The sequence below is a fragment of the Phyllobates terribilis genome, unplaced genomic scaffold (genome assembly GCF_046119375.1).
Source record: "Phyllobates terribilis strain yellow unplaced genomic scaffold, ASM4611937v1 Scaffold_2__4_contigs__length_985480577, whole genome shotgun sequence".
Lineage (NCBI taxonomy): Eukaryota > Metazoa > Chordata > Amphibia > Anura > Dendrobatidae > Phyllobates > Phyllobates terribilis.
The window spans coordinates 18,460,680-18,590,751 of NW_027362762.1; the positions used below are offsets into that span (position 1 = coordinate 18,460,680).

A 130,072-nucleotide genomic window follows, 5' to 3' on the forward strand; every position below is an offset into this window, starting at 1 on the left:
CAGAGCTCCTGTGTATAATGTCACTGGTGATCACTGTATTACCTGTACACTATACACTATATACAGAGCTCCTGTGTATAATGTCACTGGTAATCCCTGTATTACCTGTACACTGGCACTATATACAGAGCTCCTGTGTATAATGTCACTGGTGATCCCTGTATTACCTGTATACTGACACTATATACTGAGCGCTTGTGTATAATGTCACTGGTGATCACTGTATTACCTGTACACTGACACTATATACAGAGCTCCTGTGTATAATGTCACTGGTGATCACTGTATTACCTGTACACTATATACAGAGGTCCTGTGTATAATGTCACTGGTGATCCTTGTATTACCTGTACACTATACACTATATACAGAGCTCCTGTGTATAATGTCACTGGTGATCACTGTATTACCTGTACACTAAACACTATATACAGAGCTCCTGTGTATAATGTCAGTGGTGATCTCTGTATTACCTGTACACTATACAATATATACAGAGCTCCTGTGTATAAGGTCACTGGTGATCCCTGTATTACCTGTACACTATACATTATAGACAAAGCTCCTGTGTATAATGTCACTGGTGATCACTGTATTACCTGTACACTATACACTATATACAGAGCTCCTATGTATAATGTCACTGGTGATCTCTGTATTACCTATACACTATATACTGAGCTCCTGTGTATAATGTCACTGGTGATCACTTTATTACCTGTACACTATACACTATATACAGAGCTCCTGTGTATAATGTCCCTGTTGATCCCTGTATTACCTGTACACTGATTCTATATACAAAGCTCCTGTGTATAATGTCACTGTTGATCTCTGTATTACCTATACACTATACACTATATACAGAGCTCCTGTGTATAATGTCACTGGTGATCTCTGTATTACCTGTACACTATACACTATATACAGAGCTCCTGTGTATAATGTCACTGATGATCCCTGTATTACCTGTACACTATATACTGAGCTCCTGTGTATAATGTCACTGGAGATCTCTGTATTACCTATACACTAGACACTATATACAGAGCTCCTGTGTATAATGTCACTGGTGATCACTGTATTACCTGTACACTGACACTATATACAGAGCTCCTGTGTATAATGTCACTGGTGATCTCTGTATTACCTGTACACTGACACTATATACAGAGCTCCTGTGTATAATGTCACTGTTGATCCCTGTATTACCTGATCACTGACTCTATATAGAGAGTTCCTGTGTATAATGTCACTGGTGATCAGTGTATTACCTGTACACTATATACAGAGCTCCAGTGTATAATGTCACTGGTGATCACTGTATTACCTGTACACTGACACTATATACAGAGCTACTGTGTATAATGTCACTGGTGATCACTGTATTACCTGTACACTATACACTATATACAGAGCTCCTGTGTATAATGTCACTGGTGATCCCTGTATTACCTGTACACTGACACTATATACAGAGCTCCTGTGTATAATGTCACTGGTGATCACTGTATTACCTGTACACTGACACTATATACAGAGCTCCTGTGTATAATGTCACTGGTGATCACTGTATTACCTGTACACTATACACTATATACAGAGCTCCTGTGTATAATGTCACTGGTGATCACTGTATTACCTGTACACTAAACACTATATACAGAGCTCCTGTGTATAATGTCACTGGTGATCTCTGTATTACCTATACACTATACACTATATACAGAGCTCCTGTGTATAAGGTCACTGGTGATCCCTGTATTACTTGTACACTATACATTATAGACAAAGCTCCTGTGTATAATGTCACTGGTGATCACTGTATTACCTGTACACTATACACTATATACAGAGCTCCTATGTATAATGTCACTGGTGATCTTTGTATTACCTATACACTATATACTGAACTCCTGTGTATAATGTCACTGGTGATCACTTTATTACCTGTACACTATACACTATATACAGAGCTCCTGTGTATAATGTCCCTGTTGATCCCTGTATTACCTGTACACTGATTCTATATACAAAGCTCCTGTGTATAATGTCACTGTTGATCTCTGTATTACCTATACACTATACACTATATACAGAGCTCCTGTGTATAATGTCACTGGTGATCTCTGTATTACCTGTACACTATACACTATATACAGAGCTCCTGTGTATAATGTCACTGATGATCCCTGTATTACCTGTACACTATATACTGAGCTCCTGTGTATAATGTCACTGGAGATCTCTGTATTACCTATACACTAGACACTATATACAGAGCTCCTGTGTATAATGTCACTGGTGATCACTGTATTACCTGTACACTGACACTATATACAGAGCTCCTGTGTATAATGTCACTGGTGATCTCTGTATTACCTGTACACTGACACTATATACAGAGCTCCTGTGTATATTGTCACTGTTGATCCCTGTATTACCTGATCACTGACTCTATATAGAGAGTTCCTGTGTATAATGTCACTGGTGATCACTGGAATACCTGTACACTACATACAGAGCTCCAGTGTATAATGTCACTGGTGATCACTGTATTACCTGTACACTGACACTATATACAGAGCTACTGTGTATAATGTCACTGGTGATCACTGTATTACCTGTACACTATACACTATATACAGAGCTCCTGTGTATAATGTCACTGGTGATCCCTGTATTACCTGTACACTGACACTATATACAGAGCTCCTGTGTATAATGTCACTGGTGGTCACTGTATTACCTGTACACTGACACTATATACAGAGCTCCTGTGTATAATGTCACTGGTGATCACTGTATTACCTGTACACTATACACTATATACAGAGCTCCTGTGAATAATGTCACCGGTGATCACTGTATTACCTGTACACTATACACTATATACAGAGCTCCTGTGTATAATGTCACTGGTGATCACTGTATTACCTGTACACTATACACTATATACAGAGCTCCTGAGTAAAATGTCACTGGTGATCACTGTATTACCTGTACACTGACACTATATACAGAATTCCTGTGTATTATGTTACTGGTGATCTCTGTATTACCTGTACACTATACACTATATACAGTGCTCTTGTGTATAATGTCACTGGTGATCACTGTATTACCTGTACACTATATACAGAGCTCTTGTGTATAATGTCACTGGTGATCACTGTATTACCTGTACACTGACACTATATACAGAGCTCCTGTGTATAATGTCACTGGTGATCCCTGTATTACCTGTACGCTGGCACTATATACAGAGCTCCTGTGTATAATGTCACTGCTGATCCCTGTTTTACCTGTATACTGACACTATATACAGAGATCCTGTGTATAATGTCACTGGTGATCACTGTATTACCTGTACACTGTATAAAGTGCTCCTGTGTATAATGTCACTGGTGATCACTGTATTATCTGTACACTGACACTATATACAGAGCTCCTGTGTATAATGTCACTGGTGATCACTGTATTACCTGTACACTGTATACAGAGCTCCTGTGTATAATGTCAATGGTGATCTCTGTATTACCTGTACACTATACACTATATACAGAGCTCCTGTGTATATTGTCACCGGTGATCACTGTATTACCTGTACACTATACACTATATACAGAGCTCCTGTGTATAATGTCACTGGTGATCACTGTATTACCTGTACACTATACACTATATACAGAGCTCCTGTGTATAATGTCACTGGTGATCACTGTATTACCTGTACACTATACACTATATACAGAGCTCCTGTGTATAATGTCACTGGTGATCACTGTATTACCTGTACACTATACACTATATACAGAGCTCCTGTGTATAATGTCACCGGTGATCACTGTATTACTTGTACACTATACACTATATACAGAGCTCCTGTGTATAATGTCACTGTTGATCACTGTATTACCTGTACACTATACACTATATACAGAGCTCCTGTGTAAAATGTCACTGGTGATCACTGTATTACCTGTACACTGACACTATATACAGAATTCCTGTGTATAATGTCACTGGTGATCTCTGTATTACCTGTACACTATACACTATATACAGTGCTCCTGTGTATAATGTCACTGGTGATCACTGTATTACCTGTACACTATATACAGAGCTCTTGTGTATAATGTCCCTGGTGATCACTGTATTACCTGTACACTGACACTATATACAGAGCTCCTGTGTATAATGTCACTGGTGATCCCTGTATTACCTGTACGCTGGCACTATATACAGAGCTCCTGTGTATAATGTCACTGCTGATCCCTGTATTACCTGTATACTGACACTATATACAGAGATCCTGTGTATAATGTCACTGGTGATCACTGTATTACCTGTACACTGTATATAGAGCTCCTGTGTATAATGTCACTGGTGATCACTGTATTACCTGTACACTGACACTATATACAGAGCTCCTGTGTATAATGTCACTGGTGATCACTGTATTACCTGTACACTGTATACAGAGCTCCTGTGTATAATGTCACTGGTGATCTCTGTATTACCTGTACACTATACACTATATACAGAGCTCCTGTGTATATTGTCACCGGTGATCACTGTATTACATGTACACTATACACTATATACAGAGCTCCTGTGTATAATGTCACTGGTGATCACTGTATTACCTGTACACTATACACTATATACAGAGCTCCTGTGTATAATGTCACTGGTGATCACTGTATTACCTGTACACTGACACTATATACAGAGCTCCTGTGTATAATGTCACTGGTGATCTCTGTATTACCTATACACTATACACTATATACAGAGCTCCGGTGTATAATGTCACTGGTGATCACTGTATTACCTGTACACTATACACTATATACAGAGCTCCTGTGTATAATGTCACTGGTGATCCCTGTATTACCTGTACACTGATTCTATAAATGTGGCACCCCAGGGGTCTGGTTTCCACAGTAATGCAATGTTATGTCTGAGAGCAGGTGGGAGGTCTCTTGGTCAGGGTTCCTATGCATGCCACACCTCCTGCCCAGTCCTGGGAGGGGAAGGACTTCCCCTATATAAACCTGGGGCTGAGGCAGGGTTAGAGAGTTCCGAGGGAGAGTTGAGCCAGGAGGGCTGACAGGGAGCTGTGGCTCCGGCTGGGCCCAGCTCCTGGGCCATGCCAGGAGTAGAGAAGAAGTAGAGACAACGAAGCAGATATAGGAAAAGAACATCAGGAGCTCTGTGGGAGCAGTGCTACAAGGAGTCAGGGGCTGGCAGCTGCAGAGCTCGCCCTGACTGAGAAGTTATCACCGGACCCGGAGTCCGAGGCTGTGGGGACTAACTCCTATCCAGCAGCAGAAACCGACCGGCAGGGGATTGCAGGTCCTCTGGCCCAGAAACCCGAAGGCACGGTCACACGCGTGGGACCAGCACCGCCGTCGTGGAGCGGAAGCTACTAGAAGGCCCCGAGTCACCGGCCATACGGGTGAGCACCACACGGTACACTCAGGGACGTGGGCTACTTATACCCGCCTCTAGCAAGGTAGCCGGAAGAGTATCATTAGTTTGGGAGGCCTACAACTCCGCCTGGCCAGGGAGATCCCATCTGCTCAAGGACTGACCAGGCCCCAATCGCTAGCCAGTACTCCGGGAGGGTCTATCTTTGTCACCAGTAAAGACCCTGAACTACACCGTACCGTCTCGGAGTGGTTCCTGCTACCCCCATCATCCACGTCGGCTGCCCTGAGGCCATACCCCTCCCGTTGGGGGTTATACTATCACGCTGCACAATCCTACCACCGGCCTCAGCGGTCTGCCCTGCAGCAGCAGCTCCTTAGCTGTACTCAACGGGTGGCGTAGTCGTCCAACATCTACCGCTAATACAGCGCCACTTAGTCTGACTCCCTGGGCACGGACCGGATCACCGCCACGAGACTACAACCCTCAAGAGATCCGGCTCCGGGTAAGCTCCCGCGTGCGCAACGCAGCGCGACACAGGCCCAGGGGCGCGTCAACTTTTGGCGTAGTCGGCAGGATTTCGTGCCCACAACCACCGGGTACTGCGTGCCTGAAAAAGACTGTTCAAACTTACCTGTGGTGAAGATTCCCGCCATCCGGCGCCATCTTCCGCTTCCTTCCCGCCATCGGTGGAGTTTTCCCGCCATCCGGCGCCATCTTCGGCCTTCTTCCCGCCACACGTGGAGTTTTCCCGCCATTGGACGCCATCTTGAGGACGCCGCGCAGGAAGAAGAGGGGCGTGGACTCCGAAAGCGCGCGAGAACTGATGCCCCGCCTCACGTCCGGACGTTGCGTAAGGTCCTGGAAGGAGCCCAGCAGACGCCGACGTCACAGGAGCGCGACGGAAGGTCCTCAACCCTGACGATCCACTGCGGAGCCGCGGCCTACGGAAGAGGATCATCGCAAGGTAGGCCACGGTCCACTAGGGGGGAGAAGGATGTCGGATACGGAGGAGAGCTTCACCGCTTCAACCCCCGCCAGCGCCACCGCTGTTGCGGTCATGCCTTTCACCATGCCCTATATCCCGGGGGCAGCCTGGCTACCCCAGTACTCAGGGGAGTCACATACCCTGCATGACTTTAGAGAAAAGCTGGATAGCCTCTTCCAGGTGTACCCCCTCACAGAGGAGCAAAAAGTGAGCATCCTGGTGGCCCAATTAACCGGGGCAGCCCAAAGGGAGGTAAAGTCCTGGCCACCTGGGAGGAGAACTGTCGCAGAGATACTAACCCAGCTAACCGAGGAGGAGCTGCAGTACTACCAATACGAGGAAAGCCAAGAGGACCCGGACGGGTCTGAGGACTACCCTCAGGAGGGAGCACAAAGAGGACATAGCTACTGAAGGGAAGTAGCGTGAATAAAGAGCTGTAAATAGTTACCCGTTAGGGTACAAGGACTGCTGCTAATTAAAATATGGTCCCCGTTGGGATTAGTGAATTGTTCCCCGTGTGTCCCTATCCCTTACCAGGCTGAGGACTGTGAGCAGCCATCCCCTATCCCTTACCAGGCTGAGGACTGTGAGCAGCCAATCCTTATCCCCACAGGCCGAGGACTGAGAGCAGCCATATCCTGTAAATAATTATGTGTTTCTAGTAATTTATAGGAGTCCTTGGTGGATTTACCGGGAATCCTTTGTACAGTTAGTGGAGCGTAACCCAGGATGGACTAAAAGACTGTTAAGGACTCGGGGCAGGACAGACCCCTACCTGGTTACGTCTCCCTGTTTTGGTGAAATGGACACCTTTGTTTTCTTCAAAGACTGCACCCGGTTGCGGACATGCCGAAACCTTCTTTATGTGTTTTTCTTATTGTATTATTATTGTTTATACCTTGTTATGTTTTTCTAAAAATATGTTTAGTCCCGGAGTACTAAATTTCACTAGGGGGGAATGTGGCACCCCAGGGGTCTGGTTTCCACAGTAATGCAATGTTATGTCTGAGAGCAGGTGGGAGGTCTCTTGGTCAGGGTTCCTATGCATGCCACACCTCCTGCCCAGTCCTGGGAGGGGAAGGACTTCCCCTATATAAACCTGGGGCTGAGGCAGGGTTAGAGAGTTCCGAGGGAGAGTTGAGCCAGGAGGGCTGACAGGGAGCTGTGGCTCCGGCTGGGCCCAGCTCCTGGGCCATGCCAGGAGTAGAGAAGAAGTAGAGACAACGAAGCAGATATAGGAAAAGAACATCAGGAGCTCTGTGGGAGCAGTGCTACAAGGAGTCAGGGGCTGGCAGCTGCAGAGCTCGCCCTGACTGAGAAGTTATCACCGGACCCGGAGTCCGAGGCTGTGGGGACTAACTCCTATCCAGCAGCAGAAACCGACCGGCAGGGGATTGCAGGTCCTCTGGCCCAGAAACCCGAAGGCACGGTCACACGCGTGGGACCAGCACCGCCGTCGTGGAGCGGAAGCTACTAGAAGGCCCCGAGTCACCGGCCATACGGGTGAGCACCACACGGTACACTCAGGGACGTGGGCTACTTATACCCGCCTCTAGCAAGGTAGCCGGAAGAGTATCGTTAGTTTGGGAGGCCTACAACTCCGCCTGGCCAGGGGAGATCCCATCTGCTCAAGGACTGACCAGGCCCCAATCGCTAGCCAGTACTCCGGGAGGGTCTATCTTTGTCACCAGTAAAGACCCTGAACTACACCGTACCGTCTCCGAGTGGTTCCTGCTACCCCCATCATCCACGTCGGCTGCCCTGAGGCCATACCCCTCCCGTTGGGGGTTATACTATCACGCTGCACAATCCTACCACCGGCCTCAGCGGTCTGCCCTGCAGCAGCAGCTCCTTAGCTGTACTCAACGGGTGGCGTAGTCGTCCAACATCTACCGCTAATACAGCGCCACTTAGTCTGACTCCCTGGGCACGGACCGGATCACCGCCACGAGACTACAACCCTCAAGAGATCCGGCTCCGGGTAAGCTCCCGCGTGCGCAACGCAGCGCGACACAGGCCCAGGGGCGCGTCATATAGAAAGCTCCTGTGTATAATGTCACTGGTGATCCCTGTATTACCTGTACACTATATACTGAGCTCCTGTGTATAATGTCACTGGTGATCTCTGTATTACTTGTATACTATACACTATATACAGAGCTCCTGTGTATAACGTCATTGATAATCTCTACATTATCTGTACACTGACACTATATACAGAGGTCCTGTGAATAATGTCACTGGTGATCCCTATATTACCTGTACATTATACACTATATACAGAGCTCCTGTGTATAATGTCACTGGTGATCACTGTATTAGCTGTACGCTGACACTATATACAGAGTTCCTGTGTATAATGTCACTGTTGATCCCTGTATTACCAGTACACTGACACTATATACAGAGCTCCTGTGTATAATGTCACTGGTGATTACTGTATTACCTGTACACTGACACTATATATAGAGCTCCTGTGTATAATATCACTGGTGATCACTGTATTACCTGTACACTATATACAGAGCTCCAGTGTATAATGTCACTGGTGATCACTGTATTACCTGTACATTGACACTATATACAGAGCTCCTGTGTATAATGTCACTGGTGATCACTGTATTACCTGTACACTATACACTATATACAGAACTCCTGTGTATAATGTCACTGGTGATCACTGTACTACCTGTACACTATACACTATATACAGAGCTCCTGTGTATAATGTCACTGGTGACCAATGTATTACCTGTACATTGACACTATATACAGAGCTCCGGTGTATAATGTCACTGGTGATCACTGTATTACCTGTACACCGACACTATATACAGAGCTCCTGTGTATAATGTCACTGGTGATCCCTGTATAACCTGTACATTGACACTCTATACAGAGCTCCTGTGCATAATGTCACTGGTGATCCCAGTATTACCTGTATACTGACAATGTATACTGAGCGCCTGTGTATAATGTCACTGGTGATCACTGTATTACCTGTACACTGACACTATATTCAGAGCTCCTGTGTCTAATGTCACTGGTGATCCCTGTATTACCTGTACACTGACACTATATACAGAGCTCCTGTGTATAATGTCACTGGTGATCACTGTATTACCTGTACACTGACACTATATACAGAGCTCCTGTGTATAATGTCACTGGTGATCACTGTATTACCTGTACACTATATACAGAGCTCCTGTGTATAATGTCACTGGTGATCCTTGTATTACCTGTACACTGATACTATGTACAGAGCTCATGTGTATAATGTCACTGGTGATCACTGTATTACCTGTACACTATACACTATATACAGAGCTCCTGTGTATAATGTCACTGGTGATCTCTGTATTACCTATACACTATACACTATAAACCGAGCTCCGGTGTATAATGTCACTGGTGATCACTGTATTACCTGTACACTATATACAGAGCTCCTGTGTATAATGTCACTGGTGATCACTGTATTACCTGTACACTATACACTATATACAGAGCTCCTGTGTATAATGTCACTGGTAATCCCTGTATTACCTGTACACTGGCACTATATACAGAGCTCCTGTGTATAATGTCACTGGTGATCCCTGTATTACCTGTATACTGACACTATATACTGAGCGCTTGTGTATAATGTCACTGGTGATCACTGTATTACCTGTACACTGACACTATATACAGAGCTCCTGTGTATAATGTCACTGGTGATCACTGTATTACCTGTACACTATATACAGAGGTCCTGTGTATATTGTCACTGGTGATCCTTGTATTACCTGTACACTATACACTATATACAGAGCTCCTGTGTATAATGTCACTGGTGATCACTGTATTACCTGTACACTAAACACTATATACAGAGCTCCTGTGTATAATGTCAGTGGTGATCTCTGTATTACCTGTACACTATACACTATATACAGAGCTCCTGTGTATAAGGTCACTGGTGATCCCTGTATTACCTGTACACTATACATTATAGACAAAGCTCCTGTGTATAATGTCACTGGTGATCACTGTATTACCTGTACACTATACACTATATACAGAGCTCCTATGTATAATGTCACTGGTGATCTCTGTATTACCTATACACTATATACTGAGTTCCTGTGTATAATGTCACTGGTGATCACTTTATTACCTGTACACTATACACTATATACAGAGCTCCTGTGTATAATGTCCCTGTTGATCCCTGTATTACCTGTACACTGATTCTATATACAAAGCTCCTGTGTATAATGTCACTGTTGATCTCTGTATTACCTATACACTATACACTATATACAGAGCTCCTGTGTATAATGTCACTGGTGATCTCTGTATTACCTGTACACTATACACTATATACAGAGCTCCTGTGTATAATGTCACTGATGATCCCTGTATTACCTGTACACTATATACTGAGCTCCTGTGTATAATGTCACTGGAGATCTCTGTATTACCTATACACTAGACACTATATACAGAGCTCCTGTGTATAATGTCACTGGTGATCACTGTATTACCTGTACACTGACACTATATACAGAGCTCCTGTGTATAATGTCACTGGTGATCTCTGTATTACCTGTACACTGACACTATATACAGAGCTCCTGTGTATAATGTCACTGTTGATCCCTGTATTACCTGATCACTGACTCTATATAGAGAGTTCCTGTGTATAATGTCACTGGTGATCAGTGTATTACCTGTACACTATATACAGAGCTCCAGTGTATAATGTCACTGGTGATCACTGTATTACCTGTACACTGACACTATATACAGAGCTACTGTGTATAATGTCACTGGTGATCACTGTATTACCTGTACACTATACACTATATACAGAGCTCCTGTGTATAATGTCACTGGTGATCCCTGTATTACCTGTACACTGACACTATATACAGAGCTCCTGTGTATAATGTCACTGGTGATCACTGTATTACCTGTACACTGTATACAGAGCTCCTGTGTATAATGTCACTGGTGATCTCTGTATTACCTGTACACTATACACTATATACAGAGCTCCTGTGTATATTGCCACCGGTGATCACTGTATTACATGTACACTATACACTATATACAGAGCTCCTGTGTATAATGTCACTGGTGATCACTGTATTACCTGTACACTATACACTATATACAGAGCTCCTGTGTATAATGTCACTGGTGATCACTGTATTACCTGTACACTGACACTATATACAGAGCTCCTGTGTATAATGTCACTGGTGATCTCTGTATTACCTATACACTATACACTATATACAGAGCTCCGGTGTATAATGTCACTGGTGATCACTGTATTACCTGTACACTATACACTATATACAGAGCTCCTGTGTATAATGTCACTGGTGATCCCTGCATTACCTGTACACTGATTCTATATAGAAAGCTCCTGTGTATAATGTCACTGGTGATCCCTGTATTACCTGTACACTATATACTGAGCTCCTGTGTATAATGTCACTGGTGATCTCTGTATTACCTGTATACTATACACTATATACAGAGCTCCTGTGTATAACGTCATTGATAATCTCTACATTATCTGTACACTGACACTATATACAGAGGTCCTGTGAATTATGTCACTGGTGATCCCTATATTACCTGTACATTATACACTATATACAGAGCTCCTGTGTATAATGTCACTGGTGATCACTGTATTAGCTGTACGCTGACACTATATACAGAGTTCCTGTGTATAATGTCACTGTTGATCCCTGTATTACCAGTACACTGACACTATATACAGAGCTCCTGTGTATAATGTCACTGGTGATTACTGTATTACCTGTACACTGACACTATATATAGAGCTCCTGTGTATAATATCACTGGTGATCACTGTATTACCTGTACACTATATACAGAGCTCCAGTGTATAATGTCACTGGTGATCACTGTATTACCTGTACATTGACACTATATACAGAGCTCCTGTGTATAATGTCACTGGTGATCACTGTATTACCTGTACACTATACACTATATACAGAACTCCTGTGTATAATGTCACTGATGATCACTGTATTACCTGTACACTATACACTATATACAGAGCTCCTGTGTATAATGTCACTGATGACCAATGTATTACCTGTACATTGACACTATATACAGAGCTCCGGTGTATAATGTCACTGGTGATCACTGTATTACCTGTACACCGACACTATATACAGAGCTCCTGTGTATAATGTCACTGGTGATCCCTGTATAACCTGAACATTGACACTCTATACAGAGCTCCTGTGCATAATGTCACTGGTGATCCCAGTATTACCTGTATACTGACAATGTATACTGAGCGCCTGTGTATAATGTCACTGGTGATCACTGTATTACCTGTACACTGACACTATATTCAGAGCTCCTGTGTCTAATGTCACTGGTGATCCCTGTATTACCTGTACACTGACACTATATACAGAGCTCCTGTGTATAATGTCACTGGTGATCACTGTATTACCTGTACACTGACACTATATACAGAGCTCCTGTGTATAATGTCACTGGTGATCACTGTATTACCTGTACACTATATACAGAGCTCCTGTGTATAATGTCACTGGTGATCCTTGTATTACCTGTACACTGATACTATGTACAGAGCTCATGTGTATAATGTCACTGGTGATCACTGTATTACCTGTACACTATACACTATATACAGAGCTCCTGTGTATAATGTCACTGGTGATCTCTGTATTACCTATACACTATACACTATAAACCGAGCTCCGGTGTATAATGTCACTGGTGATCACTGTATTACCTGTACACTATATACAGAGCTCCTGTGTATAATGTCACTGGTGATCACTGTATTACCTGTACACTATACACTATATACAGAGCTCCTGTGTATAATGTCACTGGTAATCCCTGTATTACCTGTACACTGGCACTATATACAGAGCTCCTGTGTATAATGTCACTGGTGATCCCTGTATTACCTGTATACTGACACTATATACTGAGCGCTTGTGTATAATGTCACTGGTGATCACTGTATTACCTGTACACTGACACTATATACAGAGCTCCTGTGTATAATGTCACTGGTGATCACTGTATTACCTGTACACTATATACAGAGGTCCTGTGTATAATGTCACTGGTGATCCTTGTATTACCTGTACACTATACACTATATACAGAGCTCCTGTGTATAATGTCACTGGTGATCACTGTATTACCTGTACACTATACACTATATACAGAGCTCCTGTGTATAATGTCACTGGTGATCACTGTATTACCTGTACACTAAACACTATATACAGAGCTCCTGTGTATAATGTCACTGGTGATCTCTGTATTACCTGTACACTATACACTATATACAGAGCTCCTGTGTATAAGGTCACTGGTGATCCCTGTATTACCTGTACACTATACATTATAGACAAAGCTCCTGTGTATAATGTCACTGGTGATCACTGTATTACCTGTACACTATACACTATATACAGAGCTCCTATGTATAATGTCACTGGTGATCTCTGTATTACCTATACACTATATACTGAGCTCCTGTGTATAATGTCACTGGTGATCACTTTATTACCTGTACACTATACACTATATACAGAGCTCCTGTGTATAATGTCCCTGTTGATCCCTGTATTACCTGTACACTGATTCTATATACAAAGCTCCTGTGTATAATGTCACTGTTGATCTCTGTATTACCTATACACTATACACTATATACAGAGCTCCTGTGTATAATGTCACTGGTGATCTCTGTATTACCTGTACACTATACACTATATACAGAGCTCCTGTGTATAATGTCACTGATGATCCCTGTATTACCTGTACACTATATACTGAGCTCCTGTGTATAATGTCACTGGAGATCTCTGTATTACCTATACACTAGACACTATATACAGAGCGCCTGTGTATAATGTCACTGGTGATCACTGTATTACCTGTACACTGACACTATATACAGAGCTCCTGTGTATAATGTCACTGGTGATCTCTGTATTACCTGTACACTGACACTATATACAGAGCTCCTGTGTATAATGTCACTGTTGATCCCTGTATTACCTGATCACTGACTCTGTATAGAGAGTTCCTGTGTATAATGTCACTGGTGATCAGTGTATTACCTGTACACTATATACAGAGCTCCTGTGTATAATGTCACTGGTGATCACTGTATTACCTGTACACTGACACTATATACAGAGCTCCTGTGTATAATGTCACTGGTGATCTCTGTATTACCTGTACACTGACACTATATACAGAGCTCCTGTGTATAATGTCACTGTTGATCCCTGTATTACCTGATCACTGACTCTGTATAGAGAGTTCCTGTGTATAATGTCACTGGTGATCAGTGTATTACCTGTACACTATATACAGAGCTCCAGTGTATAATGTCACTGGTGATCACTGTATTACCTGTACACTGACACTATATACAGAGCTACTGTGTATAATGTCACTGGTGATCACTGTATTACCTGTACACTATACACTATATACAGAGCTCCTGTGTATAATGTCACTGGTGATCCCTGTATTACCTGTACACTGACACTATATACAGAGCTCCTGTGTATAATGTCACTGGTGGTCACTGTATTACCTGTACACTGACACTATATACAGAGCTCCTGTGTATAATGTCACTGGTGATCACTGTATTACCTGTACACTATACACTATATACAGAGCTCCTGTGTATAATGTCACCGGTGATCACTGTATTACCTGTACACTATACACTATATACAGAGCTCCTGTGTATAATGTCACTGGTGATCACTGTATTACCTGTACACTATACACTATATACAGAGCTCCTGTGTAAAATGTCACTGGTGATCACTGTATTACCTGTACACTGACACTATATACAGAATTCCTGTGTATAATGTCACTGGTGATCTCTGTATTACCTGTACACTATACACTATATACAGTGCTCCTGTGTATAATGTCACTGGTGATCACTGTATTACCTGTACACTATATACAGAGCTCTTGTGTAAAATGTCACTGGTGATCACTGTATTACCTGTACACTGACACTATATACAGAATTCCTGTGTATAATGTCACTGGTGATCTCTGTATTACCTGTACACTGACACTATATACAGAGCTCCTGTGTATAATGTCACTGGTGATCCCTGTATTACCTGTACGCTGGCACTATATACAGAGCTCCTGTGTATAATGTCACTGCTGATCCCTGTTTTACCTGTATACTGACACTATATACAGAGATCCTGTGTATAATGTCACTGGTGATCACTGTATTACCTGTACACTGTATAAAGAGCTCCTGTGTATAATGTCACTGGTGATCACTGTATTATCTGTACACTGACACTATATACAGAGCTCCTGTGTATAATGTCACTGGTGATCACTGTATTACCTGTACACTGTATACAGAGCTCCTGTGTATAATGTCACTGGTGATCTCTGTATTACCTGTACACTATACACTATATACAGAGCTCCTGTGTATATTGTCACCGGTGATCACTGTATTACCTGTACACTATACACTATATACAGAGCTCCTGTGTATAATGTCACTGGTGATCACTGTATTACCTGTACACTATACACTATATACAGAGCTCCTGTGTATAATGTCACTGGTGATCACTGTATTACCTGTACACTAGACACTATATACAGAGCTCCTGTGTATAATGTCACTGGTGATCACTGTATTACCTGTACACTATACACTATATACAGAGCTGCTGTGTATAATGTCACCGGTGATCACTGTATTACTTGTACACTATACACTATATACAGAGCTCCTGTGTATAATGTCACTGGTGATCACTGTATTACCTGTACACTATACACTATATACAGAGCTCCTGTGTAAAATGTCACTGGTGATCACTGTATTACCTGTACACTGACACTATATACAGAATTCCTGTGTATAATGTCACTGGTGATCTCTGTATTACCTGTACACTATACACTATATACAGTGCTCCTGTGTATAATGTCACTGGTGATCACTGTATTACCTGTACACTATATACAGAGCTCTTGTGTATAATGTCACTGGTGATCACTGTATTACCTGTACACTGACACTATATACAGAGCTCCTGTGTATAATGTCACTGGTGATCCCTGTATTACCTGTACGCTGGCACTATATACAGAGCTCCTGTGTATAATGTCACTGCTGATCCCTGTATTACCTGTACACTGACACTATATACAGAGCTCCTGTGTATAATGTCACTGGTGATCACTGTATTACCTGTACACTGACACTATATACAGAGCTCCTGTGTATAATGTCACTGGTGATCTCTGTATTACCTGTACACTATACACTATATACAGGGCTCCTGTGTATAATGTCACTGGTGATCACTGTATTACCTGTACACTATATACAGAGCTCCTGTGCATAATGTAACTGGTGATCACTGTATTACCTGTACACTGACACTATATACAGAGCTCCTGTGTATAATGTCACTGTTGATCACTGTATTACCTGTACACTGACAGGGATATTAAGAATGGGAACATTCTTTATTTGCAATGCATATTAAATACTTGGATGTTTAATCTCTCCCTGTGTTGTGACTACTACGCAGCAGCAGAGATACAAAAAATAAGCCGTCACACAGCCCCAGATCCAAAAAAATGAGAACACTACGGTGCGCAGAACATGGCGCGAAAAGTGTGATTTTTTTTTTTTTCAAACTTGTGAATTTGTTTTCACCACTTAGATACCAGTAAAGGTATACATGTTTGGTATCTACGAACTCGTACTGGCCCGAGGCATCACACTGTCACGTCGGTTTTACCATATATTGAACATGGTGACTAAAAAACCCAGTAAACAAATGTGTAATTGCACTTCTTTTGCAATTTTACTGCACTTGGAATTTTTGTTGCCATTTCCCTGTACACTATATGGTAAAATAAATGATTGCATCTGAAAGTACAACTCGTCCCGCAAAAAAACTGTCTTTCCTGCTGCTACAGACTTTTATATGACTACAATTTACATTCTGCTGCTTACACAAACATTTGTTGCAGTTTACAAGACCCTTCTTACACTTGCTTGCACCCAGGTTTCATGTGAAAGAGTGTTCTCAAAGCTGAAAATTGTAAAAAATCGTCTGAGGTCTTCGATTGGACAGGAGCTTTTAGAGTCACTCCTGTTGAACATTGAGTATGACATTTCAAGGAACTTAGACTATGATGACATTATTAATAAGTATGCAAGGTCATCTTCTGTTCTGAAAAAAAAAACTTTTGTAATTTTGCTGCTGAATGACTGTTAGTGTGTGTTCATTTGTTGTTTTGGGCCTTTCACTAACAATTGAATGGTACTGTATTATAGAGGAGAGGAAAACGTGCAATACATACTTCCAAAATGCTTACAGAATTCTTTAAGTTTTCCCAGTGGGTCAAGTTTGTTGCTGCTACAATGATGCCGGCTGCTGGGATGCCAGATAGATGCAGCTTCAATTTGTGGCACTTATGCTTTAAGAGAATGTACCTTGAAAGTATTTCTTGTTATTGTTCTGTTATGGCACTTTATCACACACTGGTATGAATAAGATAACAGTGTTCCTCTTTTGCCAGGAGTGTTTCTTTAGTTTGTTATTTATTCATTATATTGGTTATTTATTGGTTAATAAAGTTGATTCATTTTGAAAGAGTTTGTGGACTTATGTTATTCCTATATACGGTAACTGTATGGTTCTGGTGGGCCCCAAGATTGATTTTTTTCCTGGTGGGCCCCAGGTACTCCAGTCTGACGCTGAAAGAGACTGTTATGCTGTAGACAGTGAACAACCAAAAAACTTTCCATTGTAAATAGTTTGCACTTCTTAAAGTGCTTCTTGTTGGTTTTTATATAAAAAGACCACCGAACAAAAACCCATTTGGCGTGGCCGAAGATGTGGTCCAACAGCTGGATCACCTACAGTATGCCCTGCAGCCACGCCAAGGGCCTACGTTGAGGGTTTTCGGACGGGTCCCTCATGTTGCACCTTCATCAGTGAGATGAACACCCGGTTATGGATCTCACTGTAGCTTTAAGAAAAATGTTTTATATGACAAATGTTTTACATATGTGAAGAAAATTTTATTGAAAAAGGTTTTATAATGTTTTGGAAGCTGATAAGAAAAATGTAGCGTTTAAAAAAAGAGCCTCCCATAAAGGGAAGAAAAAGTTGTGTGTTATTCTTCTAAGTGATGCATCTAAAAATTTTGTATGTCTAAAATACCTTGTTTTTACTCTGTTCCTGCCCACGGACGTGCTGTGTTTAACGGGGGGGGGGGAGGGGAATGTGGCGCCCCTGCGGGTTCAGTCGCCACAGAAGTACTGCATCTCACCCAGAGGTGTGGTGCCCCACTCTCAGGTAAGGAGGGAGTGCTACACGGGACCCACCCACCTGGATCCAACACTACACCATTCCAGACCAGCAGGAGGTGCAAGATGCATTCATACAGTGCTGAGCCCTGTGCCTGGTTGGAAGGGGGGAACCAATAGAGGGGTAACCATATAGTGGGTGTGGGTGGAGGAAGTAGTTCAGGGGAGCACCGTCAGTAGGAGTATAAGAAGGGAACCATCTTGCAGGAGATCAGTCAGACAATCTGAGGAGAGAGTTCAGAGGAGAGAGAGTGGGGAGCAGGAGCTCTGGAGGAGCTCTGCTCAGGAGGAGAGGAGAAAGGAGCAGGACCCAGTCTGAGAGGCCAGGAAGGAAAGACTGAGAGAGGATGGGAGCAGAGGGAAGGCTCCAGAGACAGAGGGGATCCCAGGGGCACGGCGAGTGCGGATGCCACCTGTGCGCCCGAATCCACACGGACATGGAGGGATCAGGCCACAGAGGGAACCGGCCCCTAAACTAGTGGAAAAAAATCAGGCCCAGCTAGAAACCGGAGGCTACTGTACTTGCAAGGTGCAGCTGCCAACCACCACAATTACATTGCCGAAAAGGTGGCCGCATAGGGTCCAGGGGACTGCAGGTTGCCCGACAAGATCCAAGGCTACTGGCTTGGGACACTGTTTGTAAGGCGCAGGGCAGGAGGGTGAGAGCCAGCGCAGGAAGACGACCGAGGAAGGAACATAGAACCGGGTCCTGTTTAAGTACTCCTGAAATACTTGAGAGCTGCTGAGCCCCTTCCTTGGTGAACGCAGGTCGACGTGGGCGGTTATAAGCTGGCAGTTGTAACCTGGAGCAGCGTGATAACTGTGAGTAAAACCTGAAGACTGCACCCCACTGTGTCCTGGAATTATTGCTGCGCCATCACGAGCCCTGCACTACACTGCACAGCAACATCTACTCTATAACATCACTATCCTGCCCTGGAGCTTAGCTCTGCCTGTGGAGAGCTGAACCAACTCTGCTGCGTCACCATCAGCTCCAGAGGATCTGCACCGCAGCGGCGGCCCCATATAGCCGCATACCACAGGTGGCGTCACGAACATTATCTCTAGAAAAACTTTATTCCCCTTTTTACTTTTCCCCTTTTACTGACCGCCCTGGGTCACGGACCGGCTCACTGCCACCGTGACATCCCCCCAGCATCGACCGGCCCAGCTACCAAGTACCCCACGGCCCAGGGGGCACGTCACACATCCCTGTCCAATATCAGGATATTGCAATATTGACCCTATACCCTTTTTCCAGTTCGTGGATTTGCTACCACAGCCACGACCATTACAGTTGCCTCATCCTATGGACTCAGTCTCTATCCACATCCAAACCAGGTAAACACTATTCCTCTCTGTCCACGCGGTGAGTATGTCAGCTTACTAATTTCTCTCCCCCCCTTTACTTTAACCTAGGATACTGTAGCGTCGGCGTCTCTGCCCCCTGCCAGGCAGAGACGCCATCCCCTTTACCGCCGATGTCCTTCTCCGGGTTCTTCCGGCCCCCCTGCAGCTGCTGCTGGTGCGCGCAGCTTCCCTTTCTCTGTGCTTAGGGCGCGAGCGTGCTCCCTCCCTCTTAAAGGGGCTGCGCGCGCCATCCTAAAAAGTCCCCGGCCAATGGTCGGAGGACTTTGCCTATAAAAGGCACCTCCTCCAATATGGAGGTGCCCGTGCAAAGTTGTTGTTTTGTGTTACTTACTTTGCTTCAACCCTCAGGTCCTCTGCAAGTCAGTCCTGTCCGCTAGCCTGTTCTATAGCCCAGTCCGCCAGTCTGACTACTATCCAGCCCGACAGTCTGTTTACAGTCCAGTCCGCCAGTCTGTCTATGGGCTCTGCCCACCTGCTTACCTGGAAGCACCTGCCTGTTACCTGCCGTGCCCACCAGCCTGCTTACCTGGAAGCACCTGCCTGTTACCTGCCGTGCCCGCCTGCCAGCTTACCTGGAAGTGACGCACCCCTGGGCCTCCTTGGTGTAGCGTTGCGCACGCGGGGACTACCCGGAGCCGGGCCTGTTGGGGGTAGTAGTCTCGTGGCGGAGACCCGGTCCGTGCCCAGGGAGTCAGATTAAGTGGCGGTATATTAGCAGTAGATGTAGGACGACTACGCCACCCGTTGAATGCAGCTATGGAGCTGCCGCTGCAGGGCAGACCGCTGAGGCCGGTGGTAGGATGGTGCAGCGTGGATGGTATAACCCCCAACGGGAGGGGTATGGCCTCAGGGCAGCCGACGTGGATGATGGGGGTAGCAGGAACCACTCAGAGACGATGCGGTGTAGTTCAGGGTCTTTACTGGTGACAAAGATAGACCCTCCCGGAGTACTGGCTAGCGGTCGGGGCCTGGTCAGTCCTTGAGCAGATGGGATCCCCCTTGGCCAGGCGGAGTTGTAGGCCTCCCCAACTAATCGTACTCTTCTGGCTACCTTGCTAGAGGCGGGTAAAAGTAGCCCACGTCCCTGAGTGTACCGTGTGGTGCTCACCCGTATGGCCGGTGACTCGGGGCCTTCTAGTGGCTTCTGCTCCACGACGGCGGTGCTGGTCCCACGCGTGTGACCGTGCCTTCGGGTTTCTTGTCCAGAGGACCTGAAATACCCTGCCGGGCGGTTTCTGCTGCTGGGTCTGGGTTAATCCCCACAGCCTCGGACTCCGGGTCCGGTAGCAACTCTTCAATCAGGGCGAGCTCTACAGCTGCCAGCCCCTGATTCCTTTTAGCACTGCTCCCACAGAGCTCCTGATCTTTCTTTCCTATGCTGCTTCTCTTCTTCTCAACTCTTCTCTTCTCTTCTAACCCTGCCTCAGCCCCAGTTTTATATAGGGGAAGTTCTTCCCCTCCCAGGACTGGGCAGGAGGTGTGGCATGCATAGGATTCCTGACCAAGAGACCTCCCACCTGCTCTCAGACATAACATTGCTATTACTGTGGAGACCAGACCCCTGGGGTGCCACAGAAGCACCTGCCTGTTACCTGCCGTGCCCGCCTGCCTGCTTACCTGGAAGCACCTGCCTGTTACCTGCCGTGCCCGCCTGCCTGCTCACCTGGAAGCACCTGCCTGTTACCTGCCGTGCCCGCCTGCCTGCTCACCTGGAAGCACCTGTCTGTTACCTGCCGTGCCCGCCTGCCTGCTTACCTGGAAGCACCTGCCAGCTATCTGTTGTGTCTGCCTGCCTGCTTACTTGGAAGCACTTGCCAGTTACCTGTTGTGCCCGCCAGCCTGCTTACCTGGAAGCACCTGCCAGCTCTCTGTTGTGCCTGCCTGCCTGCTTACCTGGAAGCACCTGCCAGTTACCTGTTGTGCCCGCCAGCTTGCCTACCCGGAACACTCGCCTGACTATCCGCCTAATCAGCCTGCTTGGCAACCCGGACCAACCGTCAGCCTGCCTGCCGAAACTCATCCGCTGTACCGGTCAGTTCCTGCCCTCTGACCCGTGGGAGTCACCTGCTCTCATACAAGGTCGGTCCCAGAGTAGCACCTGGTCCCTCCGCTCGGTTCCTCCCTGGTTCACGGAGTCGACTGAGCCGCTGTGCGACCTTGGTCGGGCCGAGTAGATACTTAGTCACGCCACTCCTTGCACCGCAGCACAGAGGTTCCACCACCCGGATCTGTAACAGCTACCACCTGGATCTCCTCTACTATGTCCACCCTCATCCAACCTCTGAGATCCACGGGTCCACCGTAAAAAGAACCCCGCTTTTAGCTTCATTTTATTCCTCAGGAACTATATTTTATTGTTTTTTTATTGCCCCCCACTTTCCCCTTATCTGCTTCCCATCTGAATGTGATATTAACCCTAAATAAAAATTGTGTGAAACATACCCATGCTTCCAACGACTGTAACATATAACCGCTCCAGCTCTATATCAAGGCCTATCCTTACCAGCGCCAGACTCGTCATATATCAGTTGTAGCATTGGATTCATCCAGTTTTGACAACCTGTGGTTGATTGCCTGTCTCTGTAGCAGGTACAACCAGGCCTACCTACCAGCACCTACCTACCAGCGCCTACCTACCAGCGCCTACCTACCAGCGCCTACCTACCTGCACCTACCTACCAGCGCCTACCTACCAGCGCCTACCAGCACCTACCTACCAACATCTACCTACCAGCCAGCGCCTACCTACCAGCATCTATTTACCAGCATCTACCTACCAGCGCTTACCTACCAGCACCTACCTACCAGCGCTTACCTCCCAGCATCTACCTACCATCTCCTACCTACCAGCGCCTACCTACCAGCACCTACCTACCAGCATCTACCTACCAGCATCTACCTACCAGTATCTGCCTACCAGCACCTACCTACCAGCATCTACCTACCAGCATCTGCCTACCAGCACCTACCTAACAGCACCTACCTACCAGCATCTATCTACCAGCGCCAACCTACCAGCAACTGCCTACCAGCACCTACCTACCAGCATCTACCTACCAGCACCTATCTACCAGCATCTACCTACCAACGCCTACCTACCAGCATCTACCTACCAGCACCTACCTACCAGCATCTACCTACCAGCATCTATCTACCAGCATCTACCTACCAACGCCTACCTACCAGCATCTACCTACCAGCACCTACCTACCAACGCCTACCTACCAGTACCTACCTACCATTGCCTACCTACGAGCACCTACCTACCAGCATCTGCCTACCAGCATCTACCTACCAGCACCTACCTACCAGCATCTATCTACCAGCGCCAACCTACCAGCAACTGCCTACCAGCACCTACCTACCAGCATCTACCTACCAGCACCTACCTACCAGCATCTACCTACCAGCATCTACCTACCAACGCCTACCTACCAGCATCTACCTACCAGCACCTACCTACCAACGCCTACCTACCAGTACCTACCTACCAGCACCTACCTACCAGCACCTACCTACCAGCATCTGCCTACCAGCGCCTACCTACCATTGCCTACCTACGAGCATCTACCTACCAGCATCTACCTACCAGCGCCTACCTACCAGCATCTATCTACCAGCGCCTACCTACCAGCATCTACCTACAAGCGCCTATCTACCAGCGCCTACCTACCAGCATCTACCTACCAGCATCTATCTACAAGCGCCTATCTACAAGCGCCTACCTACCAGCACCTACCTACCAGCACCTACCTACCAGCACCTACCTACCAGCACATACCTACCAGCATCTACCTACCAGCATCTACCTACCAGCGCCTACCTACCAGCGCCTACCTACCAGCGCCTACCTATCAGCGCCTTCATATATTATTATGTATCAGGTTTTGCTGCGTTTTTGGTTTAGAAAACTCCTGAACAGCACTAAACTGTATCAGCATGCACAAGAGACAAATGTACCTGAAAAACGCAGCAAAACCTACTATTTGGCTATGTGCTCACGATGCAGAAATGCTCAGGATTTTTTCCTGAGCGTTTCTGCATCTCCCTGGCAGAAAAAACGCATGCGGATTGTACATGTGGATTGTACATGCGGATTGTACATGCGGATTGTGCATGTGGATTGTGCATGCGGATTGTACATGTGGATTGTACATGCGGATTGTACATGCGGATTGTGCATGTGGATTGTGCATGCGGATTGTACATGTGGATTGTACGTGCGGATTGTACGTGCGGATTGTACGTGCGGATTGTGCATGCGGATTGTACATGTGGATTGTACGTGCGGATTGTACGTGCGGATTGTACGTGCGGATTGTGCATGCGGATTGTGCATGCGGATTGTACATGCGAATTGTGCATGCGGATTGTACATGCGGATTGTACATGCGTTTTCCTGCCAGGGACATGCGGAAATGGAGCGTTATTCACTGACATTTCCGCATGCGAGTTGTGATTTTATCATCACTTGGAAAGTGCTTGTGACAACTCGGTCATACTATATAAATCCATGCAAGCGAGAGAGTGGTTAAAAATAAAAAAATAAATGTATACCTACCCTCCGATGGCCCCCGGTGTCCTTACACTCCGTTCTCCCTTGCCGACAGCAGTGGATTGAAAGACCTGCCGACGTCAGCGTCGCGTGACCCGTTACATGACTCTGACGTCAGCGCAGGTCCTTCAATCCACCAGGAAGCAAGCAGGAGCGCTGCGCGGGCCGCCGGAAGGTAAATGTACATTTATTTTTTATTTTATTCTTTTTTTACAGATTTTTTAATGGTACCTGGATCTGGAGGAGACTCTCCTCTCCTCCACACCCGGGTACCATCCGCACATTAGAACGCGCCAATTACGCAAGTACAGATGCAGTCTTGCGGAATTGGCGCGTTCTAATGCAAGTCAATGGCGGCAAAGATGCAGCACTTCCGCAAAATAATTGGTAGTGCTGCGTTTTTTTCCGCAATGATAATCCGCAGCTGAAATTTCCGCAGCATGTGCACAGCACACGCGGATTATCATTGGGGGACATGGCAGGCCTTCTACCAAGCATTTTTAATGCGTTTCCGCAGCTCCAAAAACGCTGCAGAAACGCATTAAAAACGCATCGTGGACACACAGCCTTGAGGCTGAGTTCACACGATGCGTATTTCATGCGTTTCCGCGGCATTTTTGCAGTTGCGTAAACGCCGCGGAAACGCATGAAAAACGCATGGTAGAAGGGAAGCAATGTTCCCCAATGGAAATCCGCATGTGCTGTGCCCATGATGCGGATTTTTCCGCAGCGTGAACGCTGCGGTCAAAAATCCGCAGCATGTCAATTAATTTTGCGGAAACGCTGCGATTTCGCCGCCATTGACTTGCATTAGAACGCGCCAATTCCGCAAGACTGCATCTGTACTTGCGTTATTGGCGCGTTCTAATGTGCGGATGGTACCCGGGTGTGGAGGAGAGGAGAGTCTCCTCCAGACCCAGGTACCATTAAAAAATCTGTAAAAAAAGAATAAAATAAAAAATAAATGTACATTTACCTTCCGGCGGCCCGCGCTCCGCTCCCGCTTGGTTCCCGGCACTTGCAGTGAGTTGTAGGACCTGCGCTGACGTCAGAGTCATGTGACGGGTCACGTGACGCTGACGTCGGCAGGTCTTTCAATTCAAAGTTGCCGGCAGCCGGGAACTTTGTAAAGCAGGACAGCGCGGGCCATCGGAGGTAAGTATATACACTCTCTCGGGTCACACTATATAAATCCATGCTGTTTGCTGTTTGCATGGATTTATATAGTGTGACCTAGTTGTCAAGCACTTTCCAGGTGATGCTAAAATCGCCTGGAAAGCGCTTGTCAATCTGCATGTGGATCCGCATGTATTCTGCAGGAAAAACGCATGCACAATCTGCATGCGTTTTTTCTGCCAGGGAGATGCAGAAATTATGCAGAAATTTTCTGCTTCATTTCTGCATCGTGTGCACATACCCTTAAGCAGCTTTTTTTCTGCCAAGAGAGCATGTTTTGCCTGCAGAAAAAACGCAGCGTGTGAACATAGCCTTAGAAGTGTTAATCAGGGTGCACATATTAATGCTCATGCTTTCTTGCCATACAAGGGCTCCAGAGGACACAAGTATTTCCTACCTGTAAAACAAACATTTGAGGTGATATCACCCAGGCAGCGGGCACCACCCTGTGTGATATGAACATAGTGCGAACCTCCAAAGATTGGAAGGAGATGAAGATAAACCAAGCCGCCCATGGAGCACTCCATGCTGAAAGTTTAGGGCACTCCCTTAACCACATACATAGCCACAAACACTTATATTTTCGTGTTAAAATGTTGAACTGTTGCGAAACCCATCAAGTGACTGCAATAATAGGAGGAGGTGAGCGAGGCAGTGAGGGAAATTCAGCAGATCGCCCAGGACTGCAGGGCGCACACCCACATTCGGGACTGACCCGCTGAATCTGGGACAGCTGAGACCCACATTCGGGACTGACCCGCTGAATCTGGGACAGCTGAGACCCACATTCGGGACTGACCCGCTGAATCTGGGACAGCTGAGACCCACATTCGGGACTGACCCGCTGAATCTGGGACAGCTGAGACCCTCATTCGGGACTGACCCGCTGAATCTGGGACAGCTGAGACCCACATTCGGGACTGACCCGCTGAATCTGGGACAGCTGAGACCCTCATTCGGGACTGACCCGCTGAATCTGGGACAGCTGAGACCCACATTCGGGACTGACCCGCTGAATCTGGGACAGCTGAGACCCACATTCGGGACTGACCCGCTGAATCTGGGACAGCTGAGACCCACATTCGGGACTGACCCGCTGAATCTGGGACAGCTGAGACTCATCAGTTTATTTTTTTGCTCATTCATTTGTATTTGTAGCAGCCAGAGCCTTCATTTTTTTCATGAGCTTCACGATACAAGGTCTTGCTTCTTTTCCAGAGGAGCTGAAGTTTTTTTTGTTTTTTTTTCAGAGGTGCAACTTGCCGAACAGGTCTGTCAGGCCATCAGGGAAAAGGTAATGTAAATGTAAGGAATAGTGACCATTGTTTGGACGGTTTATTGTTCACATTGAGTCTGAGGCTATGTGCCCACGTAGCAGATTTGATGCAGAGCGTTTTTGCCTCTCTCTGCAGATTTACATGCGTTTTTTCTGCCAGAGAGAAGCGTTTTTCAGCGTTTTTTCAGCGTTTTTTTCAGCGTTTTTTCAAGCAGTTTTCCAAGCGATTTTGAGCATCACTTGGAAAGTGCTTGACAAGTTGGTCACACAATATAAATCCATGCAACCGGCATCTGGCAACCGGCATGGATTTATAATGTGTGAACAACTGATGCTTTAAATGCAGCATCTATAGTAAAAAAAAAAAAAAGAGAATTAAAAAGTTAAAAAAGGGAAAAAAAAAAAAAACCTGTATACTCACCTCTCCGGTCTCCTCCCGGCGGCGTCCTCTCTCTTCGGCGTCCCACAGTGTACTGTCAGGACCTGTGGTGACGTCATTTAGTCAGCTGATGGTCACGCGACCATCACCTGACCGCCGACGTCAGCGGTCGAATGACCATCACGTGACTAAATGACGTCACCGCAGGTCCTGCCAGTACACCGCGGTACGCCGAGGAGAGAGGACGTGGCTGGGAGCAGACCGGGGGCCGCCGGAGAGGTGAATATACAGGTTTTGTTTATTTTTAACTTTTTTATTTCTTTTTTTCACCGCGTGGTAGCCGGGAGGAGAGGAGTTGTAGTCTCCTCTTCATCCCGGGTACCACACGCACCGCGATTACCCTGCAAATTCGCGGCCATTGACTTTAAATGAAACGCAGCAAATCCACATATACCTGCGGGTTTGCTGCGTTTCAATGTCCGCGAATTTGCAGCATAATCGCGGTAGAAATGGTCACGCTGCGTTTTGCAACGCAATGCAAATTCGGCGACCAAATCAGCGCATCATGTGCACAGCACGTCCGAATTCACATTGCTTTGCATGGCAGACTGTTTTACAAGCGTTTTCGCAGTCGCAAAAACGCTACTTGGGCACTTAGCCTGAGAATCGCATTTCTTTACAGTTACCCGTCAGGAACATAGAAGAACTCGAAAATGAAAAATGTACCAGGACTGAAATTGTAGAACTGATTGATTTGAAAATGTAAATGTATCAAGTACTAAATATTATATAAAAAAACATATAATAAAATCCCAAAGTTCAGACACAAGGACACATTGGTGGATGAGCCACTGTAGGAACCTCAATAGTAAAACAATCCCACTCATAAGACAACGTGTATATACATAATGAAGGGATAGACAATGTATATAGTTTATACCGGAGATTTAGCATGTGACCAGTGTCTATGACCATATAGTAATGGAGATTACAGAGCTTTGCCTGATATCACCTAAGAGGAAAGTCACAATTAGTAACAGAACAGAGTGTAGTTAATAGTAAACAGACTTGTTTTTTTTTTTGGTTTGGGGTTTTTCTAGGTCTTCTGTGACTTCCAGGACACTTTATCCTGACTTAGGTTTATATATCTTTGATATCCTTCAGGAACATAACATCCATGAGATTATCCCTCAAGGGATGGAGGATGAGCCACAAAGGGCCGGAAAAATATTTTGAGGTTAGAAGAACTTGAAGTCTTGTCCCAGATTCCACCTTCTCCAGCAGCTGCTTCCTATTAACTGGACGTGAGTGTTACATTCCCGGTTTATTTCCCTTTATTTTAGGAAACGTTTTTGCTACTTTTTGTTATTTGTCGCTTGCTGCCTTCCTTTTGTATCCATTAAGCATTGTGACTGTTTTCATCACATTAAGCTACATTTAATAAGTTCCTGTGTTCTTAAACTAATCCATTGTGCTAATGTGATGGATCCAGAAGCTGGGGAGTGGGTGAAGGCGTCCTGAAGAGTGCTAGCTCCTGAACCAAACCTTGATGGTGGCAGTTTTGAATGACTATACATGAGGGGGGGATGTAATAATTTTAGACAGACTAGTTGGGTTTGGGATCGCACCCACACGTCGCTCCAGTGGTTGTGACATAAGGCGTTACATTTTTGTTACATTATTTTATGCTTTTTGTAGAGGAAAAAAGTCACGTGATTTTTAGACCATTTACCAATCACCATAATTAATCTGTTCACTATACTGTGGGGATTACAGGAATGACAAATGTGTCCAGAGCAATTGCTGATATGTGACATTTATTTAAAAAGAAAAAGTGCATTTACAAATGTAATTATTATATTTGCTTATTTTTTTTTATATTTTCTTTATGCAAATCACCTCTGCAAAGAGACCAGAACTATAACTTTACTGGCTCCAATTAAATGTAGCAATCCGAAACGTCAATATTTACACTCTAACCTCTTGACCTGATTTACCAGAAGAAGCAAAAATAGACAACACCTGAATATCAGTGCTATCCCCTCAAAGCAGGAGAGGCGAGAAGAGGGAGTGTATCTCTAATCCTCCAGTCACCTCCAGAGCTGCACTCACTATTCTGCTGCTGCATCGTGTCTTATCCTCCAGTCACCTCCAGAGCTGCAGTCACTATTCTGCTGTTACATCGTGTCTTATCCTCCAGTCACCTCCAGAGCTGCAGTCACTATTCTGTTGTTACATTGTGTCTAATCCTCCAGTCACCTCCAGAGCTGCAGTCACTATTCTGCTGTTACATTGTGTCTTATCCTCCAGTCATCTCCAGAGCTGCAGTCACTATTCTGCTGTTACATCGTGTCTAATCCTCCAGTCACCTCCAGAGCTGCAGTCACTATTCTGCTGTTATAACGTGTCTTCTCCTCCAGTCACCTCCAGAGCTGCAGTCACTATTCTGCTGTTACATTGTGTCTTATCCTCCAGTCACCTCCAGAGCTGCAGTCACTATTCTGTTGTTACATTGTGTCTAATCCTCCAGTCACCTCCAGAGCTGCAGTCACTATTCTGCTGTTATAACGTGTCTTCTCCTCCAGTCACCTCCAGAGCTGCAGTCACTATTCTGTTGTTACATTGTGTCTAATCCTCCAGTCACCTCCAGAGCTGCAGTCACTATTCTGCTGTTATAACGTGTCTTCTCCTCCAGTCACCTCCAGAGCTGCAGTCACTATTCTGCTGTTACATTGTGTCTTATCCTCCAGTCATCTCCAGAGCTGCAGTCACTATTCTGCTGTTACATCGTGTCTCATCCTCCAGTCACCTCCAGAGCTGCACTCACTATTCTGCTGTTACATCATGTCTTATCCTCCGTTCACCTCCAGAGCTGCACTCACTATTCTGCTATTACATTGTGTCTTATCCTCCAGTTACCTCCAGAGCTGCAGTCACTATTCTGCTGTTATATCATGTCTCATCCTCCTGTCACCTCCAGAGCTGCACTCACTATTCTGCTGTTACATCATGTCTTATCCTCCAGTCACCTCCAGAGCTGCAGTCACTATTCTGCTGTTATAACGTGTCTTCTCCTCCAGTCACCTCCAGAGCTGCAGTCACTATTCTGCTGTTACATTGTGTCTTATCCTCCAGTCACCTCCAGAGCTGCAGTCACTATTCTGCTGTTATACCGTGTCTTATCCTCCAGTCACTATTCTGCTGTTACATTGTCTTATCCTCTAGTCACCTCCAGAGCTGCAGTCGCTATTCTGCTGTTGCATCGTGTCTTATCCTCCAGTCACCTCCAGAGCTGCAGTCACTATTCTGCTGTTACATTGTGTCTTATCCTCCAGTTACCTCCAGAGCTGCAGTCACTATTCTGCTGTTGCATCGTGTCTTATCCTCCAGTTACCCCCAGAGCTGCGGTCACTATTCTGCTGTTACATCGTGTCTTATCCTCCAGTCACCTCCAGAGCTGCAGTCACTATTCTGCTGTTACATTGTGTCTTATCCTCCGTTCACCTCCAGAGCTGCACTCACTATTCTGCTATTACATTGTGTCTTATCCTCCAGTTACCTCCAGAGCTGCAGTCACTATTCTGCTGTTATATCATGTCTCATCCTCCTGTCACCTCCAGAGCTGCACTCACTATTCTGCTGTTACATCGTGTCTTAGCCTCCAGTCACCTCCAGAGCTGCAGTCACTATTCTGCTGGTACATTGTGTCTTATCCTCCAGTCACCTCCAGAGCTGCAGTTACTATTCTGCTGGTACATTGTGTCTTATCCTCCAGTCACCTCCAGAGCTGCAGCCACTATTCTGCTGTTACATCGTGTCTTATCCTCCAGTCACCTCCAGAGCTGCAGCCACTATTCTGCTGGTACATTGTGTCTTATCCTCCAGTCACCTCCAGAGCTGCAGTCACTATTCTGCTGTTACATCGTGTCTTATCCTCCAGTCACCTCCAGAGCTGCAGCCACTATTCTGCTGGTACATTGTGTCTTATCCTCCAGTCACCTCCAGAGCTGCAGTTACTATTCTGCTGGTACATTGTGTCTTATCCTCCAGTCACCTCCAGAGCTGCAGTCACTATTCTGCTGTTATAACGTGTCTTCTCCTCCAGTCACCTCCAGAGCTGCAGTCACTATTCTGCTGTTACATTGTGTCTTATCCTCCGTTCACCTCCAGAGCTGCACTCACTATTCTGCTATTACATTGTGTCTTATCCTCCAGTTACCTCCAGAGCTGCAGTCACTATTCTGCTGTTATATCATGTCTCATCCTCCTGTCACCTCCAGAGCTGCACTCACTATTCTGCTGTTACATCATGTCTTATCCTCCAGTCACCTCCAGAGCTGCCGTCACTATTCTGCTGTTACATCGTGTCTTATCCTCCAGTTACCCCCAGAGCTGCGGTCACTATTCTGCTGTTACATCGTGTCTTATCCTCCAGTCACCTCCAGAGCTGCAGTCACTATTCTGCTGTTATACCGTGTCTTATCCTCCAGTCACTATTCTGCTGTTACATTGTCTTATCCTCTAGTCACCTCCAGAGCTGCAGTCGCTATTCTGCTGTTGCATCGTGTCTTATCCTCCAGTCACCTCCAGAGCTGCAGTCACTATTCTGCTGTTACATTGTGTCTTATCCTCCAGTTACCTCCAGAGCTGCAGTCACTATTCTGCTGTTATATCATGTCTCATCCTCCTGTCACCTCCAGAGCTGCAGTCACTATTCTGCTGTTGCATCGTGTCTTATCCTCCAGTCACCTCCAGAGCTGCAGTCACTATTCTGCTGTTGCATCGTGTCTTATCCTCCAGTTACCCCCAGAGCTGCGGTCACTATTCTGCTGTTACATCGTGTCTTATCCTCCAGTCACCTCCAGAGCTGCAGTCACTATTCTGCTGTTACATTGTGTCTTATCCTCCGTTCACCTCCAGAGCTGCACTCACTATTCTGCTATTACATTGTGTCTTATCCTCCAGTTACCTCCAGAGCTGCAGTCACTATTCTGCTGTTATATCATGTCTCATCCTCCTGTCACCTCCAGAGCTGCACTCGCTATTCTGCTGGTACATTGTGTCTTATCCTCCAGTCACCTCCAGAGCTGCAGTTACTATTCTGCTGGTACATTGTGTCTTATCCTCCAGTCACCTCCAGAGCTGCAGCCACTATTCTGCTGTTACATCGTGTCTTATCCTCCAGTCACCTCCAGAGCTGCAGCCACTATTCTGCTGGTACATCGTGTCTTATCCTCCAGTCACCTCCAGAGCTGCAGTCACTATTCTGCTGTTACATCATGTCTTATCCTCCAGTCACCTCCAGAGCTGCAGTCACTATTCTGCTGTTACATCGTGTCTTATCCTCCAGTCACCTCCAGAGCTGCAGTGAGGTTTTGGTTTGGCTCCAGCTCAGTAATGTTTCACTGTCCCTTTAACTTGATTGCGGTATTTTGTCGTGCTGCCAGGTGTCAGATGTTGTTGATTTTGAGCAGCCGCCCTGTCTCCACAGAGGAGATCTTACATGGACGCCATGCAGGAGAAGGTGGCTGTGATCCTCTCGGAGCGCGCCCTGGAGTGTAAGCTCTTGGTCACCGCCGGATGCTTCTTGGCTGCATCTATATTTGGCCTGAGATGGAGGAAGAGACAGAAAATCCACAGAAGAATGGAGGAAGAGAGGAAGAGGAGAGAGGACAGTGTGCGGCTGATGAGGACGGCGGTGGACGAGTATCACAGAAAGGTCGTTATGTCTTCTATGCGTTAAACATTCCAGAGCTGCGCTCCTCACGTGGCCGGGTAACATCACACCTGCCGGGAGCCCGTACACTCCAGCGCAGGGACCCAACACTTGTCTGACCGGTGAACTGGTCCTCAACGTGGAAAAGACGGCACCAAGAAGGGAAAGTGGTGGAGTTCTGGAAATCAGCGGGTGAAGACATCACCGACACTCAGACTCCGGACTGAAGAAATCCAGAGAAATCCAGAGAGATCCAGAGAAATCCAGAGAGATCCAGAGAAATCCAGAGAGATCCAGAAATCCAGAGAGATCCAGAAATCCAGAGGGTTTGATGAACTCTCTACTTGCAGATCAGTGATGTCTCCGTCCTGTGATCTCCATCATTCTCCACTTCTCCTTCTTGGTGCTGTATGGACGCTATACATACCGCACACATACTGTACATACTCAACATATACCGCACACACTGTACATACTCAACATATACCGCACACACTGTACATACCGCACACACTGTACATACTCAACATATACCGCACACATACTGTACATACCGCACACACTGTACATACTCAACATATACCGCACACATACTGTACATACTCAACATATACCGCACATACTGTACATACCGCACACACTGTACATACCGCACACACTGTACATACTCAACATATACCGCACATACTGTACATACCGCACACACTGTACATACCGCACACACTGTACATACTCAACATATACCGCACATACTGTACATACCGCACACATACTGTACATACTCAACATATACCGCACACACTGTACATACTCAACATATACCGCACATACTGTACATACCGCACACACTGTACATACCGCACACACTGTACATACTCAACATATACCGCACATACTGTACATACCGCACACATACTGTACATACTCAACATATACCGCACACACTGTACATACTCAACATATACCGCACATACTGTACATACCGCACACACTGTACATACTCAACATATACCGCACACATACTGTACATACCGCACACACTGTACATACTCAACATATACCGCACACATACTGTACATACCGCACACATACTGTACATACTCAACATATACCGCACACACTGTACATACTCAACATATACCGCACATACTGTACATACCGCACACACTGTACATACCGCACACACTGTACATACTCAACATATACCGCACATACTGTACATACCGCACACATACTGTACATACTCAACATATACCGCACACACTGTACATACTCAACATATACCGCACATACTGTACATACCGCACACACTGTACATACTCAACATATACCGCACACACTGTACATACTCAACATATACCGCACACACTGTACATACCGCACACACTGTACATACCGCACACATACTGTACATACTCAACATATACCGCACACATACTGTACATACCGCACACATACTGTACATACCGCACACACTGTACATACTCAACATATACCGCACACACTGTACATACCGCACACACACTGTATAGACACTATACATACCGTCCACACACTGTACATACCGCACACACACTGTATAGACACTATACATACCGTCCACATACTGTAAATACCGCCCACATACTGTATAGACACTATACATACCGTCCACACACTGTACATACCGCACACACACTGTATAGACACTATACATACCGTCCACACACTGTACATACCGCACACACACTGTATAGACACTATACATACCGTCCACACACTGTACATACCGCACACACACTGTATAGACACTATACATACCGTCCACACACTGTACATACCGCACACACACTGTATAGACACTATACATACCGTCCACATACTGTACATACCGCCCACATACTGTATAGACACTATACATACCGCACACATATACTGTACAGACACTATACATACTGCCCACATACTGTACATACCGCCCGCATACTGTACTGACACTATACATACATCATACATACACTGTACATACCGCACACATATTGTACATACTGCCCACATACTGTATAGACACTTGTGCCCAGTCCGGCTCCTACGTCTTTACGGTAATAGGATGGCGCTGTGCCGGTATGATGATCCATTATGAATGATTTCTTCAGAGTTTCGGATCTGCTCAGATGAGATGACTTCTCGGCTGGCAGTGAGGGGGCTGGAGCTGGGAGGCTGGAGCTGGGAGGCTGGAGCGGGGGGCTGGCTGGAGCGGGGGGCTGGAGCGGGGGGCTGGAGCGGGAGGCTGGAGCGGGGGGCTGGAGCGGGGGGCTGGCTGGAGCGGGAGGCTGGAGCGGGGGGCTGGAGCGGGGGGCTGGAGCGGGGGGCTGGCTGGAGCGGGAGGCTGGAGCGGGGGGCATGGTGCCTTCTCCTTCCTGTGGTTACTGGCCTTTGTTTCTTCTTCCAGAACCCCGGACTGGACAGCAGGACAATCCTGGACCTGACTCTGCTGGAGCTGACCGAGAATCTGCAGGACGGGTCCCTGAGCCCAGAGAGCGTCCTGTATTCCTACATTGAGAAGGTGAATGGTTTCATAGTTTTAGGGTTGAAGGTAAACATAAGCCCATCGAGTGCAGCCTATAGCCTAACATGTCGTCCAGAGGAAGGTTAAAATCCCATGGGGCCGACACTAATGAGTGAATCACTCATTACAACATCATGCGGCAGAGAGCTCCATAGTCTCACTGCTCTTACAGTAAAGAATCCGCGTCTGTGAATTCTTTGCTCTAGATGTAGAATATGCCCCTTGTCCCTGTCGCAGGCCTAAGTGTAAAAAGATCATTATCATTATACAGATCTCTGTACTGTCCCATTATGTATTTGTACATTGTAATAAGATCACCCCTAAACCTTCATTTTTCCACAATAAATAACCCCAAGTGTAATAACCTGTCTTGGTATTGCAGACCCCCCAGTCCTCTAATAACCTGTCTTGGTATTGCAGACCCCCCAGTCCTCTAATAACCTGTCTTGGTATTGCAGACCCCCCAGTCCTCTAATAACCTGTCTTGGTATTGCAGACCCCCCAGTCCTCTAATAACCTGTCTTGGTATTGCAGACCCCCCAGTCCTCTAATAACCTTGGTCGCTCTTCTCTGCACCCGCTCTAGTTCAGCTATGTCTTTCTTATACACCGGAGACCAGAACTGTACACAGTATTCTAAGTGTGGTCGCACTAGTGACTTGTATAGAGGTAAAATTATCTTCTCCTCATGAGCATCTATGCCTCTTTTAGTGCATCCCATTATTTTATTAGCCTTAACAGCCGCTGCCTGACACTGTTCTCCAAAGTGGAGTTTGCCGTCCACCCATACACCCAAGTCTTTTTCAGTGGCTGTTTTACCCAGAGGTTTACCATTTAGTACAGAATTAAATATTTCATTTCCTCGGCTCAAGTGCCTGACCTTACATTTATCTACATTACGCGACAATTGCCAACAGCCCAAGCCTCCAGCTTACATAAATCCTTCTGTCATATTAAATTATCCTCCTCTGTGTTGATTACCCTGCAGAGTTTAGTATCATCTGAAAATATTGTAATTCTACTCTGTGTACAAGGTCATTTAATAAATATGTAAAAAAAAAGAAGAAGAGGGCCCAATACTAACCACAGTGGTATCCAAATGTTAACTGTGACACCAATCCGAGTGTGCTTCAATAATGACCACCCTCTATTTCCTATCACTGGGCCAGTTGATAAACCAGTTGCACTTTTTTTTTTCCCTAGTCCCATTATTCTCATTTTATGTACCAACCTTTTATGTGTACCAAACTCATTTGAAAAGACCATATAGGCAACATCCCCTGTGTTTCCCTGGTCCAGTCTGGAACTTATCTCCTCGTAGAAGCTGATAGATGAGTCTGACAGAACCGATTGCTCATAAACCCATGTTATTATGCTGGGTCATGAGGTTATTCTTATTGAGCTACTCCAAGATGGTGTCTCTTAGGAAACCCTCAAGGATTTTACCCACAGTGGAGGTTAAACTTTACCGGCCTATAATTTCCAGACTCAGATTTTGATTCCTTTTTGAATATTGGCACCACGTTTGCTCTACACCAGTCATGTGGTGCAGACCCTGATATTATGGACTCTGTGAATATTAAAGATAATGGAATGTCTATCACGTTACTTAATTCCTCCAGTACTTGGAGGTGTCTGCTACCGGCCCTGGGATCTGTCCACTTTAGTGGATTTAATACAGTTGTTCCCTTTATTAATGTGTAGCCTGTATGTGGCACACGGGTTGGTGATTGGCTGTAGTTTTTCCTTTAAAAACAATAAAATAAATTCTGATCTGTCCATGAAGGTTGTTGCTTGTTAACTCGACGAGTGACCTCAAAAGCTGCACGAGTGACTCTTGATATGTCTCTTCCAGATATCTTGATCGACACGTTCCTCTTTGTTCTAGGCTCCAGGTATCATGTTCTATATGTTCCTCTCTATCTCAGGATTCAGATATTGGGTTCTGTATATTCTTCTCTCGGTTCCTGATATCAGGTCCTTTTTATCTTTCTGTTTCCCAATTGTATTTATTTATTTTTTTGTACCAGGGTTGGTCAAAAAAAAAAAAAAAGACCGCACTCTGGGCGCAGAATATATTTCGGTCAACTTTCAGAAAAGTCCAAATACATAATTTTTTCGACACAATCTCCCGGCTTTTCATTAAACATTGCCCATCTGTCAAGAGGATTTCGCGTTCGGTAATTGAATTTTTTAGGTTGAGTTTGTGAACCACGAATGCCCCCGCTGTCTTCACCTCTACATCTCCAACCTCGTAGAGCTTCCTTCATAAGAGCAAACATCGTCTATCCAACAGAATCGGTTCAAATGGACGCGGCTCAGTGTCAGAATCAGTGGTGGACTGGCACCCAGCTCCTTCTTCATGGCCAACTCTTGTGACCTTCCTTCTCTATCTATTTATAGGCACTTCTTTGTGATAAAAAACTTTCTGCATCCAGGTACAAAGTCTTCGATAAATATCGGCACCAGACTCACTTACACCACAAAAAGTGGGGCAGCCACAGCAGTAACCAGGAAGACGGCGTCCACGTACAGAACCCGCTGATAAGACTGTGCGCCCAACAGAAGATTTAATATAACTGTGGCACCCCAGGGGTCCGGGTTGCCACAGTGGCATTGCCTCACTCACAAGGGGTGATGCCATGCCTGGAAGCAAGGAGGGGTCCCCTAGTCAGGTATACCAGCATACAACACTTTCCTGGCTCCAGACCAGCAAGGGGAGTTCCTCCCCTTTACACTGGAATCTGGACGCGTGGTTAGTAAGAGTGGAGAGGAGTTAGAGACAGGAGAGCGACGAGGAAGGACCTGGGGAAGGGAGCTGTGTACAAGCCCGCCCCAGAGGAGAGAAGAGCAAAAGAACCGGACACCGGAGTCCGTGGTTGTGGGGCACTGAAGGCCCAGCAGCAGAATCCGGAGGGCAGGAGACTGCAGGTCTCCTGGCCCCATCAGACGCCCGGCGACATAGCAGCACCATAGGGCCCAGCACCGCCACGTGGGAGCGACACTCCAGGAAGGCCCGAGCTGCCTGACATATGGGTGAGGAACAGACGTTTTACTCAGGGACGAGGGCCGCAGTACAGCTATAAGCAGCAGGGCCAAAGAGATTAGCGCAAAGAGAAGGCCTCAAACTCCACCTGGCGAGGTGGAACCTCAACTTGCTTCCAGGCCGCCCGGACCTCTACTACAAACTAGCACCCGTGCCCCAGTCTGCTTAACAACCACAAGTAAAGATAAGAAGAAACCGCCATTAAGCTGTGGACTGGTCATTATCTGCCCCATCCTCTGCACTACACCACACAAACAACATCTACCTCATAGAATCAATATATCCTGCCCTGGAGCTAAGCTATGCCTGTGGAGAGCTGAACCAACTCTGCTGCGTCACCATTAGCTCCAGAGGATCTGCACCCCAGCGGCGCCCCCATATAGCCGCATACCACAGGTGGCGTCACAAACATTATCTCTATAAAAACTTTATTCCAATTTTACCTTTCCATTTAATTGACCGCCCTGGGTCACGGACCGGGTCACTGCCACCGTGACACCCCCAGCACCGACCCGCCCGGCTACCGAGTACCCCACGGCCCAGGGGGCGCGTCATAACCAGAGTGCGGGGAATTTTAGACTCACCCCATATATGTTCCTTTCTCTCTTAGGCCCTGGAAGTGAACAATGACGTCAATTGTGTGACTGTTTTCCTGTCCGACTTCGAGGAGCAGCTGAATAAACTACGAGAGAATAACGTGAGGGGTCCCCTATATGGCATCCCGGTCTCCATAAAGGAACATGTTGGTTATCAGGTAACAGTCCCCATTGGTCCACGTCAGGCAGAGACTCTTGTATAACGTAATTACCATCTATAGGGTAAGATTTTAAGCTCTCTGGGGAAGGACTTGGGTATGCAGCTCTAATAAGATAAGTCTGTGGTGGAGCATTTGTTCCTTACCAGGTCTCTGGGTGAATTTTTCAGGGTCACCCCTCCACCTGTGGCCTGGTTCAATATATTGATGTGCTGGAGAAGGAGGACAGCATCATTGTCAGGGTCTTGAAGAAGCAGGGAGCCATAGTGTTTGCCAAGACAAATGTTCCTCAGATCCTGCTATGGTGAGTTCACCTCTTCTTCTTAAAGTCACATTCATTACACAGGACTACGTCTTCTTTTCTTAGACCCCAGATTAACAGTTAGATAGGTAGATAGAGTCTAAGCTATTTACGGAAGATTTGCAGGTGGAGTGACTTTGGGTGCTGGACCTGATCAGGTGACCCACAGGAAGGCACTTCGCTCCAACCGCAGGCAAATCTGGCGCCAAGCAAGAGAGCAGAGCAGACGTTCTCCAGAGACGCCGCTGAGTCCAGTGTGAAAGGCCTCAGCAGGAAGTCTGCGCCACCCAGGTGCCGGTCACCGCCTGGCAAAATCCGGATCCCCCGCAGGAGAACTCCTAGTTCCATCTGTGTTGGTCAGGACCAGAATCCGCGCTCTGCGCTGATTAGGCCTCCGAGATCCGGCGCCGCCTGTCAAGTGCTGAGGCCTAGTCCTCTACACCCCAAGCCTGAGAGACAACTGCCAACAGTCAAGCCGAGAAGAGCCGTGAGAAGATTACGACAGGAGAGACACACCAGCTATTGCATTGGAACAGCGCAAGAGAACAGGGCCATCACTTCCAGCTTTCACCTATGGTACCAGGGTCGGCTGAGACTAGGATTTTAGGTTGGATGGGGGCCAGTTGGGGTGTGGGAGACTCAACGGGCTTTGATAGACTACATCAGAGAGAGACTTGCGGCCTTGCGGGAAAGCCCGGTGATCCCCGCTAGGACCAGATTAGGATAGAGAACTTACGTGGTGACTCCCACGACTGGGCGCACTACTTTTGTGAAAAGGATTTTCTTTGCTATTCCAAATTGTTATTAGTTTTACTGTTGATTTGCATTGTCACTAACACTAATTGTTTAAAGTCATTGCTGTATATAAATTGAGTTATATTAATCCCTGACTGTTTCTGCCTCATGGTCTCTGTGTGTTTCATCCCGACACTTGTATTACATTTGGCGTAGTCGGCAGGATGCAACATTCAGACACAGAGATGGCGGACCAGTCTGTGACCGAGCTCGGCAGGGGACATATACCCTAGGGGGCAATGCTCAGCAATCTTCCCAATTTCACAGGGAGCAGCTTGTCGCTCTGGGACTGGGTCGAGGAGCTGAGAAGCATACTGCGCATGTATCTCCAGCAGCCTTGCATCCCAGCCAAGCTAGCCCTCCAGACTCTTGACAGGGAGGCCCGGCAGACTGTTAGGTACCGCCGACCTAGGAACCGTGACACTGTGGCTAAGGTGATAAAAATCTTGGAGGACATGCATGGTGACACCACGGACCTAGGGCCCCTTCGTATGCTTTTGTTCCAGCGGGTCCAAGGGGAAAAGGAGACCATAGCTCAGTATGTTAATGCATTGCAGGAAGTGATGACCCATATTACCAAGAAGATCCAAGATGAGCACAGAGGATTAGGTCCATTGGACGAAGTGCTGCGTGACCAACTCGTTGCTGGGCTGAGGGAGCCCTCTCTGAGGTAGACCTTTAAAGGAGCACCTACACCTGAGTCCCGATCTGGGCTTCCTTGAGGTCGGGGTTGAAGCTAGAATCTTGAAGAGAGACCCCTGTTCTCACTGCCAGGTTCCGGAGTCATGAAGTGGTCACCCCTGAGTAAAGCCACACTGAGCCCGACTAGGTGCGGGAGATACCTCAAGAGATCCAAGACATTCGAGGTGCGCTGTGCAAATCAAGGAAACCCCTGCTGTCATCCCTCCAGCTGATCACACGGCCTTACATGAGAGGAGATCAGAGCGGGAAAGTCGCTCCTTCCGAACTCCATCACGCCACATATGTAGTCCATCAGTAGAAGGGGAGCCAGAGTGTTGGACCTGCAGTGGAAGGGTGCATATCTCAAGAGCCTGCCCGAGTCGTAAAAGGAGGAGACAGGCGCACCCGTTAAACTAATGTGCACCACGGTTGTGGAGCATACCGTGGAATTTCAAGCCTCAGAGGGTGAAAGAGAGAACTCTGAGAGTATGGTCTTCAAGAGACCCTTTACCTGGGCTGAATTCAATGGGCAATGCATCCGCTGCTTGATCGACATGCAGTCTCAGGCGACCACAATGCCTGAGGCGTATTTTCAGAGTCACTTTCTCGAAGTTGCTCGTTCCAGAAAAGAACACACTGTAACATCCCTGGTGGCATGCTTGCATGGTGCACCACCTCCCACCATGCAAGACCGCAATCTTACCTGTCAGTCCATGCTGCACTCTTTGTTTCAGTACCTGCTGTGTCCATGTCTCTTGTCTGATTGCTTATGGCGTCGGCGCGGCTTTCTGCTTGTTTCTTATAGCTACTGTGTGCACAGTCCTAATGCGTCCCCAGCCTATTACTGTGAGTCACTGGATGCTTAAACCCCCTCCACCCAGTAGGAGGTGCCTGAGCAACACTTTCCATCTGTTTGTTCCTTGCAACTTAGTTGCCAGGTCCTGTCCTGTATCTAGTCTGTTTCTGCCACCCTGGGGGCTGTATACCCAGGCATGTTACCTGTACCTGTGATGTTAGTCAGTTTCCGCCACCCTGGGGGCTGAGTTCCCAGGCTCGTTTCTGTATCTCGTTTCTGTTTCAGCTCCTGTCTGAACAGTGTCCTAGCCCGTTTCTTGTTTGTTTCTATGTTTGTATCTTCCCTTTTCCTGCAGTGTCTGAACCTGCACCTAGCTCTAATTCGTTGTCTCTGTACTTCTGTTTGTGAGTTTGGTGTCCACTCACTACTTTATTGTAAGTACCTTGTGTGTATCTGGTTCTGTTTCCCTGCCTCCGTGTTTACCTTCTGTGTTCTAGCTATCTTCCTATGTTTTCTAGTCTGTTCCATGTGAACAGAGCCCTGTCCTGTCTACCTGCGGTTCCGCTCTGCTCTGCTTGTTTACCGCACCTGCGGTTCCGCTCCGCTCTGCTTGTCCACCGCATCTGCGGTTTTGCTCCGCTTTACTTGTTCACCGCATCTGCAGGTTTTGCTCTGCTTTGCTTGTTTACTGCATCTGCAGGTTTTGCTCAGCTTTGCTTGTTTACTGCATCTGCGGGTTTTTCTCTGCTTTGCTTGTTTACCGCATCTGCAGGTTTTGCTCTGCTTTGCTTGTTTACCGCATCTGCAGGTTTTACTCTGCTTTGCTTGTTCACCGCACCTGCGGGTTTTGCTCTGCCTTGCTTGTTCACTGCATCTGCAGTTTTGCTTTGCTCCGCTTGTTCACCGCATCTGCCGGTTTTGCTCTGCTTTGCTTGTTCACCGCATCTGCCGGTTTTGCTCTGCTTTGCTTGTTCACCGCATCTGCGGTATTCCTCTGCTCCGCTTGTTCACCGCACCTGCGGTTTTGCTCCACTCCGCTTGTTCACCGCACCTGCGGTTTTGCTCCGCTCCGCTTGTTCACCGCACCTGCGGTTTTGCTCCGCTCTGCTTGTTCACCGCACCTGCGGTTCTGTTCTGCTAGTCCACCGCACCCGCGGCTCTGTTCCTGTATCCCAGTCTGAACTGGTCCCTATCCAGCCAGCGTTCATGCCTGCCAGTATCTGCCTGTCGGCATACCAGCCGTACCTGCCTGTCTGCATATTAGCCGTGCCTGCCAGTGTCCACCTGTCTGCATACCAGCCGTGCCTGCCAGTGTCTACCTGTCTGCATACCAGCCGTGCCTGCCAATATCTACCTGTCTGCATACCAGCCGTGCCTGCCTGTGCCCGCCTGTCTATATGCCAGTCTTACCTGCCTGTTCCTGCATTCCCTGGTGTGGGTCAACAGCTGTGACCGGGGTCTGACCTGGAGTAGCACCTGGTCCCTCTGCTCGGTTCCTCCTTGGTTCACGGAGTCGACTGAGCCGCCGTGCAACCTTGGTCGAGCCGGGTTCATACTTAGTTACGCCCCTCCAGGCACTCCTCGGTTCATGGTCCAGAGGGATCACTAATCACGCTCACGCCAGTCAGTCCGGGCGTCAGCGTAACACACACTATCTGACTGGAGCCAGCTAATCAACTGCCTATCTCAGTAGCAGGGGTAGTGTGGATGTTTGTCCAGGTGTGCGGAAAAGAAATGTGCTGACAAAGAGGAACAGTGCTGACAAAGGGGTCGGAAGAGGAGGACCCATTGTAACCCTGAATGTGCTAAAAGAATTTGTAAGGCCTAGTTTGAGTAAGTTAGAGTAGGGAGTACAATTGGGGGAGAAAGGTTAAACTTAATGGACCTAGGTCTTTATTATTCCACCTATGTTACTATGTAAGTGGGACTGTTCTTGGCTGAGGGTCCCGGTAAAAACAACTGTACCCATGCCACTCGTGGCCCAGTCAGTAAGAAGGTGTTTCAGCAACTCGTGTGAATTGGCCAAATTCTGAAGTTACCTGCTGCCTCCCAGTATCTCTGCAAAGTATTGATTCTGCCCAAAGCCACGGTGACACTAGCAGTGGGACAGACTGTACTCACTATGCCAGTACTGGCCATGTATCCTTAGAGGGTGTAGACGTCCAGATTGAGCTGATAGAGGGAGAAGAAACGATCTCCGAATTACTGGTTGCCTGCACCCTGGCCATCATGTGATGGCAAGTTTATACAGTACCTGTACACTGTATAAACTTAAGTGGAGCAAGTCTACAGTTGTTGCCCCAACAAGAGGTGGCTGAGTTTGCATAATGCCAGAAGATCTCACCAGAGCTGATGCTATAGGGCTGACACATGTGGGAGGAGATCCACGGACCTTAGCGGTGTCGCTTGACAGTCAGGAAAACAGAAGCGAACCACTGGCTAGAGGTCACCTCTTGGAACAAATGGAGGCCAACTTTACACAGTTTTCCTTGAGGCAAGTTGGACAGGTTGAACAATTGTTACAGCTATATTGAGGGGTGTTTGCACAACATGAACATGACTTTGGGTGCACCCAGGCTATTCAGCACAAGATCCCTACAGGAACCGCAGATCCCATTCGAGAAGAGAGGTATCAGCAGATCCCACCTCAGATGTACCAGGAGGTGAAAGAACTATTGGCCCACATGCGGCGCAATGGTGTGATCCGTGATAGCCAGCGTTCCTGGGTGGCCCCCATCATGTTAGTTAAGGAAAAGGATGATATGCTAAGGTTCTGTGTGGACTACTGGAGTCTGAATGTGTGTACTGTGCAGCACTCCTATCCCTTGCCCAGAATCGAGGAGTCCCTGTTTGCATTGGGAAAAGCCAAATATTTAGCCAGTGGCTACTGGCAAGTCCCAGTTGATGAGAGAGACAGCCTTTGTCCTCCCTCTGGGCCTGTTTGAGTTCAACCGGATGCCTTTTGGACTGACAAATGCACTAGGGACCTTTCAGCATTTGATGGAAAGATGCTTAGGGGATCTGAACTTCTAAGCCACTTTGATATATCTAGATTACATAAATCATTTATTCAACCACGTTTGAAAATCACCTTAGCCAACTGGAGCAAGTGCTGGAGGGGCTTCAAAGACACGGATTAAAAATTAAGCCTCAGAAGTGTCACGTATTCAAGCGGGAGATTGAATACCTTTGACACGCTGTGTCTAGTGCGGGAGTTCAACCCACTGCAGAGAAAGTGGCTGTGGTACAGAAGAGGCAAACACCTATCAACCTAAGAGAACTGAGAGCGATCCTAGGGCTAGCCGGATACTACTGCAGGTTCATTAAGGACTTCGCTAAGATTGCAGTACCACTCAATGAGTTGTTGCGGGGGACGGCTGTTGAGCCAAACGTCAACCCATTCAGTGGGGCCCACGGCAAGAGGAAGCATTTCAGGCATTGAAGATAGTACTGACGGATGCCCCAATCTTGGCCTACGCTGACTTATTGCAGCCCTTTGTGCTGTACACCGATGGAAGCCTGTACGGACTGGGGGCAGTAATGGCCCAGGTACAAAAAGGAAGAGAGTGAGTGCTCGCAAATGCCAGTAGGTCTCTGAAAGACACGGAGAAGAATCCAGACAACTACAGTTCTTTCAAACTGGAGTTGCTGGCTCTGGTATGGGCCATGATCGAGAAATTCGCAGAGTATTTGTCGGGGTCAGAAATACACGTGCGGATGGACCACAACCCCCTGGCCCACCTAGAGAATGCGAAGCTAGGTGCATTAGAACAGTGGTGGGTCGCGAGGATGTCTAAATACCAGTACAGGATCTCTTATTGATCGAAGTCCCAGAACACACATGTAGATACCCTGTCCCGAGTCACCCAAGCCAGACCGAAGAGAAACATAGATGAAGAGCTTGAAGGTTCCAAGATCCCAAATTTCGGGCAGTTCACCACGGCTGTAGTAACCGATTTAGGAGTATAGAGAAGAGTAAAGACCCACCCAGATTCTAGACTGCTCAAGAGACGAGTGGATACACCTGCAGCAGGCTCATCTGGAACTAGTGAGGCTGAGAAAATGGGTCGCTTTGAGGTAAACGCCTGACCAGGAGGCTAGGGCTGTTTCACCCTCAAGTACCCTGCATATCTTGGGCCAGTGGAAAAGGCTCTTCCTGAAAGATAGCCTGCTGTGCTGAAGTATTCAACTCCCTTGAGAGATCATTGTTACCTGGAAAGTAGTGGCTCCAGAAGCTCTGGTAGTGCAGCTGGCTAAAGAAGCTCATGAGGGGTGCCCACTTTGGTGTAGAGAAGACCTTTCAGTGGTTGCAAGGACTGGTATACCGGCCTCAACTGCGGCAAGAGGTTTCAGGAGTTTGCTGAAGATATCACCGTTGTGAGCTGAACAAACCCCCAGGACAGAGGGTTCCTATCTAGGTTATCCAAACCTCTGCCCCTTTCAAGGTCCTCATGATCGACTATCAGATGATTGAAACTTCGTACAACGGCTACAGGTATTGCTTGGTGATGACTAATCACTTCACCAAGTTTGCGGTGGTGACTCCCAGGATCAGACAGCCGAAGCTGCAGCCAGAGCCATCTGTCAGGACTTCATCCGCATATATGGGTGCCTGAATCAAATTCACTCTGACCAAGGGGCCTGCTTCCAGGGGCGAGTGATGGACAAGCTGTATAGTATCTATGGAATTGATAAATCCTGAACCACGCCATATTATCCACAAGGGAACGGGGCATGTGAGTGCTTCAACTGACCCCTTTTGCAAATGTTGTGGACCCTGGAAGAAGAAAAGAAGATGAAGTGGCCCAAATTCATGTCTGAGTTGGGGCGGGTTTATAACAATCAAGTCCATGTCACTACCGGTTACACTCCTTACATGCTGATGTTTGGGTGAACTGGAGCTAGATTCGGAGGACCCCTGTCCGGGGCAGTAGTCTAGGTGCCTGGCTCAGAGGACAGCGACTTCGGACAGTAAGGAAGTTGGTTGAGTAGAACTTTCGGTAAGTGGAGCATTCAGGTCGATCCCCGATGTCTGTTGGACAACTCCAGCCAGGGGACCATGTGGAAGGAATTCCTTGATATAAATGCCTTGCACTCCGAACCGCAGGTAAATTTGGCGCCAAGCAAGAAAGCGGAGCAGTCGTGCTCTAGAGACACCGCTAAGTCCAGCGTGACAGGTCTCAGTGGGAAGTCTGCACCACCCAGGCGGCAGTCACCCCCTGGCAAGGTCTCCACCCCCCCCCCCCCCCACAAGAGAATTCGTCTATGCTAGTCAGGACCAGGATCCACACCCTGCGCTGGTTAAGCCTCTGAGACCCGGCATCGCCATTCAAGAGCTAAGGCCTAATCCTCTCCGCCCCAAACCTAAGAGACTACTGCTGACAGTCAAGCTGAGAAGACTGTGACAGGAGAAGCATGCCTGCGATTGCGGAGGAACAGCGTGAGGGAACAGGGCTGTCACTTCCAGCTTTCACCTACGGTACTGGGTCGGCTAGGACTAGCCTTTCAGGTTGGTGTGTGGGAGGCTCAGCGGGCTTTGATAGACTACGTCAGAGAGAGAGACTTGGTGACTCCCACAACTTGGCGTACCACATTTTGTGAAAAGAACATTACCGTTAATTAGTGAGACTTTCTTTGCTATTCAAAGGTTCTTGTTATTAGTTCTATTGTTGATTTGCCTTGTTACTAACACTAATTGTTTAAAGTCATTGCTGTATATAAATTGGGTTAAATTAATCCCTGACTGTTTTCCATCTCGTGATCTGTGTGTTGCATCCTGCTGATACCTGTATTACACCACCACCATCATCCTCATTCCCGCCACCATCCTTGTCTCCATCATCGCATGTCACCACCCCCATGCCTGCTGTAACCCTCATCCCTACGCCACCCTTATCCCTGTCACCCGCCTCATCCTCCACGTCATCCCCACCTGTATCATCCCCATCATCACACTTACCGTCATCCTAACCCTCATCTTCACTCTCATTGTCACCCTGATCCCCACCTTTATCCTCGCCCTCACTCTTTTCACCCTCATCTCTACCGTCATCCCCACTGTCATCTCTATCATCATCCTCATCCCCACCATTATGTGTGTCCTCTGGTTCAGGTTCCTCCGGGAACCTTTTTGTCTTGTGTTCAGGTCACCAGTCATCTTTGAGTCGTCTTCACCATCCCTGAGATTGCTGAGTCCATCTTTCACTTGTCTTCTCCAGTTGGTTGGATCTCATTCCGGCCTCTGCTATATTGTCCCCATCTATTTCTCGACATAACTTTAGGGTGGGTCCATCTGTACTATGGGTGACACTTGGTGCCAGAGAAGGCAGACAATACTCCTCTTATAACTCTGTCAACCTTTTCCTTCCAGCTATGAATGCAGTAACCCAATATATGGACACACTTTGAACCCCCACAACAAAGCGAAGGGGGCTTCAGGATCCTCTGGGGGTGAAGGAGCGTTGATTGCAGGTGGAGGTTCTATTCTTGGCATAGGAACGGATATTGGTGGCAGCATTCGGCTTCCGGCCAGCTTCTGCGGAATCGCTGGATTTAAGCCAACTCCGAACAGATTGAGGTAAATATATATTGTATAAAAATATACAAAGTATACACGTATGTGTAAGTATACATCAAAGATGAATGATGAGCAGAGCAGAAACAGTGTCCTGGGTAAGGAGAATGTTACAAAGAGAAATGGTCAATGGCGGGAATACAGTCCTATAGGCCAGGATACACGGAAAACAAATAGTTCACAGGAAAAATTCATGTCCCATCCACAAGGGGCAGCAAAGATCCAGAGGCTCCTCCCAAAGAAAGCCCACAGGGTGCGGCTGCAGCGTCGGCTCCTCTCTCACTATGGTCTGCATCTCGTTCTCTCTTCAGCTCTCTAGTTCAGACCAATATACAGGTGCATCTCACAAAATTAGAATATAATCAAAAGGCTAATTTATTTCAGTTCTTCAATACAAAAAGTGAAGCTCTTATATTATATAGAGTCATTACACACAGAGGGATCTATTATATAGAGTCATTACACACAGAGGGATCTATTATATAGAGTCATTACACACAGAGGGGTCTATTTTATAGAGTCATTACACACAGAGTGATCTATTATATAGAGTCATTACACGCAGAGGGATCTATTATATAGAGTCATTACACGCAGAGGGATCTATTATATAGAGTCATTACACACAGAGGGATCTGTTATATAGAGTCATTACACACAGAGGGATCTATTATATAGTCATTACACACAGAGGGATCTATTATAGTCATTACTCACAGAGGAATCTATTATATAGAGTCATTACACGCAGAGGAATCTATTATATAGAGTCATTACACGCAGAGAGATCTATTATATAGAGTCATTACACGCAGAGGGATCTATTATATAGAGTCATTACACGCAGAGGGATCTATTATATAGAGTCATTACACGCAGAGGGATCTATTATATAGAGTCATTACACGCAGAGGGATCTATTATATAGAGCCATTACACACAGAGGGATCTATTATATAGAGCCATTACACGCAGAGGGATCTATTATATAGAGCCATTACACACAGAGGGATCTATTATATAGAGCCATTACACGCAGAGGGATCTATTATATAGAGCCATTACACGCAGAGGGATCTATTATATAGAGTCATTACACGCAGAGAGATCTATTATATAGAGTCATTACACGCAGAGGGATCTATTATATAGAGTCATTACACGCAGAGGGATCTATTATATAGAGCCATTACACGCAGAGGGATCTATTATATAGAGTCATTACACGCAGAGGGATCTATTATATAGAGCCATTACACACAGAGGGATCTATTATATAGAGCCATTACACGCAGAGGGATCTATTATATAGAGCCATTACACGCAGAGGGATCTATTATATAGAGCCATTACACGCAGAGGGATCTATTATATAGAGCCATTACACGCAGAGGGATCTATTATATAGAGCCATTACACGCAGAGGGATCTATTATATAGAGCCATTACACGCAGAGGGATCTATTATATAGTCATTACACACAGAAGGATCTATTATATAGAGTCATTACACACAGAGGGATCTGTTATAGAGAATCTATGGGGTAATGTCAAGAGGAAGATGAGACCCAACAATGCAAACGAGTTGAAGGCTGCTATCAAAGCCACCTGGGCTTCCATAACCCCTCAGCAGGGCCACAGGCTGATCCCTCCATGCCACAGGCTGATCCCTCCATGCCACATTGCCGCATTGATGCAGTAATTGATGCACAAGGAGCCGACCAAGTATTGAGGCATTTGCTGAACAGACATTTCAGGAGAACAACATTTTGGATTTTAAAAACATTTTTCAAGCTGTTGTTATAAAGTATTCTAATTTACTGAGATAATGACTGTTGTGTTTTCATTGGCTGTAAGCCATAACCATCAACATTAACAAATAACCGCGTGAAATAGATCCCTCTGTGTGTAATGACTCTATATAATAGATCCCTCTGTGTGTAATGACTCTATATAATAGATCCCTCTGTGTGTAATGACTCTATATAATAGATCCCTCTGTGTGTAATGACTCTATAGAATAGATCCCCCTGTGTGTAATGACTCTATATAATAGATCCCTCTGTGTGTAATGACTCTATATAATAGATCCCTCTGTGTGTAATGACTCTATATAATAGATCCCTCTGCGTGTAATGACCCTATAATAGATCCCTCTGCGTGTAATGACTCTATATAATAGATCCCTCTGCGTGTAATGACTATATAATAGATCGCTCTGTGTAATGACTCTATATAATAGATCCCTCTGTGTGTAATGACTCTATATAATAGATCCCTCTGCGTGTAATGACTCTATATAATAGATCCCTCTGTGTGTAATGACTCTATATAATAGATCCCTCTGTGTGTAATGACTCTATATAAGAGATCCCTCTGTGTGTAATGATTCTATATAATAGATCCCTCTGTGTGTAATGGCTCTATATAATAGATCCCTCTGCGTGTAATGACTATATAATAGATCCCTCTGTGTGTAATGACTCTATATAATAGATCCCTCTGCGTGTAATGACTCTATATAATAGATCCCTCTGTGTGTAATGACTCTATATAATAGATCCCTCTGTGTGTAATGACTCTATATAAGAGATCCCTCTGTGTGTAATGATTCTATATAATAGATCCCTCTGTGTGTAATGGCTCTATATAATAGATCCCTCTGCGTGTAATGACTATATAATAGATCCCTCTGTGTGTAATGACTCTATATAATAGATCCCTCTGTGTGTAATGACTCTATATAATAGATAGCTCTGTGTGTAATGACTCTATATAATAGATCCCTCTGTGTGTAATGACTCTATATAATAGATCCCTCTGTGTGTAATGACTCTATATAATAGATAGCTCTGTGTGTAATGACTCTATATAATAGATCCCTCTGTGTGTAATGACTCTATATAATAGATCCCTCTGTGTGTAATGACTCTATATAATAGATCCCTCTGTGTGTAATGACTCTATATAAGAGATCCCTCTGTGTGTAATGACTCTATATAAGAGATCCCTCTGTGTGTAATGACTCTATATAAGAGATCCCTCTGTGTGTAATGACTCTATATAAGAGATCCCTCTGTGTGTAATGATTCTATATAATAGATCCCTCTGTGTGTAATGGCTCTATATAATAGATCCCTCTGCGTGTAATGACTATATAATAGATCCCTCTGCGTGTAATGACTCTATATAATAGATCCCTCTGTGTGTAATGACTCTATATAATAGATCCCTCTGTGTGTAATGACTCTATATAATAGATCCCTCTGTGTGTAATGACTCTATATAATAGATAGCTCTGTGTGTAATGACTCTATATAATAGATCCCTCTGTGTGTAATGACTCTATATAATAGATCCCTCTGTGTGTAATGACTCTATATAATAGATAGCTCTGTGTGTAATGACTCTATATAATAGATCCCTCTGTGTGTAATGACTCTATATAATAGATTCCTCTGTGTGTAATGACTCTATATAATAGATCCCTCTGTGTGTAATGACTCTATATAATAGATCCCTCTGTGTGTAATGACTCTATATAATAGATCCCTCTGTGTGTAATGACTCTATATAAGAGATCCCTCTGTGTGTAATGACTCTATATAATAGATAGCTCTGTGTGTAATGACTCTATATAATAGATCCCTCTGTGTGTAATGACTCTATATAATAGATCCCTCTGCGTGTAATGACTCTATATAATAGATTCCTCTGTGTGTAATGACTCTATATAATAGATCCCTCTGTGTGTAATGACTCTATATAATAGATAGCTCTGTGTGTAATGACTCTATATAATAGATCCCTCTGTGTGTAATGACTCTATATAATAGACCCCTCTGCGTGTAATGACTCTATATAATAGATTCCTCTGTGTGTAATGACTCTATATAATAGATCCCTCTGTGTGTAATGACTCTATATAATAGATCCCTCTGTCTGTAATGACTCTATATAATAGATCCCTCTGTGTGTAATGACTCTATATAATAGATCCCTCTGTGTGTAATGACTCTATATAATAGATCCCTCTGTGTGTAATGACTCTATATAATAGATCCCTCTGTGTGTAATGACTATATAAGAGATCCCTCTGTGTGTAATGACTCTATATAATAGATCCCTCTGTGTGTAATGACTCTATATATTACAAGTTGGGCTATCTCTATTGCCCCTCAGAGGATGGACTGTAGTAATAAATCGGGGGCATCAGACAGTCAGATCGGATGTAGACATACATAGAATGTGAGAGTGTCCCACTGCCCAGTGTAAGTGGTCAGCCATCGCAAAGGCACCAACATCTCTCACTTGGGTCTTAGAGCTGCTTTAATATGGAGTTGGCCCCTCTGCGAATATAACGGCTCCCCCTCCGTTTCCTACAAGATTTTGAAGGCGTCTGTGGGAATTTTTGTCCCTTCATCCAGAAGATAATTGTGGAGTCAGACCGTGATGTTGGGTGGTCCGGGCTCACAATCTCCATTATAGGATGGGGCTGAGGTCCGGGCTTTGTACTGTCGCTCATGTTCTCCCTCCATGTCTGTATGGAGCTTGTGCACTGGGCACAGTCATGGGGGACAGATAAGGGTCTTCCGAAAACTGTTCTCACAAAGCTGAAGCTACAATTGTCCTCTGTTTTTTGTGCTGAAGATGAAGATTTCCCGTCACTGGAGCGGAGGGTCCATGGCCGCCCCCTAATAACAGCCGATAGCATTATCCTCCTCCACCATCTGTACATCACAATGCAGTCAGGGGTTAATGTCCTCCTCACCAAACCCAGACTCCTCCATCAGACGCAGATAGAGAAGAGCGATCCGTCACTGCACAGAACACGTCTCCTCCAGAGTCCAGTGGTGGCTTCTTTAGATCACTCCATCCGACGTTTGGCATTGTGCTTGGTGATGTACGGCTGCATGCAGCTGCTCGGCCATGAATCTCCCGGCAGTGTCTGTGTTGATAGCAGAGCAGTGGTAATTTTACTGCCCTCTGCTCCTCAGCACTCGGCCCCCCCGCTCTATAACATTACGGGGTCTCCACTTTGTGGCTGAGTTGCTGTAGCTCCTTCCTCTTCTCAATAATATCACTCACAAGTGATGGGGGAAGATGCAGGAGGAGAAATGTCATGGACGACTTGTGGCCCCTATTACAGGACTGCGCTGGTATCAGTGAGCTCTGCACCACCGGCCGCTCTGTCACATGGTAGTAAGGGCGGACGTCATGGCGGGGGGGCTGCATGTTATACACACGGACAGAGGTTATTTATCGGGGGCAACAGGACAGAATGTTATACACTGGGGGGCGAGGGGCAGATGTTACACAATGGAGGTGAGGGGCCGAAAGTTATGCGCACTTAGTGTTTGTCATGTTCAGAAGAGTAGAGGGGCTGCAGACTGGGGTGTTGGTGGGTTACAGGGGCTTTTTGACAAATGATTGACACCCAGCCCTTGTAGGGTTAATAATGGCTGATGCTGTGCAGCACGTGGTGACGGCTCTCACTGTGATCTCTCGTTTTATTTTGCAGCATCTGCGGCGTCCGACACTGCGTTGATGGGATGACATCAGGTAAGGGTCTTTTTGTTTTTTAATACTTGCTCTTCTTGCTCTAAAAAGTCACAAAAAACTAAAGGAAAAGTGTCATAGAAAATATTAAAAATCTCTGAAGTCCCTCTCACCAAACCTCTCGTCAACTCTCCCCTATCCCGTTTGCAGTAAGGATGGGAAATAGCCATGTAAAAAGCTGCTAGTATGTAAAACGACAGTGTACAAAAGAAGTGACAATCTTAATTATCAAGGTTAATTACCATGCAAAAGAGAGCTCCTAGTAGCACAAAAACTAGAAAGATGTCTATTGTGTCTAGTAATAGAGACATGTGTGATGAATAAACACCATTTCACATATGGGCCAGGGACTGAATGAATGAGTTGTGTATTTGATTACAGATAAAGAGTACAACACCTGAATCAGATAGATTCCCTTTGATGCTTAATGAGATGTTTCCTATCACACTCATAGACATTCACATTTGCACATTCCTTTCATCCCTAGATGAATAGGAATAGGGGAATTTCTATAATTCCAATTGTGATGGGATATATATTTTTAGCGGCAGGGCTAATTGGGGAACAATATGCTTATTTTTTCTTATCTGGGAGTCATGCCGGTGAGCTGTAACTCAACAGGGAAAAGAAAACTGACAGTAGCCCTGTTATGTTTGATCTCTAAAAAAATATAAAATCCCAATAAAAAATATTGCGGCACTCTCCAAGTTCTGAGATCATCCAGCAAGGAGTTATCGCATAAATTAGAGATTTAATAAAACCATGAAGGGCAGAGACCAGCCCACAACCCGGCCCATGTGAGGTCATCACAGGGGGGAGTGTGTGGGCAGGGGCCAATTTGGCATAAAAGATCAAGCGGAATGATAATCTGTGTTCGTGCTGAGAGATGCATATTTTCATGTAAGCAGTGGCCACGTTCTCATAACGGCAAAATCAGATTGCTCTCCTCCGGCTAAACTGAATCATCTCTGCGATCGGTATAGTAAGTTCTTCTGTAAATCCCTTTTATTTTCTGTAACTGTATATGCTGTATTGTTTTGTCCTCTTTATGAAAAAATATACAATAGATTTTACAAACACTGCCTCCCTTTGGATTAAATATAAAATGTAATAGTTCTGTTTCTTCTGTTCTGTAATTGAGCCTCCCCCGAAGCCATATACGCTACCAGAAAGCAGGCAGCCAATCGGCCTGTATTGTATTTTAATAGTTGAAAATAAACTGGTGGTGGCAGCTAATAATCTTTCCTGGGCTATCATGAAGCTGGCAGTGATCGTACAGGGTTATATACACATATTCCATGCTTTGGAATCCGGAGATGTGTATGCCATACGCTCACTGTTAGCTTTCCAATAACTAACAATTGAGAACAGCCTGCTGTCCCTTTGGTTGATCGTTGGCCAATTGTGTAATTGTCCGGACGATAAGAGGCAGCAGAGAGTTGTTGGCTTAAGAGATCACAGTGGGTGGTCTCTGGGATTAATCGGGATCGACAACTTGGTGGCAGCAGTGGGATATTGCTTGATCTTGCCAGTGTCGTCCTGACGAAAAAGAAATGATGAATTGAGCCCATTATATCTGTTATCTGACATCCCCCTCCAGGGCTGCTTTTCGGCAGGTTTGGACGGGCCCACCAGAGAACCGGGGACTCCTCCGGCTGGCCCTGGCTTCTCCTTCAGGAGAGTTCATAGTGCCGAGGTGAGGCCATGATGATGATAGAGGTCACCATCTGCTTAGTTTTCTGTTACTTGGAATGCAAGTGCAAGTATGCAGCCAGCCACCCACCCACCCACAGGCCGCAACACTAAACTGCCAGATTTCTGGGCAGCTCTTTGCACTTGAAATATGGCCTTTTAAGCTCGTGGAGGCGGAAGCTTTTCACAACTTCATGCCGGCGGCGGCCGGGTGTCCATACTCGGTCCCCAGCACCCACTATATTTCCCTGTATCACCTCCGCCTTCCACAAGCACGGGTCCCACAACATTACCCGTGCCCTCCCCAGTGCACTTACTGGGAAAGCCCGCCTAACCACAAACACATGGACAGGTGAATGTGGCCAGGGATGGTACGAAGCCAGTGCACAACTTTTTTTGCTGACAGTTGTATTTAGCTCGGCGAAAGGACTGGCATAGAGGGAAACCGTATCTACCCTGCGTGTCATTTCTCCCAGGAAGTCCTCTAAAGCTGCTTGCACTTGAAATGTGGCCTGAACATTACTGCTGGTACTTTTCTGTGGGAATTTGCTTGCCTCCTACCAGCCTGGAATATTTCCAGAAAACTATGGTACGACGCCATGGTATTAGCACTGCCCCCAGTACCAGTAGCGAAGCCTTCCCCAATTTCCTTCTCAGGAATTTTATTTGGTAGACTTAGTGGCTGCCCAAATACATTTTCTCACAAAGGAGCTGAAGATAGAGTGGCAGTAGGTGCAAGTTTCTCCAGCCTGTTAGATATTAGAGGGTGAATGGCAGCACACTGGATCAGTGGTTAGCATTGAAGCCTTGCAGCGCTGGGATCCTGGGTTCAAATCCCAGCAAGGACCACATCTGCAAGGATTTTGTATGTTCTCCCCGTGTTTGCGTGTGTTTCCTCCTCCGTAAAAAAGCAGCCATAGAGTGTCCGGGAACCTTCCCCCACACTTTTCTTAGCCAGGACTGCTTCTCGGCAGGGTTGGACGTTCCCACCAGAGAATCCTCTGGTGTGCCTTGGCTTCTACCTCAGGAGAGTTAATGAAAGCGCTAATTTTGCAGCTGCTATGGGGCTCTTGAGCGGGGGAGAAAGGTTAGCCCTCAGAATCAAATCCTCTGGTGGGCACAATGTTTTTCAATCTGAAACAGCTTCTCAGTGGGAGTTGTATTTCACCACAGCCATATTCTTTAGCTCGGTGAAAGGACTGGCAGAGAGGGAAACCGTACCTACCCCGGCTATCATTTCTCCGTCACCAGGTTCCGCCCATTGTCACACACGACCATGCCTGGCTGTATGTTCAGCGGTGAGAGCCACAGATCAGGCTGCTGTGTTACAGCTTTCAGCAACTCTGCAGCACTGGGCGTTTTGTCAATTAAGCATTAAGCATGTTATCTTCAGCACAGCCTGTTGCCGCTTGGCCAAGGCAGTGCTGCAGTGCTGTCAGCTTGTGACTGATGTGGTCATTTTCGAGATGGAGGAGGAGGTGCAGGAGCTGAACAATGTGATTACATTGAGGTTAAATTGGTGACGCTGTTTTTTATATTTAAGAAAGATCCTATTGTTTTGGTTTTTTACGTTATTTTTTAAGACCAATGCATTCACCGGGAAATGTCATTTTAACATTTTACAACCTTATTTGGCAATGTGGTGTGTGACACATCATCAGACACATCCTTTTTTATTTATGATGGAGGGACTCTGAAAGTCATAAAGCCTATTTTTATAGGGCCATCAGGTGGCCTTTACTATTCTTAAAAGGCCAGCAGTCGGCCCTCGCTATTGTTAGAGAGCCATCAGTCGGCTATGCTTTGTTGTTCCCATTATTAACAAGTGGGTCGCCTATACTGTTATTGCGTATCCAGTGACTGCAAGGGCTGCCAAAAATTTGGACACAACCCAATACCCCTTTGAAGAGACATAGAGGAGGGTCTCAGTAAAAAAAATTGTTCCCATTATAAAGGAGCGGGTCTCCTATAGTGGTAATGCCCATGCTGTGACTTCAAGGGCTGCCAAAATTTGGGAAAAACCCCACTAAGAATTTAAAGACACACAGAGCAGGGCCACAGTAACAAGTATGACATGTTCCCATTAGAAAGGAGAGGTCTGCTATACAGTTATAGGGTATGCAGTGAGTCCAACGGCTGACCAATTTTAGGAAAAACCCCACTAAGAATTTAAAGACACACAGAGCAGGGCCACAGTAATGACAAATTCCCATTAGGAAAGGAGAGAGTCTCCCATAGTGTGGGCCTATGCAGTGAATGCAAGGGCTGCCAAAAATTTGGAGGCACTTCAATGCCCCTTGGAAGAGACGTGGAGGAGCGCATCATAAAAAATGTTCCCATTAGAAAGGAGCGGGCCTCCTATACTTGTAATGCCCATGCACTAAGTGTATGGGCTGGCAAACATTTACCCCTAGGGGGTATACATGAACATACTGTATAAAACATTTTTTTACGGGCATCATATACACCCTTTAAAAGAAATGATGTGGGTGTTGCATCACAGACCACGGTCACCCTGGTGATATGGTGATGGAGGATGAGGAGAAGGAGGAGGACAAGAGCAAATAGCCAAAATCAGTAAGCGTTTACCCATGTGTGGGTGTGAAAAGGTGCATGGGAATACACCTCCCAAGAAAAGACACTGGATTTGAGTTTGTTATGCTGCTGTCATTCGGTGTTGTTGAGAAGTCTGGCCCAATCCAGCCCTTGTTCATTTTTATAAGAGTCAGCCGGTCAGCATTTTCAGTTGACAGGCGGATGCGCTTATCAGTTATAATTCCACCAGCGGCACTAAAAACCCGCTCTGATAAAACGCTGGCGGCAGGGCAGGCCAGGACCTCCAAGGCATAGAGAGCCAGTTCATTCCACGTACCCAGCTTGGATACCCAATAATAATAAGGCACAGAGGAATCACGGAGAACGTTGGTACAGTTGGCAAGGTACTCCCTCAGCATCTTCCCGAACTTTGCACTCCTTGTGAGAGTACCCCGCGCCTCAGGGCCTGTGTGATGGGAGGGTCTGAGAAAACTCTCCCAGAACTTTGACAGTGTTCCCCTGCCTCTGCTGGATTGAAGTTGTGTCTCTCTCGCCTGTACTCCTTGGTTGTCCAACGAAGTGTGCCCTCTGCCGCCAGCGTTTTCAGATGGGAATTTCTTTAATAGTTCCGCAACAAGGGCCTTCTTGTACTGCCCCATTTTTATACACCTGTCCGCCTCAGGAATAAGAGATATAAAGTTTTCCTTGTATCATGGGTCTAGAAGTGTCACCAACCAGTAATGACTGTCACCCAAAATTTTGAGAACGCGAGGGTCATGGGAAAGGCAGCGTAACATAAACTCAGCCATGCGTGCCAGACTACTAACAGGCAAGACTTCCGTGTCCTCACCAAGAGGATGACTGACCATGCTCTCCTCCTCCTCCTCCTCCTCCTCCTCCTCCTCCTCCTCCTCCTCCTCCTCTCTGTCCTCTGGCCATCCACGCTGAACAGACGGTATGACAGCTGTGCAGATAGTACCGTCTATAGTGCATGAAACTAGCTCCTGTCCTTCCTCCTCCTCCTAATCCTCATTGTCATCCAATCCACGTTGGGATGAGATGAGGCTGGGCTGTGTGGAATCACCCTGTATGGTTCCTTGCTCCATCTCATCGTGCTCTGCCTGCAATGCATCCTCTTTGATTGTGAGCAGAGAGCGTTTCAGAAGACAGAGAAGCGGGATGGTGATGCTAATTATGGCGTCATCGCCGCTCACCATCTTGGTGGAGTCCTCAAAGTTTTGGAGGATGATACATATGTCTGACATCCATGTCCACTCCTGAGGTCTTATGTGTGGAGTCTGAACTGAATACCGACGGCCTTGTTGATGCTGGTACTCAACAACTGCCCTCTTCTGCTCACAAATCCTTCCCAACATCTGCAGTGTAGAGTTCCAACGCGTGGGGACATCACATACCAGTCTGTGAGCTGGAAGCTGCAAACGCTGCTGAAACACTGCAAGGGTGGCGGAAGCTGTAGCTGACTTTCTAAAATGGGCACACAGGCGGCGTACTTTAACAAGCAGATCCGGCAGCTCCGGGTAGGATTTGAGAAACCGCTGAACCACGAGGTTAAGCACATGGGCCAGGCATGGTACGTATGTGAGCTCGCCTCGCCTCAGAGCCACCACCGGGTCCCGGCCATTGTCACACACGACCATGCCTGGCTGTAGGTTCAGCGGTGTGAGCCACAGATCTGCCTGCTCTTTCAGAGCTGTCCACAACTCTTCAGCATTGTGCGTTTTTTCACCTAAGCATATTAGCTTTAGCACAGCCTGTTGCCGCTTGGCCGAGGCAGTGCTGCAGTGCTTTCAGCTTGTGACTGATGTGGTCATTTCGGAGATGGAGGCTGAAGAGGAGGAGGAGGAGGAGGAGGATGAGGTGCAAGAGCTGTAGACCGTGGGGGCAACCCTGATTGACCTAGGGCCCGCAATCTTTGGCGTCGGGAGGACATGTTCCATCCCAAGGTCCGACTGGGTCCCAGCTTCCACTATGTTAACCTAGTGTGCCGTCAGCAAGATGTACCGTCCCTGCCCACAAGCACTTGTCCACGTGTCCGTGGTTAGGTGGAATTTCCCGGTGACTGTGTTGTTGAGAGCACTGCTAATGTTTTGGGACACGTGCTTGTGTAATGTGGGGACGGCACACCGGGAGAAATAGTGGCGGCTGGGGACCGAGTACTGAGGGACGGCCGCCGCCGTCAGATTGCGGAATGCTTCTGTCTCCACGAGCCTAAAAGGCAACATTTCGTGAAATGTGAGAATTTAGTAGTGTGGCCTGTGGGGCGTTGGCTGCCTGTTTGCACTTGTGTTCCAAAGACTGGGGTATGGACAACTGAACGCTGCGCTGGGGCAAGGACATGGACGTGCTTCCTGATGCTGCTACTTGAGCATGTGCAACGACAGGTGCAGGGCAGGAGGCATCTTGGCATGCACCATGGACAGGGGATTGGCTTGTATGCACAACAGTGGAAGAAGCAATGGTGCCACCCGCAGACACTGTTCCTGGACCCTGGGGTTCGGCCCACAAAGTCGGGTGCTTTGCTGCCATGTGCCTGATCATGCTGGTGGTGGTCAGGCTGGTCGTTTTGCCATCCCTGCTGATGCTGGCCTGGAAGGTGGTACAAATGGCCTTTTTGGGGTTATCGGCAGAGTCTTTAAAAAACAACCAGACTCGGGATGACCTAACAGTTGTACTGGCAACTTTCTTCGTGTTGGTGTTATGGGGAATGGTTGTCTGCCTTCTGTCTGTGGCCACCACACTGCTTCTTCCTGCCTCTTGGGGTGCTCTGCCTCCCTCCCCCTGTGTGCTGCTGTCCTCGCTCTGCATGTTCTCCTGCCAGGCTGGGTCAGTTACTATATCATCCACCACCTCATCTTCCACTTCCGCACCATGGTCCTCCTCCTGACTTTCTGGCAATTGTGTCTCATCATCGTCCACCTCTTGTGACACTTTCCCACCGTTGCTTTCGTGTGACCGTGGCTGCTCAAATATTTGGGCATCGCTACACGCGATCTCATCTTGCCCCGCTTCAAGTGGACCGGGCGAGAGGCCCGAATCTATAAATGGAAAAGTGAACAGCTCTTCAGAGTGTCCAAGTGTGGGATCAGTTGTCTCTGGGTACTCGGCATGGTGGGAGGAAGGAGGATCAGGGTGAGGAATATGTGGTCCAGACTCATGGCTACTGAGACTTGACCGTGTGGACGACAGGGTGGTGGTGGTGGTGACTAAGTGACTGGAAGCATTATCCGCTATCCAACCAACAACCTTTTGACACTGCTCTGGGTTCAATAGTGGTGTGCTGCCTTACCCTAGAAATTGGGACAGGAAGGTCAGACGAGAAGATGTGGGTGTTTGTTGTGGCACAATTTCGACTTGCCCACGGCCTTGTCCTCGGCCTCTACATGCACCATCACATCCAGTTCCCTGTCCCTTGCCACGTGCCTTGCCCATTTTAAATGGAGGACAGTATCTTCCACGCTCACTACAAATGACGGAGTTTGGAGCAAACTTATATGTGATCCGTGTGATGGAGAAAACAAAGTTTTAAATACCTGGCCTGTAGGTAAGTAGTGTGAACAGCAAACTGCTGTGAATTACTTCACTGACACACTGAAACAAATCTTTAATGGAGGCCAGAAATGGCAGTATTTTCTGACAATGTATATGTGATCCGTGTGACGGAGAAACCACAGATTAAATACCTGGCCTGTAGGTAAGTAGTTTGAACAGCAAACTGCTGTGAATTGCTTCACTGACACACTGAAACAAATCTTTAATGGAGGCCAGAAATGGCAGTATTTTCTGACAATGTATATGTGATCCGTGTGACGGAGAAAACACAGTTTTAAATAGCTGGATTTATAGCGCTGTAATACGGAAAGGACCTGGCTGTATTCTGCAGTGCCAACAAGCAAATGGTGCAGAAATACGGTGTTCTCTGGATTGCTTTTTAAGCAAATAATGAGGATTAAGATCCAAAGAAAAGTATTCCTGGCCCCTGAGACCTGGGCCTTTGTCTAGAAATATCTAATAGCAGCAGAAGGCAGAACTGGAATGGAGCCTCTTGTGCTATATACACTGCCTGCCTGCCTATATACACTGCCTGCCTATATACACTGCCTGTCTATATACACTGCCTGCCTGATATCTCTGCAGATGGATTAGTCCTCAGAAGGACTGTTTGTTAAGATGGATATGTGTAATGTACGGTTTTCCTCCCTACACTACCTAATACACAAGCAAATCTCTCCCTAGCTCAGCAGCAGCTCTCCCTACACTGTCTGATCCGGAGTGACTGTGATGAGCATGGCGGCTCCAGGTCTGATATACTCCTGATGACGCTGTGTGGCCAGCCAATCACTGTAATGCCACAACCAACATGGCTGCGGCATTACAGTGAGTGGCAGGCAATCCCTGCATGTTCATTGGCTCTGTAAAAAGAGCAAAACATGCAGGGAGGAGACCCGAGCTCCCGCCCGAGCAACCCGGAAATACTCGGGCGAGCACCGAGCAGTAGCGAGCATGCTCGCTCATCACTAGTAAAGTGTATATACTGACAGACATGTGACATTAGATTGCACATAGGTGGATGTCCTGTCACTAAGCATGGGATTTATGAAGGGAATTGCTTGCATCAGAAATTTTTAGGGGTTTCATAGAAAAAGGAGTGAATACATATGCACATGCCAATTTTCAGTTATTTGATCCCATAAATATAATTTATGTCGATTATTTTTCTCACTTCACCAACTTAGACTATTTAGTGCTGATGCATCACACACAAATCTGATTACAAAAATATTTAAACAGGGACCTCTAGCTGCAACCACCAGTCATTTATACAGGCCGATTGGACACCCGTTACAGTTAGCATATGGCTTCAGGGGTGCGGATAACAAAGCAAGAGCTATTCAATTGTATATTTAATCCAGAAAGATAGGCAGTGTTTATAAAAAAAAAATATACAAAGATGATACAAAATGGGAACAAACAATACAATATATATACAATTACATAAAATAAAAGAGATAACAAAAAAAAATTACTAAACCTGGATACAGAAATGGCTCAGAGCTTAGCGGAGGGAAGTACTCCTCCTGATTTGGAGAATGGACTCTCAAACAGCGAACTATGTCTCCCCAGAATGACAGACCCAAACCCAGTTACTGCCTTTTATTAGCTCTAAGTTACACCCATACACCTCCCCTTGATGACCCCATGTGGGGTCTGTTTGTGGGATGTACTCTGCCCTTCAGAATTTTATGGTATCCCCAACTGACAGGAGATCTTCGTCCCTGGGGATTACAGGTTGGAGATGTCGACGTCCTATTTTTTTTATTGTGATTTAATCTTTACATACAGACTAAATATGACCTGGTTCGCATCGACCGTTATTAAGTTGGATCTGTGACTTCACTACGACACTGAAAATCTACATTCCATAAATATCGAATAAATACAAACCCAATATTCATTCCTCACCACCGATACCGGCTGTTATGTATTCTGTCCCTTATGAAAGGAAGCTGTATGACTTGGAAAACATACTTCTCCTGAGGTTGGACAAATTTCAGCCTGGTTGTTATTTTCCCACAACTGATCTTCCTGTTTAATTTCCTGTCCATTTCAGGAGATCTCTGCCTCAAAAGAGGTTAAAGCGTTATCTCTCTCCCTATTTCCCTTGTTTCATTACTTCTTCTTTCCCTATGCCTAATTATTCCTAGATGGTCAATGTGTAGTTCTTTGTGCCATCTAGAGATGTCTGTTTGGATTTTTAATTTTTCCTCTGACAGTCATTGATTGCATCTTTTATGCTGACGAGGAAACAGTTCTTGGCCGGCGGCACATCCACCCATAATGGGAAACCCCACGAGTGGGGAAAAGCTGAACGATCACATCAAATGGATGCACAGTGTGCAGCAAACACTAAATTACGGCTCTCATCTGTTCGCAGGTTGGATCGCTTCCTCCACAATTACTAAGCCCGCACCAACCTGACAGGAAGGAATCATCCATCCAAAGATATCAGAGGAACCAGGGTGCAACAAGAAAACCTTCCCAAATAATGCATTTTCACCAGCCAGGCAGGAAGGAGTCACCCATCCACAGGTACTGTGGACCAAAAAGACCTTCCCCCACCATTACTGCACCTCTACCAGTCTCATGGGAAAGATTGATCCTTACACAAGTATCAGAGGAGGCAAAATCTGCAAGAAACTTTATTTATCACCATGACCCCTTACTGTCCGGCTGCTGGAGGTGGAGAAATGATAGGGAAATATTTTCTTAGTGCATCCAGGTTCCTCTGAAACATGTGAATAGTTCTTCACATCCTCCTCTAATCCCTTTCATCAGAACTAGTCTTCACATCCTTCTCTAATCCCTTTGATCAGAATGCTTCTTCACATTTTACTCCGATCCTCTTCATCAGAACAATTTTCTGCACCCTCCTCTGATCCTTTCATCAGATTGAATCTTCACATTCACCCCTTTCATGAGAACAATTATTTGTTCTAATCTTGCTCACACAGTCACATGGGAAACTGAAGAAGGAAACAACTACCAAAGAGAGAAGCCACATCTGTACTCAACTGTTCCCTGTACAGATTAGAAAAGGCCCTAGCCGCACAACTAAATACAACTACTTGGACCTCGCTTCCCTAAAAGGCCATTGAGGGCTTTCTCGTACCTCTTGAGGAACCAAAGGGAAGGCTGCAATACAAATACAACAGAGGTAGAGGAAAGCATACAAGGAGACACAAGAACCCCGGGTGATAAACTAAAACACGTTCACAGAAGATAGAGAGGGATAAATAAAGAGAACCAAAAAACAAACAGAATAAGTGAAACCTCCCAGATCCCCAAATGTGGAGAAGGAAAACTCACAAATCCGCAACAGGAAAAACCAATGGGGCTTACTGAACAAGGCAAACACCTAGCTGAGGAGCTGGAACTCCAAACACTAATCTATATTGACGTATAGCCAGCAAGTGAGGTAAGTGAAAGGTGAACATATAAAGCCATCCAAAAATGTGATAGGACAGAGCCAAAGGGAAAATGGAAATCACATGGAGAGAAACCAACCAAGAAAAGGAAAACCAAGACAAAAAGAAACCATCAGCATGTGGACAGAGATGGAAAAGGACTGTAGCTCAGCAGAGATGGAAAAGGACCACACAGCAAAAGGTCACCGAATCAAATCCCGAAACAGAGCCATGACATTAGTCATATCTTATTTGTCCCTTTTTATCAGAGCAATGTTTCACATCCTCTTCTTACCCCTTGCACCAAATCGCTTCTTCACATCGTTCTCTTACCCCTTTCATGAGAACAGTTCTTCACATCCTCCACTGATCCTTTCATAACAAGTGTTTTTCACAACCTACTTTGATCCTTTCATGAAAACGATTCTTTCCATCTTCCTATCACCCATATTACTACAATGATACTTCACAACCTACTCTGATCCTTTCATGAAAACGATTCTTCCCATCTTCCTATCACCCACTTTATCACAATGATTCTTCACAACCTACTCTGATCCTTTTATCAGAACGATTCTACACATTATCCTAATCCCTTTCATTAGAACAATTCTTCACAATCTCCCCTCCTCCCTTTCCTTGATGAGCTATTTCCTTCCCCTGGATCCATTTTCTCTGGATGTTCCCCTCAGCCACACCATTTTCTGTATACTCTCCACACTTCTGCCCCAGGAACCCTACAGGGTTGGCAGTAATTTCCCTCCCTGGGCTGGTCTAGCACCTGTGACCAGGTCTTATTCCAAGTCGATTGCTTAATGTTTCTATTTTTTTAGATTGAGTCACGCTGAAACTGGTTCACAGATTATGTGGGTCACAGGTCTAATCTCCATACAGGACCGTGAAAGGGCAGGTTTACAAATTTAAAGGGGTTGTCCACCTTTTGGGGTTGGATGTTTTTGTTTTTTTTACTAAAATGCATGTATCTTGGGTTGAAAATTATGCTTTGTAAAAAATGTTTTTTTGTTTTTTTTTTAATAATTTTACATTACATGATTATCGTCGGCCTACTGACAGATTCTCATTCTACAGCCAGGAATTGACAGTGCAACACGGCGGCTGTAGACGGCAAATGATGCGAAAACTTTAATGAAACCCTATTGAAAAAATATTTTTTTTTTTAGCCCAAAATACATGCATTTATTAAGTAAAGAAATAAAATTGATCTGAAAGGTTGGCAAACCCTTTAATTGACTTAATTCACAAAAAAATCCAAAACATTTGGAAATAGTTGCAAGTCGCAATGCGACACCGTAAAAAGTGATTACATCCGATGTTACAATGTGTCACTGCAATTTCGGTGTCGCCCCATATGTTACCGTGTAGCTCGAGCCTCAGCGCTGACTGTAGGAGAAGGGGCTCACAGATCCGCTGCTATCCACAACCCTGAAGGGTGATGTCCAATCGCCACCATGGAAGAGATGTCTCAACCTTCCATCCATCCATCATAAAAGTTAGGAAGACGTGTATCCACCATGGGAGTCGAAGACAGTAGAGGACACAGACAGAAGAGGTCCCTGTGCAATAACTATATATGGTCCCTTTCCAGTACAGAAGTTCATCATAATGCCCAATTCCACCAGCTTTGGAGGCAATAGTGGCCGCCTTAAGTCTTGTGTCTCTATGCGGCTGCACAGATTGCAGAATATGTCCACCCCTGGTCTGAGACATCTCACCCATACATACATCCATTTTGTGAGATGTTTAGTTCACACACTATGGGAGTCGCAGAGACTTCTCAGTCAGTTATTTCAGAGGCAGGAGGAGGCGACACTTGAGGCATGTCTATTGGGCATCTTGTGACAGGACTGACGATTTTTACGTCTTTCATTTCAGTGCCATTCTGCATTGGGCCGATGGCAAGAGACGTGGACAGTCTGGTCTTCACCATGAAGGCTTTATGGTGTGATGAGCTGTTTCAGCTGGACCCATATGTTCCCCCAATTTATTTTAATGAGAAGGTAATGAGACATAACGATGTGATGTATGCAAGTGTCCATAGGAAGTAAGAGAAGCAGTTGGGAAAGTGGTCCTGGTGTTGTCTTAAGAAGAGGATCCTAAGAGATAATGGGGCTTCTGTAGAATACTGACCCCCAGTATTCTACAGAAGCCCCATTATCTCTTGGGATCCTCTTCTTAAGACAACACCAGGACCACTTCCCCAACTTCTTCTGGATGAATGGGGAAATTGGTCCAAAAAATAACGTTATTTTGCCCTGACTTGGGCATTTCCTGATCTTCCTCCATGTTTTGCAGACGTTTTCCTCCACCACTCCCCTCCGCATTGGATACTATACAGAGGATGGATATTTCCAGACTAATCCTGGTATGAGACGGGTTCTACTGGAGGCCAAGCAGCTTCTGGAGGAGGCTGGGCACCAGGTGAGGGCACATGGGTCTTTCATGGTCCAGATTTGTGTTCACGCTTGGACATTCTTTTGTATTGCTGAATGCAGAGCTGGTCCCCATTACTATGACGCTTCTTGCCATGATTTCCACTGGAGTAAACACTTGGTTTAGGAAATCATTCATAAGTAGTCACCCAGATATCACCTGGTGAGAAGAGCTATTCGGGGCATGGAAGTACAGTTGTACCTCACTGCGCATCCCCTGGCCTTCTCATCATTGTTCATAATTGGTATAATCCAGGTCATGGTGTGGAGACTTCTCTGAGGAGTGTGAGGGTAGAGTAGAAAACCATGGAGGAAGACTTAGTGCCGTCTGCAGGAGAACTCAAGGCCAGAAAGACAAAGCTTCAAAGGGGTGGCGAGATCACAGTCCAGTCCCCATCAGCTGGATAGAACATGAAGAATAGGGAAATCTGCTTTGTATACAGAGCAGCTAGCGGGTGATCCACGTAGACTGCGGGGTGCAACATTAGAGAAGATACGGAAACAGAGCTCCAACCTGGGTGCGAAACTGATGTATGTATGTAATCCAAATGCAACGAAACGTTTCAACTACAAGAGACTCGAGAACGGCTGAGACCTAGACGAGATATCACAGTGTATTTGGATTAGATCTTAGCATTTCTTGAGCATCTGGTGGCTGAAACATTGCATTGCACAGTGGCTCAGTGGTTAACTTTGTTGCCTCACATTGCTGATGTCATCAGATCAAATCCCACCAAAGTCAACATCTACAAGGAGTTTGCATCTTCTCCCTGAGTTTTCGTGGGTTTCGTTCGGGCTTCTCCCGTTTCCCCGCAGACTCCAAAGACTGATAGGGAATGTAGATTGTGAGCCCCAGTGGGGAATGTGATGATAATGTATGTAAAGTGCTGATACAGGAAAAAGATATATCTTTGTACCGTGTTAGCCAGTAGATAGAAAAATATTAAGATTTGAGAGTCCTCAGTGGTTGATACCTTTTAATGGCTAACTGAAAAGATGGTAACAAATTGCAAGCTTTTGAGACTACTCAGGCCTCTTCATCAGGCACACTATAACACAGAATCTGAAGACTCACATATTTATACACAGCAGGGCACAAGAATAATGCAATAGATGAGACAAGTGATGTAAAGCAGAGCTATAAGTATGGGAGGGAAGAGAAAGAGTTGTGGCTGTAAATATTGGAGCAGTCCATAGGTAAGGAGTGTGAAAGTTTTATTGTGCTGTGATTAAGGTCTGGTCTATGGCTGTGATGCCCCCACAGGTCTGAGGAGCACATTCCTTAGTTGATGTAGAATGACATAAAACCATGTGACACATTCATTCCTGCACTGAGTGTGTCAAAGGTTACCATGAGTTTCTATTCTCAAATTTTTCTGTCTCTCTGGGATTTGAAGTTACCTTTCTAATACCAGTAATTTCATGTCCATGATGCTGTGGATCAGGGTTACAAAAATGTTTAGCCACAAGTAGATCTATTCTTTTCTCTTTTACTGTGTGGTAATGAGAATTGATACTTGTTCTAAGTTTTTGCCCTGTCTCACCTACATACAGACCCCCAGCTTGACATTTGGTACGTACAATTAAGTACACTACATTAGATGTGATACGGCTGAAAGTACCTGGGATCTTGTGGTCCTGATGTGATTTGGGAATCTTCATCTCGTCCGTGGTCATCATAAATGGACAGGTTTTACACTTTTTCTGGTTGCAGGGAAAGGTACCTGTAGCTGGTGGAGATGACAGGGAGCTTCTGACAATGATGCTTCCTGGATTTGGGGGCTGCCTGAAACACAGAAGTGGGGGTCTGGAAATATGGTTTGTAATCGGGCATCTTTTTGTAGAAAGGGTTGTAGTTTCCGTGCAGCTCTTCTTAGCGCCTCCAGATTTGGATCGTAGGTGACTACTAGAGGCACCCGGTTGTTTTCTTGTTTGGTTTTGTAATGTAGGAGATGATTCCTTGATATTCTGGTGGCTCTTGTAATCTGGTTCTTAATTGTTCTTGGATGGTAGCCCTGATTCATAAAGGTCTTTCTGAGGCCATGAAGGTGTTTGTCTCTATCCATCAGGTTGGAACATATCGGATTGATGGCTTGGCTATAGACAATAGAGTTTAAGGTGCTGAGGAATTAATGGTGCTATATAAGTGAGTAACTTAAATAAAAATTGCATTTGGATTACGATACATTTCTATTCTACCAACGCTGCCTCCATTTCTTATCTACTGATAAATATTCCTGGGGGTGTCAAAGACTGCTTTGGAGCCTGGAGTGATTTTATCGCATTGATTTCCTTTAATTGTGGGCTGTAACATTCTCCATTCAGGAATATTCTAGAAGCTCCAGCGCTTTAGTTTGGTGGAGGCCACGGGTCATATACAGATATGGGGGGCTCTCCACCTATCAGGCACCTGCTGGCACAAAGATCATGTCTATTTACACGGGTGAGCAAAAGGCTCCATATCTCACCATCCACTACTGCTTCGACCATGAGACTTCCATCATTTTATCGACAATCATCTTGCCTATCTCATACATAAATGTGACTTGCAGCTATTCAGCATATGATTAATTCTGCAGATTCTCGTCCTGTCTCTGCATTTCTACTGTTTTGCTCCTGGAGGTGGAAAAATCTTTTTCTTCCTTTTATACTGCAAACTGCAACCTGTTCTCACATTTCCTAATAGCTCAGTGTCTAATAAGGTTGATTCCCAAGTGAGAGGTCACTGGTTTGAATTGAGGAGCCGCCATGAAGAAGATTTCCCAAGAAAAGAGAAGAACCATCATCCAGCTCATCGATAGCGGTCTCTCGGCCAAGAAAATTGCCAAACTGAATCATGTGAGGTCATGACAGCTGGAAGAATATGAAAAGAAGTCCATCCATCCATTCATTCAAAAGCCAAGAGGTGGACGTCCAGGCAAGATATCGGACTCAACAAGTCGGCTCGTCACAAGGTCTATCAGTTCTGGAGCGACAAACACGGCAGCGGAGGAGGCTCGTATGCTTCGTAATAGTAAGATCATAGACGTCCATGTGAGCACCATGCGACACACGTTACACAAGGCTGGAATGGAGGCCCCAAAAAAGATGAAGAAGGCTCGACTTCAATATAGTCATAAGAAGCATCCGCTCGAGTTTGGAAAAAAAGTACAAAAAGTGGATGGTTGAAGATTGGAAACAGGTGACTTGGAGTGATGAGACAAAAGTCAATAGACGAGGCTCTGATGGGTGCAAATGGGTCTGGAAGAAACAAGGGAAAAAGGAGCTAACAGATAGAGAAATTGAAGGAACTGTCAAGTTCGGTGGAAGAAGCCTGATGATATTGGGTTGTTCTGCAGCCAAAGGCGTTGGATACTTTACCAGGATCGATGGTGGTCTCAATGCTGAGCTTATATGTGAGTATCCTACAAGACTAGTTACTTCGTACCCTCGAGTACTAGGAGTATGAAAAGGACGACATAGTGTTCCAGCAGGACAATGACCCGAAGCATACGACGAGATTGCCGAAGAAATGGTTCCATAACAATGAAGTAGATAGTCCCCAGACCTCAACCCAATCCAACACTTGTGGGAAGAGGTGAAGAAAAACCTGTATACATAGCCAAGTGAGTCGACCAGTATGCACCAAGTTTGGGAACATGTAGAAGAGACCTGGGGTCAGATGTCGGTCGAGCCATGCTTGAATCAGATTGAGAGCATGCCCAGAAGGATTCAGGCAGTGGTGAAAACCAAAGATGGATTTACAAAATACTAACAAAATAAGAAAAAATTTAAAATTTTAGATTTTCAGGAGTAAAACAGTAACAATGCAGTGAACATGACAAGAATCTGCATAACTAATCATATGCCAAATAGTTGTAAGGCTAATTTATGTATGAGATAGCCAAGATGATTGTCTATAAAATGATGGTAGTCTCACGTTCAAAGCCGTAGTGGATAGTGAGATCTGGAGCCTGAAAGTCAAAAGTTCAAAACATTGTTACCCTTTTACTCGTCAGTGTATGATCTGTGTAAGTCCTCATCTTCATTCGGCTTTTTTACACTTCTTTTTTGTCCTCAGCTCATCCCTTTCCAGCCTCCACGGGTGGACGACGCGTTTCAGATGTTTTTGAAAGCTCTTGTTTCAGATGGAGGAAGAACACTAGTGGACAAGTTGTACGTGTATTGCAAATATCTTATGCTGGGGTTCACATACTTACTGCACACAGGTTCAGGCTCCAGTGCTTGTGTAGATACAATAATACGTGTAGGCAGGGGTCTTCTTCTTGGAAGGCAGCTGACATTTTATCACTAGAGGTTGATGTGATGGGTGACAATTATGTGACCTGAAATATGCAGAGAAGGTGGAGGATGGTGGAACAAATCTACGGACGTCGCCTGTGTGTATATGGGTGGGGCACATAACCTCTCCGCCTCTTCTATCCCCGTCAGTGACAACAACTTTGTGGACCCCAATCTGAAGGAGTCTTTTCTTCTCTACAAAATGTCCGGTGCAATAAAGAAGTTCCTCGCATTCGTTCTTCGCCCTGTTGTAAGTAGATGCAACTGCTGATGGCGCCGTCCACAAAAAGTGGAAATGTTCCTGTATTATCGTCACGAAAAACACTATGACGGTTCTAGAACAGACAGATGATGGTCCACGTCTCCTGACCCGACCACGGAAACGAATGCTTCTTCAACAAAATGTAAGAAAAGAGCACAGGTTTGGAGGTGAAATAAAACCTCTACTGTCACGGAAATCACACAAGTAATTCTGTAATAAATCGTGACACCGATGTAGCTGAAAATACTGGAACAATCTGCGAAAACCAAAACCCCAAATAACATAAAAACATAGAGAATCCCTGGTGTCCGGCTCCATTATTAAAGGGATCATACAGCGAAGAACAGGTTTAGTTGTAGGTTCGGTTTTCAGTTTCCATCACTGTGGAGACGCCTGGTTTTCTCTGTTTAGTGTCACATCAAAGATTTTCCTGTAAATCAATTACTTTCTTTTCTTCTCAGTTTCCCAGAATTTCCAGAAGCTTAAACTCATTGTGTGGAGCAAGGTGAGACCCGTCCTCACACATCCATTGTATGGTGTCCCATTCTCACTCACCCGTCCTGTTCTGTCCTGATAATCATGGTCTTATATACCCATTCTATTCTGTCCTCGTACTTCTATCCTCATATACCCGTGCTGTTCTATCCTAATACTCTTGTCCTCACACATCCGTCCTGTTCTGTCCTCATACAACCATCCTGTTCTGTCCTGTTAATCATGGTCTTATGCACCCGTCCTCTTCTATCCACATGCACCCGTCCTGTTCTGTCCACATGCACCCGTCCTGTTCTGTCCACATGCACCCGTCCTGTTCTGTCCACATGCACCCGTCCTGTTCTGTCCACATGCACCCGTCCTGTTCTGTCCACATGCACCCGTCCTGTTCTGTCCACATGCACCCGTCCTGTTCTGTCCACATGCACCCGTCCTGTTCTGTCCACATGCACCCGTCCTGTTCTGTCCACATGCACTCGTCCTGTTCTGTCCACATGCACCCGTCCTGTTCTGTCCACATGCACCCGTCCTGTTCTGTCCACATGCACCCGTCCTGTTCTGTCCACATGCACCCGTCCTGTTCTGTCCACATGCACCCGTCCTGTTCTGTCCACATGCACCCGTCCTGTTCTGTCCACATGCACCCGTCCTGTTCTGTCCACATGCACCCGTCCTGTTCTGTCCACATGCACCCGTCCTGTTCTGTCCACATGCACCCGTCCTGTTCTGTCCACATGCACCCGTCCTGTTCTGTCCACATGCACCCGTCCTGTTCTGTCCACATGCACCCGTCCTGTTCTGTCCACATGCACCCGTCCTGTTCTGTCCACATGCACCCGTCCTGTTCTGTCCACATGCACCCGTCCTGTTCTGTCCACATGCACCCGTCCTGTTCTGTCCACATGCACCCGTCCTGTTCTGTCCACATGCACCCGTCCTGTTCTGTCCACATGCACCCGTCCTGTTCTGTCCACATGCACCCGTCCTGTTCTGTCCACATGCACCCGTCCTGTTCTGTCCACATGCACCCGTCCTGTTCTGTCCACATGCACCCGTCCTGTTCTGTCCACATGCACCCGTCCTGTTCTGTCCACATGCACCCGTCCTGTTCTGTCCACATGCACCCGTCCTGTTCTGTCCACATGCACCCGTCCTGTTCTGTCCACATGCACCCGTCCTGTTCTGTCCACATGCACCCGTCCTGTTCTGTCCACATGCACCCGTCCTGTTCTGTCCACATGCACCCGTCCTGTTCTGTCCACATGCACCCGTCCTGTTCTGTCCACATGCACCCGTCCTGTTCTGTCCACATGCACCCGTCCTGTTCTGTCCACATGCACCCGTCCTGTTCTGTCCACATGCACCCGTCCTGTTCTGTCCACATGCACCCGTCCTGTTCTGTCCACATGCACCCGTCCTGTTCTGTCCACATGCACCCGTCCTGTTCTGTCCACATGCACCCGTCCTGTTCTGTCCACATGCACCCGTCCTGTTCTGTCCACATGCACCCGTCCTGTTCTGTCCACATGCACCCGTCCTGTTCTGTCCACATGCACCCGTCCTGTTCTGTCCACATGCACCCGTCCTGTTCTGTCCACATGCACCCGTCCTGTTTTGTCCACATGCACCCGTCCTGTTCTGTCCACATGCACCCGTCCTGTTCTGTCCACATGCACCCGTCCTGTTCTGTCCACATGCACCCGTCCTGTTCTGTCCACATGCACCCGTCCTGTTCTGTCCACATGCACCCGTCCTGTTCTGTCCACATGCACCCGTCCTGTTCTGTCCACATGCACCCGTCCTGTTCTGTCCACATGCACCCGTCCTGTTCTGTCCACATGCACCCGTCCTGTTCTGTCCACATATATCCGTGCTGTTCTATCCTAATACTCTTCTTCTCACACACTCGTCCTGTTCTATCCTGATATTCCTGCCCTCATACACATGTTCTGTTCTGTCCTGGTACTTCAGTTCTCACCCATCTTGTTCTGTCCTGGTACTCCTGTCCATACACACCCATCCAGTCCTGTTTTCATATTCCCATGCTGTGCTATCCTGATAATCATGGCCTCATACACCCATCCTGTTCTGTCCTGGTACTCCTATCCTCATACACCCGTCCTGTTCTGTCCTGGTACTCCTATCCTCATACACCCGTCCTGTTCTGTCCTGGTACTCCTATCCTCATACACCCGTCCTGTTCTGTCCTGATATTCTGTCCTCACGCACCCATCCTTTTCTACCCTTATACACTCGTGCTGTTCTATCCTGAAACTCCTGTCCTCATACCCCTGTCCCATTCTATCCAAATATAAATAAATATACACTCATCTTGTTGTATCCCAGTACTCCTATTCTCTCACATCTGTTCCATCCTGATACTCCTGTCCTGTTCTTTCCTGGTACTCCTATCCTCATACTCCTGTCCTGTTCTATCCTGGTACTCCTGTCCTCATACATCAGTCCTGTTTTATCCTGGTACTCCTATCCTCATACTCCTGTCCTGTTCTATCCTGGTACTCCTATCCTCATACACCTGTCCTGTTTTATCCTGGTACTCCTATCCTCATACTCCTGTCCTGTTCTATTCTGGTACTCCTGTCCTCATTCTCCTGTCCTGTTCTATCCTAGTACTCCTATCCTCATTTTCCAGTCCTGTTCTATCCTGGCACTCCTATCCTCATTTTCCAGTCCTGTTCTATCCTGGTACTCCTATCCTCATTCTCCTGTCCTGTTCTATCCTGGTACTCCTGTCCTCATACTCCTCCTGTCCTGTTCTATCCTGATACTCCTATCCTCATTCTCCTGTCCTGTTCTATCCTGGTACTCCTATCCTCATACTCCTGTCCTGTTCTATCCTGGTACTCCTGTCCTCATTCTCCTGTCCTGTTCTATTCTGGTACTCCTATCCTCATACTCTCGTCCTGTTCTATCCTGGTATTCCTGTCCTCATACTCCTGTCATGGTCTATCCTGGTACCTGTCCTCATTCTCCTGTCCTGTTCTATTCTGGTACTCCTATCCTCTTTCTCCTGTCCTGTTCTATCCTGGTACTCCTATCCTCATTTTCCAGTCCTGTTCTATCCTTGTACTCCTGTCCTCATACTCCTGTCCTGTTCTATCCTGGTACTCATATCCTCATACTCCTGTCATGGTCTATCCTGGTACTCCTATCCTCATACTCCTGTCATGGTCTATCCTGGTACTCCTATCCTCATACTCCTGTCATGGTCTATCCTGGTACTTCTATCCTCATACTCCTGTCCTGTTCTATCCTTATTCTCCTGTCCTGTTCTATCCTAGTACTCCTATCCTCATACTCCTGTCATGGTCTATCCTGGTGCTCCTATCCTCATTCTCCTGTCTTGTTCTATCCTGGTACTCCTATCCTCATAATCCTGTCCTGTTCTATCCTGGTACTCCTATCCTTATACTCCCGTCCTGTTCTATCCTGGTAATTCTATCCTCACACTCCTGTCATGGTCTATGCTGGTACTCCCACCCTGTTCCATCCTAGCACTCCTATCCTCATTTTCCAGTCCTGTTCTATCCTGGTACTCCTGTCCTCATACTCCTGTCCTGTTCTATCCTGGTACTCCTATCCTCATTCTCCTGTCCTGTTCTATCCTGGTACTCCTATCCTCATACTCATGTCTTGTTCTATCCTGGTACTCCTGTACTCATTCTCCTGTCCTGTTCTATCCTAGTACTCCTATCCTCATTCTCCCGTCCTGTTCTATCCTGGTATTCCTATCCTCATACACCTGTCCTGTTTTATCCTGGTACTCCTATCCTCATACACCTGTCCTGTTTTATCCTGGTACTCCTATCCTCATACTCCTGTCCTGTTCTATTCTGGTACTCCTGTCCTCATTCTCCTGTCCTGTTCTATCCTAGTACTCCTATCCTCATTTTCCAGTCCTGTTCTATCCTGGCACTCCTATCCTCATTTTCCTGTCCTGTTCTATCCTGGTACTCCTATCCTCATTCTCCTGTCCTGTTCTATCCTGGTACTCCTATCCTCATACTCCTGTCATGGTCTAACCTGGTACTTAAATCCTCATACTCTTGTCATGGTCTATCCTGGTACTCCTGTCCTCATTCTCCTGTCCTGTTCTATCCTGGTACTCCTGTCCTCATACTCCTGTCATGGTCTATCCTGGTACTCCTATCCTCATTCTCCTGTCCTGTTCTATTCTGGTACTCCTATCCTCATACTCTCGTCCTGTTCTATCCTGGTACTCCTGTCCTCATACTCCTGTCATGGTCTATCCTGGTACCTGTCCTCATTCTCCTGTCCTGTTCTATCCTGGTACTCCTATCCTCATTTTCCAGTCCTGTTCTATCCTTGTACTCCTGTCCTCATACTCCTGTCCTGTTCTATCCTGGTACTCCTATCCTCATACTCCTGTCATGGTCTATCCTGGTACTCCTATCCTCATACTCCTGTCATGGTCTATCCTGGTACTCCTATCCTCATACTCCTGTCATGGTCTATCCTGGTATTCCTATCCTCATTCTCCTGTCTTGTTCTATCCTGGTACTCCTATCTTCATAATCCTGTCCTGTTCTATCCTGGTACTCCTATCCTCATACTCATGTCTTCTTCTATCCTGGTACTCCTATCCTCATACTCCTGTCCTGTTTTATCCTGGTACTCCTATCCTCATACTCCTGTCATGGTCTATCCTGGTACTTATATCCTCATACTCTTGTCATGGTCTATCCTGGTACTCCTGTCCTCATTCTCCTGTCCTGTTCTATCCTGGTACTCCTGTCCTCATACTCCTGTCATGGTCTATCCTGGTACTCCTGTCCTCATACTCCTGTCATGGTCTATCCTGGTACTTATATCCTCATACTCTTGTCATGGTCTATCCTGGTACTCCTGTCCTCATTCTCTTGTCCTGTTCTATTCTGGTACTCCTATCCTCATACTCTCGTCCTGTTCTATCCTGGTACTCCTGTCCTCATACTCCTGTCCTGTTCTATCCTGGTACTCCTGTCCTCATACTCCTGTCCTGTTCTATCCTGGTACTCCTGTCCTCATACTCCTGTCATGGTCTATCCTGGTACTTATATCCTCATACTCTTGTCATGGTCTATCCTGGTACTCCTGTCCTCATTCTCCTGTCCTGTTCTATTCTGGTACTCCTATCCTCATACTCTCGTCCTGTTCTATCCTGGTACTCCTGTCCTCATACTCCTGTCCTGTTCTATCCTGGTACTCCTGTCCTCATACTCCTGTCATGGTCTATCCTGGTACTTATATCCTCATACTCTTGTCATGGTCTATCCTGGTACACCTGTCCTCATTCTCCTGTCCTGTTCTATTCTGGTACTCCTATCCTCTTTCTCCTGTCCTGTTCTATCCTGGTACTCCTATCCTCATACTCCTGTCATGGTCTATCCTGGTACTCCTATCCTCATACTCCTGTCATGGTCTATCCTGGTACTCCTATCCTCATACTCCTGTCATGGTCTATCCTGGTACTTCTATCCTCATACTCCTGTCCTGTTCTATCCTTATTCTCCTGTCCTGTTCTATCCTGGTACTCCTATCCTCATAGTCCTGTCCTGTTCTATTCTGGTACTCCTGTCCTCATTCTCCTGTCCTGTTCTATCCTGGTACTCCTATCCTCATTTTCCAGTCCTGTTCTATCCTGGTACTCCTGTCCTCATACTCCTCCTGTCCTGTTCTATCCTGGTACTCCTATCCTCTTTTTCCTGTCCTGTTCTATCCTGGCACTCCTATCCTCATACTCTCGTCCTGTTCTATCCTGGTACTCCTGTCCTCATTCTCCTGTCATGGTCTATCCTGGTACACCTGTCCTCATTCTCCTGTCCTGTTCTATTCTGGTACTCCTATCCTCTTTCTCCTGTCCTGTTCTATCCTGGTACTCCTATCCTCTTTTTCCTGTCCTGTTCTATCCTGGCACTCCTATCCTCATACTCTCGTCCTGTTCTATCCTGGTACTCCTGTCCTCATTCTCCTGTCATGGTCTATCCTGGTACACCTGTCCTCATTCTCCTGTCCTGTTCTATTCTGGTACTCCTATCCTCTTTCTCCTGTCCTGTTCTATCCTGGTACTCCTATCCTCTTTTTCCTGTCCTGTTCTATCCTGGTACTCCTATCCTCGTACTCCTGTCCTGACCTACTACTCCTATCCTCATACTCCTGTCATGGTCTATTCTGGTACTTCTATCCTCATACTCCTGTCCTGTTTTATCCTGGTACTTCTATCCTCATACTCCTGTCATGGTCTATCCTGGTACTTCTATCCTCATACTCCTGTCATGGTCTATCCTGGTACTCCTGTCCTCATACTCCTGTCCTGTTCTGTTCTGGTACTCCTATCCTCATACTCCTGTCCTGTTCTATCCAGGTACTCCTGTCCTCATTCTCCTCCTGTCCTGTTCTATTCTGGTACTCCTGTCCTCATTCTCCTGTCCTGTTCTATTCTGGTACTCCTGTCCTCATTCTCCTGTCCTGTTCGATCCTGATACTCCTGTGCTCATTCTCCTGTCCTGTTCTATCCTGGTACTCCTATCCTCATACTCCTGTCCTGTTCTATCCTGGTACTCCTATCCTCATACTCATGTCCTGTTCTATCCTGGTACTCCTGTCCTCATTCTCCTGTCCTGTTCTATCCTGGTACTCCTGTCCTCATTCTCCTGTCCTGTTCTATTCTGGTACTCCTGTCCTCATTCTCCTGTTCTGTTCGATCCTGGTACTCCTATCCTCATACTCCTGTCATGGTCTATGCTGGTACTCCCACCCTGTTCAATCCTGGCACTGCTATCCTCATTTTCCAGTCCTGTTCTATCCTGGTACTCCTGTCTTCATACTCCTGTCATGGTCTATCCTGGCACTCCTACCCTCATTCTCCCCTCCTGTTCTATCCTGGTACTCCTATCCTCATACTCCTGTCCTGTTCTATCCTGGTACTCCTATCCTCCTGCTCCTGTCCTGTTCTATCCTGGTACTCCTGTCCTCATACTCCTGTCCTGTTCTATCCTGGTACTCCTGTCCTCATACTCCTGTCCTGTTCGATCCTGGTACTCCTATCCTCATACTTCTGTCATGATCTATCCTGGTACCCCTATCCTCATACTCCTGTCATGGTCTATGCTGGTACTCCCACCCTGTTCAATCCTGGTACTCCTATCCTCATTTTCCAGTCCTGTTCTATCCTGGTACTCCTGTGCTCATTCTCCTGTCCTGTTCTATCCTGGTACTCCTATCCTCATACTCATGTCTTGTTCTATCCTGGTACTCCTGTGCTCATTCCCCTGTCCTGTTCTATCCTGGTACTCCTATCCTCATACTCCTGTCCTGTTTTATCCTGGTACTCCTATCCTCATACTCCTATCATGGTCTATCCTGGTACTTCTATCCTCATACTCCTGTCATGGTCTATCCTGGTACTCCTGTCCTCATTCTCCTGTCCTGTTCTATTCTGGTACTCCTGTCCTCATTCTCCTGTCCTGTTCTATCCTGGTACTCCTGTCCTCATTCTCCTGTCCTGTTCTATCCTGGTACTCCTATCCTCATACTCCTGTCCTGTTCTATCCTGGTACTCCTATCCTCATTCTCCTATCCTGTTCTATTCTGGTACTCCTGTCCTCATACTCCTGTCATGGTCTATCCTGGTACTTCTATCCTCATACTCCTGTCCTGTTCTATCCTTATTCTCCTGTCCTGTTCTATCCTGGTACTCCTATCCTCATAATCCTGTCCTCATTCTCCTGTCCTGTTCTATCCTGGTACTCTTATCCTCATTTTCCAGTCCTGTTCTATCCTGGTACTCCTGTCCTCATACTCCCGTCCTGTTCCATCCTGGTACTCCTATCCTCATACTTCTGTCATGGTCTATCCTGGTACTTCTATCCTCATACTCCTGTCATGGTCTATCCTGGTACCCCTATCCTCATACTCATGTCTTGTTCTATCCTGGTACTCCTATCCTCATACTCCTGTCATGGTCTATCCTGGTGCTTCTATCCTCATACTCCTGTCATGGTCTATCCTGGTACTCCTATCCTCATACTCATGTCTTGTTCTATCCTGGTACTCCTGTGCTCATTCTCCTGTCCTGTTCTGTCCTGGTACTCCTATCCTCATACACCCGTCCTGTTCTGTCCTGATATTCTGTCCTCACGCACCCATCCTTTTCTACCCTTATACACTCGTGCTGTTCTATCCTGAAACTCCTGTCCTCATACCCCTGTCCCATTCTATCCAAATATAAATAAATATACACTCATCTTGTTGTATCCTAGTACTCCTATTCTCTCACATCTGTTCCATCCTGATACTCCTGTCCTGTTCTATCCTGGTACTCCTATCCTCATACTCCTGTCCTGTTCTATCCTGGTACTCCTATCCTCATACTCCTGTCCTGTTCTATCCTGGTACTCCTGTCCTCATACATCAGTCCTGTTTTATCCTGGTACTCCTATCCTCATTCTCCCGTCCTGTTCTATCCTGGTACTCCTATCCTCATACACCTGTCCTGTTTTATCTTGGTACTCCTATCCTCATACACCTGTCCTGTTCTATCCTGGTACTCCTATCCTCATAGTCCTGTCCTGTTCTATTCTGGTACTCCTGTCCTCATTCTCCTGTCCTGTTCTATCCTGGTACTCCTATCCTCATTTTCCAGTCCTGTTCTATCCTGGTACTCCTGTCCTCATACTCCTCTTGTCCTGTTCTATCCTGGTACTCCTATCCTCATTCTCCTGTCCTGTTCTATTCTGGTACTCCTATCCTCATACTCTCGTCCTGTTCTATCCTGGTACTCCTGTCCTCATTCTCCTGTCCTGTTCTATTCTGGTACTCCTATCCTCATTCTCCTGTCCTGTTTTATCCTGGTACTCCTATCCTCTTTTTCCAGTCCTGTTCTATCCTGGTACTCCTATCCTCATACTCTCGTCCTGTTCTATCCTGGTACTCCTGTCCTCATTCTCCTGTCCTGTTCTATTCTGGTACTCCTATCCTCATTCTCCTGTCCTGTTCTATCCTGGTACTCCTATCCTCTTTTTCCAGTCCTGTTCTATCCTGGTACTCCTATCCTCATTCTCCTGTCCTGTTCTATCCTGGTACTCCTGTCCTCATTCTCCTGTCCTGTTCTATTCTGGTACTCCTGTCCTCATTTTCCAGTCCTATTCTATCCTGGTACTCCTGTCCTCATACTCCTGTCATGGTCTATCCTGGCACTCCTATCCTCATACTCCTGTCATCGTCTATCCTGGTACTCCTATCCTCATACTCCTGTCATGGTCTATGCTGGTACTCCCACCCTGTTCAATCCTGGCACTGCTCTCCTCATTTTCCAGTCCTGTTCTATCCTGGTACTCCTATCCTCATACTCCTGTCATGGTCTATCCTGGAACTCCTGTCCTGTTCTATCCTGGTACTCCTGTCCTCATTCTCCTGTCCTGTTCTATTCTGGTACTCCTGTCCTCATTCTCCTGTCCTGTTCTATCCTGGTACTCCTATCCTCATACTCCTGTCATGGTCTATCCTGATACTCCTATCCTCATACTTCTGTCATGGTCTATCCTGGTACTTCAATCCTCACACTCCTGTCATGGTCTATCCTGGTACTCCTATCCTCATACTCCTGTCATGGTCTATCCTGGTACTCCTATCCTCATACTCGTGTCTTGTTCTATCCTCGTACTCCTGTGCTCATTCTCCTGTCCTGTTCTATCCTGGTACTCCTATCCTCATACTCATGTCTTGTTTTATCCTGGTACTCCTATCCTCATACTCATGTCTTGTTTTATCCTGGTACTCCTATCCTCATACTCCTGAGCTGTTCTATCCGGGTACTCCTGTCCTCATACTCCTCCTGTCCTATTCTATCCTGGTACTCCTATCCTCATACTCATGTCTTGTTTTATCCTGGTACTCCTGTCCTCATTCTCCTGTCCTGTTCTATCCTGGTACTCCTATCCTCATTTTCCAGTCCTGTTCTATCCTGGTACTCCTGTCCTCATTCTCCTGTCCTGTTCTATTCTGGTACTCCTATCCTCTTTTTCCAGTCCTGTTCTATCCTGGTACTCCTGTCCTCATACTCCTGTCCTGTTCTATCCTGGTACTTCTATCCTCACACTCCTGTCATGGTCTTTCCTGGTACTCCTATCCTCATACTCCTGTCATGGTCTATCCTGGTACCCCTATCCTCATACTCCTGTCATGGTCTTTGCTGGTACTCCCACCCTGTTCAATCCTGGCACTCCTATCCTCATTTTCCAGTCCTGTTCTATCCTGGTACTCCTGTCCTCATACTCCTGTCCTGTTCTATCCTGGTACTCCTATCCTCATTCTCCCCTCCTATTCTATCCTGGTACTCCTATCCTCATACTCATGTCTTGTTCTATCCTGGTACTCCTGTCCTCATTCTCCTGTCCTGTTCTATTCTGGTACTCCTGTCCTCATTCTCCTGTCCTGTTCTATCCTGGTACTCCTATCCTCATACTCCTGTCATGGTCTATCCTGGTAATCCTATCCTCATACTCCTGTCATGGTCTATCCTGGTACTCCCACCCTGTTCAATCCTGGCACTCCTATCCTCATTTTCCAGTCCTGTTCTATCCTGGTACTCCTATCCTCATACTCATGTCTTGTTCTATCCTGGTACTCCTGTACTCATTCTCCTGTCCTGTTCTATCCTGGTACTCCTATCCTCATACTTGTGTCTTGTTCTATCCTCGTACTCCTGTCCTCATTCTCCTGTCCTGTTCTATCCTGGTACTCCTGTCCTCATACTCCTCCTGTCCTATTCTATCCTGGTACTCCTGTCCTCATACTCCTCCTGTCCTATTCTATCCTGGTACTCCTGTCCTCATTCTCCTGTCCTGTTCTATCCTGGTACTCCTATCCTCATTTTCCAGTCCTGCTCTATCCTGGTACTCCTGTCCTCATACTCCTCCTGTCCTGTTCTATCCTGGTACTCCTGTCCTCATTCTCCTGTCCTGTTCTATTCTGGTACTCCTATCCTCTTTTTTCAGTCCTGTTCTATCCTGGTACTCCTGTCCTCATACTCCTGTCCTGTTCTATCCTGGTACTTCTATCCTCACACTCCTGTCATGGTCTTTCCTGGTACTCCTATCCTCATACTCCTGTCATGGTCTATCCTGGTACCCCTATCCTCATACTCCTGTCATGGTCTTTGCTGGTACTCCCACCCTGTTCAATCCTGGCACTCCTATCCTCATTTTCCAGTCCTGTTCTATCCTGGTACTCCTATCCTCATTCTCCCCTCCTATTCTATCCTGGTACTCCTATCCTCATACTCATGTCTTGTTCTATTCTGGTACTACTGTCCTCCTACTCCTGTCCTGTTCTATCCTGGTACTCCTATCCTCATTCTCCCCTCCTATTCTATCCTGGTACTCCTATCCTCATACTCATGTCTTGTTCTATCCTGGTACTCCTGTCCTCATTCTCCTGTCCTGTTCTATTCTGGTACTCCTGTCCTCATTCTCCTGTCCTGTTCTATCCTGGTACTCCTATCCTCATACTTCTGTCATGGTCTATCCTGGTACTTCAATCCTCACACTCCTGTCATGGTCTATCCTGGTACTCCTATCCTCATACTCCTGTCATGGTCTATCCTGGTACCCCTATCCTCATACTCCTGTCATGGTCTATGCTGGTACTCCCACCCTGTTCAATCCTGGCACTCCTATCCTCATTTTCCAGTCCTGTTCTATCCTGGTACTCCTGTCCTCATACTCCTGTCCTGTTCTATCCTGGTACTCCTATCCTCATACTCGTGTCTTGTTCTATCCTCGTACTCCTGTGCTCATTCTCCTGTCCTGTTCTATCCTGGTACTCCTATCCTCATACTCCTGTCCTGTTTTATCCTGGTACTCCTATCCTCATATTCCTGTCCTGTTTTATCCTGGTACTCCTATCCTCATACTCCTGTCATGGTCTATCCTGGTACTTCTATCCTCATACTCCTGTCATGGTCTATCCTGGTACTCCTATCCTCATACTCCTGTCCTGTTTTATCCTGGTACTCCTATCCTCATACTCCTGTCCTGTTCTATCCTGGTACTCCTATCCTCATACTCCAGTCCTGTTCTATCCTGGTACTCCTGTCCTCATACTCCTGAGCTGTTCTATCCTATTACTCCTGTCCTCATTCTCCTGTCCTGTTCTATCCTGGTACTCCTGTCCTCATACTCCTCCTGTCCTATTCTATCCTGGTACTCCTGTCCTCATTCTCCTGTCCTGTTCTATCCTGGTACTCCTGTCCTCATACTCCTCCTTTCCTGTTCTATCCTGGTACTCCTGTCCTCATTCTCCTGTCCTGTTCTATTCTGGTACTCCTATCCTCTTTTTCCAGTCTTGTTCTATCCTGGTACTCCTATCCTCATTTTCCAGTCCTGTTCTATCCTGGTACTCCTATCCTCATTTTCCAGTCCTGTTCTATCCTGGTACTCCTGTCCTCATACTCCTGTCCTGTTCTATCCTGGTACTCCTATCCTCATTCTCCCCTCCTATTCTATCCTGGTACTCCTATCCTCATACTCATGTCTTGTTCTATCCTGGTACTCCTATCCTCATACTCCTGTCCTGATCTATCCTGGTACTCCTATCCTCATACTCCTGTCATCGTCTATCCTGGTACTCCTATCCTCATACTCCTGTCATGGTCTATGCTGGTACTCCCACCCTGTTCAATCCTGGCACTGCTCTCCTCATTTTCCAGTCCTGTTCTATCCTGGTACTCCTGTCCTCATACTCCTGTCATGGTCTATCCTGGTACTCCTGTCCTCATACTCCTGTCATGGTCTATCCTGGTACTCCTGTCCTCATTCTCCTGTCCTGTTCTATCCTGGTACTCCTGTCCTCATTCTCCTGTCCTGTTCTATTCTGGCACTCCTGTCCTCATTCTCCTGTCCTGTTCTATCCTGGTACTCCTATCCTCATACTTCTGTCATGGTCTATCCTGGTACTTCAATCCTCACACTCCTGTCATGGTCTATCCTGGTACTCCTATCCTCATACTCCTGTCATGGTCTATCCTGGTACTTCAATCCTCACACTCCTGTCATGGTCTATCCTGGTACTCCTATCCTCATACTTCTGTCATGGTCTATCCTGGTACTTCAATCCTCACACTCCTGTCATGGTCTATCCTGGTACTCCTATCCTCATTCTCCCCTCATGTTCTATCCTGGTACTCCTATCCTCATACTCATGTCTTGCTCTATCCTGGTACTCCTGTGCTCATTCTCCCCTCATGTTCTATCCTGGTACTCCTATCCTCATACTCATGTCTTGCTCTATCCTGGTACTCCTATCCTCATTCTCCCCTCATGTTCTATCCTGGTACTCCTATCCTCATACTCATGTCTTGTTCTATCCTGGTACTCCTATCCTCATTCTCCCCTCCTATTCTATCCTGGTACTCCTATCCTCATACTCATGTCTTGTTCTATCCTGGTACTCCTGTCCTCATACTCCTGTCCTGTTCTATTCTGGTACTCCTGTCCTCATTCTCCTGTCCTGTTCTATCCTGGTACTCCTATCCTCATACTTCTGTCATGGTCTATCCTGGTACGTCTATCCTCATTCTCCCCTCATGGTCTATCCTGGTACTCCTATCCTCATACTCATGTCTTGTTCTATCCTGGTACTCCTGTCCTCATTCTCCTGTCCTGTTCTATTCTGGTACTCCTATCCTCATTCTCCTGTCCTGTTCTATCCTGGTACTCCTGTCCTCATACTCCTGTCCTGTTCTATTCTGGTACTCCTGTCCTCATTCTCCTGTCCTGTTCTATCCTGGTACTCCTATCCTCATACTCCTGTCATGGTCTATCCTGGTACTCCTATCCTCATTCTCCTGTCCTGTTCTATCCTGGTACTCCTATCCTCTTTTTCCAGTCCTGTTCTATCCTGGTACTCCTATCCTCATTTTCCAGTCCTGTTCTATCCTGGTACTCCTATCCTCATACTCCTGTCATGGTCTATCCTGGTACTTCTATCCTCATACTCCTGTCCTGTTCTATCCTGGTACTTCTATCCTCATACTCCTGTCCTGACCTGGTACTCCTGTCCTCATTCTCCTGTCCTGTTCTATTCTGGTACTCCTATCCTCATTCTCCTGTCCTGTTCTATCCTGGTACTCCTGTCCTCATACTCCTGTCCTGTTCTATTCTGGTACTCCTGTCCTCATTCTCCTGTCCTGTTCTATCCTGGTACTCCTATCCTCATACTCCTGTCATGGTCTATCCTGGTACTCCTATCCTCATTCTCCTGTCCTGTTCTATCCTGGTACTCCTATCCTCTTTTTCCAGTCCTGTTCTATCCTGGTACTCCTATCCTCATTTTCCAGTCCTGTTCTATCCTGGTACTCCTATCCTCATACTCCTGTCATGGTCTATCCTGGTACTTCTATCCTCATACTCCTGTCATGGTCTATCCTGGTACCTCTATCCTCATACTCCTGTCCTGTTCTATCCTGGTACTTCTATCCTCATACTCCTGTCCTGACCTGGTACTCCTGTCCTCATTCTCCTGTCCTGTTCTATCCTGGTACTCCTGTCCTCATACTCCTGTCCTGTTCTATCCTGGCACTCCTATCCTCATTCTCCCCTCATGTTCTATCCTGGTACTCCTATCCTCATACTCATGTCTTGTTCTATACTGGTACTCCTGTACTCATTCTCCTGTCCTGTTCTATCCTGGTACTCCTATCCTCATACTCATGTCTTGTTCTATCCTGGTACTCCTGTGCTCATTCTCCTGTCCTTTTTCTATCCTGGTACTCCTATCCTCATTTTCCAGTCCTGCTCTATCCTGGTACTCCTGTCCTCATACTCCTCCTGTCCTGTTCTATCCTGGTACTCCTGTCCTCATTCTCCTGTCCTGTTCTATTCTGGTACTCCTATCCTCATTCTCCTGTCCTGTTCTATCCTGGTACTCCTGTCCTCATACTACTGTCCTGTTCTATCCTGATACTCCTGTCCTCATTCTCCTGTCCTGTTCTATTCTGGTACTCCTGTCCTCATTCTCCTGTCCTGTTCTATCCTGGTACTCCTATCCTCATACTCCTGTCATGGTCTATCCTGGTACTCCTATCCTCATACTCCTGTCATGGTCTATCCTGGTACTTCTATCCTCATACTCCTGTCCTGTTCTATCCTGGTACTTCTATCCTCATACTCCTGTCCTGACCTGGTACTCCTGTCCTCATTCTCCTGTCCTGTTCTATCCTGGTACTCCTATCCTCATACTCATGTCCTGTTCTATCCTGGTACTCCTATCCTCATACTTCTGTCATGGTCTATCCTGGTACTTCTATCCTCACACTCCTGTCATGGTCTATCCTGGTACCCCTATCCTCATACTCCTGTCATGGTCTATGCTGGTACTCCCACCCTGTTCAATCCTGGCACTCCTATCCTCATTCTCCTGTCTTGTTCTATCCTGGTACTCCTATCCTCATTTTCCAGTCCTGTTCTATCCTGGTACTCCTGTCCTCATTCTCCCCTCCTGTTCTATCCTGGCACTCCTATCCTCATTCTCCCCTCCTGTTCTATCCTGGTACTCCTGTCCTCATACATCAGTCCTGTTCTGTCCTGGTACTCCTATCCTAATACTCCTGTCCTGTTCTATCCTGGTACTCCTATCCTCATACTCCTGTCCTGTTTTATCCTGGTACTCCTATCCTCATACTCCTGTCCTGTTCTATCCTGGTACTCCTATCCTCATTCTCCTGTCCTGTTCTATTCTGGTACTCCTGTCCTCATTGTCCAGTCCTGTTCTATCCTGGTACTCCAGTCCTCATACTCCTCCTGTCCTGTTCTATCCTGGTACTCCTGTCCTCATTCTCCTGTCCTGTTCTATCCTGGTACTCCTATCCTCATTTTCCAGTCCTGTTCTATCCTGGTACTCCTGTCCTCGTACTCCTCCTGTCCTGTTCTATCCTGGTACTCCTGTCCTCATTCTCCTGTCCTGTTCTATCCTGGTACTCCTGTCCTCATTCTCCTGTCCTGTTCTATCCTGGTACTCCTATCCTCATACTCCTGTCCTGACCTGGTACTCCTGTCCTCATTCTCCTGTCCTGTTCTATCCTGGTACTCCTATCCTCATTCTCCTGTCCTGTTCTATCCTAGTACTCCTATCCTCATTTTCCAGTCCTGTTCTATCCTGGTACTCCTATCCTCATACTCCGGTCATGGTCTATCCTGGTACTTCTATCCTCATACTCCTGTCATGGTCTATCCTGGTGCTTCTATCCTCATACTCCTGTCATGGTCTATCCTGGTACTTCTATCCTCATACTCCTGTCATGGTCTATCCTGGTACTTCTATCCTCATACTCCTGTCCTGTTCTATCCTGGTACTCCTATCCTCATACTCCTGTCCTGACCTGGTACTCCTGACCTCATTCTCCTGTCCTGTTCTATCCTAGTACTCCTATCCTCATTTTCCAGTCCTGTTCTATCCTGGTACTCCTATCCTCGTACTCCTCCTGTCCTGTTCTATCCTGGTACTCCTGTCCTCATTCTCCTGTCCTGTTCTATTCTGGTACTCCTGTCCTCATTCTCCTGTCCTGTTCTATCCTGGTACTCTTATCCTCATTTTCCTGTCCTGTTCTATCCTGGTACTCCTATCCTCATACTCCTGTCCTGTTCTATCCTGGTACTCCTATCCTCATTTTCCAGTCCTGTTCTATCCTGGTACTCCTATCCTCACACTCCTGTCATGGTCTATCCTGGTACCCCTATCCTCATACTCCTGTCATGGTCTATGCTGGTACTCCCACCCTGTTCAATCCTGGCACTCCTATCCTCATTTTCCAGTCCTGTTCTATCCTGGCACTCCTGTCCTCATACTCCTGTCCTGTTCTATCCTGGTACTCCTGTCCTCATTCTCCTGTCCTGTTCTATCCTGGTACTCCTATCCTCATTTTCCAGTCCTGTTCTATCCTGGTACTCCTATCCTCATACTCCTGTCCTGACCTGGTACTCCTGTCCTCATTCTCCTGTCCTGTTCTATCCTGGTACTCCTATCCTCATTCTCCTGTCCTGTTCTATCCTAGTACTCCTATCCTCATTTTCCAGTCCTGTTCTATCCTGGTACTCCTATCCTCATACTCCGGTCATGGTCTATCCTGGTGCTTCTATCCTCATACTCCTGTCATGGTCTATCCTGGTGCTTCTATCCTCATACTCCTGTCATGGTCTATCCTGGTACTTCTATCCTCATACTCCTGTCATGGTCTATCCTGGTACTTCTATCCTCATACTCCTGTCCTGTTCTATCCTGGTACTCCTATCCTCATACTCCTGTCCTGACCTGGTACTCCTGACCTCATTCTCCTGTCCTGTTCTATCCTAGTACTCCTATCCTCATTTTCCAGTCCTGTTCTATCCTGGTACTCCTATCCTCGTACTCCTCCTGTCCTGTTCTATCCTGGTACTCCTGTCCTCATTCTCCTGTCCTGTTCTATTCTGTTACTCCTGTCCTCATTCTCCTGTCCTGTTCTATCCTGGTACTCTTATCCTCATTTTCCTGTCCTGTTCTATCCTGGTACTCCTATCCTCATACTCCTGTCCTGTTCTATCCTGGTACTCCTATCCTCATTTTCCAGTCCTGTTCTATCCTGGTACTCCTATCCTCACACTCCTGTCCTGTTCTATCCTGGTACTCCTATCCTCATACTCCTGTCCTGTTCTATCCTGGTACTCCTATCCTCATTCTCCTGTTCTGTTCGATCCTGGTACCCCTATCCTCATACTCCTGTCATGGTCTATGCTGGTACTCCCACCCTGTTCAATCCTGGCACTCCTATCCTCATTTTCCAGTCCTGTTCTATCCTGGTACTCCTGTCCTCATACTCCTGTCCTGTTCTATCCTGGCACTCCTATCCTCAGTCTCCCCTCCTGTTCTATCCTGGTACTCCTATCCTCAGTCTCCCCTCCTGTTCTATCCTGGTACTCCTATCCTCATACTCATGTCTTGTTCTATCCTGGTACTCCTGTGCTCATTCTCCTGTCCTGTTCTATCCTGGTACTCCTATCCTCATACATCAGTCTTGTTCTGTCCTGGTACTCCTATCCTAATACTCCTGTCCTGTTCTATCCTGGTACTCCTATCCTCATACTCCTGTCATGGTCTATCCTGGTACTCCTATCCTCATACTCCTGTCATGGTCTATCCTGGTACTCCTGTCCTCATTTTCCAGTCCTGTTCTATCCTGGTACTCCTGTCCTCGTACTCCTCCTGTCCTGTTCTATCCTGGTACTCCTGTCCTCATTCTCCTGTCCTGTTCTATCCTGGTACTCCTGTCCAGTTCTATTCTGGTACTCCTATCCTCATTTTCCAGTCCTGTTCTATCCTGGTACTCCTATTCTCATACTCCTGTCATGGTCTATCCTGGTACTTCTATCCTCATACTCCTGTCCTGTTCTATTCTGGTACTCCTATCCTCATTCTCCTGTCCTGTTCTATTCTGGTACTCCTATCCTCATTCTCCTGTCCTGTTCTATCCTGGTACTCCTATCCTCATTCTCCTGTCCTGTTCTATCCTAGTACTCCTATCCTCATTTTCCAGTCCTGTTCTATCCTGGTGCTTCTATCCTCATACTCCTGTCATGGTCTATCCTGGTACTTCTATCCTCATACTCCTGTCCTGTTCTATCCTGGTACTCCTATCCTCATACTCCTGTCCTGACCTGGTACTCCTGTCCTCATTCTCCTGTCATGGTCTATCCTGGTACTCCTATCCTCATTTTCCAGTCCTGTTCTATCCTGGTACTCCTGTCCTCATACATCAGTCCTGTTCTATCCTGGTACTCCTGTGCTCATACTCCATCCTGACATGTTTGCATCCTCCTCCTCCTGCCCTCGTGCCGGTTTCCGATGTCTGGTATAAAGTTGTTGTTCCCTCTCTCCCCCCCGTCTAGGTCTGTGAAGGATCACTGGGCTGAGCAGATAGAGATGGAGGTACAGAGTGTAACCGTATACGAAGCTCAGACTGATTTTTTTTCTCTGTAATGTACAGATCACACACACCATAAAACTGCATAAGTAACAACTCCCTCATTTATTGCATTAGTTCTAGTGTGAAGTGTCGGGACACAATGTGCCGGTGAGCTGCACAAAAGCGGAGAGGAATCCGCTGTCCTCTACACTACTGAGTCTACATTAACCATTTACATATCTGCAATTCCCGAGCCTGTAACAGAGATAGCGGGCAGGCTCCATGCACAGAGCTCCGTGTGCAGCTCCGTGTGCAGCTCCGTGTGCAGCTCCGTGTGCAGCTCCGTGTGCAGCTCCGTGTGCAGCTCCGTGTGCTCCTCCGTGTGCTCCTCCGTGTGCCCCTCCATGTGCCGCTCCATGTTCAGCTTCGTGTGCTCCACTTTGTGCTGCTCAGTGTGCTTCACCTTGTGCAGATCAGTGTGCTTCACCTTGTGCAGATCAGTGTGCTTCACCTTGTGCAGATCAGTGTGCTCCACCTTGTGCAGATCCGTGTGAAGCTTCGTGTGCTCTTCCGTGTGCAGCTCCTTGTGTTCCTCCATGTGCAGCTCCGTGTGCTCCTCCATGTGCAGCTCCGTGTGCTCCTCCATGTGCAGCTTCTTGTGCTCCACTTTGTGCTGCTCCGTGTGCTCCACCTTGTGCAGCTCCGTGTGCAGCTCCGTGTGCAGCTCCGTGTGCAGCTCCGTGTGCAGCTCCGTGTGCTCCTCCGTGTGCAGCTCCGTGTGCAGCTCCTTGTGCTCCTCCATGTGCAGCTCCGTGTGCTCCTCCCTGTGCTCCTCCACATCATGGACGGCTTTGGAGCCGCCTTTCTTTCATGCATTTATCTGGTCCATAAAACACCAATGTATTGTGAGATTTTTTTTTCACGCAGACAAACGGTCCTGCGGAAAGAACCACATGCACTGAAACATTAGCTGTAATATGTCCGTGTACTTTGTGTGCTATGTCCTGACCATTTATACGCTCATCTGTATGAGCCCTCATAGTCAGTTGTTGTTCTCGTTCTCTTCCAGGAGTATCGGGCAGAGTTCATCAGTGAATGGAGGAAGCTGAATCTGGACGCCGTTGTCTGCCCCATGTTGGGTCCAGCCTATAACATTGGTTATCCTGGGAGACTGCTCGGTAAATATGTGGGGCCATTCACTGCTCTCTTCCATTATTTAGCTTTTGAGGTGTGGTCAGCGCTCACATCATCATGACATTGGTGGTCAGTTTCTCAGGAGTCGCGGTGGTTAGCGTACAACCATTGATGTGTATGGTGATTGATTGTGGATGACACCAATGACCCTAACCTTGCCCATGGAAAGCTCTGGCTTCCTGCAGTGGGTGACCATATTCTTCTTCTCTGTGTTGTTACGCTCGCGCTCGGACTGACTGGCGTGAGCTTGATTAGTGATCCCACTGGACCATGAATCGAGGAGTGCCTGGAGGGGCGTAACTAAGTATCTACCCGGTCCGACCAAGGTCGCACAGCGGCTCAATCGACTCCGTGAACCAGGGAGGAACCGAGCAGAGGGACCGGGTGCTACTACAGGTCAGACCCCGGTCACAGCTGTTGACCCACACCGGGGAATGCAGGAACAGGCAGGTTAGACTGGCATATAGACAGGTGGGTACTGGCAAGCACAGCTGGTATGCAGACAGGTGGATATTGACAGGCACGGCTGGTATGCAGATAGTTGGGCACTGGCAGGCACGGCTGGCGTGCAGACAGGTGGGCACAGGCAGGCACGGCTGACATGCAGAGAGGCAGGTACTGGCAGGTAAGAACGTAGACAGGATAGGGACCAGTACAGACTGGGATACAGGAATGGAGCCGCAGGTGCGGTAGACAAGCAGAGCGGAGCAAAACCTGCAGGTGCGGTAGACAAGCAGAGCGGCGCAAAATCCGCAGGTGCGGTAGACAAGCGGAGCAGAGCAAAACCCGCAAGTGCGGTAGACAAGCAGAGCAGAGCAAAACCGCAGGGTCGGTAAACAAGCAGAGCAAAACCCGCAGATGCTGTGAACAAGCGGAGCAGAGCAAAACCGCAGATGCGGTGAACAAGCAAAGCAGAGAAAAACCCACAGATGCGGTAAACAAGCAGAGCAGAGCAAAACCCGCAGATGCGGTGGACAAGCAGAGGAGAGCAAAACCGCAGATGCGGTGAACAAGCAAAGCAGGGAAAAACCCGCAGATGCGGTGAACAAGCAAAGCAGAGCAAAACCCGCAGATGCGGTGAACAAGCAAAGCAGAGCAAAACCCGCAGATGCGGTGAACAAGCAAAGCAGAGCAAAACCCGCAGATGCGGTGAACAAGCAAAGCAGAGCAAAACCCGCAGATGCGGTGAACAAGCAAAGCAGAGCAAAACCCGCAGATGCGGTGAACAAGCAAAGCAGAGCAAAACCCGCAGATGCAGTGAACAAGCAAAGCAGAGCAAAACCGCAGGTGCGGTGAACAAGCAGAGCAAAGCAAAACCCGCAGATGCGGTAGACAGGACAGGGCTCTGTTCACATGGAACAGACTGGAAAACACAAGAAGATAGCTGGAACACAGGAGTTAGATACAGAGGCAGGGAAACAGAATGAGCAGAACCAGATGCTACTTCATTGCAAGTACCTTGTGTGCGAGTGGAAAAAAAGCTCACAAACCGAAGTACAGAGACAACGAGTTGGAGTTAGGTGCAGGTTAAGATACTGCAGGAAAAGGGGAAGGTACAGACATAGAGACAAACAGGTAATGGACAATGACACTGTTCAGACAGGATCTGAACCAGGAACAAGATACAGGAACGAGCCTGGGAACTCAGCCCCCAGGGTGGCGGAAACTGACTAGAAGTCACAGGTACAGGTAACAGGCCTGGGTATACAGCCCCCAGGGTGGCAGAAACAGACTAGATACAGGACAGGACCTGGCAACTCAGTTGTAAGAAACACACAGATGGAAAGTGTTGTTCAGGGGGTTTAAGTATCCAGTGACTCACAGCAATAGGCTGGGGACACATTAGGACTGCACACACTGTAGCTTTAAGAATCAGGAAGCAACAGCGCCGTCGCCCTAAGCCAGCAGACAAGAGACATACAAACAGCAGGTACTGGAGCAAAGTGTGCAGCCTGGCCTGATAGGTAAGATTGCGGTCTTGCATGGTGGGAGGTGGTAAGCCATGCAAGTGACGCGCCCCTGGGCCTACTTGGTGTAGCGTTGCGCACGCGGGGACTACCCGGAGCCGGGCCTGTTGGGGGTAGTAGTCTCGTGGCGGTGACCCGGTCCGTGCCCAGGGAGTCAAACTGTGTGGCTGAGTGTTAGCAGTAGATGTTGGACGACTACGCCACCCGTTGAATGCAGCTATGGAGCTGCCGCTGCAGGGCAGACCGCTGAGGCCGGTGGAAGGATTGTGCAGCGTGGATGGTATAACCCCCAACGGGAGGGGTATGGCCTCAGGGCAGCCGACGTGGATGATGGGGGTAGCAGGAACCACTCAGAGACGATGCGGTGTAGTTCAGGGTCTTTACTGGTGATAAAGATAGACCCTCCCGGAGTACTGGCTAGCGATCGGGGCCTGGTCAGTCTTTGAGCAGATGGGATTTCCCCTGGCCAGGCGGAGTTGTAGGCCTCCCCAACTAATTGTACTCTTCTGGCTACCTTGCTAGAGGCGGGTAAAAGTAGCCCACGTCCCTGAGTGTACCGTGTGGTGCTCACCCGTATGGCCGGTGACTCGGGGCCTTCTAGTGGCTTCCGCTCCACGACGGCGGTGCTGGTCCCACGCGTGTGACCGTGCCTTCGGGTTTCTTGGCCAGAGGACCTGAAATCCCCTGCCGGGTCCGGTGGTAACTCTTCAATCAGGGCGAGCTCTTCAGCTGCCAGCCCCTGATTCCTTGTAGCACTGCTCCCACTGAGCTCCTGATCTCTCTTTCCTATAGCTGCTCCTCTTCTTAACTCTACTCTTCTCTAACTAACCCTGCCTCAGCCCCAGTTTTATATAGGGGAAGTTCTTCCCCTCCCAGGACTGGGCAGGAGGTGTGGCATGCATAGGATTCCTGACCAAGAGACCTCCCACCTGCTCTCAGACGTAATATCTCTATCACTGTGGCAACCAGACCCCTGGGGTGTCACATTCCCCCCCCTAGTGAAATTTAGTACTCCGGGACTAAACATACTTTTGTAAAACATAACAAGTAAAAACAGAAACAGTACAATAAAGAAAAAAAACACATTAGGATGGTCACGGCATGTCCGCAACCGGGTGCAGTCTTTGAAGAAAACAAAGGTGTCCATTTCACCAAAACAGGGAGACGTAACCAGGTAGGGGTCTGTCCTGCCCCGAGTCCTTATCAGTCTTTTAGTCCGTCCTGGGTTACGCTCCAACATATGTACAAAGGATTCCCGGTAAATCCACCAAAGACTCCTATGAAATAACTAGAAACACATAATTATTTACAAGTAACAGAAAACAGGTAAATACAAATAAACAGTTTAAACATTTAGATCCTCCACCGTACGGGCAGCTGGCCTCTAGTGACCCTAGTGGACCTACGGAGCTGGCTGACTGGTCCTGTGCTACAGGGTATAGGAGCTGTCAAGGGTAAACTGGGCAGCCGTCTACGGACTCTTTGGCTCACTAGGGGTATGGCAGGCTCACTATAAGCAGAGGGTTGATTCTCCTGGTCTGCTTGTGTGGGGTCTTCTGCCTCCTGGACCGGCTGTTCTTCCAGTTCTACCTGTGTCTCCGTAGGCACTTGGGATGCTGGTTGGAGGAACGTGAGGACGGGTACCACAACAGCACCATTGACTTGAGTCCAAGACCGAGGGAAGTCTCCGAGCACAGTACTAATCATATCTTCCCTTTCCTCTACGGGTCGAGGGTCTTCTTGTTCCTCTTCAGGGTTCCGTAGCTGTTCGGGACACTTCTTCAGGTGATCCCGGGATACAATGGCTGTGGTTTCCCCTCCGTCTTTACTGATTGTACAGATCTTCGGGTTGTCGTGGCTTGAGGGCAGTACGGTGTACGGGTTCTTCTCCCACTGGTCGTCCAACTTGTGGAGCCGTCTTTTCCTCTTCAAGACCTGCTCTCCGGGCACCAGGGGAACAGCGGGAGCATACTGGTTGTAAGTTTTCTCTTGTCTTTCCCTAGCTTGACAGAGACTTCGCTCCACGCTCTCCTGTACTTTCCGGTACTGCTGCTGCCTCTCTGTGTCCCAGTCTGCTTCTGGTGAAGTGTCCTCAGGTGTCAGGACTCCCATCTCCAGATCAACAGGAAGCTTACCAGGTCTTGCCCTCATTAGGTAAGCCGGGGTACAGTTGGTGGAACCTACAGGGATGTGGTTGTATAGGTCCACCAGGTCGGGCAGCTTTTCAGGCCACAGACTAAGTTCTTCCAGGGGCAATGTTTTCAGAAGATCTATCACCACCTGGTTCATTTTCTCACAAAGTCCATTAGTTTGCGGGTGATAGGGTGTTGTCCTTATCTTCCGGCAGCCATACAGGGTGCAGAACTCCTGGAAGACTTCCGCTTCAAAGGCAGGCCCCTGGTCCGTCAGCACCTGTTCCGGGTATCCGTGCGGATGGCAGAAGTGCTGCTGGAAGGCTCTAGCTGCTGTTTGAGCCGTTAAGTCCTTGACGGGGACGAAAACCAAGAACCGGGAGTAGTGATCCACGATGGTTAACGCGTAGACGTAGCCACTTCTGCTTGGGGTCAGTTTTACATGATCCAAGGCTACCAGTTCCAACGGCTGTCTGGTGATGATGGACTGCAGGGGAGTCTTCTGGCTGGCACGGTCCCTCCTTCTTAGGTTGCATGGGCCACAGTCTCTGCACCACCTCTCGATGGTTCCTCTCATGCCTACCCAATGGAACCGCCCGCGCAGCAGGAACTCCAGCTTCTTCCATCCGAAGTGCCCAGCTCCGTCGTGGTATGCCTCCATCACCATAGCTGCGTCTCTTCTTGGCACCACTACTTGCCAGATTAGTTCATGCGTCCGGGAGTTAACCATTCTGCGGCACAACTTCCCCTTGTAAAGGAACAATCGACTCTTCTCAGCCCACAGTTGCTTGGCTTCCTCCAGAGCGTTTGGGTCAAGGCGTGCATCTGGCCGAGTCAGCATCTCCTTTACCAGTCGGACGGCAGGGTCACTGTCTTGCGTCTCCGCCCAGTTGTAATGAGGTAATGGGTTGAACGTAGCGGATTGCTTACTCCTTACACGGTGGGAATACTGGATAGTCCCATGACGGTGGAACGCGGGGAGTTCAACTTCTTCCAGTTCCTCTGAATCTTCCCCTACGTCCGGTATGTTCGGCATCCTGGACAGGGCATCCGCGTTGGTATTGGAGCGTCCTGCCCGGTATTTGATTGTAAACTCATAGTTGGACAAGCGGGCCATCCATCTCTGCTCTAGGGCACCGAGTCTTGCAGTGTCCAGGTGTGTCAACGGGTTGTTATCCGTGTACACGGTGAACCGGGAAGCAGCGAGGTAGTGCTTAAAGCGTTCGGTGACTGCCCACACCACTGCCAGGAACTCTAGCTTAAATGAGCTGTAATTCTCAGGGTTTCTTTCGGTGGGTCGCAGTTTTCGGCTGGCGTAAGCAATTACCCGTTCCTTCCCCTGCTGGATCTGGGACAGTACGGCTCCTAGCCCAATGTTACTGGCGTCGGTGTAGAGGATAAAGGGCTGGCTATAATCCGGGTACGCCAGGATTTCATCCCCCGTGAGGGCCATCTTCAGCTGGCGGAAGGACTCTTCTTCCAGCTTCTCCCATCTGAAGGGTGGCTTCTGGTTCTTGGCCTTCCTGGACTGGCCTATCAGGAGGTCCTGCATAGGAGCTGCCTTTTTGGTGAAACCGGGAATGAACCTTCGGTAGTAGCCTACCAACCCGAGGAACTGCCTCACTTCCTTTACGCTGGAGGGGCTTGGCCATTCCTTAATTGCGGTGATCTTATCAGGGTCGGGAGCCACTCCGTCAGCACTCACCACGTGTCCCAGGTACTGCACCTTTGGCTTCAGGAGGTGACACTTGGAAGGTTTCACCTTTAGGCCGTAACTTGCCAGAGCTTCGAACACTTCCGCCAGGTGTTTCAGGTGGTCCTCGTAGGTCTTGGAATAGACGATGACATCGTCCAGGTATAACAGGACCGTCTCAAAGTTTCGGTGTCCCAGACAGCATTCCATCAATCGCTGGAAGGTTCCTGGTGCGTTGCAGAGTCCGAACGGCATGCAGGTAAACTCGCTAAGTCCCATCGGGGTGGTGAATGCGGTCTTCTCCCTGTCCGCCTCTGCTACAGGAACCTGCCAGTACCCGCTAGTGAGATCCAAGGTGGAGAAGAAGTTAGCAGATTTTAAAGCAGCCAAGGACTCCTCTATTCTTGGTAAGGGGTACGCATCTTTGTGTGTGATACGGTTAATTTTCCGGTAATCTACACACATTCTCATGGTGTTGTCTTTCTTTTTGACCAAGACTAGTGGAGCTGCCCAGGGGCTACAGCTATCCCTGATTACCCCAGCCTCCTTCATGTCTCTAAGCATCCCCTTGGCGTGTTGGTAGTGTGCAGGGGGTACGGGTCGATACCTCTCTTTTATGGGAGGATGGTCTCCCGTGGGGATGTGGTGTTCTACCCCCTTGACTCGCCCGAAGTCTAACGGGTGTTTACTAAACACTCTCTCGTACTCTCGAACCACCCGGTAGACTCCCTGTTTCTGGTGGGAGGGAGTGGAGTCAGTACCCAAATGTAGTTGCTGACACCAATCCTCCATTATTTTCGTAGAGCCGTTACCTTCCTCCGGGTGAGATGGAGGCAAGGGTTCCACAGACTGTATAGAATTTTGGTTGATAGTATATAATTTGGCTAGCGTAGCATACCGGGGCAGGTATACTTCCCTTTTCCCGATATTTATTATACGAACGGGCACCCTCCCATGGCGTACATCAACTACCCCCCGTGCTGTCAAAATGGTGGGCCTACTGTCTGAGAAGACTGGTTCTACCATGGCCTGGTAATCTCTACCTCTCAGACCAATAGCTGCCCGGCACCAAATCATCATTTCACTTTTCGGGGGCATGGCAATAGGGAAAGGGTCACACATTCTTACGCTACCAATCTCACCACCGGAGAGTTCCACCTGTTGCCGTCGCATCAGTGCCCGGATCTCTTTCTGGAGCACTCGCTGCTGGCCGGAGCTGGCGTTCTTGGCAACCTGCTGTAAAATGAAAATCACCTCTGCAAGACAATTTTCAATCACATTAGTTCCTAGAGTTATCTTTGGGTGACTCTCGCGCTTGTCAATGTCTACAATGATCAGTCCCTGTGCTGCCAGTTCGACTCTACCGATTTTAATGGTCATTTCTTTAAATCCGATCTGTGGCACGGGCTGACCATTACTGGCGATGATACTCAAGTCGTCGTCTGGATAGCGGGTTATATCCGAGTCATTCCAGTACTGCTTGAAGAGCACGTACGGGATGGTGGTGACCTGTGACCCGGTGTCCAGTAGGGCACTCATAGGGATGCCATCCAGTACCACAGGCAAGACTGGACGTCCTCCCACATATTTGTCGCGCCAGTTCGATGGGCCTGGTGATCGTTTTCCTGGGGGTTGGCCCTCTACCCCAGGTTGTGCCAGTTTAAAGGACAGTACCTTGCCATATGTCCGGGTTGATTGCAGCGGCGGCAGATAGGTTGTCCGTCCTCGTTGTACCGGTCGCTGGGTCTTCCTCTGGCCGGTGGGGTCCTCCTTGGTCGACGCCACGGGATGTCCTCCGGTCCGGATGCCAGCTGGATCTTCCCTGGAGTGGAAACCTGTAAAGACTGCACAGTTCGGGTTAGCGCAGCAACGCTTTTAGCTAGCTCTTGGACCTGATGGTGCAGGTCCGGAGCCGGGTCATTGTTCAAAGCCTGCGCATCAGCCCCCACAGGCCCTGCCGACAAGGGCGCCGCCTCCTGGTGGTAAGTGATAGCTGGGCGCCTGTGGGTCACAACGCCACCCGGTGTCGGTTCTCGGAGCACCCGGATGGCTCTGTCCTTGAACTGTGGAAAGTCCAGATGAGGATCCTGTAAGGCTATGGCCCGCAACTGGGTTCGGTGGACATTGCAATATAGTCCCTCTATAAATTGCTCTGTCAACAGCCTGTCCTCGTTTCCCACGCTGTCAGGGTCGGTCTGCTTAATGGCTCTCAGGGCCTCTTGTAGGTTTAGTGCATAGTCCCTTATACTCTCATGTGCTCGCTGCTTGCACCCATAGAATCTAAGCTTAATCTCGGCTGAGGTGCGGGTATCAAAGGTGTCCCTCAGCCGGGTTAGTATCCCTGCGACAGTCCTCCTCCCAGGTGGCCAGGACTTTACCTCCCTTTGGGCTGCCCCGGTTAGTTGGGCCACCAGGATGCCCACTTTTTGCTCTTCTGTGAGGGGGTACACCAGGAAGAGGCTATCCAGCTTTTCTTTAAAGTCATTCAGGGTATGTGATTCCCCTGAGTATTGGGGTAGCCAGGCTGCTCCCGGGATATAGGGCATGGTGAAAGGCATGACTGCAGCAGCGGTGGCGCTGGCGGGGGTTGAGGCAGTGAAGCTCTCCTCCGTATCCGACATCTTTCTCCCCCCCCCTAGTGGACCGTGGCCTACCTTGCGATGATCCTCTTCCGTAGGCCGCGGCTCCGCAGTGGATCGTCAGGGTTGAGGACCTTCCGTCGCGCTCCTGTGACGTCGGCGTCTGCTGGGCTCCTTCCAGGACCTTACGCAACGTCCGGACGTGAGGCGGGGCTTCAGTTCTCGCGCGCTTTTGGAGTCCACGCCCCTCTTCTTCCCGCGCGGCGTCTTCAAGATGGCGTCCAACGGCGGGAAAACTCCACGGATGGCGGGAAGAAGGCAGAAGATGGCGCCGGATGGCGGGAAAACTTCGCGGATGGCGGGAAGAAGGTAGAAGATGGCGCCGGATGGCGGGAAACCTCCACGGATGGCGGGAATCTTCCACGGATGGCGGGAATCTTCACCACTGGTAAGTTTGAACAGTCTCTTTCAGGCACGCAGTACCCGGTGGTTGCGGGTACGGAATCCTGCCGACTACGCCAAAAGTTGACGCGCCCCTGGGCCTACTTGGTGTAGCGTTGCGCACGCGGGGACTACCCGGAGCCGGGCCTGTTGGGGGTAGTAGTCTCGTGGCGGTGACCCGGTCCGTGCCCAGGGAGTCAAACTGTGTGGCTGAGTGTTAGCAGTAGATGTTGGACGACTACGCCACCCGTTGAATGCAGCTATGGAGCTGCCGCTGCAGGGCAGACCGCTGAGGCCGGTGGAAGGATTGTGCAGCGTGGATGGTATAACCCCCAACGGGAGGGGTATGGCCTCAGGGCAGCCGACGTGGATGATGGGGGTAGCAGGAACCACTCAGAGACGATGCGGTGTAGTTCAGGGTCTTTACTGGTGATAAAGATAGACCCTCCCGGAGTACTGGCTAGCGATCGGGGCCTGGTCAGTCTTTGAGCAGATGGGATTTCCCCTGGCCAGGCGGAGTTGTAGGCCTCCCCAACTAATTGTACTCTTCTGGCTACCTTGCTAGAGGCGGGTAAAAGTAGCCCACGTCCCTGAGTGTACCGTGTGGTGCTCACCCGTATGGCCGGTGACTCGGGGCCTTCTAGTGGCTTCCGCTCCACGACGGCGGTGCTGGTCCCACGCGTGTGACCGTGCCTTCGGGTTTCTTGGCCAGAGGACCTGAAATCCCCTGCCGGTCGGTTTCTGCTGCTGGGTAAGGATTAGTCCCCACAGCCTCGGACTCCGGGTCCGGTGGTAACTCTTCAATCAGGGCGAGCTCTTCAGCTGCCAGCCCCTGATTCCTTGTAGCACTGCTCCCACTGAGCTCCTGATCTTTCTTTCCTATAGCTGCTCCTCTTCTTAACTCTACTCTTCTCTAACTAACCCTGCCTCAGCCCCAGTTTTATATAGGGGAAGTTCTTCCCCTCCCAGGACTGGGCAGGAGGTGTGGCATGCATAGGATTCCTGACCAAGAGACCTCCCACCTGCTCTCAGACGTAATATCTCTATCACTGTGGCAACCAGACCCCTGGGGTGTCACACAAGCACACCTCCAGGGATGTTACAGGTGTCCATCCATATCTACAGTTGAAACGTTGCTATAGATCTGTCTTCAATTAATCCCGAAGTTGTTGTGTGCGGGAGACCAGAAGGGAAACTTACCTTCTGTTACAAAGTCTTATTTCTCAAAAATAATGACATCACTTCCATCTTGTAAAATAATGACATCACTTCCATCTTGGGTAATGACATCACTTCCATCTTGGGTAATGACATCACTTCCATCTTGGGTAATGACATCACTTCCATCTTGGGTAATGACATCACTTCCATCTTGGGTAATGACATCACTTGTATCTAATGTAATGACATCACTTCCATCTTGTGTAATGACATCACTTCCGTCTTGTATAATGACATCACTTCCATCTAATGTAATGACATCACTTCCTTCTTATATATTGACATCACTTCCATCTTGTATATTGACATCACTGCCATCTTGGGTAATGACATCACTTCCATCCTATATAATGACATCACTTCCATCCTATATAATGACATCACTTCCATCCTATATAATGACATCACTTCCATTCTATATAATGACATCACTTCCATTCTATATAATGACATCACTTCCATTCTATGTGGTGACATATGTTTGGGCCTTCAGGTTCTGTGCTCTGGTTGCAGTGTCTGGATACAGGGGGCAAGTAGAGGGGCTCTAGCCATGTGAGGGGTCCGTGGATCAGGGCCACCTTAGGATTTTGCCTTATCTATAAAATTTCTGCGTAGCTACAGAAGATAAAAAGGCAAAGAGATCAGAAATCCCAGTAGAAGATCTGATGTTGTCTCTTTTATGACCCCTCAGCTCCGATCTCCTGCACCATGGTCTACAACATCACACAGTTCCCGGCTGGAGCCATACCTTTTGGTTCTGTTACCCCAGAAGATGAGAAGGAACTGAAAAGTTACAGAGGCTTCAACAACGACCCCTGGGACAAGCTCTACAAAAAGGTGAGTACAAGGGCAGGAGACAGGAGGGACGAAGAGAGTAACAGCTTACCGCCCATCAGAGCCGGTGTTTCTCGTGCTGTCACACAGATGACAGCGTGGGAACAAGCTGATGTTCGGGCCCCGCCATTCATTTGAATGATGTCTGGGTTCGTGTTCGAGTTCTGGTACTATTCTAGAACCCGAAGCAAACCTCTTTTTAGTTGTTAGGCCAACCTTTGGATGTTGGGGTCCGGCAGGTTTGGCCAATCACTGCTCTCTGTATATGATGGTGTACTGCCTCCTCTGATGACTCTAAATATAATGGTGTGTTTCTCCTCTTCTGCTCCCTCTGGTGACCTGATCTGTATATTAGCCATCTCTTCTGCTTTGTCTTGTGACTCTGTATATAACTATGTGTTTCACCTCTGCCGCCCCCTCTGGTGACTCTATGAATTTATTAGTGAGTTTCGCCTCTTCTGCTCCCTCTGGTGACTCTCTATGAATTTATTGGTGAGTTTCGCCTCTTCTGCCCCCTCTGGTGACTCTCTATGAATTTATTGGTGAGTTTCGCCTCTTCTGCTCCCTCTGGTGACTCTCTATGAATTTATTGGTGAGTTTCGCCTCTTCTGCCCCCTCTGGTGACTCTCTATGCATTTATTGGTGAGTTTCGCCTCTTCTGCCCCCTCTGGTGACTCTCTATGCATTTATTGGTGAGTTTCGCCTCTTCTGCTCCCTCTGGTGACTCTCTATGAATTTATTGGTGAGTTTCGCCTCTTCTGCCCCCTCTGGTGACTCTCTATGCATTTATTGGTGAGTTTCGCCTCTTCTGCTCCCTCTGGTGACTCTCTATGCATTTATTGGTGAGTTTCGCCTCTTCTGCCCCCTCTGGTGACTCTCTATGCATTTATTGGTGAGTTTCGCCTCTTCTGCCCCCTCTGGTGACTCTCTATGCATTTATTGGTGAGTTTCGCCTCTTCTGCCCCCTCTGGTGACTCTCTATGCATTTATTGGTGAGTTTCGCCTCTTCTGCCCCCTCTGGTGACTCTATGAATTTATTGGTGAGTTTCGCCTCTTCTGCCCCCTCTGGTGACTCTCTATGCATTTATTGGTGAGTTTCGCCTCTTCTGCCCCCTCTGGTGACTCTCTATGCATTTATTGGTGAGTTTCGCCTCTTCTGCCCCCTCTGGTGACTCTCTATGCATTTATTGGTGAGTTTCGCCTCTTCTGCCCCCTCTGGTGACTCTATGCATTTATTGGTGAGTTTTGCCTCTTCTGCCCCCTCTGGTGACTCTCTATGCATTTATTGGTGAGTTTCGCCTCTGTTGCCCCCTCTGGTGACTCTCTGTATGTATTCTCTTTGCAGGCTGTTGAAGGCGGGGTGGGTCTGCCGCTGTCCGTCCAGTGTGTTGCGCTCCCTAATCAGGATGAAATCTGCTTGCGCCTCATGAAGGAACTTGAGACCCTCAGCAGCCGCCACCACAAGAGATAAATGGCGCCTCGCCTGTGATGTCCGCTGATGGAGTAAAGAGGCGCTTTCCATCTATAATGGAGCCTGGCTGATGAAAAGGGAGATTATCGAATGTCAATGGCGGCTTCAGAAAAAAAAAGAACTCTGCATTATATACAGGACGAGGCATAATTCTTTACACACTATGCAGGGAAAATACCCCCCTACTGAATATTATAATATATAGGGTGGGGGGATATTACACTGGGGGGGGTTGGGGAATGTAATCGCACCAGTGAGGGGGAGGTTCAAAATGGAAAGATTTCTATGTGTTTTTCACTGACAAAATCTGAAAATTAAGATGACGAATGGAGATGAGAGGCGACACCCGTCCCCCCGACTGCCGCCATCACTGACTCCTCACTTTATGGTACAGATATAAAATAAACCGAATTATAATGAGCCACATTATGACCTCACTCTTATCATCGCCATGATGAGAATCCGTCATCATCCAGCTGCCATCTGGTGGCCAAGCACAGACATGGCATCCACTGCTGGAGATAAGATAGATCGGTTCACTCAGCTGCTGCAGAACCTCGATGCCGGGATTGAGGAGAAGCTTTACAACTGTTGATTGACAAGAGATGGAGTGTGTGGTTGGATGAAGGAATTATCCTCATTTGTCATGATGATGAGGGTTATCTGTACATTACACTAGTAATCATAGAGTGCCGCGGAGATGATGAGGGTTATAACTCGTGTTCTGCACTGACTCCATAGATACAGCGTACATACTCACATACATAAAATTCAACATGTGGCCGACACCTGGCCTCGGTATATGTCATAGATGTGCATGGCAGCCATGTTCAGAGCTGACGTATGATCCACCGGATCCTCAGATTCTGCAGTATGTATGCAGCCTATAGTCTGCGCCGACGCAGATCCCGTGTTATTAATTACTCCTCACTAGTGATGAGCGAGCAGCTCGGGTGGTCGACCTGAGCAACGAGCCCAATGTAAGTCTATGGGAAAGTCGAGCATTTTTCTGGCGGTCTCCCCCCCGGTGGTCTGCAGAGGACCTAAAAATTGCCCAAATCGATAGGAACGGTGCTCAATTAAACGTCAGACAGACAGAATATATAGGCAGACAGGCAGGCAGGGTATATAGGAGGGTGCATGAAAAACATAGCAGGGCACTTGGAACACACTAGTGCCCTCCGATTTTCATGCACAGTCTCTGTTTTAAAAAGCCGGCCGGCAATTCAGCATCGGTACCCCACAATTTAGAACAGAAAGAATAGATCATCACACATAGATTAGATAGATAGAAACATGTCAGTCACATATATAATAAGTACAGTGATAGTGTTGGTTACTGTACTTGTCATTTAGTGTTAAAATAAAGGATTTATTTAAAAAAAAATTGGCGTGGGGTCCCCCGTAATTTTAGTCTCTAGCGGAGGTTAAGCAGACAGCTGGGGCAGATGTTTGAAGCCTGGGAAGGGGGTAATACCCACGGAGCTTCCCAGGCTACTAATATCAGCCCCCAGCTGAATACTTAGCCTTTACTAGCTATTAAAATGGGGGACCCCCCCAAAAAAATGACATGGGGTCCCCCCTATTTTAATAGCTAGCAAAGGCTAGGCAGACAGCTGGGGGCTGATATTAATAGCCCAGGAAGGGTGCCATGAATATTGACCCCCTCCCAGGCTAGAAACACCAGCCGTCAGCCGCCCCAGAAATGGCGCATCCTTCCCAATTCTTGCACTTAGCCTCGCTCTTCCCACTGCCCTGTAGCGGTGGCAGTGGGGTGATAGGGCTGGGGTTGATGTCAGCTTATAATGCCAGCTGACATCAAGCCCAGGTTAGTAATGGAGAGGCGTCTATAAGACACCCCCATTACTAACCCCATAGTCAAAGTTAAAAAAAAACACAAACACCCAGAATAAAGTCCTTTAATTGAAATAAGCTGACAGCTGGTATTTCTAGCCTGGGAGGGGGCTAATATTCATGGCACCCTTCCTGGGCTATTAATATCAGCCTCCAGCTGTCTGCCTAGCCTTTGCTAGCTATTAAAATAGGGGGGACCCCACGTCATTTATTTTTTTTGGGTCCCCCATTTTAATAGCTAGTAAAGGCTAGGTATTCAGCTGGGGGCTGATATTAGTAGCCTGGGAAGCTTCATGGGTATTACCCCCTTCCCAGGCTTCAAACATCTGCCCCAGCCGTCTGCTTAACCTCCGCTAGAGACTAAAATTACGGGGGACCCCACGTTATTTTTTTTGGGGGGGGTCCCCCATTTTAATAGCTAGTAAAGGCTAGGTATTCAGCTGGGGGCTGATATTAGTAGCCTGGGAAGCTCCGTGGGTATTACCCCCTTCCCAGGCTTCAAACATCTGCCCCAGCCGTCTGCTTAACCTCCGCTAGAGACTAAAATTACGGGGAACCCCACGCCAATTTTTTTTTTAATAAATCCTTTATTTTAACACTAAATGACTAGTACAGTAACCAACACTATCACTGTACTTATTATATATGTGACTGACATGTTTCTATCTATCTAATCTATGTGTGATGCTCTATTCTTTCTGTTGTAAATTGTCGGGTACCGATGCTGAATTGCCGGCCGGCTTTTTTAAAGAGACGGTGCATGAAAACACTTATTATTTTTCTAATAAATCCTTTATTTTAACACTAAATAACAAGTATGTGGCACCCCAGAGGGTCTGGTTGCCACAGTGGTATTGCTTCCCTCAAAAGAGGTAATCCATGTCTGGAGGCAAGCAGGGGTTTCCTGGTCAGGAACACAATACATGCAACACTTCCTGGCTCTAGACCAGCAAGGGGAGGACCCTCCCCCTGGCAACTGGATCTGGAGGCGGGGTTAGTTTAGCTTAGTGTCAGGAGTTGAGTTTAGGACATCGAAGAGAGAGGAGCTAGGGACTGGAGCTGGAGATAGCTCGTCCTAGCTGGACTACATAAAGAACCGGACACCGGAGTCCGAGGCTGTGGGACCCTTCAGGCCCAGCAGCAGATACTGCAGGGCAGGAGATTGCAGGTCCCCTGGCCCCCATCAGACGCCCGGAGCCTCAGTAGCACAGAGGGACCAGTACCGCCACGGAGGAGCGAAGCATCCACAAGGCCCGCATTACCAGCCATACGGGTGAGCACCGCACGTTACACTCAGGGACGTGGGCTACAACGCAGCTACAAGCAGGGAAGCCAAAGAGTATAGTAAGAATGGCAGGCCTACAACTCCACCTGGCCAGGAGGACTCTATGCTTGCTTCCAGGCTGACCGGACTCTTATCACTAGCCAGTATTCCAGTCCAGGCCTGTCTAAAGTGTCATCAGTAAAGACCCTGGGACTGCATCACACTGACTCCGTGTTTATTATTGACTTCCTGCACCATAACCACCATCATCCACACACACTGCCCTGAAGCTACACTCATAGAATCATAGAATCATAGAATGGTAGAGTTGGAAGGGACCTCCTGGGTCATCTGGTCCAACCCCCTGCTCAAAGCAGGATTCACTAGATCATCTCAGACAGATGTCTGTCCAGCCTCTGTTTGAAGACGTCCATTGAAGGGGAACTCACCACCTCTCGTGGCAGCCTGTTCCACTCATTAATCACCCTAACTGTCAAAAAGTTTTTTCTAATATCTAATCTGTGTCTCCTCCCATTTAGTTTCATCCCATTGCTTCTAGTCTTTCCTTGTGCAAATGAGAATAAAGATGATCCTTCTACAATGTGACAGCCCTTGACATATTTGTAGACAGCTATTAAGTCTCCTCTCAGTCTTCTTTTTTGCAAGCTAAACATTCCCAAATCCTGCAACCGTTCCTCATAGGACATGGTTTGCAGACCAGTCACCATTCTGGTCGCTCTTCTCTGAACTTGCTCCAGTTTGTCTATGTCTTTTTTAAAATGTGGTGCCCAAAACTGTACACAGTATTCCAGATGAGGTCTGACCAAAGAGGAGTAAAGACCGATAATGACTTCACGTGATCTAGACTGTATGCTTCTGTTAATACATCCCAGAATTGTATTTGCCTTTTTTGCTGCTGCATCACACTGTTGACTCATGTTCAGTCTATGATCTATTAGTATACCTAAGTCTTTTTCACATGTACTGTTGCTTAGCTCTATTCCTCCCATTCTGTATATGCTTTTTTCATTTTTATTGCCCAGATGTAGGACTTTGCATTTCTCCCTGTTATAAACCATTCTGTTGGTTGCTGCCCACTGCTCCAGTTTATTTAGGTCTTTTTGAATCCTCTCTCTCTCTTCTCTAGTATTAGCTATCCCTCCTAGCTTTGTGTCATCAGCAAATTTAATCAGTTTACCCTCAATTCCTTCATCTAAATCATTGATAAAGATGTTGAACAATACAGGTCCCAGGACGGAGCCCTGTGGTACCCCACTTGAGACATTCATCCAGCTGGATGTGAAGCCATTTACAACCACCCTTTGAGTCCGATCACTAAGCCAGTTATGAATCCACCTAACAGTTGCCTGGTCCATTGCATACTTGGTCATTTTTTCAATAAGGATGGTGTGAGATACTTTGTCAAATGCTTTGCTGAAGTCAAGATATACTATATCTACAGCATTTCCCTGATCCACCCAGTCAGTGATTCTGTCATAGAAGGAAATTAAGTTAGTCTGACATGACTTGTTAGTTACAAACCCATGCTGACTCTGGTTAATCACTTCATTCTTATCCATGTACTTACATACATGTTGTTTAATAATTTGTTCAAAGATCTTTCCTGGTATAGAAGTCAGACTCACCGGCCTATAGTTCCCTGGGTCCACCTTCTTCCCCTTTTTGAAGATAGGAACAACATTTGCTCTTCTCCAGTCTTCTGGGACTTCTCCTGTTCTCCAAGAATTTTCAAAGATTATGGAGGGTGGTTCTAAAATTTCTTCTACGATCTCCTTCAGTACTCTGGGGTGTAATTCATCTGGACCTGGAGACTTGAACTCATTTATGTTAGCTAAATATTCCCTCACAATCTTTCTGTTTACAGATAACTTGGATTCCTCTATTCCTTTAAAAGGACAGTGAAGATCAGTTGATGTTACATTTTCTTTCTGAGAGAAAACAGATGCAAAATAGGAATTAAAAAGTTCGGCCTTCTCAACATCCTCTCTTACCATTTCTCCATTTTCATCCTGTAAAAATCCTATAGCATCTTTGACTTTTCTTTTACTTTTGACATACCCCCAAAATCCTTTTTTATTGCTTTTGACATCTCTTGCAAGCCTTAATTCATTGTCAGCTTTAGCTAACCTGATACGTGCCCTGCAGGATCTGCAGACTCTTCCTGTGGGGAGTTATACCACCCTTGCTGCCAAACCATCAGCTTCAGAGGACTGTTCCGCAGCGGCGGTCTGATTAGCCGCACTCCACAGGTGGCGTAGTCGGACATTATAAAACCCATATATATACAAATTACCCCTTGGATTGACCGCCCTGGGTCATGGACCGGGTCACCGCCACAGTGACTACAACCCCCAGCATCTACCGGCCCGGCACCGGGTACCCCTAGGCCCAGGGGGCGTGTCAACTTTGGCGTAGTCGGCAGGATTTCGTGCCCGTTACCACTGGGTACTGTGCGCCTTCACGAACTGTGTCACATACCGTGGTGAACTTTTCCCGCCAATTACCTCTGTTTCCCGCCATTGTCTGCCATTTCCGGGTCGCCGCACGGGAAGAAGAGGGGCATAACCGCTGGAAGCGCGCGAAGCACAAGCCCCGCCTCCCGCACTGATGCAGCGCCAGGTCCTGGAAGGAGCCACAGCGAACGCTGACGTCAGAAGCGTGCGACGCTAGGTCCTCAAAGGAGACCATCGCCTGCGGAACTGCGGCCTACGGAAGAAAAGTGAAAGAAGGTAGGCCACGGTTCACTAGAGGGGAAGAAGACGCCCAATATGGAGGGAACTTCAACCGCCGGCGCGGCCGCTGCCGCTGTGATGCCGTTCTCCATGCCATATATACCGGGGGGGCAGCGTGGTTGCCCCAGTACTCAGGAGAGTCGCACATCCTGAGTGACTTTAAAGAAAGAATGAGCAGCTTGTTGAAAGTGTACCCCCTGTCCGAGGAGCAGAGAGTCAGCATCCTTATAGGCCAGTTAATTGGAGCAGCCCAGAGAGAAGTAAAGTCCTGGTCAATCAGGGACAAAGCGACTGTGAAAGAGATACTGGCCGCCTAAAGGACACCTTTGACACCCGCACTACAGCAGAGATAAAGATGAAGTTTTATGGGTGCAAACAATGGGCACAGGACAGTGTACGGGACTATGCTTTAAACCTGCAGGAGGCGCTGAGGGCCATCAAACAGGTAGACCCCGACAGTGTGCGGGATGAAAACAGACTGTTAACTGAGCAGTTTATTGAGGGTCTACTGTCCAGCGCCCACCGGACTCAGCTGCGCATAATGGCTCTGCAAAACCCTGATCTGGACTTTGCTCAATTTAAGGACAGAGCCATCCAGGTGCTGCATGAACCAACACCAGGTGGCGCTACAGCTCACCGGCGCCCAGCTATCGCCTACCACCAGGAGGTGGCACCTTTTTCCCCATAGCCTGTGGGAGCTGATGCACAGACTCTGGACAATGATCAGTCTACAGATCTGCACCTTCAGGTCAAAGAGCTAACTAAAAGTGTAGCTGCATTAACCAAAACTGTGCAGTCCTTGCAGGTGTCCCCCAAAGGGAAGATCCAGATGGCTTCCAGTCCGGAGGACGTCCCGTGGCGACAACAGAGGAGGATTCCACCAACCAGAGGGAGGAACAGTGACCGCTATGACCAGGACGGACAACCCATCTGCCGCCGCTGTCACAAGCCAGGACATTATGCAAGGTACTGTAATTTAAACGAGCAAAACCTGGGGCAGAGGGCCAACCCCCAGGCGTAAGACCACCAGGCCCACACAACTGGCGAGACAAGTATGTGGGGGGATGACCGGTCCTACCTGTCGTGCTTGACGGCATCCCGATGAGCGCGTTGCTGGACACTGGATCCCAGGTGACCACCATCCCCTACATTCTTTACAAATGCTACTGGACTGACTCAGACATTACTCGCCGTCCAGATGAACATTTAAGCATTTATGCCAGCAATGGTCACCCCTTACCTCAGGTGGGGTTCAAAGAAGTGACCATAAAGGTTGGCAAAGTGGAATTGCCGGCGCAAGGAATGATAATTGTTGACATTGATCGCCGAGAAAGTCATCCCATGATAACCTTGGGCACTAATGTCATTGAAAATTGTCTTTCAGAAATTATTGTCTTGTTACAGCAGGTTGCGGAGACCGCCAGTTCCAGTCAGCAGCGGGTTCTGCAGAGAGAGATCAGAGCCCTGATGAGACGACAACAGGTAGAACTGTCTGGTGGTGAAATTGGCAGTGTCAGGATGAGTGATCCGTTCCCTATTGCCATGCCCCCAAGAAGTGAAATGCTGATATGGTGCCGGGCAGCAATCGGTCTCCGGAGTAGAGATTACCAGGCCCTGGTAGAGCCCGTATACTCTGACAGTAGGCCCACCATCTTGACAGCCAGGGGGGTGGTTGATGTCCGCCATGGGAGAGTGCCAGTCCGCATCCTGAACATTGGGGAAAAAGAAGTCCATTTGCCCCAGTATGCTACCCTTGCCAAATTATTCACCGTCCGCAACAATTCTATAAAAACAGTGGAACCCTTACCTCCATCCAAACCGGCGGAGGATAATGGCTCCAAGGGACAGATGGAGGACTGGTGTCAAAAGCTGCATGTGGGCACTGACTCCACCCCTCAGCACCAAAAACATGGAGTATACCGGGTGGTCCAGGAGTATGAAAGGGTCTTCAGCAAACACCCGCTCGACTTCGGGCAGGTGAAAGGGGTTCAACACCATATCCCCACGGGAGACCATCCACCCATTAAAGAGCGGTACCGGCCTGTACCGCCAGCACACTACCAAAATGCCAAAGGGATGTTACGAGAGATAAAGGAGGCTGGGGTGATAAGAGACAGTTGTAGCCCCTGGGCAGCACCATTAGTTCTCGTAAGGAAAAAAGATGGCACGATGAGAATGTGTGTAGACTACAGGCAAATTAACCGCATTACACATAAAGATGCCTACCCATTACCCAGGATTGAGGAGTCACTAGCTGCATTAAGATCTGCTAATTATTTCTCTACTTTGGATCTCACTAGTGGGTATTGACAGGTTCCTGTAGCAGAGGAGGATAAAGAAAAGACCGCATTCACAACCCCGATGGGCCTCAGCGAGTTCAACTGCATGCCATTAGGGCTCTGCAACATCCCAGGAACCTTCCAGCGGTTGATGGAGTGTTGTCTAGGACATAAGAACTTCGAGACAGTCCTGCTGTACCTGGATGACGTCATAGTATACTCCAAGTCCTATGAAGATCACCTGAAGCACCCGGCAGAGGTGTTTGAAGCCCTAGCTGGTCTTGGCCTAAAGGTGAAGCCGTCAAAATGCCACCTGTTGAAGCCCAAGGTACAGTACCAAGGTCATGTGGTAAACGCTGAAGGTGTAGCACCAGACCCTGACAAGATCACAGTAATCAAGGACTGGCCAAGACCCTCCACTATCAAGGAAGTGCGGCAGTTCCTCGGGTTGGTGGGCTACTACCGAAGATTTATCCAAGGCTTCACCAAGCTGGCGGCACCCATGCAGGACCTCCTAGTAGGCCAGTCCAGGAAGGCCAAAAACCCGAAGCCTCCATTCAAATGGGATAAGCCGGAAGACGAATCCTTCAGCAGGCTGAAGATGGCTCTCACAGGAGACGAGATCCTGGCCTACCCTGACTATGGCCAACCCTTCATACTCCATACAGACGCAAGTAACGTGGGGCTAGGAGCGGTGCTGTCCCAGATACAGCAAGGCAGAGAAAGAGTGATTGCCTATGCCAGCAGGAAGCTCCGGCCCACAAAAAGGAATCCCGAAAATTACAGTTCCTTCAAGTTGGAGTTCCTCGCCGTAGTCTGGGCTGTGACAGAGCGCTTCAAGCATTATCTCGCCTCCTCCAAATTCACCGTCTTCACGGATAATAACCCGCTGACGCACCTGGACACTGCGAAACTTGGTGCCCTGGAACAAATATGGATGGCTCGACTGTCTAATTATGAGTTCACCATCAAGTACCCGGCTGGGCGCAAGAATGCAAACGCTGATGCGCTATCCAAGATGCCTAACCTGCCAGATGGGGGAGAAGATCCGGAAGAGCTGGAGGAGATAGAGATCCCCGCTTTCCACCGTCATGGAGTAACCCAGTGCTACCATTGTGTGAAGAATAGGTGCTACGCCAATAGAGAGGCCACGTTCAATCCATTGCCCCACCATGGATGGGCAGAGACACAAGATAGTGACCCGGCTGTCCGCCTAGTCAAGGAGTTGCTGACACGAGCTGAATCGTACCCTGATCCAGATGCTCCAGAGGAGACCAAACAGCTGTGGAAGGAGAAGGGCAAGCTGTTCATCTATGAAGGGAAGCTGTGTCGAAGAGCCATCAACTCTCCGACACATGAATTGGTCTGGCAGGTGGTAGTCCCGAGGCAGGATGCGTCAATGGTCTTGGAAGCGTACCACAATGGAGCAGGACACTTTGGCTGGAAGAAGTTGGAAGTCCTGCTACGTGAACGGTTCTACTGGGCTGGCATGAGGAAAGCAATCGAGAGGTGGTGTCGAGAATGTGTACCATGCAACCTGAGAAGAAAAGACCGTGACAGCCAGAGGGCTCCCCTGCAGCCCATCATCACCAAGCAGCCACTTGAACTGGTAGCCTTGGACCACGTGAAGCTAGCCCCAAGCAGGTCAGGCTATGTCTACGCTCTCACCATCGTAGACCACTACTCCCGGTTCCTGGTAGTAGTGCCAGTAAAGGACCAGACGGCTCAGACAGCAGCCAAAGCTTTCCAGCAGCACTTCTGCCGCCCGCATGGTTACCCTGACCGTGTGCTTACTGACCAAGGTCCAGCCTTCGAAGCGGAGGTGTTCCAGGAATTCTCCAACCTGTACGGCTGCAAGAAAATCAGGACAACGCCGTATCACCCCCAAACCAACGGATTGTGCGAGAAGATGAACCAGGTGGTGATAGACCTGCTGAAGACGTTGCCCCTGGAAGAACGCAGTCTGTGGCCAGAAAAGTTGCCAGATCTGGTGGACCTATACAACCACATCCCAGTGAACTCTACCAACTGTCCCAAGCAAGACAAAAACAAGAAAAGACCTACAATCAACACGCACCTGCTGTCCCCTTGTCACCTGGAGAGCAAGTCCTTAAGAGGAAGAGGTGACTCCACAAATTTTATGACCAGTGGGAGGTAGAGCCGTACACCATCCTACCCTCGAGTCATGATAATGTGTCACCCCAGGCCTGGATGCCACAAATATTAAAGGCTGTGTCTGAGAGCAGGAGGGAGGTTCCCTGGTTAGGGACCATTAGCATGCAGCACCTCCTGTCCCAGGCCAGTAGGGGGAGCTGGCTGCCCTATAAATGCTGGAACTGGGGCAGGGTTAGAGAGACCAGAACCCACTTCTGAAGTGTCCGGAAGGGTTCCTCAGAGGAAGGGACAGGTCAGCAGCAGCTGAGGAGTCCGTGAGGCAGAAGAGAAACTGCAAGCCAGGGACAGAGGCGACGAGAGCCGGTCCTGGCAGAGAACCAATCTACCGGACATTGGGGTCCGAGGCTGTCAGGGTTATAAGCCCAGCAGCAGAGAACCAACCCGCGAGGGATTTCAGGTCCCTTGGCCTAAGAAGCCTGGAGGCTCCGCCACACAGAGGGACCAGTACAGCGAGGAGAAAGCAAAAGGTACCCAAGGCCCGAGTCGCAAGCCATACAGGCGAGAAGTACACGGCCAGCTCTGGGACGTGGGCTATTACACCACGAAGAGGGGGATAGTCAGAAAGAGCATAGAGAGAACAGTAGGCCTACACACTCACCCTGACCAGTGGGGCTCGCCCGAATGCTCTCAGACACCCAGGCCCAATCCTAACCGGTAGCACTGTTGGGTCATTAATAATACCTACAATAAAGACCCTGGACTGTTTGAAGTGGACTCTGAACTCTTACTATTGTGGCCTGCACTATCACCCCCAGCATCCACCTACACTGCCCTGAGGCTGCACTCTTCCCGTGGGGAGTTATCCTACCCCTGTGCTGCACACCAACACCAGCCTCAGCGGTCTGCCTTGCAGCGGCGGTTATCCCTGACCGCAATCCACGGGTGGCGTAGTCGGACATTCAAAACACTGATAAATAGACTGCCACAATTTGGTCTGACCACCCTGAGCCACGGGATCGGGTCGCCACTACTACCCCCCAGCATCGTACAGAAGCCCGGTTCCGGGTACCCCACGGCCCAGGGGGCGAGTCAGCTTTGGCATAGTCGGCAGGATTGTGACCAACCCGCCACAAACGGGTATTGCGTGCCTGAAAAAGACTTCATACATACCTGAGTGAAGTTTCCCGCCATTCGGGGCCATTTCCCGCCAATCTGAGCCGTTTCCCGCCATCGGGCGCCATCTTGGGGACGCCGCGCGAGAAGAAGAGGGGCGTGGACGTCAAAAACGCGCGAGACCTGAAGCCCCGCCCTACGCTGAGACGCTGCGCAAGGTCCTGGAAGGAAATCCAGCGGACGCCGACGTCATCGCCGAGCGACGCAAGGTCCTCGCCCAGAGCATCGCGAGCGGAGCCGCGGCCTACAGAAGGGGATCGCCGGAAGGTAGGCCACGGTTAACTAGGGGGGAGGAAGATGTCGGACGCAGAGGGACCCTCTACCACCAGCGTAGCCGCTACAGCTGTGATGCCGTTTTCCATGCCCTATATCCCCGGAGCGGCCTGGCTGCCACAGTATGCTGGCGAGTCGCATACCTTGGGCGACTTTAAAGAAAGGCTGTATAGCCTGTTCAAAGTTTATCCCCTGACAGAAGAACAGAAAGTAAGCATACTGATAGGGCAGTTAACTGGTGCGGCCCAGCGGGAGGTAAAGTCTTGGACAGCTGAGGAGAAAAGGACTGTAAGGGGAGTTCTGACCCGTCTACGGGACACCTTTGATACCCGCACCTCAGCAGAAATCAAAATGCGGTTCTATGGATGTAAGCAGCGACCTCAAGATAGCATCAGAGATTATGCCCTAAATTTACAGGAAGCCTTGGGGGCAATTAAGCAAGCTGACCCTGGCAGCGTGCAGGATACGGATAAACTATTGACTGACCAGTTTATAGAAGGTCTGCTGTCCAGCGCCCACAGAACCCAGCTGCGCCTCATGGCCCTACAGAACCCAGATTTGACTTTTGCACGGTTCAAAGATAAGGCCATCCGGGTGCTCCGAGAACCCACACCAGGTGGCGCTGTAGTTTCCCGGTGCCCTGCCATCACTTATCACCAGGAGGCAGCACCATACCATGCAGACCTTGTGGGGGCTGATGCGCAGGCCCTAAACCCATCCCCGCCTGCAAACCTGCACCATCAAGTCCAAGAACTAACAAAGAGTGTTGCTGCATTGACCAGGACCATACAGTCGTTACAGATGGACCCGTCAGGACCAATCAAGCTGGCTTCCAGCCCGGAGGATGTCCCGTGGCGTCGACGGAGGAGGATCCCGTCGTTCAGAGGGAGGCCCGCCGATCGTTGCACTGAGGATGGACAGCCGATTTGCCGCCGTTGCAGCCAGCCGGGACACATAGCCAGGTACTGTACTTTAAACGGGTCCGACCTGGGGCAGAGGGCCAACCCCCAGGCATAAGGTCACCAGGCCCGTCTAATTGGCGTGATAAGTACGTAGGGGGACGCCCGGTTTTACCCAAAGTGCTGGACGGTATCCCCATGAGTGCACTGCTGGACACCGGGTCCCAAGTGACTACCATCCCCTATGTACTTTTCAAGCAGTACTGGAGTGACACTGATATAACCCGTTATCCAGACGATGACTTGAGCATCATCGCCAGCAATGGTCAACCCATGCTGCAGGTGGGGTTCAGAGAGATGACCATCAAGATTGGTAAGGTTGAACTGCCGGCACAGGGAGTGATTATTGTGGACATTGACCGTCGAGAAAGTCACCCTAAAATAACCTTGGGTACTAACGTAATTGAAAATTGTCTTTCAGAAGTAATTGTAATTTTGCAGCAGGTGGTGATGAATGCTAGCTCCAGCCAACAGAGGGTCCTCCAGAAAGAGATAAGAGCCCTGATGAGACGGCAACAGGTAGAACTGTCTGGTGGTGAGATCGGTAGCGTGAGGATGAGCGACCCATTCCCCATTGCCATGCCTCCCAAAAGTGAAATGATGATCTGGTGTCGGACTGCAATCGGGTTAAGAGGGAGAGACTACCAAGCCATGGTAGAACCCGTGTACTCAGACAGCAGGCCCACCATTTTGACAGCCCGGGGGGTGGTTGATGTCCGCCATGGAAGGGTGCCCGTCCGGATCTTAAACATTGGGGAGAGGGAAGTACACTTACCCAGGTACGCTACATTAGCCAAATTGTTTGCTGTTGAACACAATGCAGTCAGGGTCGTGGAACCCTTGCCTCCATCTCCACCAGTGGAGGATAATGGCTCCCAGAAACAAAAGGAGGACTGGTGCCAGAAACTCCATGTGGGTGCTGACTCCACTCCCCTGCACCAAAAACAAGGAGTCTACTGGGTGGTTCAGGAGTACGAGAGAATCTTTAGTAAGCACCCGCTAGACTTCGGCCGAGTAAAGGGAGTGGAACACCACATCCCCACGGGGAGCCACCCACCAATAAAAGAGAGACACAGATCTTTACCCCCTGCACATTATTAGAACGCAAAGGGCATGCTGAGAGAAATGAAAGAAGCTGGGGTCATTAGAGATAGCTGTAGTCCCTGGGCAGCTCCCTTAGTTTTGGTAAAAAAGAAAGACGGTACCATGAGAATGTGCGTGGACTATAGAAAGGTCAATCGTATCACCCATAAAGACGCGTACCAGTTACCTAGGATAGAGGAGTCTTTAGCCGCACTAAAATCACTAAAACTTCTTCTCTACTTTGGATCTTAATAGCGGGTACTGGCAGGTTCCTGTGGCAGAGGCTGACAAGGAGAAGACCGCCTTCACCACCCCGATGGGATTAAGTGAATTCAACTGTATGCCATTCGGGCTCTGCAACGCACGCGGGACCTTCCAGAGGCTGATGGAATGCTGTCTAGGGCACCGAAAGTTTGAGACGGTCCTACTTTACCTGGACGACGTGATTGTCTATTCGAAGACTTACGAGGACCATCTAAAGCACCTGGCCGAGGTGTTCGAAGCCCTGGCAGGCTATGGCATGAAAGTGAAACCCTCCAAGTGCCATCTGTTAAAGCCGAAGGTACAGTACCTGGGACACGTGGTGAGTGCAGAAGGAGTAGCCCCCGACCCTGACAAAATCACGGCAATAAAGAACTGGCCAAGCCCCTCTAACATCAAAGAAGTGAGGCAATTCCTTGGGTTGGTAGGCTACTACTGAAGGTTCATCCACGGGTTCACCAAGATGGCAGCCCCTATGCAGGACCTCCTTATAGGACAATCTAAGACCAGAAGCCAAAAGCCACCCTTCAAGTGGGACAAGCCGGAAGAGGAGTCCTTCCGCCAGCTGAAGATGGCCCTCACGGGGGATGAGATCCTGGCCTACCCCGATTATGGCCAGCCTTTTATCCTCCATACAGAAGCCAGTAATGTGGGGCTGGGAGCCGTACTGTCACAGAACCAACAGGGCAGAGAAAGGGTGATCGCGTACACCAGCCGGAAGCTGAGGCTCACCGAGAGAAACCAGGAGAATTACAGCTCCTTTAAGCTGGAGTTCTTGGCAGTGGTGTGGGCCGTAACGGAATGTTTCAAGCATTACCTGGCCTCTGCGAGGTTCACTGTGTACACGGACAACAATCCGTTCACGCATCTGGACAATGCGAGACTTGGTGCCCTAGAGCAGCGGTGGATGGCCCGGCTAGCAAACTATGACTTCACCATCAAGTACCGGGCAGGCCGAGCCAATGCCAATGCAGACGCCCTATCGAGAATGCCCCACTTGCCCGATGAGGGAGAAGATCCAGACGAGCTGGAGGAAATAGAGCTCCCTGCATTCCACCAGTATGGGGCCATTCAGTACTCCCACCGTGTAAGAGACAAAGACTCGACCACCGTCATGTTCAATCCCTTACCTCACCACGGCTGGGCTGAAACGCAGGATAGTGACCCTGCAGTTCGCTTGGTGAAGGAAATGCTGACTCAGGCAGATGCCTATCACGATCCGGATGCCCCTGAGGAAGCTAAGCAGCTGTGGAAGGAGAAGAGCAGACTATTTCTCTACGAAGGTAAACTGTGGCTGGTCAACCACCGGACACACGAGCTGACCTGGCAGGTAGTGGTCCCAAGATGAGATTCAGCAATGGTCCTGGAGGCCTACCATGACAGAGCGGGACACTTCGGGTGGAAGAAACTGGAGTTCCTACTGAGAGAGCGGTTCTTCTGGATCGGTATGAGAGGGGCCATAGAGAAGTGGTGCAGGGACTGCGGCCCATGTAACCTCAGAAGGAAGGACTGTACCAGCCAGAAGACACCCTTGAGGCCCATCGTCACCAGGCAGCCTCTTGAGCTGGTAGCTCTGGACCATGTGAAATTGGCTCCAAGCCGGTCGGGCTACGTCTATGCCCTGACAATAGTGGACCACTATTCCCGGATCCTGGTGGTGGTTCCCGTTAAAGACTTGACAGCCCAAACAGCGGCCAGAGCCTTCCAACAACACTTCTGCCGTCCCCACGGGTATCCGGAACAGGTCTTGACAGATCAAGGTCCAGCGTTTGAGGCTGAAGTCTTCCAGGAGTTTTGTAACCTCTACGGCTGTAAGAAGATTCGGACAACGCCTTACCACCCGCAAACCAACGGGCTGTGTGAGAAAATGAATAATATTGTCATTGATCTCCTCAAGACGTTGCCCCTGGAAGAACGTAGCCTGTGGCCGGAGAAGCTGCCAGACCTAATAGACTTATACAACCATATCCCGGTGCATGCTACAAATTGCACCCCGGTTTACCTGATGCGAGTAAGACCAGGTAAGCTGCCGATAGACCTGGAGATGGGAGTCCTGACACCCGAGGACACCTCCCCAGATGCGGACTGGGATACGGAACGGCGGCTACAGTACAAGAAGGTACAGGAGAGTGTGGAGAGGAGTCTGGCTCAAGCGAGAGAAAAGCAAGAGAGGCTCTTCAACCAACACGCCTCCGCTGGTCCCCTGGAACCTGGTGAGCAGGTCCTGAAGCGGAAGAGAAGGCTTCACAAGCTAGATGACCAGTGGGAGAGCGACCCATACACAGTACTGCAGTCCGACCACAACAACCTGAAGGTATGTGTAATTACCAAGGATGGAGGAGAAACCACTAGCACCGTCTCCAGAGACCACCTAAAACAGTGCACCGAGCAACTGCAGAGTCCAAGTGAAGATCAAGATGACCTTGAGCCCGCTGAGGACAAGGAAGAAATGATCAGCACAGTTCTTGGAGAGTTTCCCCGGTCCTGGACTCGGATAAACGACGCAATAGTGGTACCCGTCCTACACTTCCTTCAACCAACCCAGCAGGAGCCTACAGGAGAGCAGGAAGAACAAGAGGAACAAGCAGCCCCGGAGGCAGAAGAACACATGCCAGCAGCCCAGGAGAGTCAACCCTCTGCTGACAGTGAGCCTGCCATGCCTGCGGTAAGCCAAAGGACCTGCAGACAGCTGCCTGCCCTGCCTGTAAACCCAGCTAGTAGCTGTACCCTAAATGCTAGTGGGGAAAGCTAGGTTAGACCACCACCAGACAGTGGGTTACGCAGGTCAACCCGGAGCACTAGGGGTCAAATACCAGCTCGCTGGAAGATCTAAATGCTGTATATTGCAAATGTTTTATGTTTGTTACCTGGTTATTAATAATGTTTTTCCAGTTTCCCTAGTTCAATGGACTGACAGGTCATGGACACTGAATGGCCGGAACTGTCTTGTAGATAGTTGCACCTGGTGCCCTCTTTCGAAGATGGCCACGGAAGAAAAACCTGTCCAGTGTGGCCTCCTTGTGGTCCAAAGTGGTTAGCTTTTACCTTGCTGCCACGCCCAAGGCCAGGAACTTGGGGTTTGTAGGGATAGGTCCCCACACCGTGGAAAACTTCACCTTGTTGGGTGATATGGACACCCGGTCACGGAAGCGCCGTGACCTTAAGGACAAAATGTACTTGTATATATGTTATGTTATTGTTTATACCCTGTATTTGTGTTTCCTGTTTAGTCCGGAGTACTAAATTTTACTAGGGGGGAATGTGTCACCCCAGGCCTGGATACCACAAATATTAAAGGCTGTGTCTGAGAGCAGGAGGGAGGTTCCCTGGTTAGGGACCATTAGCATGCAGCACCTCCTGTCCCAGGCCTTTAGGGGGAGCTGGCTGCCCAATAAAAGCTGAAACTGGGGCAGGGTTAGAGAAACCAGAACCCACTTCTGAAGTGTCCAGAAGGGTTCCTCAGAGGAAGGGACAGGTCAGCAGCAGCTGAGGAGTCCGTGAGGCAGAGGAGAAACTGCAAGCCAGGGACAGAGGCGACGAGAGCTGGTCCTGGCAGAGAACCAATCTACCGGACATTGGGGTCCAAAGCTGTCAGGGTTATAAGCCCAGCAGCAGAGAACCAACCCGCGAGGGATTTCAGGTCCCTTGGCCTAAGAAGCCCGGAGGCTCCGCCACACAGAGGGACCAGTACAGCGAGGAGAAAGCAAAAGGTACCCAAGGCCCGAGTCACAAGCCATACAGGCAAGAAGTACACGGCCAGCTCAGGGACATGGGCAATTACACCACGATAGTCAGAAAGAGCATAGAGAGAAAGGTAGGCCTACACACTCACCCTGACCAGTGGGGCTCGCCCGAATGCTCTCAGACACCAAGGCCCAATCCTAACCGGTACCACTGTTGGGTCATTAATAATACCTACAATAAAGACCCTGGACTGTTTGAAGTGGACTCTGAACTCTTACTATTGTGGCCTGCACTATCACCCCCAGCATCCACCTACACTGCCCTGAGGCTGCACTCTTCCCGTGGGGAGTTATCCTACCCCTGTGCTGCACACCAACACCAGCCTCAGTTGTCTGCCTTGCAGCGGCGGTTATCCCTGACCGCAATCCACGGGTGGCGTAGTCGGACATTCAAAACACTGATAAATAGACTGCCACAATTTGGTCTGACCACCCTGAGCCACGGGATCGGGTCGCCACTACTACCCCCAGCATCGTACAGAAGCCCGGTTCCGGGTACCCCACGGCCCAGGGGGCGAGTCAATAACACCAAGGTGTGCCTCATTAGTAAGGATGGAGGAGAAACATCAGCAACAGTTTCCAGAGACCACTTGAAGAAATGTCCCGAGCAACTGCAACACCCTAAAGAAGACCAAGATAGCCCTCAACCCACAGAGGAAGTGGAAGAAATGGTCAGAACAGTACTCGGAGAATTTCACCGGTCGTGGACACAAGTGAACAATGCAATTGTTGTGCCAGTCCTTACCTTTCTCCAACCAGCCCCTCAGGAAGCTGTAGAAGTCCCAGAAGAGTTGGAAGAACAGTTGGCCCCGGAGGCATAAGTTTCATCGACAGCAGACCAGGAGAAACAACCCTCTGCTAATAGTGAACCTGTCGTACCCACGGTAAGCCAGAGAATCCGTAGGAAGTTGCCCAACCTACCAGTACTACCTCATACTACCTGTAGTGCAGTTCACACTGAACCCACCACACCAGGGGTAGACACAAGGGACCAGGGTAGAACACTGACAGATAGTGTACGCCGTAGATCTACCAGAATTACAAAAGGTCAGCCCCCTGCCCGTTGGAGAATTTAGAAAGGCAGAAATTTTAAGTATAAAAAAATTTGAAATGTTTTATGTGAGTGCATTTAACCTGTGTTTATGCAGTTACCCGTAACGGGTACAAAGACTTTTAGGTTATGGACAGTGAATAACCAAAAACTTTGCCTGTGAATAGTTGCGCCTATAAAAGTGCCCCGTTGTGCCAGACCACAGAACAAAAACCCGTGGAGGTGGCTGAAGACGTGGTCCAACATCCGGATCATCAATGCCCTGCAGCCACCCCAGGGCCTCCGTGGAGGGTTTGAGACGGGTCCCTCAAGAAGTACACCTTGTTTCAGTTGAATGGACACCTGGTTGCAGACTATACTGTGACCTGATAAAGACAGTAATACTTGTAAATATTCCTAATGTACCTTTATTGCCATTGTTATTGTTACCTGTTGTATTCCTTGTAAAATATGCTCAGTCCCGGAGTACTGAGATTAACTAGGGGGGAGTGTGGCACCCCAGAGGGTTTGGTTGTCACAGTGGTGTTGCTTCCCTTAAAAGAGGTAATACCATGTCTGGAGGCAAGTGGGGGGCTTCCTGGTCAGGAACTTAATACATGCAACACATCCTGGCTCCAGACCAGAAAGTGGAGGATCCTGCCCTATATAACTGGATCTGGAGGCGGGATTAGGAGAGTTCAGTGTGAGGAGTCGAGTTGTGGACACGAAGGAGCAAGGAGCCAGGGACGGGAGCTGGAGATAGCTCGTCCTGGCCAGTATACACAGAGTACCGGACACCGGAGTCCGAGGCTGTGGGGATTGCAAACCCAGCAGCAGATACCGCAGAGCAGGAGATCGCAGGTCTCCTGGCCCCATCAGAAGCCCGGAGGCTCAGCAGCACAAAGGGACCAGTACCGCCACAGAGGAGCGAGGAATCCACAAGGCACGAGTTGGCAGCCATACGGGTGAGCACAGCACGTTACACTCAGGGACGTGGGCTACAACACAGCTATAAGCGGGATAGCCAAAGAGCATAGTAAGAACGGCAGGCCTACAACTCCACCTGGCCAGGGGCCTCTATGCTTGCTCCCATACCGACCGGACCCTTATTGCTAGCCATTACTCCCGTTGGGGCCTGTATAATTGCCACGAGTAAAGACCCTGAGACTTCACTATCTGACTCCGTGTCATTACTGACTACCTGCATCATAACCACCATCATCTACACTCGCTGCCCAGGAGCTACACTCTTCCTGTGAGGAGTTACACAACCTTAGCTGCTATACCACCAGCTTCAGAGGACTGTTCCGCAGCGGCGGTTCCTATTGACCGCATTCCACAGGTGGCGTAGTCGGACATTAAACACCTTTACACATAGACTACCCTTGGATTGACCACCTGGGTCACGGAAAGGGTCACCGCCACTGTGACTACAACCCCCAGCATCTACCGGCCCGGCTCTGGGTACCCAACGGCCCAGGGGGCGCATCATAATCTCACAGAACAATAGAGACTAACAGAACATCCACATGAGCCACAACCTACAATCGATGGCTCCTCCTGTTGTGCCGTCTTATCGCCTTCTGAATTTCTATTTGCTTTCAGTTCTGTGACTGGAAATTAGTTTCACTCAGGCGCTGATGCTTTCTCTGCCCCCTTTCTATTTGAGGGCAGATAGAGAGGTGAGTCACTAGAGCGGCCATCCATGGGACCAGCCATGAGGTCACCTTGTCATGGTTAAATGGCTATTTGTTGAAAACAAATGTTAGCCAAGTACCCTATGTTTTTTACATGTAGAGCAATAGTGACATCTTTACACTTGTTTATTGCAGAGTGCCTACATACATATTTGATTGACAATTGCCACAGCGTCTATGTGTGCACCTACTGATCACTTTAATATTACACTTCAATATATTACTTGCTTTTTGCTACCTACAGCTGGTGGCTCCACCTGTTGTGGTGTCTTATCACCTTCTGTACCTCACGCTCCATATTCTGAACATGATTTTCCATTTGCGGTCAGTGACTGTGAATTATTTTCATCACATCACCCAATCAGGTCACCCTGTACATAAGTCGCCCACTGTTAGGTCCGGTGCCTTTGGAGGCCACAGCTCGTCTTCTATTAATGACACATGAATTTGGCCCTTGCTGGTGATTATCTACTCTAGTATTCATGAAGACATCCATGTACTGGGGTGGTGAAGAATATCGGTCCACAATCCATATTCCCAGAGAAGAGCAACACAATTCATGGCTTCCCAGTCACAGATCACAATCCGTGTACCCGTAGATGTGCATGACAATTCATGAAACATGTCCTTGTAGCCATGCACCACCCTCCGTGTACACATAGCACCACATTCCATGATCCATAGCCAAACTCCACAATCCGCGTACACATTGACCCGCTCCACACAATCCTTGGACCGATAGCCGGACACCACAATCCGTGTAGACATTGACCAACTCCACAATCCTTGTACCGATAGTTTTACACCACAATCCGTGTAGACCCGCTCCACAATCCGTGTACCCATAGCCACCACCATAATCCATGTCTCCACAAATGTACACAACAATCTGTCTGAGTACTGACACGAACCACAGTTCTTGAACTCATAATCACAATTCGGGTCTCTACAGCTGTGCCCTACAATTCTTGTACTCGTAGCCATGCACCAATATCCATGTAATGCCAGCCACACATCACAATCCTTGCACACATAATGTAGCTCTGCACCACAATCCATGTATCCGTAGCTGCCACCGCAATCTGTATACCCATAGCCCCTGCACAACAAGTCATGTACACATAGTTATATACCAACTGCGTGTAATGGATAAGTACTAGTGATGAGCGAGCATGCTCGCCACTGCTCGGTACTCGCCCGAGCATCTCAGTACTCGACATGCTCAGAGCTCACCGAGTACTTGCGCAATGCTCGGGCGGGATCTCGGGTCCCGTCCTGCATGTCTGGCGTTATTTAGAGCAGTGATTTTCAACCTTTTTTGAGCCGCGGCACACTTTATACTTAGAAAATCCTGGGGCACACCACCAACCAAAATAGCACAAAATGACACTAAAACAGTCATATTATACATATAGTTAATAATATAGATTCTAAATTTATTTTACTCACTCAGTGTGAAACCTGGGCCTGTTTCGATAAACACAAAAGGGATATCCTGGCAGGAATGGTGGAAAGACACACATGAAGCTCTTCCTCAACAGTTCTCAGTTTCTCCCTGTTTTTAGTTTTTATCGCAGTCAAGCTTGAGAAGCCCAGCTCACATAGATATGTGGTTGAAAATGGGAGCAATGTCAAAATAGCTTTGTTGGCCAGAATGGGGAACTCCTTGGCAACAGATAACCAAAAACTGTCCAAAGGAAGATCAGCAAACTTTAGCTTTAAACCGCGATCTTGCTTCAGTTCAACAAGTTCCTCTTGCTCCTTTAAAGTCATGTCCTTTCCAGCAACGGATAATGAGCTGTATGGGTCCCTAACCCAGTCAAGGCATTCTGTGAAGGCTGAAGAGAAATAGAACGATAACTTCTCCTCAAGAGTTTTCAAATGTCTGCCAATCGCTTCGCACATTGCAGCAGTATTGTCATCATGCAGTTTCTCGGTGAGTGGGAACATCTGAAGGTTGCCACCCTGCACATGTTGTTGCCAGAGCTGCACCTTTAAACGGAATCCGTTCATTTTATCAGTGCTTGTAAGCAGGTTTTCATTTCGACCTTGCATCCGTGTGTTTAGTTCATTCAGATATTGAAATATATCAGCCAGGTATGCCGGCTTTGCACACCACTCATCACTTGGAAGCAGCTTTGAATAATCGGACCTCTCGTTTGTAAGAAATATTTTAAGTTCCTCTCGCAACTCATACACACGGGCCAGCACTTTGCCGCGTGACAGCCACCTGACCTCCGTGTGGAGCAATAAGATTTTATGTTCCGCTCCCATTTCTGTACACAAAGACGCAAATAAGCGACATCTCAAAGGTCGCGTCTTCACAAAGTTCACTATGCGCACAACATCATCCAACACAGGAGCTAGATCTGCTGGTAAGGTCTTTGCAACGAGGGCCTCACGGTGCAAGAAACAGTGGGTAGCAAGAACATCTGGGTTTCTTTCTTTAACCCTACTTACAAAGCCTTTGATGCGCCCGACCATGGCTGCGGCTCCATCAGTGCAGACACCTGTGCAGTTTTCCCATGTAAGTCCACTTTTATCAAGATATTCCGATGTGACTTGGAATATTGCCTCTCCTGTTGATTTTTCTGTCCGTGCCTTGCAAAATAGGAAGTTTTCACTAATGGCTTCACCATTCACAAAACGCACATTGGCCAACAACTGACAATGTCCACTGATATCCGTCGACTCATCAAGTTGCAAGGCAAATTTCTTACTGATGCGCACCTTTTCCAAAACAACTGTTTCAATGTCCGCAGACAAGTCATCAATCCGTCTGGCAATTGTGTTATCAGAGAGAGGCACTTTAGCTATCTCTTTAGCTGCTTCAGGGCCAAGCATCTCATTTACAATAGCTTTACAAGCTGGTAGTATTAATGTTTCTGCCACAGTGTGGGACTTTTTTGATTTAGCTATGAGTTCAGCAATAAAGGTAGCTAGCTTTGAGGGCTCTCTCATTTACCTTTGTGCTTTTTCTCAAAAAAGTTGCCCCTTTCTCATTGTTTGTACGTAAGCGTACAGAATACTCCATCGGTTTATTTTGAATGGAAGGGTGTTTCGTTTGGAGATGGCGTTTAAGTTTGCTTGGCACCATAGCGCTATTGGAAAGCTTCTCACCACACACCAAGCACAGTGGTGTTGGTGCTGTCGCATCCCCAGTGGAAGTAAATCCAAATGAAAGATAGCTTTCACTGTATTGCCTTGAGCTCACCGTCTTGTCTTTTTTCTTTTGTCGAACTCTCATACTAGGGCCTTCATTTGGGTTAGAATTGTGTCCAGGGTCCTGTTCGGCATTTGCCTTTTCCATTCTCAAATACTTCTCCATCACTGCTGAGATAGTGTGCGCAGCCACACACTAAAATAGAAGAGTATTACATTATCTGCCACACTTAAAGGACCTCTGCTAGGCATATTTCATTCCTGAGGGCTTAAAAAGTAGCTCTCGTGGTGACAAGAAGCTGATTTATACCCCCCAAGAGTGAACTTCGCGAGAGCTGTATGTGTGTGACAATAACTTCTATTACTACGGTCTGCATTTCCTGCTTGAATTGACACTAGTGACGTAGCACTCAGCTTTCTCTATAAGTAGAATAGAGCCGGCTGCCAAGTGCTACGCCACTAGAGTCAATTCAAGCAGGACATGACTGCTGAAGAACGGTACTAATATCATTTATTATTCCATACATACAACTCTCACGGAGTTCACTCTTGGGGGTTTTAAATCAGCTTCTTACCACCACAAGAGCTACTTTTTTAGCCCTCAAGAGTGAAATATGCCTGGCAGAGGTCCTTTCAATAAATTATTTATTTTAAAAAAGTGAAATAAAAAAGGATAACCCCCTCATATATTCAATCCCATGTAACCTCATAAATACAGTCCCACGTATATGAGCACATGATTATCAGCATCATATACTGTGGTGATGTGCACGAAACAGCGCCACAGTATATGGTGCTGATTATTATGTGGCTCATATACTGCAATATAAAGGGGTACAATGAGAA

General features: G+C 47.7%; 1 protein-coding gene across 3 annotated transcripts; it reads left to right on the top strand.

Moving 5' to 3' along the window:
* Positions 1 to 26,500: 26,500 nt before the first annotated feature.
* On the top strand, positions 26,501 to 106,000 carry LOC141189462 (vitamin D3 hydroxylase-associated protein-like). Of its 3 annotated transcripts, XM_073661146.1 has the most exons (19): positions 26,501 to 26,613; positions 27,222 to 27,265; positions 28,791 to 28,930; positions 33,118 to 33,345; positions 35,774 to 35,887; positions 39,546 to 39,689; positions 39,860 to 39,993; positions 48,633 to 48,839; positions 54,358 to 54,398; positions 67,499 to 67,623; positions 67,919 to 68,044; positions 72,116 to 72,210; positions 72,487 to 72,586; positions 73,060 to 73,103; positions 92,032 to 92,071; positions 93,118 to 93,226; positions 93,498 to 93,638; positions 103,967 to 104,112; positions 105,455 to 106,000. In XM_073661146.1, exons 4-19 carry the CDS (start codon positions 33,130 to 33,132, stop codon positions 105,578 to 105,580), a joined length of 1,908 nt encoding a protein of 635 aa, XP_073517247.1. In that variant the 5' UTR covers positions 26,501 to 26,613; positions 27,222 to 27,265; positions 28,791 to 28,930; positions 33,118 to 33,129; the 3' UTR covers positions 105,581 to 106,000. The 3 variants fall into 3 exon arrangements, with proteins under 3 accessions (XP_073517247.1, XP_073517249.1, XP_073517248.1); XM_073661148.1 differs by lacking the exon at positions 93,498 to 93,638; XM_073661147.1 differs by lacking the exon at positions 26,501 to 26,613 and having other exon boundaries at positions 26,873 to 27,276.
* Positions 106,001 to 130,072: the final 24,072 nt, after the last annotated feature.

Coding starts and splice junctions, on each gene's coding strand:
- LOC141189462 (XM_073661146.1), top strand. CDS start 33,130: ATGGACGCCATGCAGGAGAAGGTGGCTGTGATCCTCTCGGAGCGCGCC. Junction 35,888..39,545: donor TGTATTCCTACATTGAGAAG/GTGAATGGTTTC, acceptor TTTCTCTCTTAG/GCCCTGGAAGTGAACAATGA. Junction 93,639..103,966: donor GGGACCGGGTGCTACTACAG/GTCAGACCCCGG, acceptor ATGACCCCTCAG/CTCCGATCTCCTGCACCATG.